The sequence below is a fragment of the Pogoniulus pusillus genome, chromosome 3 (genome assembly GCF_015220805.1).
Source record: "Pogoniulus pusillus isolate bPogPus1 chromosome 3, bPogPus1.pri, whole genome shotgun sequence".
Classification (NCBI taxonomy): Eukaryota; Metazoa; Chordata; class Aves; order Piciformes; family Lybiidae; genus Pogoniulus; species Pogoniulus pusillus.
In genome coordinates this window covers 10,966,224-11,085,817 of record NC_087266.1, presented here as the reverse complement: position 1 = coordinate 11,085,817, position 119,594 = coordinate 10,966,224, and the positions used below count along the sequence as shown (strand labels likewise).

General features: G+C 42.8%; 5 protein-coding genes and 10 non-coding genes across 20 annotated transcripts; 11 read left to right on the top strand and 4 right to left on the bottom strand.

Moving 5' to 3' along the window:
• The first annotated feature begins 20,777 nt into the window (after positions 1-20,777).
• On the top strand, positions 20,778-26,313 carry VSTM5 (V-set and transmembrane domain containing 5). Its single transcript, XM_064170105.1, has 4 exons — positions 20,778-21,137; positions 23,479-23,808; positions 24,202-24,342; positions 25,890-26,313. The coding sequence occupies exons 1-4, from the start codon at positions 21,053-21,055 to the stop codon at positions 25,931-25,933; spliced, it is 600 nt and encodes a 199-aa protein (XP_064026175.1). The 5' UTR covers positions 20,778-21,052; the 3' UTR covers positions 25,934-26,313.
• A 2,892-nt stretch (positions 26,314-29,205) lies between these two features.
• Positions 29,206-41,854, bottom strand: MED17 (mediator complex subunit 17). Its single transcript, XM_064170098.1, has 12 exons — positions 41,590-41,854; positions 41,075-41,241; positions 40,487-40,706; positions 38,355-38,491; positions 38,179-38,263; positions 37,155-37,307; positions 36,222-36,352; positions 34,990-35,174; positions 34,546-34,683; positions 33,512-33,629; positions 32,122-32,281; positions 29,206-30,285 (listed from the first exon to the last, which is right to left on the bottom strand). Exons 1-12 carry the CDS (start codon positions 41,819-41,821, stop codon positions 30,080-30,082), a joined length of 1,932 nt encoding a protein of 643 aa, XP_064026168.1. The 5' UTR covers positions 41,822-41,854; the 3' UTR covers positions 29,206-30,079.
• A 1,778-nt stretch (positions 41,855-43,632) lies between these two features.
• On the bottom strand, positions 43,633-54,208 carry C3H11orf54 (chromosome 3 C11orf54 homolog). 3 transcript variants are annotated; one of them, XM_064170080.1, is made up of 10 exons: positions 53,985-54,059; positions 52,967-53,043; positions 51,213-51,336; positions 50,498-50,596; positions 49,480-49,553; positions 48,605-48,706; positions 47,328-47,504; positions 46,452-46,601; positions 45,797-45,913; positions 43,633-44,127 (listed from the first exon to the last, which is right to left on the bottom strand). In XM_064170080.1, the coding sequence occupies exons 3-10, from the start codon at positions 51,268-51,270 to the stop codon at positions 43,954-43,956; spliced, it is 951 nt and encodes a 316-aa protein (XP_064026150.1). In that variant the 5' UTR covers positions 51,271-51,336; positions 52,967-53,043; positions 53,985-54,059; the 3' UTR covers positions 43,633-43,953. The 3 variants fall into 3 exon arrangements, with proteins under 3 accessions (XP_064026150.1, XP_064026158.1, XP_064026140.1); XM_064170088.1 differs by lacking the exons at positions 52,967-53,043; positions 53,985-54,059 and adding an exon at positions 54,160-54,208; XM_064170070.1 differs by lacking the exon at positions 52,967-53,043 and having other exon boundaries at positions 53,985-54,072.
• Positions 54,209-54,298: 90 nt separating this feature from the next.
• TAF1D (TATA-box binding protein associated factor, RNA polymerase I subunit D) lies at positions 54,299-69,682 on the top strand. Of its 4 annotated transcripts, none has more exons than XM_064170045.1 (17): positions 54,299-54,391; positions 54,772-54,836; positions 57,715-57,966; positions 58,066-58,513; positions 58,780-58,955; positions 59,550-59,610; positions 59,896-60,148; positions 61,666-61,738; positions 61,984-62,034; positions 63,259-63,389; positions 63,737-63,787; positions 65,421-65,458; positions 65,983-66,049; positions 66,763-66,817; positions 67,745-67,810; positions 68,606-68,676; positions 69,324-69,682. In XM_064170045.1, exons 3-7 carry the CDS (start codon positions 57,728-57,730, stop codon positions 60,001-60,003), a joined length of 1,032 nt encoding a protein of 343 aa, XP_064026115.1. In that variant the 5' UTR covers positions 54,299-54,391; positions 54,772-54,836; positions 57,715-57,727; the 3' UTR covers positions 60,004-60,148; positions 61,666-61,738; positions 61,984-62,034; positions 63,259-63,389; positions 63,737-63,787; positions 65,421-65,458; positions 65,983-66,049; positions 66,763-66,817; positions 67,745-67,810; positions 68,606-68,676; positions 69,324-69,682. The 4 variants fall into 4 exon arrangements, with proteins under 4 accessions (XP_064026115.1, XP_064026122.1, XP_064026131.1 ...); XM_064170052.1 differs by having other exon boundaries at positions 54,772-54,842; XM_064170061.1 differs by lacking the exon at positions 66,763-66,817.
• On the top strand, positions 61,783-61,854 carry LOC135174156 (small nucleolar RNA SNORD5). The gene has a single exon (XR_010301764.1). It is a non-coding gene; the product is annotated as a small nucleolar RNA SNORD5 (small nucleolar RNA).
• On the top strand, positions 63,019-63,148 carry LOC135174154 (small nucleolar RNA SNORA40). Its single transcript, XR_010301759.1, has one exon. It is a non-coding gene; the product is annotated as a small nucleolar RNA SNORA40 (small nucleolar RNA).
• Positions 63,482-63,620, top strand: LOC135174090 (small nucleolar RNA SNORA8). Its single transcript, XR_010301731.1, has one exon. It is a non-coding gene; the product is annotated as a small nucleolar RNA SNORA8 (small nucleolar RNA).
• Positions 64,016-64,147, top strand: LOC135174122 (small nucleolar RNA SNORA1). Its single transcript, XR_010301743.1, has one exon. It is a non-coding gene; the product is annotated as a small nucleolar RNA SNORA1 (small nucleolar RNA).
• On the top strand, positions 65,634-65,704 carry LOC135174087 (small nucleolar RNA Z40). Its single transcript, XR_010301724.1, has one exon. It is a non-coding gene; the product is annotated as a small nucleolar RNA Z40 (small nucleolar RNA).
• LOC135174135 (small nucleolar RNA SNORA18) lies at positions 66,582-66,712 on the top strand. Its single transcript, XR_010301746.1, has one exon. It is a non-coding gene; the product is annotated as a small nucleolar RNA SNORA18 (small nucleolar RNA).
• LOC135174094 (small nucleolar RNA SNORA8) lies at positions 67,487-67,622 on the top strand. The gene has a single exon (XR_010301736.1). It is a non-coding gene; the product is annotated as a small nucleolar RNA SNORA8 (small nucleolar RNA).
• Positions 68,254-68,372, top strand: LOC135174130 (small nucleolar RNA SNORA32). The gene has a single exon (XR_010301745.1). It is a non-coding gene; the product is annotated as a small nucleolar RNA SNORA32 (small nucleolar RNA).
• On the top strand, positions 68,720-68,849 carry LOC135174107 (small nucleolar RNA SNORA25). The gene has a single exon (XR_010301740.1). It is a non-coding gene; the product is annotated as a small nucleolar RNA SNORA25 (small nucleolar RNA).
• A 454-nt stretch (positions 69,683-70,136) lies between the features above and the next one.
• On the bottom strand, positions 70,137-117,161 carry CEP295 (centrosomal protein 295). The gene is made up of 29 exons (XM_064170032.1): positions 117,086-117,161; positions 113,737-113,870; positions 112,397-112,597; positions 110,935-111,059; positions 109,921-110,014; positions 107,837-107,950; positions 106,313-106,453; positions 104,961-105,144; positions 102,260-102,451; positions 101,122-101,346; positions 99,092-99,198; positions 97,349-97,552; positions 96,016-96,113; positions 94,830-95,907; positions 93,811-93,982; positions 93,531-93,683; positions 86,308-86,414; positions 84,663-84,801; positions 81,961-82,124; positions 81,179-81,242; positions 79,707-79,861; positions 79,261-79,423; positions 76,490-77,130; positions 75,269-75,439; positions 73,279-73,396; positions 72,400-72,603; positions 71,907-72,006; positions 71,311-71,419; positions 70,137-70,443 (listed from the first exon to the last, which is right to left on the bottom strand). The coding sequence occupies exons 2-29, from the start codon at positions 113,842-113,844 to the stop codon at positions 70,396-70,398; spliced, it is 5,379 nt and encodes a 1,792-aa protein (XP_064026102.1). The 5' UTR covers positions 113,845-113,870; positions 117,086-117,161; the 3' UTR covers positions 70,137-70,395.
• On the bottom strand, positions 85,052-85,135 carry LOC135174147 (small nucleolar RNA U2-19). The gene has a single exon (XR_010301748.1). It is a non-coding gene; the product is annotated as a small nucleolar RNA U2-19 (small nucleolar RNA).
• Positions 117,162-119,594: the final 2,433 nt, after the last annotated feature.

The following is a 119,594-nucleotide window of genomic DNA, read 5'->3' as shown; positions in this document are numbered from 1 at the left end:
TCATAGAATCACCCAGGTTGGAAGAGACCTCCAAGATCATCCAGGCCAACCTAGCACCCAGCCCTAGCCACTCACCTAGACCATGGCACTAAGTGCCTCATCCAGTCTTTTCTTGAAGACCCCCAGGGACGGTGCCTCCACCACCTCCCTGGGCAGCCCATGCCAATGCAAATCACTCTCTCTGGCAACAACTTCCTCCTAACATCCAGCCTATACCTCCCCCAGCACAACTTGAGACTGTGTCCCCTTGTTCTGTTGCTGGTCGCCTGGGAGAAGAGGCCACCCCCCACCTGGCTACAATGTCCCTTCATTAATCCACCAAAGCAGGAAAACTGTAGACCCATAAAAAAGCCAGCTTGCTTTGCCAAACCTTAAAACTTTGAGGCAAGCCATCATACTCAGGGAAGGGAATACTGCTGCATGGCTTTCTCTGCCCCTCAAGTAGGGACCTGTGACTGGAATTTAGGCTATCCAGAACAGTCAAAGAGAGAATAATGTGAACTGGAGTAAGGTTCCCATTATCAGAGAAAAACAGCATGAACATCCCTAATGATGCAGAGCTAAAGCTGTCTTAAGTCTGCTGTGAAACACCTTTCTTAAATATTAAACAACCTCAAGAACAGGCAGTATTCAGGAGGGCATCCACGACCTCTCTGGGCAGCTTGTTCCAGGGTCTTAACATCCTTACTGTAAAGAATTTCTTTCTAATATCCAGTCCAAATCCGCCCTCCTCAAGCTTCAATCAATTCTCTCTCATCTTATCACTACAAGCCCTTGTAAAAAGTCCCTTCCCAGCTTTCTGTAGGCTCCTTTCAGGTAGTGGAAGACTGCTATAAAATCTCACTGGAGCCTTCTCTTCCACAGGCTGAAGAGTCCCCACTCTTTCAGCCTGTCCCCATAGGGTAGGTGCTCCAGCCCTCTGATCATCTCCGTGGCCCTCTCCTGGACCCACTCCAGCAGCAGTCTGATATCCTTCTCATGCTGGGAGCATCAGAACTGGACACAGTACTCCAGGTGGAGTCTAACAAGAGCAGAGTAGAGGAGGAGAATCACCTCCCTTGTCCTGCTGGTCACACTTCTTTTGCTGCAGCCTAGGTTGCAGTTGCCTTCTGGCCTGCAAGCACACATTGCTGGCTCATGCTGAGTTTTTCATCAACACACCTGAGTCCTTCTCTTTGAGACTGCTCTTGAGCCATTCCTTGCCCAGGCTATATTGGTGCTTGGAATTGCCCTGACCCAGATGTAGGACATTGCACTTGGTCTTGTTGAAATTCATGAGGTTGGCTTGGGCCCACCTTTCAAGCCTGTCCAAGTCCCTGTTAGATGGCATCTCTTCCCTCCAGCATGTCAATCAGACCACACACCTTGGCATCATTTGTAAGATCCTGAACAGTGGCCAGAAGCTCAGCAGATAGGAAATCCCTTCCCTCACCCAAACCTGCCTCTGAGATCAGAAAAAGGACTATGTTGCATGAATTTGGCTCATGGTACAATATCATCATTAACTGAAGGAGATCTGTAATATAGGTGCAGAAAGTTTGTGAATGGCAAAGGAGAACTTTCAGAATATGCTTTCCTGAGTAGCATTCTCCTCAGGTATCACACACACTGGACCTTGAACATTAGGAACTATATAGTTGCCATCATTTCACTGGGTAGTGAAACACAGATAAAGAAGGAGCCCTTTTAGGTACTGAAATGGTGCTTTTAAAGTTTTTTAAGTCCTCAGTCTCACTACTTGGTTACTATTTGTCAGTAAGGAGCACTTTGCAGACAGAGAATTATACACTAGACATAAACCAGAGACATCTGGCTTCCAGCAAAGAGTTATTTTGTGCAGCACTGATGTGTATCTTCTCATTGGATGGATGTAGCTAGTGAGAGACAGGCTTTCACATCATCACTCTGGACTTGAGATGTGGAAAGTAATTGGGTAGTAGTAAGAATGTAGCCAGGTTGTATTACCTGTGCACTCTCCGAGGTACTCAGGAAGCTCAGAACAAGACATTACTCTGAAAATGAAATATTTAATGTCTGTGAGCACTGGTGGCCAACTGCACAGCAAAGCATAAGTGAAAAGGTGGCCTTTACCTGCACTGCAGTCACCAAAGGCCATGCAGTTGTTGTGTTCTGACATAATTCAAGGACATTGTCCTGGTTCTAGTTTAAATTTCCCAGAGACTCAAATACAGTTAATAGAACCAATAACAATATATAGGATGCTGTTCCCTCTTCCCTTTTTTCTCAAAGAAAAGGAGTTAGATGTAGAGAGAGAACACCCAAATAAATAGTCTCACTTCAATTTAGAAGTTGAAAGAGAAAACTTTAACAATAAACAAAAGGTATTTGAGGTAGGGGAGTTACAAAAAAGGTATATGCTGGTGTTGTGGAGGCAGGGAATTAATGTGGCTAAGTCAGGAATTTATTAAAAAATATAATTATTTTATTTTCCTGAAACCCTGCCCCCAAAACTATAAACAGAAATTAATTTAGTTTTAATTAGCAGATTCAGTTTGTTTGAGAAGATCTACCAGGATACCATAGGCAATTGGACTATTTTGGAAGCCAGAAGTTGGAAAAGGCTTGTTGAGCTATTAAATACTAGCATTTCCCACTTCATAATACAGCTGAGGGTGCTAATGGGTGGGAGTCATCAGAGCAGAGTGTCAGGGGCTCCTCTGCAGAAGCTATCCAGGCTGGGGGAGAAGTCTCAGGCAGGCACAAACTTCCAGGCAGGGGTGAACTCTAAGGTGGGAAGCCCAAGGCGGGAAGTCCCCCATTATTTATACCCTCCCTAGACCAAGAGCAGAGTTACCACTGCCTAGATGTGAAGACCACAGCCAATCCCAGCCTGATTCCAGCGCGAGCACTGCACGGGCACCCCTCGTGCCAGAAGGGCCCTTTGCTCCCCCCCCTGCTTCACACCTGCAGGGCAGGGGGGGGAACAGGTTTTTTTTCTCCTTTTCCTCTCCCATTCAAACCACAGAGGGAGAGGAATTTAGGGGTATACAGGACTCCAGGACAGCCGTGTGTGCCTCTTTCATTATCCCTGCAGGGAGCCAGCATGACATGTTCACACATCAGCAGGATGTATACGGTTGATACCATTTATCGAAGCCAAGAGTGATGCTTATAGAGTGGCTCATACAACGTGTACCATTCTGACAGGTTACACAGCAGAAACATGGGCTGTCCACACGCACAGAGGCAGAGCCAACCGACCGGCCCCCCTTAAGCCCCCCTTGCACAGCTAGCTTACAAAGAGCAACTAACTTTCACAGCTTCTCTGCCAGCCTTCCCAAGGCCACTTCCCTGCAGCTGTGCCTCCTTATCAGAGTGACCTAACATTACCCTTCCTACTTTCCTATTTCAGACTGCTCAAGCCCCAACAGGTATAGGGAAAGGGAAAACAAGACACAAAATATACAATACAACCAGATCGATGGCAATGGGTTTTGTGTGCCTCGTGGATTGATGCCCACCTGGTAAAATGAAGAGCAGCAGGAACAGGAAGGTGATGCTGGCAAGCAGGGAGGCAGGGTGAGAGGAAGGAACAGACAGTTCCTCTGTTTTTATAGAGGGGCTAGGCAGGAAGTGGGAGTGGGCTAACCACCACACCTGGTAGTGTTCAGACCCACCTCCTGGGGAGGGGTCCAAAGCACCTGAGGTCAGGGTCAAAACCACTCCCCCAGGATGGTTAACCCTTTACAGATATTAATGCCACCTCAGCATGACCGTGCGTGCAGCCTATGAAAGACTAAAACACTACTGCTTAGTCTCATCAAGGTAGACATAACCTCACTGAAGATGCTTTGGCTCAACAGGATGAAAGTCACCTTTGCATACATCAGTTAGGGAGCAAGACTATGAAAAAAAGTGTAACAGAGGTTGAAATCAAGCCTGCAGTCTCTATCAACCCCAGCAGCAAGTGGGACTCCTTCAGTTTATCCAATTAAATAGAATAAAATTACATACAATAGAATCTATGGTTGTATGAAGCACAGGTTCTCCACAGGATCCAATGAAACATAATAGAATCTATGATTCTATGAAGCACAGGTTCTCCACAGGATCCAATGAAACAGAATAGAATCCATGATTCTATGAAGCACAGGTTCTCCACAGAACCCAATGAAATAGAATAGAATCTATGATTCTATGAAGCACAGGTTCTCCACAGCATCCAATGAAACAGAATAGAATCTATGATTCTATGAAGCACAGGTTCTCCACAGAACCCAATGAAATAGAATAGAATCTATGATTCTATGGACCACAGGTTCTCCACAGGATCCAATTAAACAGAATAGAATCTAAGATTCTATGAAACACAGGTTCTCCACAGGATCCAATGAAATAGAATAGAATCTATGATTCTATGAAATACAGGATCTCCACAGGATCCAATGAAACAGAATAGAATCATAGAATGTCATGGGCTGGAAAGGACCTCGAAAGATCATCTGGTCCAGCCCCCTGCCAGAGCAGATCACACTGGAATGCATCCAGACTGTTCTTCAATATCTCCAGAGAGGGAGACTCCACAACACCCCTGAGCAGCCTGCTGCAGTGCTCTGTTACTCTCACAGTGAAAAAATTCTTCCTCAGGTTCACATGGAACTTCTATGTCTCAGCTTCCACCCACTGCTTCTTGTCCTGTCACTGGGCATCACTGAGAAGAGCCTGGATCCATCCTCCTGGCATTCACCCCTTACATATTTATAAACATTAATCAGGTCACCCCTTAGTCTTCTCCTCTCCAAGCTAAAATTAGAATCTATGATTCTGTGAAATACAGGATCTCCACAGGATCCAATGAAATAGAATAGAATGCACGATTCTATGAAGCACAGGTTCTCCACAGCATCCAAGGAAATAGAATAGAATCTGTGATTCTATGAAGCACAGGTTCTCCACAGGATCCAATGAAACTGAATAGAATCTATGATCCTATGAAGCACAGGTTCTCCACAGCATCCAATGAAACTGAATAGAATCTATGATTCTATGAAGCACAGGATCTCCACAGGATTCAATGAAACTGAATAGAATCTATGACTCTATGAAGCACAGGTTCTCCACAGCATTCAATGAAACAGAATAGAATCTAAGATTCTGTGAAATACAGGTTCTCCACAGGATCCAATGAAATAGAATAGAATCTATGATTCTGTGAAGCACAGGTTCTCCACAGGATCCAATGAAATAGAATAGAATCTATGATTCTATGAAGCACAGGATCTCCACAGCATCCAATGAAATAGAATAGAATCTATGATTCTATGAAATACAGGATCTCCACAGCATCCAATGAAATAGAATAGAATCTATGATTCTATGAAGCACAGGTTCTCCACAGCATTCAATGAAACAGAATAGAATCTATGATTCTATGAAGCACAGGTTCTCCACAGCATCCAATGAAATAGAATAGAATCTATGATCCTATGAAGCACAGGTTCTCCACAGCATCCAATGAAATAGAATAGAATCTATGATTCTATGAAGCACAGGATCTCCACAGGATCCAATGAAATAGAATAGAATCTATGATTCTATGAAATACAGGATCTCCACAGCATCCAATGAAATAGAATAGAATCTATGATTCTATGAAATACAGGATCTCCACAGGATCCAATGAAATAGAATAGAATCTATGATTCTATGAAGCACAGGTTCTCCACAGCATTCAATGAAACTGAATAGAATCTATGATTCTATGAAATACAGGATCTCCACAGCATCCAATGAAATAGAATAGAATTTATGATTCTATGAAGCACAGGATCTCCACAGGATCCAATGAAACAGAATAGAATCTATGATTCTATGAAGCACAGGTTCTCCACAGCATCCAATGAAACAGAATAGAATCTATGATCCTATGAAGCACAGGTTCTCCACAGCATCCAATGAAACTGAATAGAATCTATGATCCTATGAAGCACAGGTTCTCCACAGCATCCAATGAAACTGAATAGAATCTATGATCCTATGAAGCACAGGTTCTCCACAGGCTTACAAGAGGTTTTCCCAAAGACAGGAATCAAACATCAAATATTTAGCAAGGACAAATGGTTAACACAGAGTGAATATTACTCTTTCCTTGTCTGCTGTGTTGATGTTTCTACAACAGTTCATTAAGACAACACCTTTCTGCAGCCCTTCCAGGTTCAGAGAATTGCTTAGCTGTTGGGTATAGTAATGTTACATACAGTGATTTTATAGGAATGTCTGAATTTGGTACACTGAAGCACAAGCCATGGGCTTGAAAGCAGGCCACTGAGCTGGGTGAAAGTGTCAGATCAAAGTGCCCAAAGTGCCTTTGGAAAAAAATGTGGTTTGTAAAACAAGAGGCCTCAAGTCTAATCTATTTGCTTTATGGCCTTCACAGCTTGGTACAATTTGGTGCCTGTTTTCTTACCTAGACTCCATAACTGCCTCCTTAGGATTAAGTTGAGCAATCCTCTGAAGGACTGAGATAATCTAGCTTTGCTAAGAAAAGTTATTGTGTCTGGTTAGAAGACAAGAAATACTTAGCTAATGTATCCTAGCAATTAGTGTGTAATCCTAACATAGTCCTAAAGCAAATGTATGTAACCAATCAGAGTCTAACATGATTTGTAACCCTGTTATGTAGCCTTCTGATAGAAAGTATATAAGCCCATGCTTGGGTGTAATTAACTGGAACTTGCTTGTATCAAGCTTTCTCCTTGTTTCTTATCCTATTACCAATGGCAACTGGCCTGTGGCACTTAGATATTTGAAACAGAAATCTAGGATGCAATTAAATTTGCAAAAAGGGTTGAATCCACAGAACTGGCCTGTTAGAAAAGCAAAAAATAAATTATGTTTGAAGTAGGTGAAGGTTGGGCAAATTGCTCAAGAGGGCTAGATGAACTGCCCCTGCTTGCTGCCCTCAGCACCAAGTACTCCTTTTAATGCCATGTCTGTCTGATTTATGGGAGTACTCCCATTCACTCCATCACGATGGTTCAAATCTAGGAAACAATCCACAAACTGACATCATGGTCTTGCTGTGGTCACTGTATGTGAGGGTCAGTAACACAGTATCACAGTATCACAGTATCACCAAGGTTGGAAGAGACCTCACAGATCATCAAGTCCAACCCTTTACCACAGAGCTCAAGGCTAGACCATGGCACCAAGTGCCACGTCCAATCCTGCCTTGAACAGCTCCAGGGACAGCGACTCCACCACCTCCCTGGGCAGCCCATTCCAGTGTCCAATGACTCTCTCAGGGAAGAACTTTCTCCTCACCTCAAGCCTAAATCTCCCCTGGCGCAGCCTGAGGCTGTGTCCTCTTGTTCTGGTGCTGGCCACCTGAGAGAAGAGAGCAACCTCCTCCTGGCCACAACCTCCCCTCAGGTAGTTGTAGACAGCAATAAGGTCACCCCTGAGCCTCCTCTTCTCCAGGCTAACCAATCCCAGCTCCCTCAGCCTCTCCTCGTAGGGCTGTGCTCAAGGCCTCTCACCAGCCTCGTTGCCCTTCTCTGGACACGCTCCAGACAATCCTGAGGCTTTGGACAAGGCTCTGTGCTGATCAGCTATACATGCATTGTGTAGTCCCTTCTTAGAAACTCAAAACTAACTGCACAGGGTGTCAAGACCACAGCTGAGGAAGAATGTAGAAAAGGCTGTAGCTTGCAAGACAGATCGTAGGTTAGGCCAGGTTAGATCCTGCTTTTAATGTTGCAGTGCATATAACTGTCAGATTGGCACACCAATATTAAAACCAACAGCAAAACTTAAAACTGGCTACTTGAATATGAAACGTGGAATCTCTAGCTGTACTTCCACTGTGGAGTCCAATATCCTGGTATACTGGCCCTGTTGCTGTGAAGGACCAGATTCTAGGTCCTACATATTTGTTGTAAAGCAGGCTCAGGGGTAACCTCATTGCTGTCTACAACTACCTGAAGGGAGGCTGTAGCCAGGTGGGGGTTGGTTTCTTCTGCCAGGCAACCAGCAACAGAACAAGGGGACACAGTCTCAAGTTGTGCTGGGGGAAGTCTAGGCTGGATGTTAGGAGGAAGTTCTTGCCAGAGAGAGTGATTGGCATTGGAATGGGCTGCCCAGGGAGGTGGTGGAGTCACCATCCCTGGATGTGTTCAAGAAAAGCCTGGCTGAGGCACTTAGTGCCATGGTCTAGTTGACTGGCTAGGGCTGGGTGCTAGGTTGGACTGGATGATGTTGGACGTCTCTTCCAACCTGGTTGATTCTATGATTCTATGATTCTGTAAGCACCATGCCCAAGAGCCCTTACTAAGTTTAATAGCTCTTACATTGGGGCTATAAAACACCCAAGAGAGAAAGGATATTTACCTTGCACAGGTGAATGTGGCACTGAAACTCACTCCAAATTCCTGCGAGTAGATTCAATACAGGAGAAATCCTGCTGTGCTCTGCCAAAGATGAACATCACCCTATCCAGTTCTCCTCTCCCTTGCACAACTTGCAGGGCAGCACAGACTCCTGGTGCCAAGCTTCATTTGCATGTCAAGGAAAGAGAAATAGGTTCGGAAAGAAGAAATAAGAGCAGCAGGAGAGAGGTAGGATAGAAGCTGAGCCTGCTGCTCACCCATCTGTGCACTTGTAAATGAGAGAATGCATAAGCCACTGTTTGGTCTGTCACTTTTTATCTGGACTGTATTACTCTGAACTTCTCCCTGGTAGGATTGTCATGTGAGGATTTTGTCACCAGATAAAACTGGAGGGTCTCCTGTTCTTCAAATCAAGTTTTGAGAAAGCACTAAAATGTTAAGGCAATTTAAGGATCCCTTTCCTTAACCACTGCAGCTCTGGCATGTCCTGTGAGATGTGCCCTACAGGGCAGGGCAGAAGTTTTCACCATTCTTTGCAAGAGGGGTTAGGACAATTGTCACAGAACTCACCATCCAGGCACTCTGATCACAGACAGGTTGTAAATATTTACTCTCTAGCACCACCTCAGCACTGCCCTAAGTGACACAGATCTCTGCTTCCCTTCACATTTTTACAGATTGCATTGAGTTGGAAGTGACCCTCAGAGCTCATCTTTTCCAACCATTCCCTGCAGGTGAGCAAGGACACTTCCAACTAGATCAGGCTGCCCAGGGACATATTGAGTCTGATCTTGAATATTTGCAGGGGCAGGGCCTCAAGCACATTCCTGGGCAACCTGTTCCACTATTTTACTGCTCAGTGTAAAGAACTTCCTCCTTACACCCAACGTAAATCTACCCTGCTCCAGTTTAAAGCCATTGCACCTTGTCCTAGTACTACAAGCACTTCTAAACAATCCTTCCCCAGCCTTTCTGTAGGGTGCCCTTCAACTGTTGAGACACAGCTTATAAGATCTCCCCAGAGCCTTCTTTCTCCAGGCTGAACAGCCCAAATTATTTCAGCCTGTGTTTGTAGGGAAGGTGCTTCAGTCTCCTGATCATCTTTGTGGCCCTCCTCTGGATCCGCTCCACCATGCCCGTATCTCTTTTGTGTTGGGAGACCCAGAACTGGATACAGTCCTCCAGGTGAGGTCTCACCAGAGCAGAGCCAAGCAGAGTAACAGAATCACCTCTCTCCACCTGCTGGTCATGATTCCTTTGATACAGCCCAAGATGCAATTTGCCTTCAGGGCTGCAAGTGTGCAGCATTGGCTCATGTCCAGCTTCTCATCAACTGGTACCCCCAACTCCTATTCTGCAGGGCTGCTCTCAAATACATCGTCATCCAGCCTGTACTGATATTGAGGGTTGCCCTGACCTAGGTGGGGTTGCCCTGACCTAGGTGCATGACCTTGCCACTTTGCCTTACTGAATTTCATGAGATTCTCCTCAGCCCACCTCTCCAGCCTATCCAAGTCCCTCTGGATGGTATCTCATCCTTCAGTCTTATCAACCATACCATGCAGCTGAAGATTTGCTGAGGGTGCCCTCAATCCTGCTGTCTATACCACTGATAAAAATACTGGACAGAGCATGCTTCTCCTGGAGCCCTAAATGTGGCTCTCCCAGTATCATCAGAAGCATCCTCATGAGGAGGTGCAGAGTACCACCAAGCACCATTGCCTGCCACTGGCTGGTCAGATATATATCTCCCCAAGTGCCTGGTGGCCTTCAGGCCCTCGCAAGGCACCTGCTCCCCATTCCTGGCCACCAAACATTGGATGCCTCTGTCAAGGCCTCTGATAATGTCTCCATTAAGGTCTCAGTTAAGAGAGGTCTTCTGCTGAAAGTGATGGTGCTACACAACTTCATCCACCAGCCACTTACAAATACTGCACTCCTGCAAATTAGAGGCAATAAATGTCTCCATTAGGTCTCAGTTAAGAGAAGTCTTCTGCTGAAAGTGATGGTGCTACACAACTTCATCCACCAGCCACTTACAAATACTGCACTCCTGCAAATTAGAGGCAATAAATAAATACATTTCTAACTCGGATAGGTTTGGAGCAGTTCCTTAGCACTCTTAACACACAGGCTGAGGTGGGCAGTAGGACCAAGGCTATAACTGACATTGTGAGGTCTGTGGTGGTCCAGGAGGGAACCATCCACGGTGCATTTGCAAGGGTCTGAGCTGTGACTGTAATGAATTACTCATGCTTGCTTCTGTGGAAGACACCATAATTACACCAGCGTTGCTCAATCATGGTCATTGTTGGAAAGGTAACATGCTTAACATGCTTCAGGAGTCATTCTGCAGGGCTGGATGGGCTTGGCTTGATTTGCTTCAGTGCTGCATATTCGCAGCTGCCCCACAGGTGCTGTGTCCAGACATAGAAGCCAACACAGGCTGTGGCAAGGAAAAGGAGCACCGAGTCTAGCTCTCTGGAGAGACCCTGTGGGCAGTCCCTGCTCAGCCCTTCTGCACATCCAAGGCAAGTCTAAATCAGCAATAGAGAAAGGGGGTTCTGGTTTGAGCAGCTTATTTAAATGACATCAGAACGTGTCTGTGCTGACAGGGCAGGTCAAAGTAAATTACTTGTACCAAATTCACACCAAAGGAAATGGAGAGGTGCTCAAGTGATCCACAGAAAAAGAGCTGTTGAGACTAAAGTGTAGATATTTAAATGATCCATTTCAACTATACCAGCTTAATTATTGCTTTGCTAAATTGTTACTCATGCTTAATTCTGTTCAAGTTCTCACTCAATTTGAACGTATCACTAGTCCTATATCTCAGGACAGTGACCAAACTGGAGATCACAATATCACAGTATCATCAGGGTTGGAAGAGACCTCATAGATCATCAAGTCCAACCCTTTACCACAGAGCTCAAGGCTAGACCATGGCACCAAGTGCCACGTCCAATCCTGCCTTGAAGTGTCCCAGGGATGGCGACTCCACCACCTCCCCGGGCAGCCCATTCCAGTGTCCAATGACCCTCTCAGTGAAGAACTTTCTCCTCACCTCCAGCCTAAATCTCCCCTGGCACAGCCTGAGGCTGTGTCCTCTCGTTCTGGTGCTGGCCACCTGAGTTTACAAAAGCTTGTACTATTCTGGTCCCGGAGAGGATAAAATTGAACCTCACAGAGACTAAAGGAGACACAAAAGTCTCTTTTGTGTTTTCCCCTTTTTGAGATAGATTCTGTTCTGCAAGCAGTGCACAGATGTGCCATTTGCTTTGCAGAATTCTGCATTTGAAAATGTTGGCATCCCTAAGTATCAACAGGGAAAAGTACCACGGGTCAGCAAAGCAGAACTAGAGTACCTTGGAAAACAGTCAGAAGATTCCCACATGCGATAAAAGCTCCTTTTATGTTTTCTTTGTACGGTGTAACACTAGCCAAGCCCTTTTCTAGACAACAAACATTAACTTCAAACATTCATGTGAGGTGAAAGGTTATATGAATGCCTGATACAAAAGTCTGACCTTCTCACGTTCTGGTCAAACTGGAACAAAAATATTATCAGGAGCATGTTCTTATTTTGTTATTATTTTTGCCACAAAGTATAGTCCAAGGGCAATGAAAAAAATACTTCAGGGCCTTGGGATGGCTGATGAAGCAATCTAGAGCATAGGTTATTTTTTAACTCTCTCCTTCCAGCTGCAGGAAGTAACATTGGGAGAAACAGATGGACTGCTCTGTGACTGGTGTCACCACCACCATTTTTGGGTTTTAGATGACAGGATGGTGTGCACAGTTCCAGGCCTGCAGGCATCGTATGAGTACCACCTTTCTCAAAGGAGGAGGAGGATCTTTGCTCACAAGCTAGCAGGGCTCACTGACAGGGCTTTGAACCAGACTTGAATGGGGATGAAGGATAGTATCAGGCTTGCATGTGACAAGACATGGGACAGCACACACCAAGGCTAGGGGGACGTGACGCTAGTGAGTTCCCTCAGCCTGTTGCTCTGAGGTATGCTGGGGACACTTAAAGTATAAGGAGATGAGCCAGAGACTCCTCTGGTAATAGGAGCCAACAGGGAAATACTGGGAAAATACCTCAAGGGAATTAGGGGAAGTTAGAATCATAGAATCATAGAATCATAGAATCATAGAATCATAGAATCAACCAGGTTGGAAGAGACCTCCAAGATCATCCAGTCCAACCTAGCACCCAGCCCTAGCCAGTCAACTAGACCATGGCACTAAGTGCCTCAGCCAGGCTTTTCTTGAAGACCCCCAGGGACGGTGCCTCCACCACCTCCCTGGGCAGCCCATTCCAATGGGAAATCACTCTCTCTGTGAAGAACTTCTTCCTAACATCCAGCCTATACCTACCCTGGCACAACTTGAGACTGTGTCCCCTTGTTCTAAGAAGATGACATGGCAAACAGCCCAGCTGAAGTGCTTGTACACCAACACATGCAGCATGGGCAATAAACTGTGTTGCTAGAAAGCTACAACCTAGTTGTCATTGTTGAAACTTGGTGTAATGAATCCTGTGACTGAAGTGTAGCTATGGATGGCTACAGACTGTCAGAGGAGACAGGGGAGAAAGGAGAGGCAGAGTAGCTGCCCTCTACATCAAGTAGTGTGATGTAGTGTGAAGAGCTGTCTGATGAATAGCCATGAGCAGGCTGAAAGCTTAGATAAGAATTTGAGACCGAGGCAACAATGAAAGCCTTGTGGCTGGTGTCTACTACAGGCTACCCAGTCAAGAGGAGGCTCATGAAGCCTTCTTGCTCCAGCTACTGAAGGCTTCACACTCAGAGACTCTCATCCTGCTGGGGAATATCAACCACTGTGACTTCTGCTTTCAAAGTAGCAAGGTGAGCTGTAGGCAATCCAGGAGATTCCCATAGTGCACTGAAGACAGCATCCTAAGTCAGCTAGTAGACAGCCCTATCAGAAGCCTATTGGTCACCAAAGCAAGTGAGCCAACTGGTGATGTTAAGATCAAAAGGAGCCTGAGCTGCAGTGATCATGCACTGACAGAGTTCACAGTCCTAAGGGATACAGGTCGGACAAGGACCCCGAATTTTACAAAAGCATGCTTTCAGCTCTTCAAGGAGTTAGTCAACACAATCCCCCTGGGAAACTGCCCTCGAGGAGAAGGGAGCAGAATACAGCTGGCAGATCTTGAGGGTTGCTTTCCATAGGACACAAGAGCTTTCAGTCACCAAATGTAAGAATTGAGGCAAGGAGGAAATGCACAGGCTGAGAAACTAGGGACAGGTATCATAGGATCACAGGATGTTAGGGGTTGGAAGGGACCCAAGAAGATCATTGAGTCCAGCCCCCCTGCCAGAGCAGGACAATACAATCTAACACAGATCACAGAGGAACACATCCAGACAGGCCTTGAGAGTCTCCAGAGAAGGAGACTCCATGACCTCCCTGGGGAGCCTGTTCCAGTGCTCTGTGACCCTTACAAGTAAAGAAGTTCCCCCTTGTGTTGAGAAGTTGCCCCTTGTGTTGAGGCAGAACCTCTTTTGCTGCAACTTACACACGTTGCTCCTTGTGCCATCCCAGGGAGCAAGTGAGCAGAGCCTGTCCCCTCCTTCCTGGCCAGCCTTCAGATACTTATAAACATCTATCAAATCCCCTCTAAGTCTTCTTGTCTCCAGACTATAAAGCCCCTGAGAAGAGTATACAGATGTTGCTTGGTTATGCAGGGATGGGGTCAGGAAGGCCAACGTGCATCTGAATGTCTAGCTGGAGGACAGAAAGCCTTTGTATCAGCTCCTGTAAGATTTAATTGTGCAGGATTTTAGTGTGTCTTCATGGCTGTCACATCTGGTTAGTGCCATAGCTGCTTCCCTGAGTTGAGCTGCTTTTCCTGGCATTGTTTATGGCACAAGAATTGCAGATAGTGTTGGCAGTAGCCAATACTTCAATGTAGAATTATCTGCAGGTAGGTGAAAAGCTGGAAAAAGGAGGAAGGAAGGTAGAGAGGAAAAAAACACTAATCAAGAGCTCAGTGAATTGCAGTGGTCATAAAATGTGTCCTGCTACTGTAGTGCAAGCCTGCAATCACTGTTCCTGTGCTGGCTCTGCCCTGTGCTCTTGCCATACCACCTGGGAGGGATAAGGGCCACCTCAGACTCAAGAAATTGAGGGGTTTTTTTTCCTCTGTATTGCCATAAACTTCCTAGAAAAGAAAAAAAAGCAACTTTGTGCTTCAGTTTCATATCAGAAGAAAATGCTAGTAATGCACTCCCTGTAAACACAGGAGAAGGATGAATTTTAGGGCCACGTAGAAAAAGCCTGTTTCATTTCCAAAACTGAATAACGTCTCATGGGCAAAAGAAATCACCTGGCTACCCTCACCCAAAGGTGTGCCTTCAGGACCTCCCATTTGATAAAAGTTATTAACAAATGTCTGCCTTCTAATAAGCACCAATGCATCCTCAGATACACATTGCTACATTTTTCAAGGTTGAGTTTCACTTCATCCCATTTTTTCCCTCTATTTTCCAAACCTCCAAAACCACAGGCCAAAATTGCAAGGAGGGTTAGGCAGTCTGGATAGCTTAAAAAGCAGAGGAATGCTGACTGCCCATGGTCTCTCCTCTTTCAGCTGTTAATTGATTTGGGGTAAGAGAAGGGCTTTTTGTACTATGCCTCTGACAAAAAGGCAATAAAAAATAAATACATTTCTGACAAATAAAGTGCAGATTTGGTCAGGTTCTACTTCAGATGCTAAAATTTCTTTGTTTCTTCTTATATGGCTCAAAGGAATATTTTCAGACACCAAGTCCTCCCAATGAACGCTGTTTTCACTTCCAGAAGGCCAGAATAAGGCAAGTCTGGACCACCAACTTCACATGAAAGAGGAAAGTCCAGCAGGATATTACTTATTTTCCTCTATGCCTGTGCCTGGTGTATGTTTCTCTTATCATTTCAGAAGCCTGCAGCTCTTTCCTCTTCCAGCTATTTGCCAGATGACTGTATTGACCAAAAGCATTTCAAGTCAGTGGTGAGCTGCAGCTCTCTGACCCTTGCAGATGCAATGTACTGCAGTTTCTGCTGACATTTCTCTGCTGAATTTTCTCCCATGGTTTCTCACAGGATGGAATTACCTCTAAAGTGCTATTGCTATTTTTTAACTCTGGGGTATTTTTTCCTTTCTTCAGCAAAAGCTAACTCCAAAAATCATAAAAGGAAAAGGGTGAAAATATTTCTAAAAAAAGAAGAAAATCCTCTGTATAACACATTTCAGCCTACTCATGCAGCATATTAGAGAGCAAAAGGAGCTTTCTGGCTCCTATCTGGCTGTTGCTGCAGTTGTTAATGTGGTTTTCTTACATTATTAATGACACCAGAAAGAGAAATCAGGCCTTCCAGACAAACATGAGCGACTCCGAGATGACAAAGAGAAGGAAGAGGATTAAAAAAAATAATAATGGGAATGAACAAAGGAAAAGAAAACTTAAAATACTGAGCATATAGGAATAAAAGTCTGTGTATGTCTACAGCATTGCAGGGATGGTGAACCAGATCGTTCACGAAGCTTGTAAATCATTCCCAGGGCCTGCTAGTTTAAGGGCACAGTATCACAGTATCACCAAGGTTGGAAGAGACCTCACAGATCATCAAGGCCAACCCTTTATCACAGAGCTCAAGGCTAGATCATGGCACCAAGTGCCACATCCAATCTTGCCTTGAACAGCTCCAGGGATGGCGACTCCACCACCTCCCCGGGCAGCTCATTCCAGTGTCCAATGACTCTCTCAGTGAAGAACTTTCTCCTCACCTCCAGCCTAAATCTCCCCTGGCGTAGCCTGAGGCTGTGTCCTCTTGTTCTGGTGCTGGCCACCTGAGAGAAGAGAGCAACCTCCTCCTGGCCACAACCACCCCTCAGGTAGTTGTAGACAGCAATAAGGTCACCCCTGAGCCTCCTCTTCTCCAGGCTAACCAATCCCAGCTCCCTCAGCCTCTCCTCGTAGGGCTGTGCTCAAGGCCTCTCACCAGCCTCGTCGCCCTTCTCTGGACACGCTCAAGCATCTCAGTGTCCTTCCTAAACTGGGGGGCCCAGAACTGAACACAGTACTCAAGGTGTGGTCTAACCAGTGCAGAGTACAGGGGCAGAATGACCTCCCTGCTCCTGCTGGCCACACCATTCCTGATGCAGGCCAGGATGCCACTGGCTCTCTTGGCCACCTGGGCACACTGCTGGCTCATGTTCAGGCGGGTATCAATCAGCACCCCCAGATCCCTCTCTGTTTGGCTGCTCTCCAGCCACTCCGACCCCAGCCTGTATCTCTGCATGGGGTTGTTGTGGCCAAAGTGCAGCACCCTGCACTTGGAGCTATTGAACGCCATCCCATTGGACTCTGCCCATCTGTCCAGGCACTTAGTAATTAAATAAAGAAAAACTGATCTCTATCAGCCTGTACTATATTGCTTGATCCATTTGTGTTTCCTGTTTGACAAACAGAAAGAAATCAAACCAGAAGAGCAGTATTAATGGACACAATATCTGTAAGCAAAGCAGCAAGCATATCACTGGCCTCATCTGAATGTGGCTGGACAGCATTTCAATGAAAAACATGGTTAGCAAAATGCATCATTAATATGTCATAGTAGGTAGTCTCAGGATTAACACTGGAGTCTGAATCTCCTGTAAAGTCACCCTGAGTTAGACACCAAATTAGCCACCCTGCAAAGAGCCAGGCCAGGCACACTCATTTCTCCTGCTTGTCAGAAGCAGGTCGCCTGATGAAGCCTTGCACTGTGACACCCAACCACTGAAACCCAGGACCCAGCGCCAGCTTGTCCACAGCATCCTCTTCAAACAGCATCCCAATGATAGGCCAGGTCTGCTGAAGCTCCTTCCCCATTGCATTTGGGATGTTGGGAGGCAGGAAGATGCTGGAGGGGATTCAGAGGGCCCAAAAATAAAGGATAAATTTGGTTACACTGACCGCTAATCAACCATAGGATGCTTTGGGTTGGAAGGAACCTTTAAAGCTCATCCAGTACAACAACCCAGCAGCAAGCAGGGACATTAGACACCTGTCCGACTTGACCTCACATTTTCTTTCTAGGCATGAGGCATCTTCCACTTTTCTGGCCAATGTGTTTCAGTGGTTCACCACCCTCATTGTAAAAAACTTCCTTATGCCTAGTCTTAGTCTCCCTTCTTTTAATTTAAACCATTACCCCTTGTCCTGTCATAACAGGTCCTGCTAAAATGACTGTCCTCATAATCATTTATACAGCTATCATCTGTACTCCTTGAAGTCAAGATAAGACTACACCCCACAGTCCCCAACACCAGTGCCCATGGTGCTGCTCACCACAACCATGGTCCTCTACAGGCTGCTAGCAGGGAGCCTGCCCCCAAGATTCCTTTTGTCCTCTGCTGCCCTGCCTAAACAGGCTCCCAACCTGCCTAAAGCACTCACCCGTTGCTGCTGTTTCACACTCCACTGCTGTTCTGCTTAAGATAAACCTCCTCTCTTGCAAAGGGGATGTTTGCAGCACAGCAGGAGAAAGCACTGCTTGAAGTAGGCTTTCAGGGAGAGAGGAACCAGCCAGCTTTCAGATATACAGGGTTTACAAAAATCTGATGAAATGCTTTCTTAACACTGGGCATTTTGTCATATCTTTAACTGTTTCTTAAGATGTAGTTTATTCTAGAAAAAAAAAAAAAAGCCTCTAGACATTTTTTTCCTTTAAAAAGAAGAGATCTAATATTATTTATTGATGCTGAAAACAAACACTTGTTTCTTATCCCCAGACTGCATATTTGACCCATTCTGGAAAGCCAAAACTGCCAATATTTGGGAAGAACTCCAGAGCTGGAACTCAATTTCATGACTAACATCTGACTTTCTAACAGAGTGGATTAAACCAATGCAAAGCATGTGATACATTTTAAATTACTCAAAGATCAATTAATTTTATATGAGATTGTGCCCCATATGATGTGCTGCCAAAATAGGTCACTGGGCCAAGAGCTTAGAATCAGTTTAAAGGTTTAAATAAATGAAAAAGGAAAATCACATAACTTTACACTACCATGAGACCTTCTTTAATGCTTTGAGGAATAAAACTACCACGAAGCAATGAGGCAGGAAGAAAATTTGTCACTGAGGATCTCATTTTCAGCAGGGACGCTCAGACACAATGCTGGCCTGACACAGTAGAAGGGAATTAATGAAGCACAGGAGCAGCTCAGACAGATAGAAGAGGTGGAAGGAAGCACTTTGTAGGCCACCTTTGCAGTTGAAGTGCAATCTTGCTTTCAGGAATTTCTGACAGCACAGCAGGCTGAAAAACCTATGTGAGAGCAAATATTTTGGCCTATATATTCACTGACCTCTCCCCCTGTGAAGCTTCAAGAAATGCACTAGAAGTCAGGCTGGAGATTTTATTGCACCCTGAATAAAAGATGCACCCTGGGGTTCCTGTGGATTGCACTCTCTCTTGTCACGGCTTGACCCGAGTCCCAGGGAGTTCCCGTTGAAGTGCTCACAGAGGCTTCCACCTGCCTGTATGAGACAGTGTCACACTTGTTGGAAAGTGGGAGTGGGAGATGGCTCCCTACAGCTGAACTCCAAGCAAACACAGGCCCGGCTCATTCTCTGCCTCCTGCCCCAGGGCTGTGCTTCAGCCACTCAGACACCCGCAGGGCTCACTTGTCACCTTGGCAGACTTATCTTTGCAGAGAAGTAGAGAAACCTGCACTAGTTCATAGGGTGCAGTAAGAGACGTGGTTGCCCTTCTTGTCCTTTCCTCCCACCCATACTGAGAAGCCTCTGTTGATCAGCAGACTGAGATTTCATTTATCCACACCTACGAAAGCAAAAACAGAGAAGGGGAAGGTGAAAGACCTGCAAAAGAACCACCCTGGTGTGTAACCCTTTCACCGGTCACAGTGATGGCTCTGCTGAGGATACACAAGGCCTTTGCAGTGTCCACTCCTGAGCAAAGATGAGTTTTCACGGTTGGGGCACTCACATGTTTTCTAATCGTGTTTCCCTCAGCTCACCCTGTTTCATGCTTTCTGGAAGGACTGGAACTTCTGGGGACTGCCTCTGGAAGGCGATGGGAAGGGAGAGGAGTTCTTAGTGCTGGTGCTGGGTACGGTGGCATGGGAACCAGGCTCATTTTCCAGTGTGGTCATCTGAGAAGACCCCCTTTCCTTAGCAATCACACGCACACAAAACCCATCCTCTGGCGAGTGTCCCCATCCCCTGGATCGGTTCCTCCGCTCTGGCGGGCGGTCAGAGGGGCACCGCTCGTTACCCTGATGCTGAGCGGCACCTCTCGTTAACTCGCTGCTGAGCGGCGCCGCTCGTTACCCCGCTGCTGAGCGGCACCTCTCGTTACCCTGATGCTGAGCGGCACCTCTCGTTACCCCGCTGCTGAGCGGCACCTCTCGTTACCCCGCTGCTGAGCGGCACCTCTCGTTACCCTGATGCTGAGCGGCACCGCTCGTTACCCCGCTGCTGAGCGGCACCTCTCGTTACCCTGATGCTGAGCGGCACCTCTCGTTACCCCGCTGCTGAGCGTCACTGGCTCGTTACCCTGACGCTGAGCGGCACCTCTCGTTACCCCGCTGGCGAGCGGCACCTCTCGTTACCCCGCTGGCGAGCGGCACCTCTCGTTACCCCGCTGCTGAGCGGCACCTCTCGTTACCCTGCTGCTGAGCGGCACCTCTCGTTACCCCGCTGGCGAGCGGCACCTCTCGTTACCCCGCTGGTGAGCGGCACCTCTCGTTACCCCGCTGGTGAGCGGCACCTCTCGTTACCCTGCTGCTGAGCGGCACCTCTCGTTACCCCGCTGGTGAGCGGCACCTCTCGTTACCCCGCTGGTGAGCGGCACCTCTCGTTACCCTGCTGCTGAGCGGCACCGCTCGTTACCCCGCTGCTGAGCGGCACCGCTCGTTACCCTGCTGCTGAGCGGCACCTCTCGTTACCCCGCTGGTGAGCGGCACCTCTCGTTACCCCGCTGCTGAGCGGCACCGCTCGTTACCCCGCTGCTGAGCGGCACCTCTCGTTACCCCGCTGCTGAGCGGCACCTCTCGTTACCCCGCTGCTGAGCGGCACCGCTCGTTACCACCGCTGATGAGCGGCACCTCTCGTTACCCTGCTGCTGAGCGGCACCGCTCGTTACCCCGCTGCTGAGCGGCACCTCTCGTTACCCTGCTGGCGAGCGGCACCGCTCGTTACCACCGCTGATGAGCGGCACCTCTCGTTACCCTGCTGCTGAGCGGCACCGCTCGTTACCCTGCTGGCGAGCGGCGCCGCTCGTTACCCTGCTGCTGAGCGGCACCGCTCGTTACCCTGCTGCTGAGCGGCGCCGCTCGTTACCACCGCTGGGCAGGGCTGCGCGGCCCCCGCGGCCGGCCGTTAGCGCTCATTTCCGGGCTGGGGCGATGGCAGGCGGCACGGCAGCGCCTTCTCTTCTCTCCCAGCCAATTGCATCTTCCGTCCCTATCGGAGGATCGCGGGCAGCGAGGCGCGGGAGAGCCTGGGGGCCGGTGGGGAGAGCCCCGCGGAGGTGCTGAGAACAGCCTCACAGCCGCGGCAGGAGAGAGAGAAAGAAGAGGGAGTAGTGCGGGAGAGCCTGGGGCTAGCGGCCTCGGGGTCAGGCCGCACGGGCCGGCCCAGCCGCTTAAATGCGACCCCTGCGGCATCGGATTCCGTCTGATGAGTCCGCTCCAGGGCTGCCGAGGACGGGGTGTTGTCGTGGGGACCGTCACCCTCTGCCTGGCCGCCGGGTGGGCTCTGCAGAGTAAGTGTCCCCTTCTTCCCTCCGCTTCCTCCCTCGGCCCTTTCCGCCGCCTCGCCGCCCTACCCCTGGCTAAGCGCCATAGCCGACCCCTGCGCGGGGCAGCGCGGAGTAGGGAGCCCCGCCGCCCCTGCACCGGTTCCGTCTGTTACGGAGGGGACGGGGACGAGACATGCAGGGATCACAGAATCACAGGCAGGCATCGCTGCTCCCTGCAGGGTAGAAACGGTGTGGGTAGCCTTGTCCCCGCCTCTGCTCGGAGGACGCGGGCGAGCGAAGCGGTGCCGGCTCGGCACTGTCACCGCCGTTCCGCTGCGCTACCAGCAAGAGAGGAGGAGAGAAATCCCGGTTAACAAGCCCTTTCGGGCTCGGGTCACTGAGAAACGTGGCGGTGAAGAGGGACCGCGGATTTCAGCCTCGCACCCTTGTGAGACGAGCCAGAGAAGGGTGTCGCCAGAACCGTCCCCAGACTTTTAGAGCTCGCCGCCCGTTTTGAAGCCCTTTCCCACCCAGCCACAGCCGCGGCTGGTACTCAGCGCCGAGCTCCCACCTCTGACTCTTGGCCAGGCTAATGTTTTGGAACGCAGCAGTGTGCCAGGGACAGCAAACTCACCACACCTGAGCGGCACCGGTACCACCTTCTCCTCGGTGCGTTTTACCGGGCGTGAAGGCTCTGGTTGTGCAAGAAGCAGAGCACAGAGGCCCTGCACGGGGCTCTGGGGTGGGTGTGATGTTTGCTCTTCAGGACGATGTGGCTCTGTTCGGACTGAACCGGTTCAGGTGATCTAAGGGGACGGTGTATTAGAATTGGTTTTGAATGGTTAGGTTACACATTACCTTTTTTTTTTCGACTGTGCGTGCTGGACAGGGACAAAATGTGTTTGCAGATAATTTAATGGAAGGATTATATTTAATTCTTTGCGTCTACCTTGCAATCTGATATTCAAAACAAAGCCATGCCTCTATCGCAACATAAAAGGGTCACTGTGGTGAGACATTCAGCTCCCGCCCGGACAGAAACAGCGCAAAAGGCCCTTAAATAAACACATGGAGCAGAAAACAATTAGAACAATTTGTAGCAGTTACCAGAGGTTCCTGTCTGTTCTATTTCTCTAGCTGGCACAAACCGCTTTTACACAGCTCTGGTTAGTGTCTCCTGCACACAGGCTGAGCAGCAGACCACAGCTGAGCTGAAGGCGCACTGGGCTACCCAGAAAACGTGGTGGCCCTGCAAGGGGACTGGGCAGCATCCGCATGACAAGATGCCCACAAAGAGGGAATCCTAGGAGTGTTATCTTGGAAAAAAATCTAGATCCTATCTGGATTTAAAAAGTATGTCCTCACCTTTGGGGCCAGCATAGGAAAAAGCCCCTGGAATCAAACTGCCTTCAGGAGCTTCCCTACCTCCCCTTCACCACCCTTCTCTTTACAGAACTCAAATAGACTGAAGTCAGCTGGCAGTTCTCATTTGTGGCCACTCAGGGGTTTTGGCCAGAGAAAAGTTCTTTTTTTAAGGTTTTAAAAATAATTTCTTTCCCCTGGAGATTGCTTGTCTTTGCCTTTTTAAACCATTGTTTGCCCTGAAGACAGCAGAACCTCCAAGAGCACCCCCAGGGGTCCTGTTTTGCACTCTTTCAATATAGCCTAGCATCTTGTCCTCTCTCCCCACCAGATGACAGGCATTTGCAGGTCATCATTATTTTTCAGTCCTGCTCTTGCAGTTAGGCTGTTGCCACAGGATGAAAGGAACATGGATGAGCTGCTCCAACCCAAATGAGGGAAAGGCATTCGGCAGTGAGGCTTACTCTGAGCTTTACCTGCCTTTTTGGTTTGATTTCTGTGGGTAGATAACAGGATTTCAGCCTCCAACCAAGTGTCTCAAACATGCCCCTAATTATTAAAAAGTACACCAACCAAAACTCAGATGTTTGGCATTCATCCAAATCCCCACGCAGAAATACCCACATGCAAGCAAAAATTACTGCAGTTACACATTAAACTGAATGGTCAGTCCAGTTTCACACTGTTATGAGCAACTCTATAATCACATCAGCAGGAACTAGGTTAGAATTTAATAAAGGCTGTTCCAAGCTCCCTCCTTTTAGATACTGAAACACTGGAACACATCTGATTGCTTGTTCTGCATGGTGGAAACACTTCTCCTGACTATCATTGGTTTAAAATGTGCATTTAGTCTTTAAGTATGTATGTTCCTTTTGTGGTCAGCAGAAACTCCAGAGTATAATCCATCCTCTCTTATAACAGACCACTGAGAGGTCCAATCCTGCCCAGGACAGTTGGGAGAGCATCACCTCCACACTCATCACCCTCTTTTCTCTTTCAGCTCCCGGAGGAGTATCATTAGTTGTCCCACAACACAACATCAATGCAACAGTGGCACAAAACATCCTCCTCTCCGTGGAGTATTCATGCAGAGGTGTTGCCACCATTGAATGGAAGCATGTGTCGAGCTGGGGCACCAGCAAGATTGTGGAGTGGAGAAGTGGGAATTACGTCAACATATCTACAGCCTACAAAGACAGAGTGACTACCTTTGAAAATGGCTCTATACAGCTTCTGAATGTAGGCATGAGAGATGCTGGCTACTACTTTATCACTGTAACAGAGGAGCACGGCACCAGCACCTATGGCACCATCATAGTCAACATTTATGGTACAAAGTAGATAGGAGTTCTTGGCTCCACTCTATGTTTAAACATGATTGGTCTCTTCTCCGAGGTATCCAACAACAGAACAAGGGGACACAGTCTCGAGTTGTTCCGTGGGACGTACAGGCTTGATATCAGGAGGAAGTCCTTCACAGAGAGAGTGATTGGCATTGGAATGGGCTGCCCAGGGAGGTGGTGGAGTCACCATCCCTGGAGATGTTGAAGAAAAGCCTGGCTGAGGCACTTAGTGCCATGGTCTAGTTGACTGGAGAGGGGGATAGGTTGGGCTGGGTAATCTTGGGGTCTCTTCTAACCTGGTTAATTCTATGATTCTATGATTCTATGAATTTGCTCATAATCAGTTTTATAATCTTAATGTTCTTCTGTCCTCCCTGCAGAGATTATCTATGAAGATTTGCACTTTGTAGCAGTTCTCTTTGCTTTTCTCGCTGCAGTGTCTGCCATTTTGATCTGCTGCATGTGGCTATGTAATAAATCTCTGCATCTATTTCAGAGGACAACAACACACAAACTAACAGGTATCTGTCCAAGAATGCAGTCAATGTGTAGGGTTTTCACATCTGAATTTTGAGCCTAAAATTCACTTTTTATATGAGCCATAAAAATGCATGGCAAGGACAAGATGTTTCTCTTCTAAGAGAAAAAAGACTGGAAGTGCTGAGTTCATTTATCCTGTTCAGTTGTTTAGTAGCTGAGGGAACTGAATAATAAGTATGCAGTTGCAGAACGATCCACAAGATATCTAGTTTATACATTGTACTTTAGAAACCACAAAACACTTCACAACATCACTAACTGCAAAACTTAGGAAGAAAAGTCCAGAGCTGCGATAACGCTCCCCATCAGAGGGCAGGAGACAAATTCAAGAGCATCAACAATGCTCAGATGGGTATCTCCTAGGGAAAAAAACTCAAATGGGCCTTCAGAGTGGCCCCTACTCCACTTGTTAGAGGACTGCACCCCTCCCTCTCCTCTCATACCACCCTTTATACTATCCTCATGTTTGGTCCAGTTGTGGACTTAAATGAACGCTGACTAATATAAAAACCAGGCTCCTACTGTCTGCCAAAGACACCAGCCATGGAAAGCAGATCAAGGGCACACAAGGGCTACACTGAACAGAACATTCACATCTTAGAGAAGACATTTCCAAGCTATAGCCAGGGATATTTGACCTGGGCAGCAAGACAAGGTGCCATGACACAGGCCTAGGTTCAAGCTCTGGACACATCCTTGGAAGTTTCTTAGAGGTTTCTTTTACCATCTAAAAACATTTCAGGTGTCTACCTCCCTTCTTTGTCAGTGCAGATCCACCAGTGATTTTTTGTCCTGTGAGTAGAAGGTCTGTCTTTCTTCTCTGATAAGCACTGTTCAAGCTGTTACAACAAGCAGCCTAAGTATTAGTATTTTACTAGACCCACTCAAGAATCCTAAGCCTCGAGACTCAGTTTGTGTCAACTGCAAAATGGATATGAGAAGATATGAATTTGGCTGGAGCCATCTCTTTCTGCCATTCACTTACAGCTCCAAGGGCCACTGTTTTCATAGTGCACAGGATGCTCATGAGCTTCTGTAGCTACCGGAAATTTCCCTATCATGCCAGAATATACAGGCTTTTGTTCAGTATGTCTCCTCTTCTTCCAGTTAGAGCAAATCTTTCTTCAGAGTTGAATCAAATACAGCTATTTGGCAGAGCTCAGGAAAACCACAGTTCTGGAAATTGCTCTGTCATCTCCTAGAACATGATTTGAAGCAGGGACCTAACTTCTGCTTTAGAAGAGCCTTCTTTTCAGAAGTCATGAAGAGAGGTATAAGGATGGTCCTTAAAGACTTTGGTTTTCATAGTGCCTTTAGCCTTGTATTGGAAGAAACGACTGTAAAGGTCATGAGGGAGTCTTTAGGCAGCCAAATATATTTGAAAATATGTATTCAAAAACTAACTATAGATGAGTTAACCTGAGCTAATAGTTCAAAATGTCTCAGCTATTAGCACAGCATTGTCTATTTTGGAACACTGGCCTTCTAATCCATTTGCCAATCAATAACAATATCCTTTTATTTGCAGCAAGTACAACTGAAGAGATTGAATTGGAAACCACTGAGTGTTAGCCAAGGACTGTCACATAACAAAAATAACAATTCTACCTCAGGAGACAGAAAGCAAGAAGCAGCCTAAAAAGGTAAAATGTTTTTTGAGTACTGTAGAAACCTCCTGACTTGCAAACTAATTGAACGTTAAATCATCAGTATCCGATGGAGCTATTTTGACCTGGTTTTGGCTCTGCTAGCCAAGGCCAAAGTGAAAATAAGTGTGCTTCCATGCTCAGCATGAACGCATTTTGGTGGCTAATTAGTAAAATCTACAGCCTCTACCACTCTTGAAAACAACCAATTGAGCTGTAAGCCTGTAAGATCAACTTGTAAAGGAAATGATCATGGTCTTGAAGGAGACACCTGCGCTTTGGTTACAGTGAGTTTGCTATCACAGAGCAGCCATTAGTATCTTTCAACATAATAAATTTAATGTCTAATTACAGTATTACATTAGAAAACAATTTCAAGAATTGAATCCTGTTTATTACACCTATGTTGCTGCTTTTGGATGCAAGAAATTTCCTGAAGCTCTGAAGACAAACTAATTCTTCATGAATCACAGAATTGTTTCAACTGGAAAAAGACCTCTAGGTCAACTTCAACCATTGACCTAACACCACTATGGCCACTAAAGTGCTAAGTCTATGTGGTTTCTGAACACCTCCAGGGACAGTGACTGCACTGCTTTTCCCTGGGCAGCCTGTTCCAATGCCTGACCACTCTTGCAGGGAAGAATTTTTTTCTAATATCCAATCCAAACCACCTCTGGCACAATTTCAGGTCATTTCTTCATTGCTTTATAGAATGGCTTGGGTTGAATGAGACCTTAAATATCATCTAGTTCTAATCCCTCAGCCATGGACAGGGACACCCTTCACTAGACCATGTTAAGACACGTTTTCCAGGCCCTTCACCAGCTTTTTTAGCTTTCCCTGGCCATGCTCCAACAATTTGCTGGCCACACTGTTCCTGATACAGGCCAGAATGCTGCTAGGCATCTTTCCACTCTTCCTCAAAACCTTTTGTGTTGTGTAGGGTTGTTGCAATCCAAGCGCACAACCCAGCACTTGGCTTTGCTAAACCTCATACAACTGATCATAGCCCATCAGTCCAGGCTATCCAGGTCCGTCTGCAGAGCCTTCCTACCCTCAAGCAGATTAACACTCCCACCCAATTTGTGTTGTCTTCCAACTTACTGACAATACACTCAATCATAGAAGCAACCAGGCTGGAAGAGACCTCCAAGATCATCCAGTCCAACCTAGCACCCAGCCCTAGCCAGTCAACTAGTCCATGGCACTAAGTGCCTCACCCAGTCTTTTCTTGAACACCTCCAGGGATGGTGACTCCACCACCTCCCTGGGAAGCCCATTCCAATAGCAAATCACTCTATCAAGAACTTCCTCCCTAACATCCAGCTTATACCTCCCCCGAGGTATAATCCCCTCATTAAGATCACCAACAAAGATACCTAGGAGAACTGGCCCTAGTACTGAGCCCCATTGAACACCACTTGTGTCCGTCCATCAACTGAATTTAACTCTACTCACCACCACTCTTTGGCTTTGGCCATCCTGACAGTTTTTAACCCAGTGAAGCATCAACCCATCCAAGTCATGAGCAGTCCGTTTCCCCAGGAGGATGCTGTAGAAGACAGTACCAAATGTTTCAACTAAAGGCCAGATAAGCATCCAGAGCTTTTCCCTCACCCACTACACAGATCACTGTCATAAGACAAAACTGACTTTGAAAGAACGCTGACCTGGTCGAAGTTCCCCCACTGATATTTCCAGTTGTCTACACTGCCCAAGGCTAACAACGTGCATTTTATGACATTACCTGAGAAGGTTAAACAAGGAACCACACTCAGGCACTGAAGAGGATGCTGTATATAATGACTAGAGGGTCACAATGGGGTGGTAAAAACTGATCAGTTTGATTGTGAAAGACCTGAGTCCTCTGCCCACTGACCAACAGCCTACCAGGGAAGAAAAGTTAAACCAGCATTATTTTGCAATTTAGTAATTACAAATACTCAAACTGCTCTTGTTGAGACACCACTTTTCATACATTGCAAAACACGAAGTAATCTAACTAATGTTTTCTCCAGTCTGCATATTGCACTTGTGTTTTCCACCTGCAGGGTGGAATAACATTTTCTTTTCTGTGCTACAAAGTACTAACCTGATCAAGCTTACATTTTGACAGTGTTTGCCAATATGCATTATTTATGTCAGCAACGTTTGATACACAAAATGAGGCTAAGCTTCTGTAGCAGTTCATTGCTATGCTAGAGGTGCCTGAAGTATCTGAAGACTGCCTGCAAAAGAGCAGTTAATTTAATAGTTGGAGCATGCTAAATGATCAAAGGGATTAAGGCACTTTAAAGTTTAATTAAAGAGATGTCTGATTTCAAAAGTTTGGTTTGGCAATCAATTGTAAAGGTCCTAATCATCTAGTACCTTCCTTTCATGGTCAGAGGTGCACTACCAAGAACTATTAGAAGCCTAACCAGGCTGTTTTCCATTAAAATTAGGAAACCCTCTGTATTCAGTACTACAAACCAGACTCTCTGGGCCCCTAACAACTATTTAAAATTTTTTTCCAGGTAGACCTGAAAGCTCTGACAAGGATCTTCACTGCTAATGTGCAGTGCTTGTGCTTCTTCAACACAAGGGAAGTTCTCTTGCATCCATTGTTTATTTTCAAAAGGGGACAAATCCTGCAACTGTGAGGTCCTGAATGTTATAAAGTGATCCTATTGCTTAATAACGAAGAGCTTATTTGCTAAAAATGCTACCACTGTATGAAGACCTGTCAGTTTAGGTCAAGAACAGTAGTGTAAAGGCAGTTTAAGTTTCATATGTTCATCTTCTAATTAGTAAGAGATTTGTTGCGTTGCAAAAAGCCAAGCCAGACTTGTATAACTGGATACACAAACAGATGCACCAGGCTCTTAGCTGAACTGTTCACCAAGAACAAAACCCTCTGCCTATAATCACGCAATACAGGACCTGATATTACAGGTGGTGCATAACATTGACCCATCTTTTAAGAAGATCAAGAAACTATTTTCCACTAGTATTATTTTCATTTTTGAAAGTTGCTTTGGGTATTGTCACCTGAAAGAACCCTTTCTCTCTCCTAGTTCAGCTGCACAAAAGCAAGTACTTCAAGGAACTGAAATAACAAGATATTCTACACTGGCAAATACCAATTTAAGTACAGTAGCTGCTTTGGATGCACACTGAGCAGCAGCTTGCCACAAGCAGTTGCTTCATACACAGTTCCTACAACTAGTCTTTATTGCTCAACAATACAGCAAAACAACAACTGTCACCTTACAAGTATGATGTTCAATTCAAACATGTTGTATGTGCAAAAAGTTCTCATCTCTCTCTATATATATACACACACACATATACGTTTACACCTCCCTCATAAGTCCATGGTGCATAGTCTGAATCGGTTCATACAAATAGATTTCAAAAAGACCTTCAGCAATTCAAACTAAAGAAAAGCTTTGTGAAGAGGGGAAAGATGTTTGCCACGAGTTGTGACTTCAGAACACTCTCAAATTGCTAAGCAAATGTATCTTTCAAAAAGCAATGGGCTATATAAAAACCACATACAAACGCCAACTCAAGAATGTCACACAGTGAAGACTGTTCCTTGATTCTTAAGTCTTGTTTGTCCTTCATTCTTGACCTCTGCAGTCCACTAGCTTCCAACAACGACAGACATTCCCTGTGGTATAAGCCACTAAAAGCCTTATCAAAAGCAGAGTTACATTCTAATAATATTCATTTTTCAGAAATAGTTGTAAACATCTACTGAGAAAAAGTAGGGGTACAAGGGGAAAGGGAATGACTGTAAGCAAACATCCTTCATATAGCAAAGGCCTACTGAGTTTGGTTTTATAAAAGAAAAAACACATGAATTAGCTTTGTTACCCTAGCTAAAGCAACCTGCACAGATACAGTGCTTTTTTCAAAAGGCTGTATTTTCTGTCATAGAAAAAAGTTGTATTACAAACACTACAATGCACACAGCTGTTAAGAGGAAATAAACTTGGAGTTGCTTTCTTGTATTGCCCCATAGGTTCCGTTTCCCTTTGCTGAGCAGGCAGCGATGATGCAGCACAAAGCCAATGAGGGATGATTAGCATGGAGTCAAGGCAGCCATGAGGAGTTCCATTTTATACACAAAGTTACGCCCCTCCATTTTATTCCACTGCACTTCCTTGAAGGGCCCTCTCAGGTGGTTCCACTTGCTGTCCTGCAGTACATCACCTTTGGGGAGATCCTTGCACTGGCTCCGTGGAAACTGAACCATAACTTTGCTGCCACTTTCTGGACCATTACGAACTGTCATGAACAAGAGAGAGTTTTTTTTTTTAATGAGTGGTTTTACACTGTAGGGATTCCTCATATTATTCTACATAGCTTTCCCTGGGTGTGCTACACACTACTTCTACTCAATTCCAAACATGCTGAAAGCAAACAAGGGAAATCACCTTATTCTTTTCATTTATTTTGTTATTATCTTCAAATTCTCCCTCTCATCTCCCACTTTTCTGATTTTGTTGCTTCAGCACTGCATGTTCTTAGGCAGAGCACACCAGAGAAACATTTGACAAAAAGCAAAACACCCCCACGTACACCTTATGATGACATTATTTTTTCCTACAATGATGCCAAGAAGGGCAAAAGGTTTTCTTGCCAGTTCTTAAACCTGGATATATTCCCCACCATCCTGCTGAAAAATGTGATCAAAAGATACTGTAACTGGGTCTATCTGAAGCAGACAGGAATGAAGTCACTCAGGAGAGCTGCTGCTTTTCATCACAATTCTGCAAGACTGGTGGAGGGGAGGTGGTGTTCTATTGGCTTGTATAGATTTTTGTGGTTTATTGTTGGGTGGTGGCAGCATCATGTGTTTGCTTTATAAATAAGCAGTTAGGGAGATAACATTTTGCTTTTCTCTGAGCTACCAAGCAAGCCTTCTACAAAGAGATGACTATCATGCTGACTGAACATAATTTTCCCTTCACAAACCGATGCTGACCATTTCACATTGCTTTCTTGTCCTTAATGTTTGGAAAGTGCTTCTGGTATTGATTTTTTGCCTCATCTTCCCAGTAATTGCAGTGAGACTGACAGATTGTAGTTTTCCATTCTCCTTAAAATACAGGACGTGACACCTGCCTTCTTGCAATTGGGAAGGCCTTCTAATCATCATGGCATTTCAAAGGTGATCAAAAGTGGCCTTACAATGACACCAGTCAGCTCCTTCAGCACTCACACTGAACCTGATCACATAAACTTGTGTATGTCTAGTTCATTTAAAGGTTCTCTATTTCAATCCTCCTCTACTGAGGGATAAATCTTCTTTGCTCCAGAATTTCCCATGATTTCAGGGACCTGGGATTCCTGAAGGCCAGCCTTAAGACCAAAGCAAAGAAGGCATAAAGTACCTTCATTTTCTTCATGTCCTCTTGCACCAAGTTCTCTCCCCATTTAACAGCAGGATCACATTTTCTTTAGTCTTCCTCTTCCTGCTCACATACCTGGTAAAGCTCCTCTTGCTGCCCTTTATGTCCTTGACCAGATTCAACTCCAGAAGGGCTTTTGCTTTCCTATCCCCATCAACGCATTGCTGAACTGCCTACCTACCTCTCAGGTGTCAAGTGACTGCTTATGATCTCTTGCAGCTTCCCCTCTATATCAGGATGTTAGTCCTGAGCCACAGGACTGTTCATCCACACAAATTTTCTGTCACCTTTGCACACAGAAGTGACCATTCTTGGACCACTTGTTTCCCCATCCCATGAGCTCTTCCAAGAAGATCCTTCAAGAAACCAAACTGTTCTTGTTAAGGCCAGAGCTGTGATGCTGTTGTTTGCCTTGCTTCCTTCTCTCAGAATCATGCTGGCTTACATAATCTATTTTTAATATGCTAATTCTAAGAAATAATTTTCAAGTCTGTGACTTAAATCAGATTTATATTAAGTGACTTACTGGGCAAAGTATTGATTCTTTTTAGGTGTCAATACCACACGGAAGAGAGATTGTTTCGAGGATATTTTGCTATAAATCAACATTACATTACAAGTCTAGAGACTATCTCAGAGATTTCCAAACCCTGTAGAATTTTCTTAAGGTGGTTAAGATTTTCCACAGGTTTGCAAGAGGAAACTCTACCTGAGATGGCGTAGTCTCCATTTGGTGATGCTACAGTTATTGCTGATGCATTGCCAATGCTCTCCACTGGCCCCAAACCAACATGATTACTGAAACTCAGCACATGCCAGCCCATAACTTTAGCAAGCTGCTGAACTGCATGCACTTGGTGCTGTGACATCTGAAAGACAACAAGAGGTTCATTTTCTGATCAGTATTTTCCCACCACATGAAAAAAAATGGGTTTATCAAGTATTTTTCTTCTGGTGTAGTTAGTTATAGAAACAAATTAAAACATAAAGTTCTCTACTTTCACAACTGTTTTTTTTAAGATATAAGTGCTGGCAGAGCTTTGTGGTATTTGAATTAGACTAGTTCCTTTGCAGAAAGAGAAAAACACTGTATTAAGCACATCCTATGCAGCTAGATGAACTTTTATACATATATGGGCTTATGAGTTTTATTTAAGTATTGCTTAAAATTAGTTGTGGTGCCCTTTCATAAACTGAAGTGGTAGAAACCAGATCTTTAAACAATCTTTTCTTTGAAATGAGATCACTGCTGTAAAATAGATAAGATCTTTGAGAGTACTACCATAGCAAACTCAGGATAAAAAGCAAAAGATTGAGGTTCTCAGATCATCTCTATTAATGTTCAAGTGTAAGCAATGAGCTTTAGCAACAGCTTGAAAGTTTCAGTGCTGTTTTTTGTTTAGCAAGACTTAACACTTGTAAGAAAAAGTGACTAGCACTGTACAACAGCTCTCTGTAAACAGGTCTGAAAACACCTCAGATACCCTTAGCGGAATCTGTTTCAATTTGTTTTCTGTCTTGGAAGTTTCATGTAACTACAAGAGGTCTTATTAAAGGCCTGTATACTGGCTATTTATGTCTAGTAGGGAGCCTGTCTCTTCTGACTATAACCAGACAGCTTGCCCTAAGCAATTCAGAGAACAAAATTCATTCAAATATCAACTGATTTAGTAATGGCTGATGTAAAGTGGACAACGTTGAAATGACAGTAATTGGGGGCTCATTAAGATCTCCACTCTAGATAGCATTTGGTTACAGCCAAGTTTTATATACCAAATTCCTTATTGTCTGCTATGACTCATGCTCACTTGTTCTTTAGAAAGCAAACATCTTAGTGCTCTCATAGTGAGTAGCATAAAGAAATATATCTTAAATGGAAGACAAAAATTATTAGTATGACTGACTTTAGTAGAAACTAGCATTGTATTTTAGTAACAGTTGCTACAGTCACTACATATACTTAAAATTTCAGTCATCCTCCTTCCTATTTTCACTACCTTTATTTGAAGCTTTCTAAAATTTTCTACATAGGTAGAAGTGAAATTCTAACTACTTCTGTTTCCCAACCACCGCAAGAAAGGGAATATGTACAAGTCTACCTGAGACAAAAGGAAATCCTGGAGTTCTTGCTCTTGATGGGACAATGTAATAACTCTTCCATCTCTATGCACAACTCTAATCTGTTCGACACCAATGTTCAGCTGTAGCTGAATGGACCTTTGAAGAAAAAAAAAAGCTTATTTGTTCAGAATGCATTACAACTTTTAAGAAAAAAGGAAACCAAGAACACATAATCCCTCTCACTCACTGACAAGGATGGTGTGAAGTTTATGGAGCATAACAGCTACCCCAGATGTTTCAATTTCATCATTCACCACATGAGCTCCCTCTGTACTGCAAGGGACATTCTATGTAATGTCCCAGACCTGGTCCACAGCTGGTACAGGTCAAGGAACCTCCTAAGCTGCCTCACATGCCTGCCTGCCACAATACCCAAACTTCCTTGCAGAGGTGCTGGTGGAAAATGGTCCATATTCAGGACACGTTGTTTCTCATACAGCAAAGACTCGAGCAGTGTCTGTACTTTGTAACTGAGGCTGCAAACTGCACCAATTACCACAGCCTGCTTCACACTGTGGACAACCAAGGGACTGCTCAAAATGGAAAAAACAGGTGGGTCATCCACTATCAACATATTAGTTAATTCATTGCTGGTCAGCACGCAGAGATTAATTTCTGGAACACAAATATCCCCTATTTCAATGACAATGTCCATAACAGAATGAATTACAGAAGTTCCATACCTCAGCACCTATGCAACCAAGCTAAGACTGACTAGCTCTCCACGACCAGACACACAATGAGACTTAATATTCAGGTATCTCTACCCAAAGTAAATCCCCCACCTTAAACAGCCTAATTGACCTTCAATTCCTTCTTTGAAGGAAACCTCTGCTCGTTAATGACTTACTAAATTTCTTCATTAAAGCCTAAAGTGGTTGTAGAGTGCTCTTACAGTGGCTGTTCCAGCCACATCTCAGGAAAACAAACACAAATATTGGGCTACTTGAACACACTCTGCCAGTGCTGCATGCTTCTGCAACTAGAAAGACATATGTATTTTCATACTTACTTGCATATCTGTTCGTATCCTTGAGAAGTTATTAGAACTTTAACACTGGATTCATAAACATCATTTATATTGGACCAATGGGCCTGAATCTGGGGATCCTCAATACGACTAGCCAGGCTGTCAATGGTTCGAGCAGTTCTAGAAGATAAAGACATAACCTAGCACAATAACCTAGACAGTTTGTGCAGTTATATTTAAGTAGGAACAATTATCAGTACCCTATGTCATAACTGTCATAGAGATATCAAAGAAATCAGACTTTTTTTCACTAGTTGCTTGCTCATATTTCACGTTATCCGTTCTTGGTACTTACAAAATTAAGACTACTTTAAACACTGAAAGGAAGAAGTTGTGAGTTTTAAGAACACTGAGAAAAGATGAATTGTGTTCCACATAATGGCTCATTTCATTGTAGCTCTAACTAAAGAGCAGCTTCCAACCTACCTGCGTCTTAGAAAGATATGTTTTGCCTGCTTTATTATTTTTTCCAGAAGTCCTTCATTTGACTGTAAAGAATTGATGTCATTTTTATCAAAAGCTTGGGGTCCTGCAAGTCTCATTCTCTTATGGCCAAAAGGAGCACTGGCTGGATGTGGCATCACTGTGGAGCTCAGGGTTTGCTTATGACACTACAACAGATATTATAAAAGGAAACCAACAAATAAGGTTGAAGAAAGAAATAAAAAGCATACTACAACATGCTGCTTTTAAGTATACATCACAGCTTTTATGTGTACATACTTTCAGAATGTGCAACTTTTGTATTTTATAAACTTGACAGCACTTTAAAGCCAGCTCTGCACTCATCCCTCTGTTTATACAAGCCTTTCAAACCTCAGAGAAAGTGATTTTTTTACAAAGAAGGTCCAAATTAAATATTTGGTAGTGTATCAGTAGCTGCTACTAATGAATCTGCCTTGCAGACATCTTTGGAGACAGACAGAGTGGTTAAACAAAAACAAAGGCAGCACTTCAGAGGTAAAAAGTTGAGTTATGAAAGAATTTATCAGCCTGTTCAAAGTCAAAGAAATTAAATTCTCAACAGAGCTGGGCACCAAGCCAAAGCTTCATGAAACTTAGTGCACTGTTTAAAACACTGGACTATTCCACACGACTGTATGACTTACAGAGCCATGATCTAAGGAGACAAACTCTCTCTGGAACATGGTTTCACAACTGCTTAAGACATCAAAAACTGTGCTCCTTTCCTAAACAAAGACAAACTCAACCTTCTGCTCCAGTTTTTTCTACTAGATTATACAAGAATCTAGAACACTGAAGTAGAGAAGTAGATCTCAAAAGAAGCATATAGTCAGCGATTGTCCTTTTTTCATGGCAGAACAGTCTGAACAGACGCTCACTTAAAGTACTTGGCAAGCACTAATTAGGCACAAATAAAAAAAAGAGGACTGATGAGCTGTACTGAAAACACCTTACAAGGCTTTTCTCAAGTGAGCAGCCGGGCCTCAGGTTAAGTAAAGAACTAGCATTCCACGTAAGCATTAACTGGAACTCCGTAAGGAACTATGCACAGTAAAAATGAACGGTAGGCAGCTTTACATAAATGGGCAGGAAGCGACTGGCCTCTAGTGGCACTCTGCTGTTACAACAGCGTGCAAACCATGGAGCAAACAATAGCCCTAAAACTCACCAGTACTTAACCGTCAACGCATTACCTCTCTGATAAGCTGATGCAAATTATGCTCCAGAACATAGAGATGATCCTCCGGGTTCTGTTTCTCAGAAGCAGACTTTTGTGATTTTTTGTCATTCGAAGAGTGACACAGAGAAATAGACAACTGCAAACCTGAACAAAGCAAATTAAAAAAAAAAATGAGGACACTGACAATTATCAAGAAGGCTACTGAGAACTGGTTTTCTTCAGGGTTTATAGTCAGTCTGGTTTTCTTCAGGGTTTATAGTCAGTAGTTTTACAACCAGTATGCACCGTTTCAAAGAAAAATCTAAGAATGATGTCGGAGAGCACAGGACCAAAGGCAAGACTTGTTAGTCTGTCAACGCTACACTGAGTAACTGTTAACACATTAGGTGCATTTCACACCAACTTCTAAGAGTTAACCACAGAGAAAAAGGGCAATCCCCAAGATCAGACTCCTTCCCCAAAGAAGGAATGACTTATCATCATATAAAATTTTAAGCAATCCAGAAACATAGTGAGTTGTGAACCTCTTGTAAGAACAGAGCATCCAGCAGCCAACTCTGAGGCAATGTCATGCTGTTCAATTATCCTTACTGAAAAATGTGACCCTTCCCTTCTCCTAAAGGCTCATTAACTCCAGGAGCAATGATTTATGCAACTGCATTGTACACATGCATTAGAGTTGACAGGTTGAAGTGCTGCCGATAAAAAAAACACAATCACAAAGAAAAACAAACCAAAACCCACACAATGAGTACTTAAACTGTTACTTGGATGCTTTTATAATTAGCAAGTAAAAAAATGAATACTGGAAAATTCTATTTTTCAAAACCTTTGAAAAACAGTAAGAACAAAGCATTAGAAAAGGTCACATAATCAGAATTAATCTCATTTCAGTTCATGGTTAAGCAAACAATCATGGGTTAGGAAGCCTTTAAATGTGTCCTACCTGGGAAAGGCTGGGAGATTATCTGATTTTTCACAACAATGTGAGGAATTTGTGATTTAATTTGAACAGCTTCTCTTGACAGCTGGGCAAAAATTTCTTTACATAAAAGAACATTCTGTGCAGTCTCCAACTTTGTCTGCCAGTGTGGAGAACCTGAAAAATGTAAATCAGTGTTTGCAGAGTGGAGAAGTAGAGAAGCTACCTGATGCTGTGCAGCAGCTACAAGTAATCACTAAGGTCAGGTAGACAGTACCCTCCATACAAGCTGAGCATTTTCAGAATTGTATCTGTTAAGGGAGCACTCTAAAATAATGCTAATACATTTTACTACAATTTTACATACATGGTGGGTCTTGTGAACTGCAATTCCCTGCCTATTACATTCTTGAGCCTTTTGTGCACTCTGCTTAAGTTGCAATTCATTTGCAATGACACTCTTCTAGCTTTACTAAATTCACTTTACAATAAAACACTAGTATAAGTTCACATATGTGCTTTCAGAGCATTTATAAGCCCAAAAAGGTTTATAGCTTCACATATAGGCACATATTAAGTGAATCAATCTACTACCTGTCAGGCAAGTTGCTGGTTACTAATGCACACGCTGTCAGCACAGTTTTAGATCCAGGGAAAACATGCAAGCCACAGAAAAACTACCTATTCTAGGCAAGGTGAAGAATCTTTTGTTCAGCTGAACTAACACGATGTAACCAATACCTTGGTTTGCTTTCAGTTACATGCTTTAACTTTCCATGACTAACAAAAAGTACTTCAAAATACTCAAAATACAGGCCTGCTAACTTTGTTTCAGAAACTGACTAAACACAAACCAAAAACTAAAGGAGTGTGCTTTGAAAGCATCACATCTCCAAAGCCCAAAAAATAATTAAACAGAAAATTTCAGCTAAATATGAATATTCTTCTTCATACTTTTTTCAGGTCACGTATTACAATTTTCAAATAAGTATAATGTGCAAACACATTTCTTGAACACACTCAAAAAACAACACACAGTTAACTATACCTGGTTTTGATTTTGGCATGGGTCTTTTAAAGAGATTGACTGTCCCAATGTCACCAATGTCTGGAGCTTGTTTCTGAATAGAAACCTAGACAAAGAGAGCATCATTTGGTAATTGTTTTTTACTGCCAGCATACAAATACAATATCAAAACCCACGCTCAAGTTTTTTTGGCAAACCTTGATATAGGCTGATCCTTCTAAGTCACTTGGAATTTGAACATCCAAAGGACAGTAATCCTCAGGTATCTTTTTATCCAGGTCAATGTCAGTGTTCTTTATCACCTCAAATGTGCCATGATGAGGAAAAAGGGAGCCTAAGAAAGGAAGGATATAGACACTATATTAAAAAAAAAAAGCATTTTCTGCAAATAACAGAGGTCATATCTTTATTTCAGACGAGTATCTACTTCTAGGCTTCCAAACTTCCATAGTTGTGCTGTTTCTTAAGGTGCGAATTTCTTAATGACTTCTTAAAGCAATGGGTAAATTAGAAAACTCATTTCATCAATACAGCATCTCAGGCCTCTTGAGTGCAACATGTAATATTTTGAAGTAAGTGAGTAAGAAGTATTTAATAGTTTTGTGAGAAAACCAACAGTGTTTCAAAATTACATCAGTAGATGCAAGGAAAAAGAAAAAAAAAAGTGTTTGGTTAAAACAAGACTAAGGTTAATTGTTCAAAGTTTTGCAAGCAAGTGCCTTAAGGTACAACACCTGTCCTAGTTGCATCTCTTATATCAAGAGCACAATTCATACAGTTTAGAATAATCTAAAAAGATGGCATGTCCTGGGTTACATCTTGTGTTCATGAAGCAGCTGCAGAATAACCCTAAATTTTCCCTCCCCTTCCTTCACTGACAAGTGTCACATGACCAGTTCAGATGGTTGCTTTGTATCTACATGTTCAGTTTTCTAAGATTCTGTGTTCAATATTTCACTCATAATAGGCCCCAAGGTTATCCTCTCTTACTGTAATGCACAATACACATTCTCAGAATCCTTTCTCACAGGTGTAGGAGTAACAGGTATAATAAAACTATCTTTGGCAAGAATCTTTAGTTATATGGTTAAAGTTTTAGGTGGTCCTTCAAGGAGCAGGGAGTTAGATATGGTGATCCTTAGGAGTCCCCTGATTCTATGATCTTCACTCAAAAACACTACATACTTCTCCATTAAAAAGAAGTTTTACAGAACAAATGTAGATGGAAGTTAATGATTTACAAGACCAAACTGTCAACGACCAACTACATTGTCAATACACAATTGCTTCCATACAGCAACCTTTATCACAGAATGGTCCAGGCCGAAAGAGATCTCTAGAAGTCATCTAGTGTGGCCCCTCTGCAGTCAGCAGCGACATCCCCACTAGACCAGGTCACCCAGGGCCCCGACAAGCCTCACCTTGAATGTCTCCAGGGAAGGGGCCTCAACCACCTCCCTGAGCAACCTGGTTCCAGTGCTCAACTACCCTCACAGTAAAGAACTTGTTCCTATCATCCAATCTAATCTGCTCTTCTCAAGCTTGAACCCATTGCCCCTCACCCTGTCATTGCAGGCCTTCATAAACAGCTTCTCTCCATCCTTCCTGTAGGCCCCCTTCAGGTACTAGAAGGCTGCTATTAGGTCCCCCCAGTGCCTCCTCCTCTCCAGACTGAACGACCCCAGCTTCCTCAGCCTGTCCTCACAGCAGAGGTGCTTCAACCCTCTGGTCATTTTCGTGGCACTCCTCTGGACCTGCTCCATCAGGTCCATGTCCTTCCTGTAATGAAGGCTCCAGAACTGGATGCAGTAGTCCAGGTGAGATCTCACCAGGGCAGAGCAGAGTGGCAGAATTACCCAGAATTACCTCCCTGGATCTGCTGGCCACACTTCTTTTGATGCAGCCCAGGATATGATTTGCTTTCTGGGCTGCAAGCATGCATTGTCTGCACATGTCCAGGACCCTGCACTTGCTCTTGCTGAACTTCATGAGGTTCACCTGGGCCCACCTCTCCAGCCCACCCACGTCCCTCTGGATGACCTCCTGTCCCCTTAGTGTGTCAACACCATCACACAGTTCAGCGTCATCTGCAGACTTGCTGGTGGTGCCCTCGATACTTGCATCCTACAAAGTCAGTCTTCAAAAATCACTTTCTAGGTTGCATATGGCAAGGTACTTTTCCTGATAACAAAGTTTCCTCCTTTTAAAATCCTGCATCATAACTACAATCAACTTCTATTATTTATTATACTGTCTGATTTTCCAGTTACAAAAAAAGAAATTGATAAAGTGTCCATTCTTGAGAAAAACAAAAGGCCTTCTTGTTTACCTGCACTTCTGTAGCTCAGATCACCAAGAATTTTGTCTCCTACTTTTCTCAACTTCCAGTGCTGCCTCAGTCTTAGCAGTTCAGAGTTGAAGTCTCTTTGTCGCTTATTTTCCTGGTTTTCTGCAACTGATTTGGATAATCTTTCTGCACCTTTCAACAGGATTTGAGCTGCTCCAGCTAAGGATTTCTTTTTTGAAATTAGCTGGAGAAACTGAGGATTCTAACAACAACAACAAAGAAAAGAGAGAAACGGACATATGTTTTCAAAAGAATATTATTAGTGAAAATTAGCTGACAGTGAGTGCTACCTTATTTTTGAGGGATATTCAGTAACTTACTTACAATTACTTTCATGCCAGTATTAGAGTGTCCAATACTATTCTGACTTAGAGCTTTGGTAAAGTGGCCTTTCAAATCAGCCTCACCTCCCTCCCGATCTTACCCCAGTCTCCTATGATACTACACTAACACAGCACCAAGAACACTTTTATACATCTTGTATGTACTGCAGATAAAAAAAGCCAATCAGTGTTTTGCATGCATACTGCATATTAAGCCATACAGACTAGTCGACTAGCTGCAATATACCTGTTTTGGAGGAAGGGGATCCTGCACGACTGGATCTAGAGTCATGAACTTTTTATCCTTGACAATACTGAGAACATCATACAGCACACACATCTCAGTCAAGGCGCTTCTTAAATTGTTCCTCACTGAATCCCAAGGCCAGAGGGATGGCTGAAACTTTACCAATCCTAAAACAGAGCAAAGGGAAACAAAGGACTGCAAAAAACATATGTAAGACTCATTCATAAAAGACATGGAGAAACCGTAACAGCACGAAATACAACATAACCTCGCGATATCCAAATATTTTTCACTCTGCCGCTGTAATTCGCTGTAAGTCGATCCTGATCTGATATCTCGTTCGTCCACGGGAATCCAAGGCGGAAAACAAGCCAGGCCAAACCGCCTGTAGGTCTGTAGTCCAGGTATCGCCACGCTCACCAGGCCTCCATCAGCTGCAGCCCACTGTGAAGACTGAGGCTCCGAGCCTACCCGAAATCGAAGTAACAGAGACCCAAGAGCCAGCCGCTCCTCACCTTCCTCATCCTCAGCCTCGCCTGGCTCGGCCCAAGGGCGGCCCGCCGAACCCGGTTCATCCTCCTCGGAGCCGGAGCCCTGGCTGAAGTCGATACGCTGCGCCAGGCGTGCCAGGTTCTGGGACATGGAGAGCGGCTGAAGATAGGTCTCGCTGCCATCCAGCCCCACCTCCTGCACCTGCTTCTCACACGCCGACTCGATGCTGATGCGCACCGCCGACCCGCCCGCCATCGTGCTGCGACCCCCGCCCGCCGCGACGTGCTGTGCGCACGGCCCCGCGCCGACTACGGGTGCCGAGCGGGGGCGGCCGGCCAGGGGCGGGGCAAGCGCCGGGCGGACTCGGCTGTTTCCGGAAGGCGCTCGGGAGAAGGCGGAGTCGGCCTTGGGGGGACCGGCGGGAACGCACCGGCAGCCGTGCGAGTCGCTCGCTGCGCCGTTCAGGCATTTCCCCGCCGCTTTCTTGCTCACTCTCGCGTCTCAGGCATGCTCCATTCACGTTCGCCCCTCAGGGATATAGCGATTTGCTTTAATAGCGTTATTTTTGCCCACGAGCTACTTTATTTCCCCATCTTAAACATTAACTTACTTCTGCTTCCCCATCACCAGCTCCAGCCACACAGGAAACTCCAGCAGCTTCGGGGAGATTTTTTGAGCTTGGGGTTTTTTTTTCCTCAGTATGAAAAATCACTCAGTAGAAACATACCACCTTAGCTTGTGTCAGAAACAGTATGGACAGCAAGACCAGGGAAGTTGTCATCCTCCTGTACCGAGCACTGGTGAGGCAATGCCTCAAACATGATGTTCAGTGTTGCAACCTTCACTACAGGAAGGATAGGAGGTGATGAAACATATCCAAAGGAGGGCAACAAAACTGGTGATGGGTCAAGAAAACAAGTCTTATGAGCAGAGGCTGAGGGAATTGAGATTGTTTTATCTGGAAATGAGAAGGCTGAGAGGAGACCTCATAACTACCCACCTGAAAGGAGATCTCTACTGTACTCAGCACTGGTCAGGCCACACCTTGAGTGCTGTGTCCAGTTCTGGGCCCCTCAATTCAAGAAAGATGTTGAGGTCCTGGAACATGTCCAGAGAAGGGCAACAAAGCTGGTGAGGGGCCTGGAGCACAAATCCTATGAGGAGAGGCTGAGGGAGCTGGGGGTGTTTAGCCTGGAGAAGAGGAGGCTCAGGGGTGATCTTATTACTGTCTACAACTACCTGAAGGGACATTGTAGCCAAGTGGGGGGTGGCCTCTTCTCCCAGGCAACCAGCAATAGAACAAGGGGACAGAGTCTCAAGTTGTGCCAGGGTAGGTATAGGCTGGATATTAGGAAGAAGTTCTTCACAGAGAGAGTGATTTGCCATTGGAATGGGCTGCCCAGGGAGGTGGTGGAGGCACCGTCCCTGGGGGTCTTCAAGAAAAGCCTGGATGAAGCACTTAGTGCCATGGTCTAGTTGACTGGATAGGGCTGGGTGCTAGGTTGGCCTGGATGATCTTGGAGGTCTCTTCCAACCTGGTTGATTCTATGATTCTAGGAAAAGAGGTTTGAGCAAGGCGAGAGACAGACTCTTCCTGGTGGTTAGCAATGGGACTAGAGGAAGTGGTTACAAGCAGCACCAGGAGATGTTCAGCCTGGCTATCAGGAAATACTTCTTCACAGAAAGGGTTATCAAACATTGGAAAGGTCTGGCCAAGACCCCTCCAGGGTGGAAGTGTCAAGCAGTGTGAGGACCTGGCGCTTAGGGATACAGCTTAGTGGTGACCCTTCACTGCTGGGTCAAAGGCTGGACTGGATGATCTTTGAAATCTCTTCCAAACAGATGTATTCTGTGAAAGGAGGTTGCAATGAGTCAGGGGTCAAGCTCTTCTCTCTAGTAATCAGGTAACAGGAGAAGAAATGGCCTGAAATTGTGCCAGGGGAGGTTTAGATTGGATATTAGGAAAAAAAGGCGTTATGGAAGGAGGTGTTAGGCATTGGAATAGGCTGCCCAGGGAGGTGGTGGAGTCACAGACCTTGGAGACATTGAAGAAACATGTGAACAGGGCACTTTAGGATATGGTTTAATGGCCAAAGTGGTGTTAGGTTGACAGTAGGATTCGATGATCTTAGAAGTCTTTTCGTGCTGAAACAATCCTATGATTCTGTTGCAGTGAAATCACCATTTTAACTCAGACATCATAATATTTATTACACATACATTCTGAATTTCTTGCTCTATCAAAATTAGGAAGCTGGCAGTTTACTGCTCTCATATTTGTTCATGACTCTGATAATTAAAAAGCATTATTAAAAAAAAACAACACAAACCAGCATTTTCATTTCAGAAAGATTAAATTGCTACATCTTCACCAGAGCTTCCCTCTTTCAGTCTCTCCCGACAAGGTGTGTCTCCAGGGGCCTGTCGATGCGGAACAGCAACTCAGCAGGCAGGAAGTACCCCAGGTACTGCACGCTGTCAGGGCTAGCGTCCTGATGGTAGTGACCTCCTTCCCCGTGGTGGCTGAAGCAATGGGTGTGCTCCACACGCAGATCAAAGCCCTGTCAGCAGAGAAAGGCCTGTAAACTGTTGTGTTCATGTGAACAGTGGTTAAAAGTCCTGTGATAGTTTCTCCTTTATACTGCATGTTTCCATGAGCCTGCTCCAAACCACCAAGCAGTGAAAACTTGCAAGATGCTTGTGACAATAAAATAGAACAGGAGATGTACAAGGTTTTAACATAGGACAGTTTCCCAGAGATTTCCCTTTTTGATTTTTCTTTTCCCATTCTTTCCAACAAGACTAAAGTAGTCACACCAAGGAACCCTTACTGGACATCAGAACACCTTTGTACTGAATGCCACAAACTCGTGTGGTAAATTGATAATCTCTGCTCCAATTCTGCAAGCTAACTTAGATGAAAATAGGAAGAACAACAAATAAAAGTAACAACTCGCATATTAAACCATGAGATGACCCTCACTGGTTTCATGGATTGGTAAAGACCTTTCAAAACTATCTAGTCTGACACACTGCCATGTGCTGCGATGCTTTCCACTAGATCAAGTTGCCCAAAACCTCATGCAACCTGCCCTTGAACACTTCCAATGCTGGGGTACCCACAGCTTCTCTGGGAAACCTCTTCCACCACCCTCAGCCTAAAAAATGTCTTATTATCTATGAATCTAAATCTTCCCTCTTTCAGTTTAGAATTACTGCCCCTTCTTCTGTCACCATAAGCCCTGGAAAAAAGTCTCTCACTATGAAAATAATTAAGGGAATGGAACATCTTCCCTATGAGGAGAGGGTGAGGGAACTGGGGCGCTTTAGCTTGGAGAAGAAGAGACTGAGAGGTGACCTCATCAATGTTTATAAGTATGTAAAGACCAAGTGCCAAGAAGAGGGAGTTGGCTCTGCTCAGTGATGCCCAACAACAGGACAAGGGGCAATGGGTGGAATTTGAAGCATAAGAAGTTCAATGTAAACACGAGAGTGTTTTCACTGTCAAAGTGACAGAACACTGGAACAGGTTGCCCAAGAGAGTCTCCCTCTCTGGAGATACTAAAGACCTGTCTGGATGCGTTCCTGTGTGATTTGGTATAGCTGATCCTGCTCTGGCAGGGGGGTTGGACTAGATGATCTTTCAAGGTCACTTCCAGACCCTGACCTTCTGTGATCTTTCTCGTAGTTGCTCTTGAAGTTCTGAAAGGCTGCAATAAGGTCTCCCCAGCACTTATAAAACCACATGCTTCAGGTATTTTGACACAGCATTGGCAAAAACAGCTCTTACAGAATTGAATTAGATGAGGATGGCTGAACAAGTTTCCATGCTCTTGACATTTCCCCTGGTGTGGCCAGCTGTGAATTCAAACTGTGCTGTTGGGTTTGGAATGCAAACACTTCCACAGTTCCAATTGGAGCTGACTGGAGGTGTTCAAGAAAAGACTGGATGAGGCACTTAGTGCCATGGTCTAGTTGACTGGACAGGGCTGGGGAATAGGTTGGACTGGATGATCTTCGAGGTCTCTTCCAACCTGGTTGATTCTATGATTCTTGACTTTGCCTCAATTCAAACCAGGAACAGAAGCAAGAAGCTTCTATTTCATTATGCCACCTCCAGAGGAGTTTAACACAATATACACACATTCCTATTCTTAAAAAGAAAACCACACCCAAAACAAACTTTGTTACAACTCTCAGTTTACACTTAGAAATGAAAAAGGCACTCACTGGATCTCTGGAAACAATTACTGGTTGACAAATCAGTGGAGCCTTCATTTCAAAGAATTTGAGCCAGTTATTCACATCCTCATCGGTGTTCAGTGGGCAGGCAGAAAATTCTGGAGGCTACAGCAAAAGTAAAAGCTTTTAAAAGTGAAAGGAAGACACTTGTATCACGATACTTTAGCAATTTTCCTTCACTTTCCCCTTCTTGCACACATTCCTTGCTGCTTAAAGAAAATTCACCACTGCCCATTACTGTGTTTCTGCCAGAAGCAAAAGTGACCAGAATAATCCACCTTTCATTGTACAGGTAGTGGGAGAACTACCAAAGTGAGAATTCTACCGGTACATATTGTAAGTACTGGTACTTCTAATAAGTATCATCTCAGTTCATGCATGTAATTTAAATTCACTTTACAATAGTTCTACAGTTCTTCAGCTGCCCAGAGATTTCTAAACAGAAGAAGATGGTACTAAGGCCAAGCAATACAGCACCACTAGTTTTGTAATGCCACCTCATTACTTTAATACCCTGCTTATCCTAACAGTTTATGCATGCATTTGAAAATACAGAATGAATTCGTGGGACAAAGATGTTACACCTCGATTTACACTTCTGTTTTCAGAAGAATGAAGAAAGTCATATGAACTGAGAACTTACCATAACGTGAATCTTTGCTTTCCCCTTCTTAATGACAAATGTACCACCCATCCCAACTGGCTTTTCTCCATAGTGTTTCTCTAAAATTTGCCTCAGGCAAGACACAAAGTTAAGTTCCCCAGTTCTTCCGTTGGCTTTCACTTCAATGACCTGGATAATAAAGTTAATTTATCACTGCTGTTTCTCACCAGAAGTTTGAAAAGGTCTGTGAAAGATGCTCTGAATTTTTCTCCCAAGCTTCTAAACCCAAGATCACTTTTTGAAAATGTGAGTTTCCCTGCAAGAGCTGCTTCAATTCATGTCAATCCGGTACCAGAACAACTCTCTTCCTGACTTTCTATTCAACACTAGCTTTGCCTGTGAAGGATGCTGGGCAGCAAGTCATCTACTCATGTAAGAGATCATGATATAAGCAAACCCCTTTCTGTCCACCAGCTGGCTTCCACCCTCTTATAAACAAAGTCCTGGAGACAGAGATGAGTGCTCAGTTTCCATGCAGTAGTCATGTTTTGGACAGCTCTGCCAAAACTTTGTGCTAGCTGTGCAATTTCACAGCAAATTCTACATAAAACTAGACAAGTGCCCAGACCAGATTTACAGAAGTACACTGTACAACTGTTACCCTGAGTCACTGCTAATTTGGATTTATGATGGAAAAGTTTCAGCAAACTAATACTTATCCCCCAAAAATCCAAATTCCTCTGTTTCCACTCATCTTCCATTCATTCACTGGCAGCAGTTCCTTACATTTGGATATTACTTTCATGGAATTACTGTTTTACTATTATCAAAGAAAACTGAGAGGACAACACTAAAAGAATTTCCCCTCAACCACAAAGCTTTACAAGTAGAGCCACCTTTCATCCAAGTACTTACCTTTCCAGGTTGGCCCTCACTGGCATAAAGGTTGGCCAGCAGCCCAAACTCACAGTCAGAATATTTACTGCTGTACTTCTCAAGCAGGCACCCTTTATCTGCAGGATTTATCTGAGCAACATAGCTCCCATTTACAGCAGGCTTTTTTTCACTCTTAGTTTGAACAATAGGGATAAGCTGAGAAGAATAACATGTAAGAATAAGTCATGTAAGTCAGTAAGGACATGTAAGAGTCAGTTAAATGAACAGAACTCACATAAATGCAATTTAAGCTTTGGACCATGACTCTAAGAAATAATCCCCCTCAACACACAGTTCTGTCTCTCAGGATGAGGTCTATACTGGGCAAAAAAACACAAACAAACTACAAAAACCTACTAATATTGTAATACAACTCAGAACTGCAGAAAATAGTTTTACTTTTTTTCTGGATGGTGAAATGTAATATTAGAATGCTAGTGTTTAAAAAAAAAGCCTAAGCATTGAGATCTGGGGCCTGCATGCAACTACTGTAATTCTATGTAGTACTTTCTCAGTGTACAGTAACAACCACTATTAGAGTGGCCTAAATTTAATGCTGAGATAGACTATCCCATCTGCCAGCAAATGCATCAAAAGGAGATGGCAAGATCAGGGGTTTATGTCTGAAAAGACTCTGACTAACCAAAGCCTCCACAGACAGCAGATTTCAATTTTTGTGTCTCCTGAAGGAGATCACTTTGTATGTGGCATCTTTAAAATATACAATGGTAAGATAAAGTCACAGGCTGGATGTTAGGAGCAAGTTCTTCACAGAGAGGGTGGTTTGCCATTGGAATGGGCTGCCCAGGGAGGTGGTGGAGGCACCATCCCTGGAGGTGTTCAAGAAAAGACTGGATGAGGCTCTTAGTGCCATGGTCTAGTTGATTGGCTAGGGCTGGGTGCTAGGTTGGACTGAATGATCTTGGAGGTCTCTTCCAACCTGGTTGATTCTATGATTTGACAAGCATTTCTAGATCTCATTATTAAAACCACTGGTCAAGTCTTTGTCAATCAGTTTCAAAAAATAACGTTTTGTGCATGGTTCAAAGCAATCACATGCTCCCTGGAGAACTACAGGTTAAAAATTAATCTTGATTATTTCAATAGTATGCACCCAATCAGGCAGCCCTCATCTGAATTCCTTCTAATGTGTTTTATGTGCCTTCATCAGGAATGGTGTTTAGTAAATGATACAGTGCACTACTATTATGGATGGTACTTTCAGAAATTCATTGGGAGCCATCACACTTACTGACCTCAGCATTTACTCCAAGAATCCTAGATGAAGCTGCCCCAGCTCCAAGAATGAAAGCTCCAGGCAGTTCTATGTCTTTTGCAACTGCATTTAGATCATAAACCTGCAAAAGAGAAACAATCCTTTGATTTTGGTGTGCTGCTCTGATTCTGAATTGTCATTCTGATCACTGTAACATTTGGATGTATGTAATTCACAATGTTTTCACCAGTACTTTGGATAATTAGGCAGAATACAGTGTCTGAATGGTAAAACATTTGTTAGCAACAAATTAGGCACATGTCTATTTGTTTTCTAAAAAGCTGAGCCTGTCTGTATATTCTCCAGCAATTTTATCCAAAATATAAATTATTGTTCTTACTAAAATTTGTATTTGTTTAAAATATAAGAAATGGAGCATCTAGAGACAGATGAGGTGAGGTGTCAGGAGAGAGGCACAATACTCTTGGAAAAGGCCAGTAATGTAAATGCAATGTTGGTCTCAAAATGCAAATGCAGCCATTTTTTACAAAGAAGCATAGCTGTGACTTGAAACCACAGGCATGCAGCAAGCCATACAAAAACCTGCAAGCGAGCCCAGTGTTTAGTAGTTCCTTCCATGACTCCAGTCACAGATAGTATGTTTCCAAAACTGTCTTGTATTTGAGGGCAGAAGATGAACCATGACATATTTTTGCCACCACATATAGTACTTCTTGACACAGTCTATGCATAAGGCGGGTCAGAATCAATTTCATAAACCACTAAAAAGTAAGTGTATTTTACAAGTGGAATCTTACAGTATCCTTTAGTACTTAGTTTTGTTTATATTTCAACAAGACATTGCTCTTCTTTTGATAAATGTATTAAAAAAGCACAGATACAGGAAAAACTCACTTTTTCTTTCTGTACAACAGGTATGAGGTATGGAACACCTCCCACATCTGCAATTCTAGGCTTTCCACAAATCCCTGGAAGAATACAGCCAGTTAGCTTGCCAAAATATTTTTGCCTAATAAACTTAAATAAGCATGCAGTCTACCCACCAAAGAACTGGTTCCTCGAACTTCTAAAACTCTGAGAAAACTATTTCCCTATCATGCTCAGAGCATTGCACTATTAAGAAGCCCAAGGATAGCAAACGATTTGCAGGAGGATTTAATGTCAGCCAACCTGCTGTAAAATTGATGTTCTCTACGCACATGAAAAAAAATTACAGTAGGCAACAACTGCCATTTTTCACAGTTCTCCAGTAAGATGCCCTCACCACACAGTGGTTATCCTCCCTGGCACTTCACTTGCAAAATTTCATCAAAGCTGGATGTCCAAGTCTCAAGACAATTCATTCCACTTATTTGGACATGTATTTTAAGAAGTGATGAATCACCTTCTAGAAGTGCTTATTTCCCCACACTGATGTCAGAGGGAATTCAGATAAGGAGCACAGATGACATATTTGTCTTCTAGACAGTCCATGTCAAAGAAGATGAACCCCACTCAGAATAAGACCATTTCACTGCCTTGACATACATGGATTTTTAAAACAATGGGAGCATAACACCTTAGGTTCAGCTACTGATTGGCACAGATCTAAAAAATTTCTCCATCTGGAAAGTAATTTAATTACAAAACCTATTCAGTACAGTAAATAAAGCTTATGAAATAAGTGAGTATTGCAATGGTAGGTTAAGAAAAAAAAAAAACAAGAACATGGTTGTGACTCGTCCTTGTGTTCATATGCCAACTAGGAAGCCAATCCAGAAATAAAAAATAGACCTCTTCTCATACATATTCTTTACCTGAAAACAAAAAATGTAAAATTCAGGTCTCCCAACATCTTCAGAAGACCAGAATCAAGTAGGGCCAGTAGAAAGATCTGGAGGACTCTTTTCAGAAGACAGGAATGATAGGTTACCTTTAGCAGGAAAGTTGAAGGGTTCCTGAGTTAGATCAGGACAGTCTACAACAGAGACTTGAGTATCAGCAAAGTTTTCCTTAAGCCCTTTCTGCAAAACTATGATAAAGAATAAGGGCACAGTTATCAAGAATGAAAAATTACCAAGAGTTTGACAACTTAATAGCAACAAAACTGTTTTAGACTTCAACAAGACGGAGCAAAGGTGTTATGCCTACCGTAACTGCACTGATTTAAATGTTGCTCTCTGCAGAGCTTCTCTGAGTCTGAGCTTCCGAGAAGGCCAGACTTGTTTGGAAAAATGTTAGCTACCACATTAATTCTTTTAATGAATTTTAAAGCCCACTTTCATTGAAGTACAGTAACTGACTGCTTCCAGTGGTGCTAGGAACAGCACATTATGAAGTAGCCTGGGTAACCTTAAAACATATTTAGCAGTGACTTTCATTCACAACCCACACACAGATCTACAAATGCAGCAGTTTTAAAGGTTTTGAGAGCCTGTTTGATTAAATATCACTGAGGTTTGGGTAAGGAGGCTTTGTTTACTTTAAGAAAATAATAATACATAGAACAAATGTGCTTTTCATCTTAGTGTGCTAAAAGCAGGAATGTTCTGCATGGACTAGCTGTAGAAAGGTTTCGGTAAGAGCTTTAACTTAGGTTTAAAGAGTACCTGATAAGTATGTAAAAAGTTACATGTTGCATGACTTACCACCAGCAAGCTCCTCCAGACTTGGCACATGAAAAGCAAACCTTTCGACTTTGGCCATTTCTTAACTGGTGCTGATTTCTTCAGGTGAGAAACTACAATACACCACGCCGCAGGAGTGGCTGAGCTATCAACAAGGGTAACAGTTTAACAATTCAAACAACCTGTTTTCAATATGCTACTTATTTTTCAGTTTCACTCAAAAATACATAGACAACAGCAGAATTGTAGTTCTGCCATCAAAAGGAAAGACTAACAGCTCCAATATTCGTGTTAACTTTCTTATGTGCTTTGGAAGAAGACGTGTCTGTCAGCTCTATAGCTGGCACAGACTATTACACATACTAAGCCCTCAAGCAAAACATATCCAATGCTGCAAGAATCCAGTTCAAGCGAAAGGTCGGGAGACTTATCTGTTCTTTGTAAGCCTGGAGTTGTAACGTTTTTGAGAGAAAAAATGAGGGGTTTTGAGCACGTTAGACCTCTCAGGTCTTCACTACCTTGTTTACTTTCCCTGCATTGGCTATGGTGGACTTTCAACCTCAGCTGTGATATGGTCTGAAATTAATTCTGGGCATGTATATTCTCTGCCAGAGCGGAACAGGTTAGCAGCAAAATAGAAAACAACAGCAGCAAGCTCTGCAGTTTCAGGCTCTGTATGGGAACGGAGTCTGCAACAAAATATTTTGTTTGAACGTAAGTTTAAGAACCTTTTTACAAATGAACTGTTATTTCAGTTAACCTTGCAACAGCAAACTCAGCTACTGGGGCAAATCACTAGTTCAGAGCAGAAAGAGCTGATTATACACTATCTATAAACCAGCCACAGCAATCATTAACTCCTTAAGCACATGGTTGCTGCACACAGCAGAAAAACAGAATGGATCCCACTTATTCAGATATCAGACCTGGGAAGGAAAAAAAAACAACCAAAAAAACACAAAAATATAATTACAATCCTAGACCTGACAGAGCTTTTGTTAGGAAGGACTAAGATGTGAGGTAGCTGTTTATCTGTAAAGGTTGTACTAAAAAAAAACCAAAACCAAACTAGCTTTAATGATTTTTAAAAATCATAACTCTCCTCGTACCATCAGCTTCTCAAGTCTACACCAAGGAAAAAATACTCAGTGGGAAAAAAAAGGGAAATAAAAAGAGCTGAGAGATCAGAACAGTCACCCATCTGAAGTCTTTGAGCTCAAAGTTCAGCCATCCCTGATTACTGCTGCAGCAAGCAGTAAAAAAAGGGAGAAAGATGTTTATTTGTGTATATTAATTCTGATCTTAGTTGGCCTTAGCCATCTCTGCAGGTGATTCCTTCTGTCCTCTGGCTATGGAGGAAAAAGTAACAGGCTGGGTTTGGTGCTTCTGATAGAAATCTACTGTCGGATGAAACAAATCATACCGCAAGACTTCAAGCATGCGCCGAACATAGGAAAGGGAGTAATCACAGAAAGAGAGAAGATGGTTTTGGCAGCATTGTTATAGATGATACTCATCCTCTCAGATTTTTTTTGTCACATTCAGAATGAGGCTGTGCCAGCACTTAAGACACCAGATGAAAAAGTCCTAGAACAGATTGAGAAGACAGGCTAGAATTGTTGTGCAAAAGGCAGAGCTAAGTCTCAGACACAGTTCAAATAAGTAGGCTCAGATATAACACCTAGACCATCACTTGTTTAAAACACAAGAGTCAGCTCCCTGCAATCAAGAAAGTAGGCAAAGACCTGATTTGATAGTTGGACAGTAGTCCTTACCAGGAAAGACACGAAAGAGAAGTAGATCCTCAAATCACCACTGCAAGAGCAGTTTGCTGGTGTAGAAGAGGAAGAATCTGAAGAGACACAAAGACAATCAAAATCCATCACCGAGTGTTGGATTGCCATTGAATTACTATAAAAGACTTTCAAAGAAAGAACGTGAACGCTAAAGGAACAATAAGATTATTTGATCTGGGATGGTGCAACAATCATGGAAAGAACAAGCACCTAAAAAGATTTTTAAGTCTCTCTTTTTGAAGCAGGAGGAAAACATCAGAGCGAGCAGTCAAAGACCAGGAGAATGCAGATGAAATGGGAACCATGATATTAACAACTTTGCGCCTAGTACCAAAACCTGAACTAAACTGCTTTGCCTATAACCTCTCCTTTCTGGCTTCTACGCAGGCTCAGTCAAGTGGGATAGAAAAAGACTTATCAGCTAACAACTGAAGATGGCAATCAGTGCAAGGAGAGAGATTTAGCGATGACACCAGCAAAACATCCACAGGGGCGTACACCCCCAGAAGTTTTATTAGTCAGTTGGGGTATCGTAAGGAGCTCCCGTACGTGACAGAGGACCGCTACAGGCGCTACAACCTGAGCGGCTGGGAAAGGACGAGTCATGGTAGGGCAAGCACAAGTTTCTTTAGGGAGAACACTTAGGCAGTCAAAGCGCATTGAAGTGAAGGAACGCTAAGGCTGACCCTGCACTTGGCATGGCTGCGAGAGGGAAGAAGCGGGTTACTCAGGCCGGAACCCACAGCTCGGGGGACACAGGGCAGCAGCGGGGAAGAAAGGCAGGACAGCAGCAACGAGAGGCCAATCGGTGCAAGAAGCAGCAGCTCGGAGTCTCACACCGAACGGGGAGCGCGGGAACTGCGCCCTGAAGAGGAGTCCGGACTCTCCGGAGGCAGCGGGGAGCTGCTCCACACTGCTCAAGCTCGCAAAAGCTCCGGTGGACGATCCCCGGCTCCGCAGCCAACGGTCGTTAGAGTCTAACCTGTCCCGCACCTACCTGTCCCGCCGTCGGGGCTGCGCGGCAACACTGCCTGCCCCCGCCGCGGGCCAGCCCCGGGGACCGCCCCATCCTCACCACACCCAGCATGGCAGCGGCAGCGACAGCCCAGCCCGCAGCGCCGCGCCGGGCCCCGCCGCGGCCCAGCCCCGGGGACCGCCCCCCCCATCCTCACCACACCCAGCATGGCAGCGGCAGCCCAGCCCGCCGCGCCGTCGCCGTCGCCGTCGCCGTCCCCATCCCGCCTTCCCTTCCTCCCGTCAGCCCCTGCGCCTCTCGCGAGCGCCCAGCCCTATTTAAGCGCTCAGGCGGCCACATCCGCTCTTTCGTGTGGAGGGGAGGAGAGCGGTGAGGCATGGCGGAGGCGCTCGGTATCCGCCGCCATCCGCGGTTCTGAGGCCATGGGGGTGAGTGGGCTGTGTGAAGGGACAAGAATCGCGGCTATATCGAGTCGTGTCCCCGAGAAGCCTGTCTGCGGGGAAGGGCCTGAGGCAGGCCCGCGGCTTGGCCTACCTTTCCACGGCGGAGTTGCCGTTGGGCACTGGCGGTGTGGCCGCCGTTGTTGAGGGCCGCCTCTGGGATCGTGCCGGTGGGGTGTACTTGGTCTGGTAACTTGATGAGTGCCTACGTACGAAATGACTGCCGGGGCAGCCGAGCTTGGTCGGGGTGGTAGGGCAAGCGGTGTGACTGATTTCCGACTTGAAATAAATGTTAGCGAAGTAGTGGATGGCTCTTTAGGCAGGAGGGAAGCTTGTGTGAAATAACTTGTTACTTTTTTTCCCTTAAGGGATCGGTGCTGTTACAGCTACAGAGAGCAGAGCTGCATCAGTGGCGGTGGATGAGGCTGAGCAGGTAACCGTAAGTAGCAGCCGCAGCCTGTGTAGCTGGTGTCGTTATACCTTCTTTGATGTTCGGGTGCCCCGCTTCTGGGCGGTGGGTTCATCAGGCCTTGGGGTGAACCTCTGCTAGCGGCATGCCTGCGGTTAGTCCAGGCATAGGTGCAGACTATCACAGAGAAGGGTGACAAAGCTGGTAAGGGGCCTGGAACACAAACCCTATGAGGACAGGCTGAGGGAGCTGGGGTTGTTTAGCCTGGAGAAGAGGAGGCGCAGGGGTGACCTCATTGCTGTCTACAACTACCTGAAGGGACATTGTAGCCAGGTGGGAGGTGGCCTCTTCTCCCAGGCAACCAGGAACAGAACAAGGGGACACAGCCTCATGTTGTGCCGGGGGAAGTGTAGGCTGGATGTTAGGAGGAAGTTCTTCACAGAGAGAGTGATTGGCATTGGAATGGGCTGCCCGGGGAAGTGGTGGAGGCACCATCCCTGGAGGTGTTCAAGCAAAGCCTGGCTGAGGCACTTAGTGCCATGGTCTAGTTGACTGGATAGGGTTGGGGGATAGGTTGGCCTGGATGATCTTGGAGGTCTCTTCCAACCTGCTTGATTCTGTGATTCTATGAAAAAGTAACTTCCCTCACAGCGAAGGGCAGAGTGGGCCCCTGTGCTCCTGTTTTAAGTATGAGGGTTTTTGTACCTCGGGGGCCGCACTTAATGCGGTTTTGGAACGAAATATTTTCTTTTAAGAATGTAACGGGGTTGTCTCTGCCTTGGAACAGTTAGATGATTGAAAAAGTAATCCAAATGTAGACTACATAGAAATCTTCGAACTGATACAGCATCTGCTGCACTGGCTGCAGCAGATGCATGATATTTTAATCATCTTTGTCCTGGGAATAACTTGAAAGTCACCATAGAAGATTAGAGTAGAAGTGGAACTTAATTTTGTGAGCAATCGTGTTATTCGTTATGGCCTACTATATTATTCTTTGCAGGTAGTATGTATGTGCGTACTGATTTACAGACTGCTGCATGCCATTGTCTTACCGTGGTTTTGTGAAGCCTTCTAGCATCCGATGCAGTTATCTGTACTCTAAACGAGAAACAGTTACCCAGACAATAGCACATAACCCGAGGGTGTTAAATGAATCCAGGTGTTGCCTCTCCGGATGTTAAATTGTATAACTACAGGAAATGTGTAAATGGGCATAATGATAGGTTTGCAGAATTTAAAAGCACAGTAAAAGTAAAAAGCTAACACATCTACAGGGCTAATAAGAGCCTGGAGAATGAATCTTGGGAGGAGGGACTGAAGGAGCTGGGGCTGTTTAGTCTGAAAAAGATGAGGCTAAGAAGAAACCTCATCGCTGTCTACAGCTACCTGAAAGGACGCTGTGGAGAGGTTGGTGCTTAGAGGTAATTACTGCTCAAGCTGTGACTGGGTAGGTTTACACTATATACTAGGAAAAGTCTTTTCACAGAAAAAGTGGTCAGGCATTGGAACGGGCTGCTCAGGGAGGTGGTTGAGCCACCAACCCTGCATGTGTTTAGAAGTCGTTTGGATGCAGTACTTGATAATACAGTTTAGGGTAACCCTTGTAGAGGTAGGGTTATTGGTCAGACTTGGTGATCCTGAGGGTCTTTTCCAACCTGAACGTTTCTGTGATTCTGTGACTGACAAGCAGGTAAAGTAACTTGAATCTATTACATAGGAAGGAATTTCTGTGTGGACTTGGGCAGCTGAAGGAGTTAATTGAGTTGTCTTACACATTCTCCTGAAAAATAAAATTCTATTTACGGGGATAGTCACCATCTCGATTGATAATCAGTGAAAAAAGGGTTGATAAACTGTTTAAGCAGGAGGTTTTAAATGTAGTTATGAATTAAACAGGGAAGCTGCCATTTCTCTGATGGTGATACTGTTATAGATCAGTTTTGAAAGGATGTAAACCACAGAGAAGTGTGTATTTTTTAAACTGCAGTATCCTTGCAAATACAAGAAGTTGTTTGCCATATGTGCTAGTTTGAAGCTAGCTAGAATGTTTTGGTGAGAAGGATTAGATCACAGGCTATGAAAGAAACAATGGTGATGTCTACTTCACTCACAGGCTGAGAGGCATAAGAACAAGAGTAAAAGCATAGATAAGGTATTCGGGCACTGCTTGGGCTCTGGGCTGCATTTTCCTCTAGCCTCACCTACCGCCTCTGATTAATCCACTTGCTTCCTAACCCCCTTGGCCCACCCTCCATTCTTCCTTCGGGCACAAGGCAACGTCTGGGGTAAGGTAGAGGGGTGGGAGAAGATGGAAGGGTGGTTGGGAGCCCCTCCTGCAGACTGGTTCCTGAGAGGAATGTTGTCTTTTTGTATTACCTTTTACCTTGTATATTTCTGCATATAAATTTACATACTGTAAATATCTACTTGTATATTGTGTTAAGCTGTAAATAATAAGCTTCATTCAATTTCCAGAACTGTCTGAGTCTAGACTAGGTGATTTCCAAAGCTGGGGTGGGGGGAAGTAACACCCAAACCACTTCACTACATGTGCACTTAAGGGGAAAGTTATTACTAGCAGGGAGAGGGTTAAAAAAACATTCAGAATTCATCTGTATGAGTTTTGAAATTGATGCAACTCTGAAGCTAGCCTAGCTTTAAGCAGGAGTTGGATGAAAACTCTGAAATCTTTCTAACCTAAATTATGCTGTGAATGTCTTGAGATCTGAAGTGGTTACAAGTTGACTGTTAATAGGATTGCTTGTGGTTTACAGGAAAACAACAGTTGAAGTTTGCTCAAGATTGTTCTCTTAAGTTTACCCTATTAGGTGATGGGGGAGAAAGCTTGCTGCCTGGTTAGCCATTTTCTTTAATATCTTGAATTTTCATTGATTTTTAGGGCAAACTGAAACATGACTGATGCAGTTGAATCCCAGTCTTCTGACTCTGATTACCCAGATGCCCAAGAGCTAATACGCAGTCAGCAGAAAGGCCTGTATAAGGTACAGACATGTGAAACAAATACACAAAGGAAGCGTTCGCGTTCAAGGCAGAAGAATGCTGCTCCTGAGGAGTCTTCAGATGAGCCTACCAGTACACACAAATCGGCTGCTTCAGCTGAGGTTTTGCTGGTCAGCAGTGATTCAGAAACGTGAGTTTTTATCTGTAGTTTAGAATCTTGTCTGTGAAGAACATGTGTCATATTATAGAACTATACATATTTGAAAGTAAGTACTTTTTATCTTTTCAGTGAGCTCTCTGCTGCTAGTGGCAGTAAATATCATCGTAAGTGCTCCACTGCATCTTCAAAGCAGAAAAGGAGATCACAGTCTTCGAGGCAACAAACCTGTGACAATGAAAGCTCTTCAGATTCATCTCCGTCCCCTCACAGTCCAGTGCAATCATTGGAAACTTCCCAGAAGCAGAAGTCAAAACTAAATTTGAAAGCCATTCTTGCCTATCACTTTAGAGGAAAGAAGTTTAAGGCTGCTGCACGCAAGAAATTCAAGATGTACTCAAGGAAGAAGTATGAGAGCACGCCGATGTCTGAAAGGAGGATACCTATAAAGAGGACACCACTGACAGCCTCTCCTCAAGAACAAAAGAGAAGGCTTCTAGACAGAGGTTTGCAATTCCCTTTTGTTCAGGAACATTATGGCAAGAAACATCTTCCCTTACCGATGGTTCTTGGCTATGAGGTGAGTTTACTGTTTCATGGGATAAATGCAGTATTTTCTTTCAGACCGAAACCATTGAATTTAAATTTGCTATGTTGTGCTTCTACTTGATGAGCTACAGTAAAACAAACTAGTTTTACTTTTGCCAAGTAGGACACTTTGTGTTGTCTAGTTTCTTTTAGACAAAGCTAACTAAAATATGATAGTTGACGTAATGCTACAATTAAGTTCATAGTATTCCTTTTAGTGCTGTTTTTAAAGATCTCACTGGAGGCTTTTTTTCTTAGCAAGCAGCTGCCAAGGGATATTTTCAGTACATTGAAGTACTTAAATATGAAAGCCATCTTAAAAAAGCTTTACAAGCCCTTCAGGCCAGTGAAGACTTGGAAAGAGATTGCCTGGTGGTACGGAAACACAAATACTTAGATGATGAAGGTCCCATTTCCCCTATTCAGGAGACAAAGTAAGTTCATGATATTTTTAGGTGGTATAAAAGCTGCCTCTTTGTTCTTAACTAAAAGTGTGTTTACTGGTAGGTGCATGGTACCACATCTCAAAAAGTAGTAGAGCTTGTTATGGTAAAGGCTAAGGGATATATATTTTTTTTTTTTTACTTTATTCAACATTGAAGCATCATCTTGGGTATTTCTTTATGATCAAACAGTTAATTTAGTTGAAATCGAGGGATCAGTAAATCAATAAGAATACTTAATTGTTGTAAATGTACCTAACGCCTTAGAAAGCCTAGGAGACAACATAAAGGTACAAAGCTGTCTTTCAGCTACTTTGTTAATCATTTTTACACTGCTAATTTAAGTGTAGTTTTGTTTTAGTGGTGAGCATTGCTGCTGTCCTGCCAGTGTTGCTAGTTTGGATGTAATTCTGCTGGCAGAAACTATTGTTTGAGACCAATGCTTTGGAGCAGTGGTACTATGTTAGAACTGCAAGCTGTAGTGCTTTCATATACAGGAAGAGAAGTAAGATATTGTGGAAGAAAGATAGTTTACACATTTTAGGGTACTATAAAAGCACAAAGCTTGATTTTTTTGTATTTCAGTGATGATGATGATGACAACTTGAATTCTGATAATCAAGGACAACTTGATGCGAAAGTAGTGGTGAGTAAACATACGTGAAGTTCAAAATCCCATTCTCTTAAGGGTTTAAAGAATTAGCAAATACGGTTTTGAATATGTAATGCTTGAGTCCATAATTAACCGCATGGTAGCTGTGAATCTTGGTCTGTAATGTTTAGAGTCTGCAGTCTCCTCAAAAATAATGCTGGAATGGATGGGGATTTGGGAGTTCAGTGAAGAGTTCTTTGCAAAGTTATTGTGAAGACATTGTCTTTTAAGTGTCTCAGGAGCAGACTTGTGAATAATTCTGTCTTCCATCTTTCTCAGGAGAACAGCTCTTTCATTATAAGCAGCAAAATTCCCAGTAAGAAAAAATCAAAACATGCAAAATCATCTGAAGCAGTTGAAATAGAAGATGATTGTCTATGCTGCTGAGAACACTTGGTTTCTGCGAGGTGCTCACCTCTGAACTAACAAGTGAAGTCACAGTGCTTGCTTTTCAGATACCCTTTTCATAGCTTGCTTGGTTTAAAATATTGATGATCTATCAAGCAAGCAAGCTCATCAGAATTATTTTAAGGTGAGTATGTTTGGCTTCTGATAAGCTAAATGTCCTCTGTGCTGTCCTCTAACAAGTGTATAACAGCCTTGATTCAGTGGCTGGTAATCTTGCTGAAATGATAACATCTGCTTGACATCTGTTGACCAATGGATCATATAACTTGTCATTAAAAATAGGAAAACAAATTCCAAATACTGTAGTGTAGGAGCAGCACAGAGTAGAAAAGTGTATGCATTTGCATGCATGTATATGTACAAGTTAGAGAGTAATTTAGTTGCCCTTCTTTCATAGCTGGCTCTTTGTGAGTGATAATTGAGAGGTGTGGTATTTTGTCTTGAGGAAATGGAGGTTATGCTTTGAAGTACTTGAACAGCTGAGTTAAGGGCTCAAGACAGACTTGAAGTTTAATGCAAATCAAGCTCCAACAATAAAAATGCTGGAGTGGTTACTTTAGATAAAAGTATACACTGAAACACAGTTAATGCATTTGAATTATGATAATCAATTTCTGTGATTCAGGTTGTCTATTTAGAATTTTTCAGAGCATCTTAATTCTCTGCTCCAGGTTGTTGTATTAGATTCAGAAGTTAAAGAGTTATCTTAAATGATTGTTACAGTGTAGTGAATCCTGGAGTAAAGGATATGCTTATAGAATGGTTTAGGTTGGAAAGGACCTCAAAGATCATCCATTTCCAACCCCCTGCCATAGGCAGGGACAACGAGTGGAACAGGTTGCTCAAGGCCTCATCCAGCCTGGCCTTGAACACCTCCAGGGAGGGAGCACCCACAACCTCCCTGAGCAGGCAGCCTGTTTCAGTGTCTCACCACTCTCACTGTAAAGAACTTTGTAACAGTTAGTTTAAATCTCCCCTCTTTGAGTTGTAACCCATTACCCCTCATCCTGTCATTACAAGAGCTCTTGCCCTTCCTCTGTCCTGAGTGGACTCTGATGTGAACATGACTAAGCAGAACATAAAAGCTTTTTATAGTGACAGTATTTAACAAGATTTGTCCCAGTTGTAAATAGCTTTCTCACAGGTGTTGCATGTAGTTGAAAACGTGATTAATGAATGTTTAGAAATGGTCTGAATATGTCTAACTCCTAGGTGGCAAGGTCTTAGTGGCAGTAGACATAAAAAATTGCTCTCAGCATTTAATTTCGGATCAAGACTTAAAAAAAAAAGAGAGGGTCATCTGCATCACTCTGTCTTACTTACCAAGTCACTGTTGGCAACAAGCAGCTGCTCATCAGGTAAAAGTAATCTGTGCTGAACAGGAGCGTTATCAGAAAAAGACTTCACATCTACTGGTTTACTTTCCTTCAAAATGTAGTTGGCAGTATAAGGAGATGTGCAGTGGGTGAGACCATTCCTTACATGCTTGAATTAAGGTCTCAAATAGTTGTAAAGGAAGCTTGAGCTTTCCCATTTGCAACCTGGTAGCCCTAGGGAGTAAGCTGCAAAAATTACTCTTCAGTAGTTGAAGATGACATTTAATATTGGTTCAAAATTAACGGCTTAATGTAACCCTTTCAGGCTTCCACCTGAGAAGTACTGTATGGTTTGAAAGAAGACTCATCCTGGATCCTAGCAGTGGGGTTCTTGCTTGGTAAGGCATAGTGAGGTGGTGTGTGGAGACCTGCTCATTCTGCAGTTCATGTGATGAATGCTTCTGTTCAACTGCTGAGTGACTCAGAAATGAACTAAATTTCAATTCTGATTAGAACTGAATAAACACACATGAAAATCAAGCTTACTAGAACAGCTAAATTGATTGCAGAAACCTAGAGTTTTTTGCTTTAGAAATCTTGGGTTATTTGGCCATATCTGATCTTACCACTTCTTTTCTTCTAGTTTGTTGCTTTTGGAAGATGGAATACTACTCAAGATGTCTTAATGTGCAAGGTAAGCTGTTGCTTGTTTTGCAGTTATGCTTTCTTAAGGTAGCTTTTTGCTTTTTTTCATGTTCACATGAATACATTGCAGTAGTCCACACCCCTGCATTTTCCATGTGAAGCTTCCCAAGATACTGAGTTCACTGCAACATCTTCTGTCAGTCTGACCAAAGTGAGACATTAGCCTCTGCTTGGATGAAAGCTAGAGCTTTGAGTTCTCAAATACTTGTGTATTAATTGCAGCTTTTGTCAGAATTTACATACAGAAATACTGTTTTGCTTGATGCTCAATGCTGCTGGGCAACTTCAGTCTATTTGATTTAGTCTGGATGCTTACCCAGGTGCTACCTCTTCTGAGATGGTAGAGAACTTCTGTACACTTAGTCTCCTGGTGGTGCCCCACCCATATTTTCTGTACCAGGATGTATTGCACAGCTGCAGCTTCATGTCTGCATTGTAGCGTTTCATCTTAATGTGTGTGTCCCATGCAAGAAGAGTGGGCTTAGCAGAGAGTTTGGTAGCCTTGCGTGTGTGTGTTGCTTGAACCATGAAAGTTGCTGCAGAATATTACCAAGTTGACGTGGCTGCAGTCTGAGGAAATGGCATGGAAGAAAGTGCTATGTAAAGATACTGGTTAGGAAAACATTTAACTGCAGAAGCCCTAAGCTCTGAACTGGGCAAATAACAAAACTTAGCAAGAACGTACTTACAAGGATAGGATCAAGGAATCTGTTTTGGCTGTTGCTTCTGTAAAGGGCAGTGGACTAGAATGATTTGTCACAGCATGTCAGCACAGTTGATACAGAACTGTGCTACACTTAGCCTTACTTCACATTACACCTATCTCTATAACCAGAAAGCAGTAGTGGAAGGTGAGGGTTTCTGATTGTAAATGTTTAGTAGGCAGAGAAATAACTTCATTTTTGTGTACTGTTCAAATGCTGTTTCAAAAATAGTGGAAAATAAGATGAAAGTTGAGGCAGTGATATGTTCCAGCACGTGTTCAGTTTTTGTCTGTTGCCATAGACAAAAACCTGGAACCTAGTGCTTAGAAAAAAAACCTTCTTTTGCAACCCACAGCTGATGAACATCTATCAGTTGTGTTACAACTACGAAGGGACAATATTTGTATGCATTCAAATAGCAGGTGATTCACAGGCTGATGAATCTAGAGCTTCATGTTCCCCTTTACACAAGTGTAGTTCAGTTACTGATTTATTTCTGGACTTTGCAGATGACCACACCAGCTCTGCAGCAGTGGGCAACTCTAACTCCTGGAGTACATGAATTCTACAGGCAACAGCTGGCCTTCTGACATATGAGTCTATATTACTTGGACTTCTGTGGAACACAGCAGCAAAAGAGGTAAGCTTTGTGTTTCTTCTGCACTTCAGTATAAGAGTATTTGACTTCTTCAGAGAATTACTGTTTGCACAGCAGTTTGTCAGACTAACTTGTGCACTGTATGGTATCTGCACCCAGCAGCATTTTCCTGATGGGCTGTTCAAAAAGCAGTGCTACAATATTTCAGCAGCTGGCATCGTTGGTTTTCCAGCATATGTGCTGGTTAAACTTGGTATTTCTGTTGAAACAAGTGAATCAAAAGTTCTTTCTTGTGGACCTTGCCAAATAAACATTGGAGAACTGTAGAACTGTTACAAGATGAAAGTATAGTTACATGAATGACCTTGTTCCAAAAATTCTTCTTAAAGGGGGATTCCTGTGATTTCTGGAACACGGTGGGGAGCCTCTACTTGAGGAGGGTAAGTGTTTAGGAAGCAGATGTTTTTTTTCCTAGGTGGAAGGTACTTGAGGGAGGATTGTAAAAGCTCAATTCTTAGATTTTTAGTTGCCTTTTTACAAAGCAGTATTTTATTTTGAAAGACAAATCAAAGTACTTGATAGTAGCTAATGGCATGTTTCTTCTGAAGTGAACTGGCTAGGCTTCAAAGCCAGAAGCCATTCTGCAGATAGCGAAGAGTTGATTGTTATGCCTCGTTATTCAGCAGATAGGCACAACTTACTGTGTGTCTGAATTGAAGAACGTGGCTAGAGAACCAACAGGTTATGCTTTCCTCATTGCATAGCTAGTTGCAGTGGTGACAATGAGGCCTGTAACAGATTTAGTATGACAGTTATGCAAACAGTTTAAAATGCAGCTGCTGTTCACTGCCAAGGATTAACTTGTGCTAATGTTCTTGAATTCTGCATTCTGCTTACTGAAGGAAGAATTAGCAGGTAGAGGGTGGACATTTGGCCAGTGCTGCTTTCTACTAGATGCTTTAATAGAGCTTTTTTGTAAGTTCTTTTAAAGTGGCATACCATATTTGTTGAAGGTTAACTCCCTCAGTCATACCTTCAATACCATAGTTCTCCAGTTCCTTAAACTGCAGATAGGTTTTGCTGATAGTTCTGTGATAGACTGGACTGTGACTCCAATTTCAGAAGAAACCTCTTGGTTTGGCATTAGCATTCAGACAGTGTAACTGCAGTACAGCCTGCTTGCTTCCTATTCAGTAAGTACAGAAGGCTGGGCTGCCCTTAAGTGAGACTTGACAGGCTGGAGGGTTGGCCAGGGAGAAACTGAATTAAATTCAACAAGGACAAGTATAGAGTCTTGCACCTGGGAAAGAACAACCCCAGGTATCTGTATAGGTTGGGGACTGATCTGTTGGAAGGTAGTGAAGGGGAAAATTATCTCCAGGGGCCCTATTTGATGGGAGATTAACCATGAGCCAGTAATGTGCTAGGAGGGTTAGTGACATTCTGGGGTGTATTAGAAGGGCTAGTAGGTTGGGAGAGGTTCTCGATATCTGGAGTGTACTGTATCTAATTCTGGGCCTCTCAGTTCCAAAGGGACATAGAACTGCTTGAGTGTCCAGTGCAGAGCCACAAAGATAATTAAGAGAATGGAACATCTCTCTTAGAAGGAGAGACTGAAGGAGCTGGGGCTCTTCAGCTTGGAGGAGACTGAGAGGTGACCTCATCAATGTTTATAAATATGTAAAGAGTGAGTGCCAGGAGGATGGAGCCAGGCTCTGCTGGGTGATGCCTGATGACAGAAGGGGCAGTGGGTGTAAGTTGAGGCATAGGAAGTTTCATGGAAATGTGAGGAGGAATTTTTTTCCCTGTGGGGGTGACCGAACACTGGAACAGGCTGCCCAGGGGGGTTGTGGAGTCTCCTCTCTGGAGATTTGTAAAACCCTCCTGGTCGTGTTCCTGTGTAATCTGGTATAGATGATCCTGCGCTGGCAGGGAGGTTGTACTGGATAATCGTTTGAGGTCCCTTCCAGCCCCTCACAATCTATGATTCTATGACACCAAAGTCTTACAAAATTGCTGAAATACCGAAGGTACTTGAAACTTACTCAGATACAACAATTTACTTCTTTTTAGGAGGTCCACATCGTAGTCCAGTTGGAACTAGCATGTTGGTAAGTTAGTGTGACCGATTGGTTTTTAACCCTTGCTTGTTGTAGGTGAGCTGTCTTCTTTCAGTGGGTGAGCTGGTTAGATTGGTTAGATTGCTGTGTTTTCTTACTGAGAAGATGCAGTGTTTTAGAAAGAATAGGAGCTTATCTTTCCTGAGAGTTGAGGGTGATGTGAGCAAATTGTCATGATGATTGGCAAAATGTTCAACTGCTCTGAAGAGAGTGAGTGAGAATAGCCATTCTGAACTCATGTGCTACATCGGCGTCCCTCCCCTGTCACTTTGTTCTTGGCAGATGGGTATTTAACAGTGAGAAATGGTTATGACTCTGATTTATTCCAAAACAAATGGGAAATTAATAAGTGTTTCAAGCTATGGTAGTAGCCAGATATTATCCTAATGAATGTACTTTCAGAGGCTCTCAGGAATGCCTGTGCTGGTTAGAATAACTTTAGTACTGTGTACTGCTCTAGGTTCTGCTGGTTTGTGTGGACATAAATGTGAATTCATAACCATTTCTTTTTTCAGATGGTGCAATTAGAATGAGAGAAGAAATGCAGGATGCCATTCCACAGAAATCTGAAGTCCCTCCTAGGTTAGTGTGACATCTGAGGTTCTGCATAGTCCTTAGTGATTGAAGGACTTTGGTTTTCAGTGGGTGGAACTCTACAGATCAAGCTCACTGACTACAATTTGTAGAGGGTTTCAGGAGTCTCATTTAAACTCTTCATCACTGCATTTTAAGGTAGCATTCACTCTAAGTGAAGAATTCATTTTAGCTTTGATTTGTCCAGTGAACATTCATAAAAATCTGGTCCAGAAAGAGGTGATCAGCTTAAACTGTTAACCTGCTTCTACAAGTAATTTAGGCTCAGCAAGAAAATTACAGGGAGAATTCTGTTAGAGTATGCCTGTATAGTTAAAAGACAGCAAAGGGAATTGGGTAACATGAACTTCCAACATAAAACTTGCCGATAGTTGATTACGTCTTAACCAAAAGTTGGTGTATTATTTGCCCTCTTCCTTCCCCCAAATGCCTTGAAACAAGTTGTAAAGATAATTGGTAGGATCCTACCACCTTTCCAGTTTGCTTGACTTACATTGTGCTAATTGGTAGTACCAGAATTGTTGAGGTCTATCCCGATAGGATCTCTTCTGTAGGTTCGTGTCGTTGGAAACGCCTCACAGAATAAACTTGTGGTTTTGCTTACCCATTGAACTACTTGTTAGCTCTGTGGGATAAAACTGCAAGACAAATCTTGATGTAGCATCCTAGGAGCTGTATTAATGCATTATGTTCTCCTTCAGGTGCAGATTTACACTTTTGATACAAATGAAAATAGCACTCAAGTGGAAAAGCTTGGTAAGAGTCAAAAAGGTGGTGTCTTCTGAGTCTTCAGGTGTAACTAACATGTCAAATTACAGGAGCTAAACCTATTTGTCAGCCAGATGTTTCTGTAGGTACCTGATTTTTAACACTTCTGGTTTGAGTTTACCAGGTGGCTTAAAACAGTCTGTTTCCCTTTTACGCCAAAGGAGTGATTCTCGTTTCTTATTTTGGTGGCTATAGCTGAGGCAGCACAGTGGTGTTTGAACTTGAAGTAACTTTGTAAACATGCTGCATTCTTCTGTTCTGGGTCAAGAGATGCTTGATAGCTTCGTACTGAGCAGCAGCATTTGGGTTTTATCTTCACTTTGGGGTTTTAATGAGATTTTTTTAGTAGCTCAGCCACTTCAGTACTTTGCAATTAAATTTCCTGATACTCCATTCTCTGTATTCTATGGAATGCTTAAAGTAAAACAAGCAAACTATTCTGCAATTAAGTGTAATGCCTTTATGGAGATGTTTAATGGTAGGAATATATAAAACCTTAGTATTCTGAAGCTGCAGTTCCTGTTAAGTGAAATTGATGGAGTCAGTTTTCCCTCTTAGCTGCAGTGGTACCTTTTGTGAAGAGTACCTTGCTGTAGCATAGCACTAAGCACGAACTGGTGCATACAGAAAGCTTGAATGATGAACTCCTGCAGCTCTTGCACTGGGTGGTATCTGTATCCAGAAGCATTTTCCTAATGGGATGTTCATAAAACAGTGCTACAGTAGTTCAGTGTCTGGCATCAGTTTTCATTCTGCTATGTCTGTTAAACTTGGTATTTCTGCTGATACAGTCTTTGTCCTTCGAGGATTTGAGTGCACTTCTGGTTTTCACGTCCCAGCATGCAGACTGGATGCTGACCTCTGGACCTCAGCAAGTGCATTCAGTGTTTCTGTGTTGTGTTTTTTTCTACACAGGTGCTTTAGGACACAGAACAAAGTGAACTTTGCTGTGTGAAAAGCTGTGGAAGAAAAGTCTGCCAGGTGAGCACTGAACTAGTCAGTTCAGAGGGTTTCATGTGACTTCAGAGGCTTGAGTGTGAACTTGGTGTGACTCCAGAACACTGAAATGTCAGTGAACTGTTAGAGAAGTGTGGAAATGGTTGTGCAGCAGCAGACTGCTGGACAGTGATCACCCCAGATTTTGACAGTGTTGGGTTGCTTTCTGAGTCACTCCTGTGTGTATCCACTTCAAATGGATGTCTCAGTTGCACAGCAGTTTCTAGTACTGGTTCCAGTGTTACTGCTGCGGGTTGACAGGAGTCCTGTGCTTAGAGCTTCCAACACATTTTAGGTTTGTTGGTGTAAACAGCTTGGCTTACAGATTGGACTAGTTGATTGGTCCTCACCAAGGAAGGACAGAAAGCTTGAATGTTGATACAAGAGCCAGGCTTAAGTTGGCGATAACAGCAGTGGGAGCACCTACTTGGTCATTACCAAGGTTGCTAGGATGTTGTTCCTAGTGAGCTGTGGACATGACCGTAAAGCAAGTCCATTAGACTCTAAATTGCCACATAACATGGCAGTGAGTCAGATGGAATAAAGCTTTAATGTGGGATGGACACAGTGTTCCCATCTGCTGCTAAGAGAAAAGATTCTTGCTTAGGGGTGTGTGGCTGAATGCTTGGGCAGCTCCAGCACTTTTAGTTAGAACCTCTGTACCTCAGCCAGCAGAAGCTGTTGCAAAGCTGTAAACACAAGGGAAAAGGGGAGACAGCTGCTCCTTGCTGTGTGCACCAACTTAACTCTTCACTTATGGTAACCAACTCTAATCTCTAGTGTCTGCTACCAACGTGCTGCATGTCAGAGGATGAGAACCACCCCTGAGTGCCACTGAAGCAAGTCTGAAGGTAAGAGCATTCAGCAACATTGCTGGCACTAAAACCAAATTCAAGGTCACTTCAAAGAGGGTTTGCATGGGTGAAAAACCAGCAGCTCTTAACGCGGTGACCACATATTGAAGTCCTCTGCAGGATGCCATAGACACTTAATGTGTGCTATGGTCTATTTATGAGGAGATATGCCTTATGGAGTGAGGCCTGTTCGGGTGGAAAAGGATGTGTGCTTACTGCCCCTGGATTTTGAGATGATGGAGGTTTATTCTGAAACCAGTTGACTTTGGCAATGCCAGAACTCTCTCCAGCTTTCTGCAGTATTACCTTCGTTTTTGCTTACTTTTCCATCGGTAATAAAATACATCCTGGAGCTTCTTGAAAATGTTGCATAATCCTGGAAAAGCAGTGTGGGAATGCTGTGGGCATGGGGAGTAGTTACAGGAATTATACTTGGGGCACTGCCTGTGGAAGTTGTGCTTTTGCCATTCAGTAGTTTAATAATGGTGTACATCTAAGTTCCCTGTGCTGCTGCTTTTGTACCAGCACCATGTCCTGACGTGACATTGCTGCACCCCAGGGAAGCCATGTTACATGGGGGTGTGAGACAACAGTTGAGGTGACTTCTCTTCAAAGTGCTAATAGGTTGGGCTTTTTCTTGTCAGGTCCTGGTGCCATGGCTGCAAGTCTGCTGCACAGAACTGTACAGCTCTTCTACGTTACTGCAACAGTACTTCATTTGAAAGTAACCATTCCACCTTCCTTTGAAAATGGAAATAGTGCAGGTTCTCTGCGTGCCTTTGCCCTTACTTCTTCAGTTGTGACTTGCCTGTTTGGTCCTGCTGGATGAGGGAGTAGCGAAGTTCAGGACAGTTACAACTTGATACTCGACTTTGACTTGAGTGTCAAGAGCTTTTTCCAGTAGAATTAGAACTTAACCAGATGTTTTCCCTCAACCTAAGTGGTTGAAGCTCTGGAGATATGTTTTTATGCTGGTGCATTTCAATAAAGCTGCTGTCAAAGAGCTGCAGCCTGGGATTATTTCCTGTTGCTATAGTGTGAGCAAATGAAGGCAGGTGAGGATAACAAGAGACTACATACACTACAGCTCTAGTCTCTGTATTACAGGAAGCTGCACCTGGAACAAGAACTGGTTTTGTCTTTGCTCTAAGGGCTTTAGCTACTGCCTGCAATCCATGTAACTACCACTAAACTCAATCCTAAACTGTAGTGAGATGCTCATGAAAAACAGGATAAGACTTGGCTGCATTTTTAACAAGACCAAATTTAACTTTCTAGAAATCAAGCTTTGAATTTGTCCTGAGGATGTAACTACTTGGATCTGAGTTGGAGCTCAGGAATTCTGGACTGGAAGACTACACTGGAACCAAAGGCAGTACAAAAGTTTTATTTGCTTCATACCTTAAGGTGCTTTGAGTACGTCTTGATGGCAGGAACCTCAAATCACATTGTACAGATTCAAGTATTAGAAAAACCTTTATTTGGAAGTGTTTTATACACATAAAAAAAGTTGTGATCTCCCTTTAACACTAATAGACATGTAGAAAGGATTTTCACTCAGTCCCCCTGGGTTAAAGCAGTGGCTAATCTGCTGGAGTGCTCTGTAGACTGTGAGGGTCTGAGATGGGTTTTGTTAAAAGTTCCCCAGCCTCAAGCTGAAGAGGCCCAAGGGTTCCAAACTTCATGAACTCTATCTTGTTGCTCCAAGCCTGCCACTCATGATGCTTTCCAATTCTTCTTGGCTCGTAGTTTATCCAGCATTTTCTGCAAACACACACAAACCCTGAGCCTACTCTAGCACATCAAGTGATGCTGACACCAGAACTGCTGAAGGGCACAACTGAGAGACTGCTGCTGTGTAACCTGAGCATCAGTAATGGTGCACATCTAGACAAGGAGTAGTGCTATTGTTCCAAGAAGCTGACAAATTGGCACACCTCATCCCTAACATATCTTTTGTCAATTATGGGATCTGTAAAACAAGTGATTTATTCTACCCCAAGAAAGATGAGGGGCTCAGGATCTGGGCCTGAAGGGCCTCAGTAGCAGTCCTGGCCTGGGACGATTATCAAGCACTTTCTTCCTTGCAGTTGTCAATTCTCCCCCTCCCCTTCCTGGGCCTCCAACAAGTCCTCCTGTTTAACCTCTTGTTCTGGAGTAACTGCAGGCAAATCCAAACAAGATTTTTGCAACCTTTAATTAAGGCACATTGAGCCAGGCAGAAACCTGAGCTATGCAGAACCTTCAGAGACCCAGCCAAAGCAACCACCACCACCTGCTTCCCCCATGGCCTTATAATGGTATGGAACTAACTTACTAGTCTTGACTAATAAAACCCTTGGCACTTGACAAGTGCACTGTCTAGCACCTGGAGCCCCAGCAGACTTCCTGCTCAACCTCAAGTCACCAGAAAAATCTAGCCTAAGGCAGACACACTTACTACTAAAGGGAATTTCAGATCAGTTGTACTTTCACCAAGGGAAAGTCTTCAGTGGGATATCCTGATAGTACCACTTAAAATCCAGACTGGTTTGATGTTCTCTTACACCACAGAACTGTCACTATGAGTCCAAGTAGAAGCTCAGTGAAATGAAAAGTAACCAAGGTAGGATGACAGTCTAGCAGACTTACCTTCTGAAACTCTTTAGCTTTTTCTCTGTTCCTGGCATAAATTTCCTGTCTTGTTTGTTCTTCCTTTCTGCTCTTCACTTCTGCAAGTTTATTACAAGCTCTGTCAAAACTGTAGGGGGAAAAAAAGTGTTAGTATAAAAGCAGCAAAGCTGGAATGAGCCTAAAGATTTATATTGAGTCAACTGCTAGAAATTAGGAAAAGGTATTTTGACTCAGTTCTCCAGTAATCGAGAACCACTTCAGATTCCTCTTTGGCTGCATCAACAAAAAGCCTGTTCAGGAGCTGTACTTGCAGCATGACACTAAGCTGCCACGTGCAACTGAACTGTGCTTCAAATCTGAGCTGCTTTCCTGCATGAACTGGCACACAGCTGCCTTCACACAATGAAATGAGCAGGCTGCTACTCGTGTCCTGCTGCCAGCTCCTCAACAGGCACTTGCACAAAACACTTGGCTTCTCTCTCCCAACTCTTTTCTGTTAAGCAGCACTGTATCCAACTGGGAAACAACAAACTGCTCTGACTGACCAGTAGTTTTCAGAAGACACAAATTAACTACCTTTTTAACCTAAACTCCCACTTGTATTCACACAATACCTTGAAGTATGCTGGTGCTTTTGAGTTCCTCCAGACTTCCTGCCCTCTAGAGAAGACACTTCTACTTTATTCAACTGATTGGCAACTGCACCTTTTTTCCCTTTAAAAAAAAGAATAAGAAAAAAAACAATTGTACCTTACATCTAAATTTCCACTCCAGCTAACTCAAGAAGCATGATAAGTTTTTCACAGATTTTTAGATGATGTCACAAGAAAGAAGCTAGCAGAATGGACACAATGGAGATGACAGAGTCGGTCTTGGTCTCCCTCTTCAGGCTGCTTCCTGTACTTCAAGCCAGTCAGGCTTCTCTGCAGCCAGCTTCCAAGTCCACATGAGATCTATCAGTTTGCAACAGCTCCCTGCATCCCTGAGAGCTGAGGAGTATCCCAGTCTGCCATAGCAAAGATGCAGCAAATGTGACATCTGTTCTTTGATATAAAACAGCAACTAAAAGGATCCTTAATGCCATGTCTTGTGCCCAGATAAACCTACCAGGGTTAAGAAAACCCTCCTTTTGCCTCATTGATGGCTCAGACTTTCCTCTTTGAAACTGCCTGGCTTCTGGCTTGTTGTTTTCTTTTTCTCTATTTTTTACTCCTTCAACTCTTTTCAGAGATTTCTGGATGAAATTCTTCTTTCTTTTTAAAAAGTTTTCCTGCAGACTTCCAGGTGTAGCTTCAAACTCCAGCAGCATCACTGTGAAAGGAAACAAAATGGGATCATTTCTCACTTTCATCAGTGAAAGCCAAGCTTGCCAGTGCACTTCTGCCAAAATGCCAAACTGGCAACTTCTGCAAATGGTGCTGAAAGTGACACCGGGCAGTGAGTGAGCACACAAAACAAGCAGCAGTTCAGATCTGTACACAGGTCTGCCACAATATGTACTGTGATAAATACTGCACTGAGGACACCTCTGTGCCTCAAAACACATCAAAGACATGGGAAGTCCCTGACATGGTTGAGTTCTGTCAGTTCCTGTCTTTGTTGCTACTGATGTTCATTTTGGACAAAAAAGCATCTCAGCATTTTACTGATGTTCCACACAATCATGAGAGAGATTAAGCAAAGACTGGCTAAAGAAATTGAGGACTAACGGGAAACTATGTAACAACAAACACTACCACCACAGTTCTTCAGAATTAGGTACCCCAAGGTACTGTAAATAAGAACTTCAGCACAGAAAGAGACAAGTCAGTGTTTCCTTAATTAATAAGACATTAAACCTGGCCCAAACTACTAACAAACCACAGCTGAACAGCAAGATGAGCTTGCCTAAGCAAAAGCAGCTCCCTGTTTTCCAAAGGAGGAGGATTTTAATGATATAAAGATTTCTCTCTCAACTTCAGCATATTGAAGCCACACAATAACTACCTGCAGTCTGATGTGACGGGAAGGGAGTGGCACTGGTACTCTGGGCTGTGGAAGAACTGTCAGGCTTTATGAGCACTGAGCAATCAGCATCTGGAACCAGTGGTGAAAATTCTTGCTCCTAGAAGGAATCAGTGATTGAAAACACTTAAAATACACCACAAATTTAAGTGAAGTGGTAGTGCTGCACCACTAGCATAGTTCCAATGCAAATAAAAGACATTATCTGCCTTGACAGAGTTCAATAAAAATACCAGAACTGGATCTTGGTATTAAGTGTTAAAATGCTGCTTCCTAAAAACACCTCAAAACTTCAAAATAAAAATTCCATTAAAGACCAGGTTTCACTTGCATGTTCATAATACAGGCCTGCAAAACTTCATCTCAATGGATGTATCTTTTCTCTAAGTTTTCCTTAGAGGAGAGCCCTGCAGAGGGACCTGGACAGGCTGGATGGGTGGGCAGAGGCCAATGGGATGAGATTTAACAAGGCCAAGTGCAGGGTTCTGCACTTTGGCCACAACAACCCCAAGCAGCGCTACAGACTGGGGACTGAGTGGCTGGAGAGCAGCCAGGAGGAAAGGGACCTGGGTGTACTGATAGATAGTAGGCTGAAGATGAGCCAGCAGTGTGCTCAGGTGGCCAAGAGAGCCAATGGCATCCTGGCCTGCATCAGGAACAGTGTGGCCAGTAGGACAAGGGAGGTTATTCTGCCCCTGTACTCAGCACTGGTCAGGCCACACCTTGAGTACTGTGTCCAGTTCTGGGCCCCTCAATTCAAGAAAGATGTTGAGGTGCTGGAACATGTCCAGAGAAGGGCAACAAAGCTGGTGAGGGGCCTGGAGCACAAATCCTATGAGGAGAGGCTGAGGGAGCTGGGGGTGTTTAGCCTGGAAAAGAGGAGGCTCAGGGGTGATCTTATTACTGTCTACAACTACCTGAAAGGACACTGTAGCCAGATGGGGGGTGGCCTCTTCTCCCAGGTAACCAGCAATAGAACAAGGGGACACAGTCTCAAGTTGTGCCAGGGTAGGTATAGGCTGGATATTGGGAAGAAGTTCTTCACAGAGAGAGTGATTTCCCATTGGAATGGGCTGCCCAGGGAGGTGGTGGAGGCACCGTCCCTGGGGGTCTTCAAGAAAAGCCTGGCTGAGGCATTTAGTGCCATGGTCTAGTTGATTGGATAGGGCTGGGTGATAGCTTGGACTGGATGATCTTGGAGGTCTCTTCCAACCTGGTTGATTCTATGATTCTATGATTCTATGATTCCTCCATCACCCTCTCATTGCTGTCTCCTTCCCCTGTTCTCAGCCAGAAGGCAACACCTGCTGCAAAAGTACGGCCTCCAGCTGCCAGCCTCCACTGCTTTATAAAGACCCAACCTTAGGCACATTTAGGATCTTCTCTAGATGCCTCCTGCAACTGAAGCATGATTTCATCTAATCCACTAACTTAACAAACACACATTACTCTGTTCTACGTTACGGCTTCAGCACACAAATTCTCCTCCTGTTACAAACCAGTCCCAGTCCCTCCACAATTTACAGTCTTTGCTTTGTTTAAGCAAAGAACAAAAAGCATACCACAGGCACAGTAAGTATGGCAGTATGACAAGCTGATCATACTTTCACCCCTAAACCTCAACCTGCCTTCAGTCCATTCCCTAAGTTGGACTGTTCAACTCATAGTCCTCTCATTCCAGTCCTCAACTAAAGGTCATGCAAGCACCAGTGAAGTGATTCTGTTCCTCGGCCAAAGTCTCCACAAACTCTTACTTACATTGGCATGACTAGATAGTGATTTTGGGGAATAGCCCACATTTAAGATACATCAGATCTGTTCAGAAAAGTAACATCAACCAAAATCATCCAAGCAATACTAGGTTTGCATAACCCTCACACTCTCTTGTTCTGCAACAGTGGATTAATTGCAACAGTGAGGCCACTCCTTATGATATTTAAAACTAAATTAGTATCACATTAGATAGACTCACCTCAGGAAAGACATTCAATCCAGATTGATCCACAGATGCTGGGTTATTGATTTTATCCTTAATTTTCTCTTGATTAGTACGTTCAATGTCTGACTCTGCCACACTGACATCATTTGAGCTTATCAGAGTGAGTTCAGGTTCTTCCATAATACCACGCCCTGACTCTGTCTCCTTAAAAAATAAATTATACATCAGTGTAAAGAATAACTGAAAATAAAGGGGAATAAATCACTACTTCCAGCAACAGCAACAGCTGTTACCTTGAAAGAAAAAGGAGGCTCATTCAACATGCAGAAGAAAGAAAACCTGCCCTCAGGCAGTAAATGAAATACAGAAAGAGCACTTTGCCTGAGGTTTTATGGATGCAGACTGTGAAAATGAAGTCCAATGCCAAGTGTTTTACATACCAGTGTTAAAAATAACAAATAACCTGAAGTAACTTAGTAACACATCCATCTCTCTCCCTCTTCTCTACTCACCTCATGTTTAAATTACTTAGTTCCAGGCAAACTTTGTGTTTTGTTTTTTTTTTTAAGCTACTACATCAAAGCTATTTCCTTAGGTGTCTTATACTGGGGTTATATTATTTACATCCTTCAGGCTTCTGAATGGGGATAGGGGCTGCTCAGCTGGGTAATGGAGCCATGTAGCACAGATGCATACATTGTACCAACTGGGGTTGAGAGGGGGATGAAACAGTGATGCCAGAGCTCCTCCAGCAACCCTGGGAGCTCCAACTCAGCTACTGCTAATGATTTCATTCCATGATCTGAAAGGAGCAGGGCAGAAGTCCAGGAAGCATGCAAGTTTTGCAAGGGATCACAGGCTATTAGGGGTAGGAAGGGATCCAAGGAGATCGAGTCCAACCCTCCTGCCAGAGCAGGACAATACAATCTAACACGGGCCACAGAGGAACACATCCAGACAGGCCCTGAAAGTCTCCAGAGAAGGAGACTCTACGACCTCCCTGGGGAGCCTGTTCCAGTGCTCTGGGACCCTTACAGTAAAGAAGTTCCCCCTTGTGCTGAGGCGGAACCTCTTTTGCTGCAACTTACACCCATTGCTCCATTCTAGTTTTCAAGTAGAATTGTAAAATTACAATGTTTGCTAAGCTTTCAGACACTAAAGGTCTAAAATAACTTGGTGCAGCATCAGAAAAAGCCCATAACAACAGAAAAAAGCCTGCAGGAATCCCTGCTTTTGGAAAGGTGTCTTACTCACCCAGACTGGAATACGACACGAGCGTCTGGGAACACAATTAGAACTGTTTTCATGTGTTTCCAGGAGAGACCCATTCTGCTGTATGGCAGCTTGTGAATGGATGTCTGAGGCTTCCAAGCTGATGTCTCTGTGAATCTTCCAGAATTTTTGTACCTCTGGAAAGCTTTGGTCAGGCTCCTTCCTATTTGTATTGCACTGCAAATCCAGCTCTACAGCTTTATTTGCTTCATGTACATGAACTGGTTTTTCAGGAAGCTTTACATACATCTTATCAAACGTCTTCACAAGTAACTTTTCAGAAGACACAGTCTCTTTTAGCAAGTGTTGAGAGAAAGTTTCTTGCACTGTAACTGGTGTGGTATCTAGCTGATAAAATGATTTTTGCTCTCTCAGAGGATTCAGACTGCCATTTTGCAGCTCTTCCATTGAACACTGGAGATCAATGTATTCAATTTTTTTGGACAGTTCCTCATATTCTGCAGCAGATGAAGTACAGCTCTCACTGCCCCGTTTCTTAGTTCCAGGGGTTTGTTCAAAAGACCTCTGTAATGCAGCATTGTACTCCACTGGCTGATCAGCATTCTGACAGTGATTGCTCAGAGTCGTTTCTAATTGCAGTGCATGAAAAGATTCTTCAGCTCCTGTGTCAACAAATTATCATCAAGAGTTCAAACTGTAGCCAACAGACAGACTTTCAACATGTTAAAATCCCTCCACACAGACTTTTCAGTCATATATAAGCCTAGTAAATAGAAAGAAATGCTTTGTTTAAAAAGAGTCTCCTTAAGGTTCTTTAAACATAGTATCATGAACACTTTCTGTAATGGATCTTTCACTGTAGATAACTTAAAGCTTCTTAGAGTAAGTTTAGAGACAGACTTCATGACTGAATTTGTAGGACTTCTGTAAATGGAAGTACTTTGAGTCTCTTTCTGTTCTTCAATAAAGTCTCTAAAATATGAGGGAAATCAAAACCACTACTACTTGGGCAGAAATTCTTCAAAGTAAAAGGAAACATCCAAACTGGGATAACGACTGCTGTTCCTACAAGGTACAATCATGTACCCTAAATTACTTGAGCATTAGGATCTAGAGGCTGGGAAAAGAGAAAGGTCAGGTATCAACATCTGAATGACTGGGAAGGCAATTCAGCAGTACAGTAGACACCAAACAAACAACAAGGGGAGTTGTTATTTAATTATGCCTCTGACCTAGGTTTGATGAAATTGCTTACACACAGACTCCAGCATCCTGCTTTTACACACAGAGATGTGTCACACTGACATTTAAAGGTTTCATTCACAGGGGCTTCTTTTCATTCGTACACACAGACAAAATATGACAAATAGCTGCTAACAGCAAGGCAGGAATTACACAACATCAGCCATCACCAGAAAGCTCTCCAGATGATGGACCTGTATATCAACCTGCCTTGAACTGACATACCAAAATAGTTTTTATTTGCTTGGACTGTTGTTTTTATTATTTCCCCCCAACCTTTTAAAGCACAAGAATAATTGATTTGGGATTGTAAAAATACAGGAAGATACTGCAGTTGTTTAGAGAAACAATCTGTGTGCTTTAAACAATTTAGACGTAGTGTTTTGAGGTTAGAAGGGAGCTTCCTAAATCCTATTTGCTGTGACCATAGGTAGCCTCCAAGTGTAAGCTGCTTCTGGCATTTTCTTATTCCTTGCTGCTGTTGTTGTAACAATATCTGCCAGCTAAAGAGAACTATAGTAGAGGCTGAGTAATTGCTTGCAGCATTAAACATCAGTAGTGTGTTCCCAAAAACTGTGTGTATGCTTATGCAAGTAACAAAGATAACTGACCAGGAACAGTGACATAAATACACCTGTTACTTAAAATATTGTGCTGTGTTTTTTGTCTCTGCTCAGCTTTCTGTTGGAGCACCTTAAAACACCGAAACATTCAATTCTTGGTAAAGAAAAGCTTTAGAAATATTTAGACGACTACTGGCTGTGTTCAGAATTGGGGAATGCATTGAAATACTATTTGGAAAAGTACTTAGAATGGTCTGGATTGGCAGAAACCTCCAAAGGTCACATAGTCCAAGCTCCTGTGCCGTCAGCAGGGACATCCTCAACTAGATCAGGTTGCCCAGAGCCCTGTCAAGCCTTAGTTCGAATGTCCCTAGGGATGGGGCTCCAACCACCTCCCTGGGCAACCTGTTCTAGTGTTCAATAAAAACCTCGTTCCTAACACCCAGTCTGAATCTAAAAACCATTGCCTCTCGTCCTGTCACTGCAGGCCTAACTAAACAGTCTCTCTCCACCCTTCTTGTAGGCACCCCTCAGGCAAGTTGTTATTAGTTTTCTCCAAAGCCTTTGCTTCTCCAGGCTGAACAACCTCAGCTCCCTCAGTCTGCCTTTGTAGCAAAAGTGTTCCGGCCCCTTGATCATTTTCACAGCCCTCCTCTGCACTTAAACTGACAGTTTCAGCCAGAACTGGTATTTCTTCACATCATAGTTACTCCCCAAATAATAAGTAACATAATATCCATTATAGTGACTTGAATATGCACATCTGCTTTTCTATTGAAGTGTAACTGCTCAGACAATAAAGAATTTCTCCATTAAACTCTTAAATTTGGTCAAGACAGAGACAGCAGCTGCAGAGATTTGACATTTCAAATTAGGGCTGACAGAAGTGTTCATTCGCAGTTGTGACACAGCAACCTTAAGGGTTGGTATTGACATATTTGCTGCAGGGTGACTTTGAAAGTCTTGATCTGACTGTACTGCACATACCTGCAGTCATGTGTTCTTTAACAGTTTCTGGTCCTGATGCAATGTTCTTTGGCCTGTTTGCTTCAAGACTCAAAGTCAGACTGCTTCTTGGGACTTTCCAAGTGGAGTTTCCCACTTCTAGAGATGTAGACATACCTTGGCTTTTTGTTGAAACTTTTGAAACCTAGTGTCAGGGAAAAAAAATATCAAAGAAACAAACAGTGTTGACTTAGGATTTAGTTACAATTTAAATCTTAACATTTAAGATTTTCTCAGACATCTCAAGGACAAAGAAATTGAAAGTTATACACTTGATTTTTGGATCATGTTTCTGCCTACAACCAGTAAAAACACTTCCAGTTCTATCAGAAACTACTGGTGTGTTTCTTCTGAAGAGATAACTGTACAGGGGTTATGCATTTAAATTTTACAGAAACCTTAAGGCAAAGTATTTCCTCCTGTAGTACCTTGCTAAATTCTTTGCTCTCTTGTGGAATTCTGTTTTGAGAACAGGATGATGAAGTATCGGAGTCAAGACTTGGTTCCAAAGGCTGAAATACCTGGTGATGGAAGTTTGGAAAATGCCTCTCCATTTCAGGAAAATCAAATTCAGCTGTTAGAGCTATAGGAAAATAAAAGAGGTTATTTAAAAAAAATCAACCTCCTGATAATCACACCTCTCAAAATGCTAACAGATACAGCACACACTGCTTCTCCACACAGCAAATAAAGCATACAGAATCTGCAGGTTCACAAATACTAGCTTGTAAAGAAAGCCTAATAAAAACCTTTATAGCATCCAACTCTTTTGCTCCAATACAATGCAGGAACAAAAAGCAGCAATAAAATGTTACACTAATGCAATTACTTTTTTACATGGAAAGCTGAAGCACATAAGGGCTCTGTTCATCACTTGTGAGACTGCATCGGAAGGAGCGTGGGCTTCCCACCATCCAACTCAGTGACAGTGAAGCAAACCCAATGAAAAGCCACAAGGATGATTAAAGGGAGAATGAAGTACATGATGTTCATAAAAAAACCTAAAGAACTAAGTTTGTTCAGTCTTAAAAGGCTTGGGACTGTGTGGGAAGAGGCACAGAAATCTCTGCTGTCCACTACATCCTAGGAGACAGTACAGAGATGATGGAGTCAGGCGTCTTATATCTGTTGAGTGAAAGAAAGAGATAACAGACACAAGATGGAATGCAGGAAATGTTTTTTGGATACAAAGAAAGACAAGAGTGTGAAAGGAAGCTGTTAAAATGTTGCCAAGCAGGAGGTGTGGAATCTCTGACCTTGGAGATATTCATAACTTGCCTGGACAAGGACTTAAGCAACTGGGTCCAAGTTGGCTTTGCTGTGAGCAGGAAGGAGAATTTGTATGACATAATTGGAAGTCCTTCCTGGTCTAGATGAACCTGTAATTCTACAATTCTAGATTTCAAACATTCCAGAAAGGGAATGGTTCACATTAGAACACTGACATTATCTTCATGACAGCTAACAAGGATGTCCTTGTTTTCAGGAACCATTACATTTTTTTTAGAGAGCACACAACTCCCAGGAGTCTGTTAATCAGTGTCTCAAATTATATGGCCCTACATGAATAATAAAATATTATGCATTATTACCTCTACCTTCCTGAAGAGAAATTCATGCATAATTGAGTGATACACTTGGCACAAACAGCCTAGCTGTGGTAACAGGAAGCTGCAACAACTAGAATATGATCAGATGAATACCTGCGCAGACACTATGCTCTGTGGACATGCACGTACAGCAAAGAATGAAGAACATCAAAGCAGGAAAGTTTTCACAGGCAGAATCCTTAGTGATGTTAAAATGTCAGCTGAATATAAATAAAACAGATTGACACATAGCACTGAGCAAACTCCTCATTCCCAGTGACAGCACAAAAATGCTTTAAAATGGCAAATACCTTTGAAACATGTATTGTTCTCTGAGAAAGTGGCCAGGTCTTCAGCACGTTTCCCCAAGATCCGCTGTATAGAATCATAGAATCAACCAGGTTGGAAGAGACCTCCAAGATCATCCAGTCCAACCTAGCACCCAGCCCTAGCCAGTCAACTAGACCATGGCACTAAGTGCCTCATCCAGGCTTTTCTTCAACACCTCCAGGGATGGTGCCTCCACCTCCCTGGGCAGCCCATTCCAATGCCAATCACTCTCTCTGCCAACAACTTCCTCCTAACATCCAGCCTATACTTTGCCCTGGCACAACTTGAGACTGTGTCCCCTTGTTCTGTTGCTGGTTGCCTGGGAGAAGAGGCCAACCCCCACCTGGCTACAATGCCCCTTCAGGTAGTTGTAGACAGCAATGAGGTCAGCCCTGAGCCTCCTCTTCTCCAGGCTAAACAACCCCAGCTCCCTCAGCCTCTCCTCACAGAGCTGTGCTCCAGACCTCTCACCAGCTTTGTTGCCCTTCTCTGGACACATTCCAGCATCTCTCTTGAATTGAGGGGCCCAGAACTGGACACAGTACTCAAGGTGTGGCCTGACCAGTGCTGAGTACAGGGGAAGAATAACCTCCCTTGTCCTACTGGCCACACTGTTCCTGATACAGGCCAGGATGCCATTGGCTCTCTTGGCCACCTGGGCACACTGCTGGCTCATCTTCAGCTTACTATCTATCAGTACCCCCAGGTCCCTTTACTCCTGGCTGCTTTCCAGCCACTCAGTCTCCAGCCTGTAGTGCTGTACCTGACTTCCTTGATAAAGGGACATCTCTCCTTCAGGCAACCGAGTTTCAGATGCTCCAACCAAATTCTCTTGTCTCAGCTGTGAGGTAAAGGGCAGCGAGGAGTTCCAAGGGCAGCTTGCTGTTTCTGTCAAAATTCCATCTTCTATACTATCAGCAGACAATCCTGAAAGAGTGAGCTAGATGTTCATAATTTGGCATTTAAACCACTTACACCACATCCAAGAGATACCACTTCATATCTGTAAAGTGGTCTGGGGTTTGGTTCTTTAATTGCTTCCTGCCAATGTTGCCACAAACCTTACCACAAAGTTTCACAAATTCGAGTTGCTGTAGTACAACCCTAGGACTTTTAGAGTATGTGGACAGCAATGTGATCTTGTGGCCAGGAGGGCCAATGCCATTCTGGGGTGTATTAAATGGGCTGTGGTTAGTAGGGCAAGAGGTTCTCCTCCCTCTCTAGTCTGCCCTGGTGAGGCTGCATTTGGAATACTGTGGCCAGTTCTGGGCACCTCAGTTCAAGAACACAGAACTGTTTGAGAGAGTCCAGTGCAGAGCCACAAAGATGATGAAGGGAAAGGAACATCTCTCTTACGAGAAGAGACGGAGGGAGCTGGGGCTCTTTAGCTTGGAGAGGAGGAGAGTGAGAGGAGACCTCATCAATGCTTATAAATATGTAAAGGGTGAGTGCCAGGAGGATGCAGCTAGGCTCTGCTTAGTGATGGTCAATGACAGGACAAGGGGCAATGGGTGGAAGCTGAGGTAAACATGAAAGAGGGTTTTTTTTCCATAGTGAGGGTGACAGAACACTGGAACAGGCTGCCCAGGAGGGTTGTAGACTCTCTCTGGAGATATTCAAGACCTGCCTGGATGTGTTCCTGTGTTATCTGGTATAGGTGATCCTGCTCTGGCAGAGGGGTTGGACTAGATAATCTTTTGAGGTCCCTTCCAGCCCCTAACAATCTGTGATTCTGTCACTTAAGAAACACTGAAAAAACAAGACCAGGAAAATGGTGAATGCTGTTGTTTTATGCTAGCTAGCACATTTTTACCTCCAATGGCATATAAAAAAATGTGTCAATCCTTTAATGTGATCTTGAGCATCTTTATGATATCAGAGTTTCATGCATGCTTAAATAAAAATAGCCTAACACCAACACAAGAAATCTGAGGGAATAAAGGCAATGAAAATGGTGTTTCTAGGTAGGGCACCAGTCCCTCTTTGTGCTCACAGAACAGTTGAAGGCGGCTACCAGGAAAGGTCATTATTAAGCACTCAGTATTCAACCAAGGTGCAGCCAAACTTGAAAAACTTATTCATGCAGCTGAGTAACCAAAACCCTTGGTATTTTAATTACACAACTAAAGAAAAACAGTACAGGAAAGCTACAAATTATCTTAGAATCTGCTTTAGCTTTATGTCAACAAAACACTGATTTGTCACATGAGTTATGAAGTGTATTACTCAAAATAACACTCAGCAGTTTAGAACATTAGGTTTAAAATGAGCCTCAGAAATCTCAGGCTGCAAAGCCTGGAGTCTTCAAGAACAGATGTATAAATATAGAATAACTCAAACACATGCTGCTCATGAGATCAGATATATGTCAGATTAACACAGTATTAAGCCTTGAAGTCAATAAATCCACAAGTACACTATCCAATCACTTTCAAACTCACTTCCCACGTTCATAGGTAATAATGTCAGGAAGCAGAGGAACAATTATTTCTTTTACAAAGGAGTTTAACTCTATGAAAAGCTAACAAGATAAAAAGAGGCAGACTGCAAGGAAAGTAGTACATGAACAGGCATTTCTATTAAAAGCCAATATGGCATTCAAATGTTTTCAAAAAGAAGTTATTAAGAATTGCTATGGCAGCAAGCAGATAGTAGAACTATTCCCTTAACAGCAAGACAATCATAGCTCTTTAACAATCCATGATACATATTGATTAGAAAACACCACTATCAGTAGGAGATCAGAGTTCTTAGTTGTTTGTTGGGTTGGTTTAAATTTGCCACTTGAAAATTCTTAGGTATAAAATCATAGAATCAGCCAAGTTGGAAGAGACCTCCAAGATCATCCAGTCCAACCTAACACCCAGCCCTAGCCAGTCAACTAGACCATGGCACTAAATGCCTCAGCCAGGCTCTTCTTGAACACCTCCAGGGACAGTGACTCCACCACCTCCCTGGGCAGCCCATTCCAATGGCAAATCACTCTCTCTGGCAAGAACTTCCTCCTAACATCCAGCCTAGACCTCGCCTGACACAACTTGAGACTGTGTCCCCTTGTTCTGTTGTTGGTTGCCTGGCAGAAGAGACCAACCCCCACCTGGCTACATCCTCCCTTCAGGTAGTTGTAGACAGCAATGAGGTCACCCCTGAGCCTCCTCTTCTCCAGGCTAAACAACCCCAGGTCCCTCAGCCTCTCCTCACAGGAGTTGTGTTCCAGGCCCTTTTCACCAGCTATCCCACATTCCAGGCCCTTTTCACCAGGTATCCCATCTGCCCAAGAGCACTCACAATATCCCTTGCCAAAGCACATGTGTTGGAAGGTTAAATGTTTTAAAGAAATAAAACTAATCACAAGCACAGAACTGTTAAAGGGAGTTCCACATTAGCTCATCTCAGAACAACTTTAGGTTCAGGGAGTTAGACCCATCCTGCTATAAACAAGAACAACAAAATCCAAACACTTACCAGTGTCAACAGGGCTTGCATCCAATGCCTCACTAGTCAAAAAGCTTCCAGTGGAAATTGTTGAAGACAAGTCACAGGGTATTCCTTGCATGAAAGGCTCTGACCCCAAGTTCAAGGATGCTACTCTAGCAAGTACTTCCTAGGATAAAATAAAATAGCACTACCATGTATTCAGACTTAAAACACAATTCATGCTTTTAAATTGCACATTTTATCTTGAGCTCAGTTCAAGTGTAGAAGCCTTCATGTTTTGCACAGTCAGGCAGACACAAATTCATCACTGCTCAGCACATCACACTCGCATCCAATGTCACATACCACTCCCCAACAGCCCCCCCACCCAAACCCCCAACACACACACAGAGACACACATACAGTATCAGAAAGCTTCTCAGAAATACAAACAAATCATGACACCTGGAAGATAATTTTACCTTCTGGTGGTCAGATTTGGCTAATTCTCATCACAGATCCACTTTGATAGAATTGTGGATCTCAGAGGAACATAGGTGCAATACATGAAGCAGCCAGGAATTTCACAAGCACTTGTAATACTGAGCCTTTTCTGTACAGGAGACTGCCTCAGAATTGTAATTCTGTTAAACTAAAAATAGTCTAAAATATTTTGAGGCAAGCTCTATGAAGTGACAAAACAGAGAGTGAGTGCTCTCATACTTCCAAATTTTGAAGAAGTAGCTGTGAACGTTTCTTCCCCAAACTCTGAAATAAAATGTGCATGAAGACAAAAAACTAAGACACTCTTCCCCTACATTTTTCATCATATACTACCTGATATAAATACATTTAGTATCTACATTATACCTTTAAAAGTAATTTTATATCTACACATCACACAGCATTTTTTAAATGCTGTGTTTATCTTCTGACAAAAGAAACTGATCTTTGGGTGAGGGAAAAGCAGATGATATCATTGGTGCTGACTCTGGTAAGGCTTTGAATACTCTCAGGATATTCATGTATCCATCTGAAAGCCAAAACCTGTATGGATAGACAAGAAGATAGGTAGAAAAAATGGCAGAATAACTAGACTCAGAGGACAGTAACTAAAGGGTTAGACTCTACTTAAAAGTGGGGAACAAGTGAAGTAATACAGGGCTCTGCCCTAAGACCTTTCCTCTTTATTATCTTTGGAAATGACCTCTAAGAGATAATGTCATACTCTTATCAAGTTTGCAGACAACATTGTGTTGAGGACCATCCAATTCACTTAATGGCAGAGCTGACATCTAGAAGGACTTCTTGAGGCTGGCTCTACAGGAACAGCAAAAATTCAGCAGGAGCACATGAGAAGTCCAGCACCTGGGAAGGAAGAGCTTTACACGTAAGTCTGAGCTGGGACCTGCCTGGGGTGCAGTCCTGTGAAAAAGGATCCACGAGTCTTGAAGACAGTAAGAGGAGCCAGTGGTGTGCCTAGGCAGCAGAGAGAGGCAACTGCATCCTGCACAGTCTGAACAAGACACAACTAGCAGATCTATCACAGCCATTACCCTTCTTGACTTAGTGCTTGCTATACTGCTGCACCCAGAATACTATACCCAGTCTTAGCCCCTCAATATAAGGCAGAACTATTTCATCACAAAACATCAATCAAGTTCTGTTACACATTTATGTTGACACTACTAACCACATTATCATGCCTGAATGATGGTCTAGAATATGCTGTAACTCCTCCTCCACCTTCTGCAGCAAGAACTGGTGAATCTTGAGCCACCTGAGAATCCTCAGACTGACCTGAACACAAAGACAATAGGACCAATAAAGGAACAGAAGGCAACTTTTCAGTTTATAGATAGCAAGTTTCTGCACAGCAGATGGCAGTACAGCTCTACGGCTGCTGTCCTTACTACAGGCACACTGATTTTGCCCATACTTGTCACTTCTCACCTACAACGAGATACTTTCTGCTCTGCTGTGCCACCAATTTAATTAGCAACCAGTGTTGCTCCTTGACCAGCCTTCCTAAAATTAGCATGACTTGCTCTCTGCAGAGCATGCAGGAGGAGCCACAGATTCATGTTTTGTCTCTGTAGAAGGAAATACAACTTTATTAGTGTTACTAGGATCATTTAATTGTGGTGGGGAGAACCTTTTGTCCTCTACCATTACAATGATTACAAAGAAAAAACCAGACATTTCAAATCCTCAGCATTTGTAAGGCTCTATATTTAGGCAGATCTCATAGCATTTTATGAATGCTAACACTAGCATATACCTTATATAAGCTGAAACTCAATTTAATAATGCAAAGTGTAGTTCCATTTTTCCTACTGTTTGAAAAGAGGGGGAGAGGTTTCTTCTGTGAGGCAACACCAGTGAAGTATCTACATGATGTGATACTTCTGTATCTCAATCAAAGCAAAACACTGTGAAACTTAGAAAAAACATCCTAAAATCTTAAGTTTTCTATTTTCCATTCCAGAAAAAAGTGCAAGAATCTAGGAAAGTACATCTAAAAATGCATTTATTTGGATTAAAAGAGAAGTTAACCTGTTCTTCATTCAGTCACTATGTTGTCATCTTAAATGCTAACCAACCTGAAAATGAAAGGTACAGAAATTCTCAAATGGCTTCCTTTTCTCCTCATACTCACAAATTCTTCAGAAACTTCTAGCAGGCTTGATCCTGATCAACTGTGACATTTTGATCAGTAACCAGAGAGCCACTGGCAACAGAATTCACAGAGTGGAAGAACAGCAAAGAAGCACAGTAGCACTCTAACAGTAAATATCACCTCAGCCTCTTGCAAAGCCTTGTCTGTTCACAACACTGTTTCAGATAAAATTGGAGGTCTAAGAGTATGGAACACTGATTCTTTTCTACAGGTAGGTGACAAATGTCCTCAGGAAAGGCAACTTTTAAGGTTTGAGCAGAATGAAGCGGATGGCTGTGGCAGCAGATTTGAGTCTACGTGGTGTAAGTCTGCTTGCCTTCTTTGGAGCAGAGTAAAAGGGACAGAGGATCCTGAAAATGCACAAGGCCTTGAAGAAAATTCCTTGAACCAGCATCATCTCTTGGTGTTTAAATATCTTTGCTGCAGAAAACCAGAAAGCAGGGGACAAAAGATTTCTACACTCCAAGTAGTAGCAAGAAACAGTGGTGAGAAATGGCTGTCAGCAGTCAGGAAGCATTTATTCTATAACTTGATAAAAGAAAGTAAATGCTTTAACAAGCCACCAAAGAATTCTCCATTTCCCAATACCTTTACCTCACAATTAGATATTTTTCTGAAAGAAATGATTTTCTGAAGGGTACTAGTGACAGGTAGTAATTTAGGATGCATACAAGATGAGATGCAAGCCTTTAAATTTCTCCTGTATGTAAATTCCATGGAGAGAGGTGCTACAAATGTTTCATTACTATACTGCAATACCTTCCATTGTTCTTGTGATATCAACACAAGGGATGAACAGTAGCAATTTCATGCTATAAACTGAAATATTTAATTAAACATTCAACATGCTGCTCTCCCATGACTTCATTACATTAGAATCCTTCAAAAGCTCTGGTTATTTATAAAGGAAGGGTTTTTCATTCTTCTATCCTCCCCCCCAAAATAATAGTGCAAAGTTCTTGCTGCTCACAGCTTTCCAATATTGATGCAGGACTTACACATTTTAAACTCCTAGGCACCAAAATAGGATGAAGAATTTGTATTTAGAAACTCAGTGTAACATACAGAATGATCCCCCCCCCCAACAATATGATAAAGAATTTGTATTTAGAAACTGTGTAATATAGAGAGTGATTTTTCCTCCCCCAACAATGATGAAGGATTTGTATTTAGAAACTGAGTGTAATATACAGAATGATTCCCCCCCAAACAATATGATGAAGAATTTGTATTTAGAAACTGAGTGTAATATACAATGATTTTTCCTCCCCCAACAATGAAGGATTTGTATTTTGAAACTGAGTGTAATATACAGAATGATTCCCCCCTCAACAATATGATGAAGGATTTGTATTTAGAAACTGAGTGTAATATACAGAATGATTCCTCCCTCAACAATATGATGAAGAATTTGTATTTAGAAACTGAATGTAATACACAGAATGATTCCCCCCCAAACAATATGATGAAGAATTTGTATTTAGAAACTGAGTGTAATATACAGAATGATTTTTCCCCCAAAAAAACATGATGAGGAATTTGTATTAGAAACTGAGTGTAATATGCAGAATGATTTTTTCTATCCCCCAACAGGAACTTAAGTAAAATAGCAGCAATTACTTTAGGGTGTAAAAGACAACAGACTGAATAACAAATCATTCTGAAGACAATATAAAAAACAGAGTTAGTCCAAAACCAATCATGCAGAAAAAGAAGATAAAAAAGTTGTAGTCCAAAGTGGTTTCACTAATTTGGTCATAGACAATAATGAATTTTGGACAAACAAGGGGGATAACTAAAACGAAAAGGAAAATGGAAAATCTTAGGTTATCTTGGACTACACACAAAAAAAAACCATGCCTGTAGTAAAATCAGTATATGGGGTAGCAATATATGAAGATAATCACATCTGGAACACTGTTTAATAGAACCAAGGAAGATGAAGATGTGTAAAGAGAGAGACAAGCCTGTTGTTATGTAGTGAATGAAAACTGTGAAAGATGCACGCATCAGATCTAGTCACCATTTTCAGGTTGACCTCCTAAGGAAGTTTATGTCATCAAACTGCTTACCTCACCTGTAGGTTTACTCTGGAATTCCATATTAACAACTTGCATTCTGTTAGCTCATTTTACCCAAACTGGAATAGGAAAAATAAATGCTAACTGTCCCAAGTTTCTAACTGTCCTGGGCTAGGGTGGATCCCTCCCCTGGTAGAATAAACTCATCACAACACGGATTTTGTTTGAAAAGTCAGGGAAAGATGAAATTGTATTTCTTACAGTTTAATAGTATAAAGAGAAATGAACTACTAGAGAAAAAATATAATAGCCTTAAGGAAGATGGGGAAGGGGTCAAGCAGTGGTGAAGCAGCCAAAGCAGCAGCAGCCAAAACAGCAGCAGGGGAATATAGCAGCCAGGCGCAGGTCGAGCAGCAGAAGCCAGCAAGAGGGAAGAACAAGCTGTGCTTCTAAACATAAAGCTCTTGATGCTTCAATGAAATTACATTAACTTATCCACTGATGCCACTGAATGGCCTATCCCTGGAATGTTCACCTCTCCCCTGTGTCTGAGCTAGAAAATCAGCTCAAATGGAGCCAGATCATCTGGTCATACATCTGTGGCATGGTAAGGGAGGAACCCTAGTCATAGCCTCACTGAGGCACCTACTGCAACATCACTTCAACAGTTACCTCTCCTTTCTAGCTGCCAACCAGCTGATTTGTTTCTGCAGTACTTGTAGCCACTCCATTACAGGTGTAGGGATTCATGCTCCCCTAACCAGAAACAGTCTTTAAGACCTATTTTACACTCAGACAAGCCTGTCTCTAAATTTGAGAGGGTTAAGGTTATCTTTCTTCTTGTAATAATTGGATGAAAGAAACCTAGGTAATTACAGGAAGAAAAAAAATAAATGCCTGCCACCCAAGAACAAATCTCAAATCAAAGGGAACTCATCTTTGTTGATAAAGTATCCAAGCAGATTTGCCAAGTTACCTTTTAAGAACCCATACAACTTTTACCCTTTTATCTTTAATGCTTTATTTTGATCAAGCACCTAAGCAGGGAGTAATAGGATTTGTGGACATCTAGTGGTTCTGTAATAATGAAAGCAAAACAACTTGTAAGTTGTGAAGCTTTACATTATTTGATCAAAGGTAGGAACCACCAAGAACTTCAAAGGATAAGGTCAGAGCTCACATGCCCAAAGAGGTCCCTGGCTCTCACTTTTAGAGATACAATTACATTTTGAAAACTAAAAGGAGAACTAAAAGACACATGCACCAAGAAGCAAAATTTAACATTTCCCAATTAACTAATAAAAAATGGTAAAAAACACAAAGCTACAATCAAAAGTAACAACTTCAAATGGAGCCAGATTATCCCCTTCAGAAATTTAATATTTAATCCAGGCTAAAGAGTCTCTTGCTCAAGATGCTGCACTAGTTACTGAAAGGTACCAGAATGTGCTTTACAGCCTTCAGATTAAAAAACCACCATTGACAGTTTTGGTGGCTGAACTGCTCAGGAAGATAATCCTCTTAAACACATAATAACAGGCAAATCTTTCTTTTTCTTGTAAAGAAATATGGATGCTCACATGAAGTTTCCTAATTCTCTCACAAAAACCATTGTACTGTTCACATATAATAGTCACTAATATAAAGAAGATGTCACATGAAGGGATTTCATATTAATTTAGTAATGGCTGATCTAGCAATGCTTCTACAAAATACACACAAGCCTTTTCTTCAAGTATTGAAAAAAAAGACAAAATTCTTTAGTGATAATTTAAGTTCAAATATTTAAGTTGGGCTATAAAAAGAATATTTTTCATAAAGAATATTCTAAGAATTATAGGAAGCAGCTGAAAGAAAATGAGCTGATAGACTTATTCCTAGTAAATCCTGACTGAATTGAAAAGGATGTCTCACAACCTAAATGAAAAGATCTCCAGATTTGGGGCAGTGGTGAAATTCTCAGCAAAACCAGGAGGCACACACTACATAGCTGCATGGCTCATAAAGATGTACACATAAAGTATCAAAGTTGCTGAAAACTTTGTAGCTCTAGTGTATTTATTTCAGGTGGATAATGCAAACAACTGGACCATGAGATGCTATCATAGAATCAACCAGGTTGGAAGAGACCTCTGAGATCATCCAGTCCAACTCATCACCCAGCCCTATCCAGTCATCTAGATCATGGCACTAAATGCCTCATCCAGACTTTTCTTCAAACTGCCTTAGTCAATGTTTTACAAATTTTATGTAATAGTTCCCAGAGAGTCACAGGCACAGTGTTTCTCAGCTAGAGAGATAATGAACCACATTTCATCTGCAGGACATTTGAAGAGGAGTAAGTGCACTGTAACTGAAAGTACTGGAGCCTTTAAGCTGACATTATTCCAAAAGAGGAGACACAAGATGAATTTCTATAGGTAGGGAAAAGAAGTAGGAACTAAAACATCTACTTGTTAGTCCAGTCTCTCAAAAAACTTCTTAGTAGGTCATTTTCTTAGTTTACCTAAAGGCTAGTCACCTTTGTCCTTTCATAAGCCAGTCAATCTACCCATAACACACTTAAGAGGCTTCAACAACCTTGTAAGAAAGTTATTTTGGGCATTTAGAAACCACTTTTAACAAACTCAAAATTTTAAATAAAACCAATATGGTTTAATTTATGGAATTGAACTAACTCAGACACGAACACAGCTCCTCCTCAAAGTTGTGATCTCTTAGTAAAAGCTCCTCACAGATGAGCAGATTGGAATTAAAATAATCCTTACATTATTGCAGTATTTTTATTTTTGTTGTAACTAACAGCTGATTCTTTTGAAGTTGTTCCTTTGAGTTAAGGAATACACTCAGGCTTTTTTGTCTCTGTGATATTTGTAAGCAATTTCTTCATAGAATGGTCTAAGTTGAAAGGGACCTCCAAAGGTCACCTAATCCAACCCCCTCGGCAGTAAGCAAGGGCATCCTCAACTACATCAGGTTTCCCAGAGTTCTGTTAAGCCTCACTCAGTATCTACAGGGATGGGAATCCAACCACCTCCCTGGACAACCAGTTGTGCTCCAAAATGCTTTTAAAAGGTGTTTTGTCATTAAAAAAAAATCCCAAACACCAAAAAAAACCAACCCAAAACACAAACACCACTGAAAAAGGGCCTAAAACTTCCTGGGGAAACTTGATACTAGTTAATGGTTTCATACTCACTCTTTTGGTATGATCAAAACCTAAATCATTAAATACCATCCATCAGCTCTGACAGTTGTCTTCACAATTACTGTACAACTGCCTATTAATAGAGGTCACAGTATCACAGTATTATTAGGATTGGAAGAGACCTCACAGATCATCAAGTCCAACCCTTTACCACAGAGCTCAAGGCTAGACCATGGCACCAAGTACCACCTCCAATCTTGCCTTGAACAGCTCCAGGGACGGCGACTCCACCACCTCCCCGGGCAGCCCATTCCAGTGTCCAATGACTCTCTCAGTGAAGAACTTTCTCCTCACCTCTAGCCTAAATTTCCCTCAGCATAGCTTGAGGCTGTGTCCTCTCGTTCTGGTGCTGGCCACCTGAGAGAAGAGAGCAACCTCCTCCTGGCCACAACCACCCCTCAGGTAGTTGCAGACAGCAATAAGGTCACCCCTGAGCCTCCTCTTCTCCAGGCTAAACAATCCCAGCTCCCTCAGCCTCTCCTCGTAGGGCTGTGCTCAAGGCCTCTCACCAGCCTCGTCGCCCTTCTCTGGACACGCTCAAGCATCTCAATGTCCCTCCTAAACTGGGGGGCCCAGAACTGAACACAGTACTCAAGGTGTGGTCTAACCAGTGCAGAGTACAGGGGCAGAATGACCTCCCTGCTCCTGCTGACCACACCATTCCTGATGCAGGCCAGGATGCCACTGGCTCTCTTGGCCACCTGGGCACACTGCTGGCTAGCAGCAAAGTCAACAGGGAACTTCAGCCAAAGAATTACAGTGAGTTTTCTTTTCTTGGTGAAAATTCATTTTGATTATCTTTTTCTAGACAGACACTGACAGGATAAGCTTTTGTCAACTATAACTCACTCTGATAATGTTGCATTTAATATACATATATTAGCAATAACTCAAAGAATTATTCAGAAAAATATTAGTTCAGAAAATATTCATCTCCTCCAACCTGTATCTCTCAGGAAGAGCATTTACTACATATTTGCTATCGAGATAGGTAAGACAGATATTACCTGTAAAAGAAATATTACAACTCTTTGATGTGTCTGCTTCTGGTATAACACTAAGTTCATGCTGTTCCAAATCAAGTCCTAACTTGACTTTTGTCACAGGTGGTTTGGAAGATTTCCATTTCTGTTCTCTACACAGAACTCTGTCGGATTGATCTGTAAAACAAAAGTTGAGTGTTGCCATAACATAACTGTATCAAACTAACCTGGAGAGATGGAAGAACACTCCATCTCAGATCGAAAATGAGAAAATTTACAATGAAAAAATACTGCACAGCCTTACCAGTCTGCTCAGCTGGACCAATGCACTGTGAAATCAGTTCACTTCTGTAAAATTTACTCCTGCCACAGTTCTCCTGATGGTGGTTTTCTGAGACTTTGGAGAAGTCAGTCCTGTTAATCAAGTCAGGCTTTTGTGCCTCTGTCATTTCTTCATTTGTGCTCAGACGTCTCACCTTAAAAAAGGGGAGAGAAGCAACTGTATGTCAGTTGACATTTATACTCCTTTGCCAAATCAGCATTTTGTCACATGTGTACTCCTTGCAAAGCAATATTGAGCACTCTGAGAAAGTAGTTCAGGTATCTAAAATATTGGACAGACTTGCTTAGGTCACAAAATTATTTGGACATATAGGTATTTTGCTTAGCTCTATAAAACTAAAATGACTAATGATGTCTAAACTAAAACGACTCAAAGGATTATTTGCATTTTCAGAGCCTTTGTTAGCTTGAATCAAAATACTCAGTACTTTCAACAGAACTTTTAAAAGGTGCTTCTTTTGAAACTTAAAAATAAATAAACCTGGATTTTTATTCTGTTACCCACAGAGAAGGAAAATTACAAGTCAAAAGTGCAGCTGCTGCACCAACTTCCTAATGGGTACACATAAAAAGATAAGCTTTATAAAAAAAAAAAAATCACCTATTCAAAATGCTTAAAATATCCTTTGAGGTACTGCTGAAGTATTTGTAATGTGTTTTGCACATATGGCTGCATTTCTAGAGCCGAAGGAAACTACAGCTGCAGATATTTTGGACGACAGAGAACTATTTCAACAGGCATTATGTTCAGCTACCAAGCAGGGAAGTTCACACTATTTGTGTTTGAACAAAACGGTGCTCTTGGGGCTTACAGAAAAGAACTACTGATTACAAATCACAAGTCCTAATCGAAGTTTTTATTACGGTAAATCACACAAAGCAATCGACACTCCATGGGATACTCTGCTAATTGGGAGCATTCCCTCTTAAGTTCGATTACCTACTAGATGACTCACCACGCAAAGCATTTAGAAAGCTTACCTGCCTGTTCAGAAACTGTTTCAAAGCCTCTTGCTGTCTCTGCATTCGTTCCTTCAATTCATCTTGCTTCTGTAAAAGCAGTTGTTCTTGCATTTTCTGTCTAGAAAGAAGAGCTTCTCTTTGTGCATCTAGCTGCTCTTGCAATTCTTTCAAATACTTTTGCTGAGCTTGGATGCTTTCTGCTGAGGCCAATACTCTGTCCCTTAAGTTCACTATATCAGAATAATTAAATAAAGATGCATCTTCCCTTTTTGATATCAGGAATTCCCTAACACCCTGAGCTTTGGATTCTTCAGGAGGTATAGTCACGGGTTCAGAAAGACTGAGGGGTTGTTCAAAGCTTGTTGTTTTGATGGTGCTCTCTGCAGGTCCCTGTTGACAGGCCAAAGAATCAATTGAGGCTGCTTGAATTAGATGAGAGCCTTTTGGTGCTGGCATAAGAGATGTCTTAAGCAGAGGCTCTTCTCCAGCTTCTGTCTTTGCTTGAGGGATAGATATCTTCTGAGATGACTCGTCGAAGTGCACTGCTTCCAAAAGCTCAGAAGTATCTTCTGCAGGCAAAACAAATCTAACATGTTGTTTGTGTGCTTCCGGTTGCATTCTTACTGCAGCAACATCTTTCATAACTAACCCTGATGACAGCTGCAAGTGAGATGGTTCTCTGAGGTGATTATTTGAGGTTTCCAACATTCCCACTTGTACCTGTGAAGGACAGTCACATGGCAATCCAAACTCTCCATGCTTCAGTTTAGGTGCTTCTATGAACTGTACACACCTGCCAGGACAAACGTGCATTTGCTCTTCTTGTTTTGACGCTGGTTTCACCACCGTGCACGGTGCTCCTGAAAACACAGGTAGTGACAGGGCATACTCTTGTGTGTGAGCTTGTCCAGATGACTGGTATGGTGTCGGTTGTACTTCTTGCCTCCACAGAAGTGGTTCTGAGACTGACTTTAAATTAACTGATCTTGTTTCCACAGAGCTCAGGGGTGTTGCAGGAGACAAGCATCTTTGCTTCAATTTATTCTGATACTCCTGTAGATGCTTTCTAGCTTCTTGGACGGTTTGTTTGTGCAGCCTGAACAGAACAAAACCATAAATCTTTCCAGAGTAGTGCAAAAACATCATCAATTTAATCAAAAGGAATTCAAGGCAACTCAGAATCTCATTTCACAAAGGAATTTACCTATTCTGCTGTAGAAGGCGTTGCTGATAATCATGGATCATCTGCAAATGTCTGTCTTCTCTGTGACTCCTGGTTTCTAATCCGGCATTACTTCCAGTCTAATGAAATACAATTATTTTAAATGCACATATACAGAGGACTCAAAGAAAAGTATTAAAAGCAACGACCTTAAGGTATAGTTATTTCTCTTAAGTTTACAAAAGCCACTTGGTACTACTGTTTGAAGTCTGTGAGATTTCACCCTCAGGCAACAAAGCTAAATTAGTTTCTGGAACAGATGGCCTACAGCTACAGTGTCTCTTGGCAAGTCAAGTATACATCATCAACGATGCTTACAACAGCTTAACTCAAAGGTAAATGTACCCAGCAGCAAACATCGGAAGCAATGATCCAACACAGATGCATTTTCAAGGCAATGAGATTCTCAGAAGGTTGTGCAAATTATTCAAGGTTTTTAAAAAGTATTACTTTCACAGTATCACAGTATCATTAAGATTATTAGGATTGGAAGAGACCTCACAGATCATCAAGTCCAACCCTTTACCACAGAGCTCAAGGCTAGACCATGGCACCAAGTGCCACGTCCAATCCTGCCTTGAACAGCCCCAGGGACGGCGACTCCACCACCTCCCCAGGCATCCTCAATAAATTCCTATCCTTTAAGTAGCTATCTGAGATCTAGAGGCACAAAAAACGTGGGGGTGGAGGACTTTATAGTCTTATTACTTTTTTGTATCTTCTCAGAGAAGGATGTGTACATGCATAACCATTTTCAGATTTTACTACCAGGTATTTTAAACATGTTGTCCTTGGGACCACAACATTCAAAGTCCAGTGATACTGTGCAAAATACAAGCTTCCACATTAGACAAAAGGAAGCTTTTATATGTACAAACTTCAGATTCACAACCTAAGAAAGCCTGATTGATTCTCTTGATTGATGTAATTTAAAATTGGCAAACGGTGATCATGACTTTTGAAACAAGGATTACTTAAAAAATACATACACCATCATAGAATCAACCAGGTTGGAAGAGACCTCCAAGATCATCCAGTCCAACCTAGCACCCAGCCCCATCCAATCAACTAGTGCCTCATCCAGTCTTTTCTTGAAGACCTCCAGGGACGGTGACTCCACCTGCCAATCACTCTCTCTGCCAAGAACTCCCTCCTAACATCCAGCCTATACCTCCCCTGGCACAACTTGAGACTGTCCCCACTTGTTCTGTTGCTGGTTGTGCGGGAGAAGAGACCAACCCCCACCTGGCTACAGCTTCCGTTCAGGTAGTTGTAGACAGTAATGAGATCAAAGTAGTTTTCTACAACTCTTCACCTCATGTTCCACTTTGTCCTGCTGGTGAGTGGAAGGCACACAGTGGCTTTGCATCAGCTGACCTGGCTCTTCCTCTTCTCTTTTTTTCTGAGTCGCTTCCAAGCAGGTTTGCATTTGGATCTTCAGAAAATCAGCCTCCAGACGTGCTCTCTCTTCAATTTGTTTAAGCAGCATCAGCTGTTCCTGCTTCTGTTGCTCTATTTGCTGGTACTATCCAGGAGAAAAATAAGGGTAAACCTTTAGAACTGAGTGACAAATCACACATACACCAAACGTTGTTACAACTTACAGCAGAAATTCTATTGCTTGTGACAGACATTTCTGAATTGTAAGAGTCTTTTAAAAATAGTTCCAAAGCTAACAATGATTGTTTTGCTGGCTAGGTAGTTCTAATAGTCCCTGAACCCATTTAGTTTTGCACTAATATCTGTTCTCAAACTAACAGAACAGACAAAAATGAGATCTAGCCATTCAAGATGTATTATAGTTTTCCAGCAACTGCAGTCGAAGTCCTGTTCTTAAATTGAATTCAGAAATCTACTTAGCATTTTATAGAGCTTCTCATTTAGAGTTCCCCACATTTAAATGGTAATTCACACTGTACAAAACTTCAGAAATAGCTTACGTATAACCATTGTAAGAGCACTCCACAAATCTCTGAAGTGCTTTGTTTACTTTTATCCTTTCCATGTACGTGTCAGCTACCAATCTCTTACATCCACATGCAGGAGTAAGGTATCTACTTTTAGAGTAGAAACAAAGCAAAGTTTCCAGGTGGTGCAAACAACAGCCTTTAATGAGAGAGTCTCAACGTGGATGTCAGGAAGAGCAACCCAAGACAAAGCTAGACCTTAAGAACAGTTAAATGTGGACATAGAAATATATACACCCTGTCTGGTGCAAAGTGGGAGAAAATGAAAGTAACTACACTCTCAGAGGATCTGCTGCTCTTTTAACTAAAACAATACTGCTTTTGCCACGTTTTTGTGTCTGAAATTTCTGAACTGTAACTCTAAGAATTGAATTCCAACTTTATCAAAAAAAGAGAAAACACCACATAATAGCTGTTATGAAAGCATAATGAAACATGCAAAACATGTGAAATAATTCAGAGCCATTACATTCTAAACAAAACAGATATATACTGTTATAGGTACAAAATACTTTAAAACACACCAAACAAACCACACAAAAGCCAACTGAAGTACAGAAGGCAGGATTGGACAGGGCACTTGGTGCCATGATCTAGCCTTGAGCTCTGTGGTAAAGGGTTGGACTTGATGATCTATGAGGTCTCTTCCAACCTTGGTGATACTGTGATACTCAAGGTTTGCAATCTTTCCTGTTAGTCTAAATAAAATCCCACATTTTCCTATGCTTTGCACAGGGTTAGCAAAGTTTTTACAGAGTTGTGTATGGTTGACTACATCCTCCCTTAAGCAGAGATACTAATCTACAATCAAGGCTCATTTAGTCTTATGGTGGTGTCCCTTGCCTGTAGCATGGTACATTTTATTTTTTTTTTAATTGGGTATTCTGAACACCAGCTGGAGCTCAGCCATTTAAAAAAGTTAATACACAGATGTTAAGTACAGAAAATGTTACAGTAACAGTTTATTTCAAGTGTTACAAGCACATTAAAAGGGCCTACAGCTGCTGTGCAACCTGAAGCACAGTGAAGTCTTCTGTAAACTACGTTTTTTGCACCGTAACTGAGATAGGAATAAGTACACACACACTTACCCATTTTGGTTTCTCCTTTTCCATTCTAATTTTAGCTGCTTGTTCTTGAGGATGGAGTAGAACTGAGTTTTCAGCAGCAACTGTATTTTCCAAGATTTTCACAGTCTCTAAAACATAGACATTATTTAACTGTTACTGCAGTCAGGCAACATCTTGGATCTTCTATACATCTTGATTCACAGCTCCCCAACTCTCTAAAGACATATAAACTGCTCTTGAAAAGATTACCATCTTCATCCCACTACTATGCCTGCGTCCATGAATTGGAAAACCTTTTTTGTTGCTGTTTTGTTGGTTGTGGGGTTTTTTTGGGTTTTTTTCTTTTCTTGGCTGGGGGTTTTTTGTTTGTTTTTATTTGTTTTTGTGTTTTTTCTTTAATACTAATACATAAGGCCTTAATAACCCTTTATCATTCAGATCTAACAGGACAAGATTGTTTCTACCTTGATTACTTTGCAGCCTAATACCAAGATCACCTGAGGAAATAAAAAGTGACACATTGACCTCGTGGAACAAAGAAGGTCTGAAAATGGCACTCTCTGGGCAAATGATCTAACATTTGGCTGCACAACAAAAGCAAGTTTTAATCCTGTGCTATCAGCTTGAAATAGCAGGACATTTTCTACAGAGACATGTTTCAATTCATGCTATCCTTTCCAAACCCCAGGAGTTATGCCGGTGTATCCATGTACATGACTGAACTAAATCACTTAATCTCTTAAAAAAAACACAAAAACCCACAAGTCTCCTAACAAAATAAAAAGAAACAAACCAAAAAGCCAAAACCCATCACAACTTCATTGCTTTAATACTTCAGAAATCCCACTTAGCATACACCTTTACCAACTTCGGCATCAGCATAACCCAAAGAGTGCAAAGGATAGAAAAGGGAAGTAATCCCAAAATATTTTGGCTACTAAACAGAATGAAAAGTCTAACTACTATGAATTCTAGTTTTACAAAGAAGTATTCTAGAATGGTGCCTAGAAGCAGGAAAAGAACACGAGCTCAGACACATCAGTTCATGCTCATCTAGGTGACTGTGGTGGTTTAGGTGCTACCCGCCCCCCCCCCAACTTTGGAAATCACCCAGACTAGACTCAGCCAGCTCTGGAAATTTGAATGAAGCTTATATTTACAGCTAGCACAATATACAAGCAGATATTTACAGTATATACAGTTATAGACAGAAATATACAAGGTAAAAGGTAATACAGAAACACAACTCCCCTCAAAGAAACCTGAGTCACCAGGAGGGGCTCCCAACCACCTTTCCACCTTCCCCCACCCCTCTCAACCTTACCCCAGTCCCAAGGAAAACTGGAGGTTTGGCCAGGGGGTTAGGAAGCTAAGTGGATTAATCAGAGAGACAACAGAGAGTCTAGAGAAATGGAGCTCAGAGCTCCCAAGCAGAAGTGCCTTATCTGTGTTTGGATTCTTGTTCTTATACCTCTCAGCAAGCCTATGAGTGAAGTAGACATCACTTTTGTTTCTCTTTCACAGCCTGTAATCTAATTCTTCTCATCAAAACATTCTAGCTAGCTTCAGTACAGTGAGGATGCCTCTGCTAACTGCAGAGGGAACTGGATTAGATGACTTTCAGATGTCTACTCCAACACAGATTCTATGACTTCCAGCTGTGAATCTCTGAAGCATCTGGCTTTTCCAGATCAGCAGGCATAGAACTTCAATGCCAAAATTTGCCACTGGGTATTGTATTCCTGGAGGCAAACACCCATTAAGGCATGGCAACACCAACTCTTGACAACAACTTGGCCAATATTTTAAAGATACAAAGCTATTTTGAACACTTTTTCTTTACAGGATCTTAATGGGCAAGCTGGAAATAACAGCAAAACCCTCCCCTATTTGTGATCCACAACACACCATGGGCAAAGATAAGAGAACTTTCTGGCAACATGAGAAAAACAGGTCACCACTGAAAATTCATTAAACAGTTTTGTTACAGTCCACCATTTACAAATCTCTTTCTTCTGCACAAAAGACTGATGCAAGTATGCATTACATACCTTTGGCTTCACATGTTGTATTTTCCTGTTGCTCAGAGTTAAGTTCTAAACCAGAGAGTGGGTTTTCTTCACTAGCAATTGTGCCTGATTCAATTGTCTCAGTTTCACTCTGAATCTCCTTCACACTTTTTGATGTCCACTCCTCTTTTTGACTTCTAATCTTGTCCAACAATTTCATTAAGGCAAATTTTGACTGAGGTTGGTGAGATTTTGCTTCTTCAGTATCTATAAAGAGTATATGCTGTTAAGAGTTCTGGCTAGTGATTATCATTGCATTAAAAACCACAAAAACCCACATATTTTTTTGTACTTGCTTACACACTTGGACAAATTGATATCACCAAGTCTTAAAAGTTTAACAATAAGCTGCAAGAGAAGCAGTAGTTTATCTCTGTACAGTCTAAAAAGGAGGGTTAAGCTATTTGTAGTGTTTGACAGATCATTCAGGCTGTACTGTTGCAGAAATAAGTGGTACTATCCCCTGCAATTGCCTGTACGTTCTTGCTCTCTCCTTTGTATTAACACTGGCAACACAATGCAGCACAAACCAGAAAACTGAGTGTGCCAGCAAAAAGATGTGGCAGAAATGCTTGGCCAAGCAGCAAAGCTCACTAACACTCTTGTTCACATCAGATTATCCTGTACATGCCACATGCAAAGAGCACACACACACACAGAGTTTTTAAAGCCTACTCACAAGATGGAGCAACTCAATCACAAGCTTGAAGGTAAAGGACACACAACAAACACATTTTGTTAAAGTGAAGTTTTAACATGAAAAAAAAATGTATTTAAGTTCATATACCAGAATTATCCCATGATCTACAGATTGTATAGGAATAGTTGTGGCTACTAACAGTGTAGTTCTTAAAACAAAAATTATTCTCAGCATATTGATGAAGCACACTAGAAAAAGGAGTCACATTTTAAAAGTCAGCATCATTAGAGATTATCCATGATAAACATCACAGACCACTTGATACTGATACACAGACACTAAGGAATGTTAGTAGCTATGACATTTTAGTTAATACTAGATTTAAATTACCTCATATATTAAACTACTATATCAGACTATATAAAACTTCTTACTGTAAACACAAAAGCTTTAATTAAATGTAAAGTTTAAAAGCATTACTTTCTGATTCATTGGGGACCTCCTCTTCTACAATCCGTCCCAATTCTTGCTGCGTATTGGAAGCAGATTCTGGCTGAGTGTCACAAGCAAACTCTTGCTCCAAAGAGATATCAAGATCATTATCCTGACATCTGTCAGAAGGGGCTGGCAAAGGTTGTGGCTCAAACTGCAAAATCAGGTCTCCCTTCATTTCTAATGAAAACAACACAAGCACAGAAACTGAGTAACTGAATAAAAAGCAAACAACATTGCAAGGCTATACTCACTACAGAAACCTCTACATAGTTTCAGTAGCTTGTTTCACAATAGTTTTAATCAATTTTTTTTTTCAAAATAGATTTAAACTTGTTTAGCTCATTAGCCACCTGTTAATTCAGAAATTCTACAGGGTTTTCCACTAGAATAGGCTTTGTCTTTCAAAATAGAACTTTATCTGATGAACAGCTTTACACACAAAGCAGCACACAACAACAATTATACACAGGTGGATCCCAATAACTTAATCAGGGAAAAGATGTACCTTGACTTGGCTGCTCACAAGGTGTGATGGATGCACCTGACCTTCCCTAACCAAATGAGCAGCAGTTTGGTACAGGTTCTAAGTGACATAAAGGCCTGAGCTGTAGTCAGGCCAAGAACTTCACCAAGAAGCCCACAAAGGAGCAGAGCACAGTGAGCACCGATACACATGAGCTTGGGGCAAAGATAAGTTGTGGGTACAAGGAACCTCATGCATACCTATTCCACTGTGTGCAGTTTGTGTGACTATGAGTTAATCACTTTATCCCATGAATACAAGAGCCTAGGTGAGACAGACACCTTTGAGCTCTCCCTGCTAAGTACTGTGGCTGCAGGGCAGGCATCTCCCCTTGAGCTAGGACACCTCTCCAGGTTGCTCTTAGAAGGAACAAGATCTTTTACCAACAGCAGTTTATTGGACAAGCCAAATTTGTCTCCCTGGATGGCAAATGGACTGCAAGTCAGGCAACTGTCTCCTTGAGCAGGGATACCTCTAATTGTTAACAGATAGTAGCTGCTCAGCTTAAATAAGTACATTTCAAATAGAATGAATCACTTGAGAGTTAGAAAGTTGCACAACTTAGCATACTATTTGCTTAGCTTTATTTACTTAACACGAGTAGCTAGATTTGCCTACACCTTATGCTGCAAGCTGTAATCTTTCACCTAGATTTGTTGAACCTCTCCTGAATGTGTACCTGCTTCACCAAAATAGGGTCTCCTGGGCCATATAAAAACTGAAAGAGGCTTCAAGGCTACAGCCTTTGACAGCAGCTGCAACTAGACAAGACTTGGACTGCCTGAAGACAGTGAATGAATTCACTAAGTAGAGAGGTCAGACTGGAATCACTATTGGATCAAAGGGCACACAGAGGGTGTGAAGACTGCATGGTGGTGGTAAGCAGAGAATAGTCTGTAAGGCTATGATTGCCCATGGATCTCTCTGTTCAAGTTTGTTCATCCTTCCCTGGAGACCTGCAATTTAAGCTGATCCTGCTACTGTATCACTCTACTAAACTATTTATTTCTTCGACATTCAACACCTGAGACTCTGTTTTGGGAAACCTTGGGGTTGAACTTTGGTGCAAATGAACAAGAGACGCAGAGATGGAAGGTAAATGATTAATAGCATGCTGAACAAACGACTAATGAAATCAGCTGAGCTAGCTTCATTAGCCATAAACCACTAACCAAGTCTGAGATTAAGACAGGACCCAGCTGCACCTAGACTTCTGTCTGAGAAGTTTAGAAAGTAAGAGATTCCATTTTGAACCCTGTGACTGAATGAGAGGCTAACCTTTTTGCATCTCCGGTCTCTGTATAAATCAAGTCAAACCCAAGTTACCTTTGTACCAACATGTATATATGTTATATATGTTATATATCAAGCAGCCATAAGACTGGGCTGGACACTGGAGAGGCCAAGGAATCCAAGAGTTGGCTAGTGGAGGGATCAGGAGATCTAGGCCAGCTACAGGGCAGATTTATTGAGTGTCAGGGTCAACTAAGAAACACACCTGCACACACATGCATCTCAGAGACACCTGGCAACAAGAAGATCCAGGACCAGCTACTGGACAGACTTGAATATTTAAGGTCAGTTACCACTAGTATCCATAGCACATGCTTGTGTGTGCATATTCTCACATACCCAACTGGGTCTGTGTAGCAGCAACTGGAAGAGAGCAGCAGGCCTTGGGGATTCACATGCTCAGGAGACAGCAACTGGAGTAAGGACTGTAAGCCAACTGCTAGTAGAGTGAGTATCTAAAGCCCCTTAACTGAGTGATTCATAGCATACATTTGAGTATACCAGTACATATGTGGACAGCCAAGGTACATGGGGGGCTACAGAGTTCAGGGGGAGTTATTGAGTAGATTTGGTCCAATTGCTGGAGGCATTCATACTGTATATACAGATGCATATCCCATAACAGGACTTCATTCTAACCAAATAGAGCAGCAAACAGGATGAGACCATTTGTGTTCCTTGTGTCCAATCTGAGTGTTATGCTTCCTGTACTGGTCTGCATTGCCAGCTGTACAAAAGCATTGAAAGTCCATCCGTGTGTGTGCCCGCTGCAAATAAGCACATGGCCATCCTACCAACTGGAATAGGCAGCTGCAGCTGCCTCTCCTCTACTAGGCTATCAGATCTACCAGCCTCCAACAAATTACTTACTCTTGTCTTCATTGTACATATCTTCAAATGCAAACTCCAATTCTCTCTGCCATTCTTCTTTCATTTCCATGCGTTTGTACGCAGGCATGAAAAGCTGAGGTGGCATCTGCGCTACAATCTGTCTTCTACGCATCCGGTCCTTGTTCTGCATTTGCTCAAGTTCTTTCAGTAGCTTTTCCCTGTCCTTCAAGTATGAAGATGGGATAATAAACATTTGGTGTTCACATTCAGCCAGCTATACATCAGGACTGATAAAATTCTTCTGTTTAGTTACAATGAAGTTTGTTTAATCATATAATAATCCCTAATACTTAATGTCAATTTCAGACTTGGGAGAAGGCTGTATCCAGTCTTTAAGGATAAAAATCATCAATACTATCTACAAGACCTGATGTTGAATATCAGACCATACACCTCTAACCCAACTTTCCTCAACTGAATTAAACCTTCAAGAAAAGACTGGATGAGGCACTTAGTGCCATGGTCTAGTTGATTGGTTAGGGCTGGGTGCTAGGTTGGACTGGATGATCTTGGAGGTCTCTTCCAACCTGGTTGATTCTATAATTTTATGAGGTAAATGAGTACTTCATTTGGCAAGTTACTTTTGTTATTATACACTTCAGCAGTTGGTGCTTTTTTAGGGACATCAATTAAATTATCTTGGTACACTACTATTACATATGAAAATTACTTAGAAAATCCACAACGTCATCTGAAGTTTAGTTGTATTTTTATCTTTTAAGTTAAGGAGCACCAGTAATATTTTGACAGTGCCTTGTTTTAGTTGTTACACACCTCAGGGCAAATCACCTCAAGTCAGGACGCTTTTATAATTTCTAGCCTCCAGAAATATTTATTAAGGTTAAAGACAATATAACAAATTCCAGAGTATATCTCTAGTCAAAGACCTTTCTTCATAGCAGCTTTTAGGTCTTAAAGGAAACAATGTATTATTTCCAAACTTATACATTAACTCAATTGTTAAAACTTCGAAAAGTTTTCAAAAATAAGTTGTTGCTTCCTTAATTTTTTTCCTGATGAAGCACAGAATAATCAACTCCAGCTAAAGCCGATGTAGAAAAGCAGAGCTCACAACAGATTTTATAAGTTTAGCTTGACTATTACATGTTGGTTAATAGCTGGTCCAACAAAATACAACAAAAATTGAAGGATGTTCATTCATCCTGCCTCCTTCCAGCTAGCCAAAATAAATAGGGTTTGTTGTTTCAGGGTTTTTTAAAACATATTCTTAAAAATCCACTTAGTTCATCAATTTTCCTCCTGTAATGACAATTCCTTTACTAATCACTGATCACTTTGACATTAGAAACAGCCACAATTACTTTGCCTACCTGAGCCAAATGGACCTTCTTCAAGGCATGACTTCCTCTGAGATGTGCCTTTTCAAGCTGTTCTTTTCTCTCCCTCTCTATCTCTCTGTGTAGTTCCTCCAAACGTTTCCCTTCTTCTTCCGCAGCTAACCGAGCATCTGGCTGGCAGTCAATCAATAGTTTAGTCCATGAAGTTTAAGTTACCACCACATGGTAGTTTACAGCTTATGTAACAATAAATGAGCAATTCTGCAGCAAAAGCACTTTAAGACAAGACATATATTGCCATATGAACACCTTATAATTCTTGAGTGCAAGCAGGACCAAACTTGGAGAGTAAAAAAGAGGCATATTTACACATTCCATACATCTAAGTGTCAAAGTGTTCAGTATCAAGCTTTACTAGGAACAATCACCTCTATGATTTATTTGTTAACAGCAGAGTGGTTATTTTTTCCAGAATACAAAATAAAATTAATAATGCAGTCAGTAATTCAAATTGACTAGTTCTGTTTTGTTTTAAATAATGGGAGAGTGGAAACAATCCAGAACCATTTTCATTGCTGGGGGATAGGTTGGACTGGATGATCTTGGAGTTCTCTTCCAACCTGGTTGATTCTATGATTCTATGATTCATTTGAGAAACCAGAAATAACCTGCAGCTTTTAAATAAGGAATCACTAACACATGAACATCAGGAAAAGGTCAAGCTTTAAAAAAAAAAAGCAAGGTCACAAAGATTAACATTTTGGAATTCTCATGACAAAGCTGAACAAACTGCACGATTTGCTCTTACTGTCTAGGCCTAGCCCTTCAAATGTTAAGAAAAATGAAAACTTTATGAATGCACTGAGACAGCTTTTCTAGTCTAAAAGAGACTGCTTCAGCACAGGAACTTAGATTGTGGTCTCGTATCACAAATCAATCAAACTGTTTGGTTCACTTTTTAGTAGCAGGACCTTAATTCAATGATCAGCTCCAAAAACTAATCTTTTGCTCCACCTCTCACTTTTCCAGTTACACTCCTTCTCCTGATATGAATGTGGCCTTTGTCAGAGTGTGCTGTAAACTGGAGTAAACTTTCCCTTTGGTCAAAAATATATTCATCATTCTTTTTCCCAAGTTAGACTTCTGCCACTTTGGCAGGCTGAAACTGTTGACTGTATGAACAGATCAACACAAATATGAAGACTGAGAGTACATTGTTAAATATGGGAAGAGAAAAAAGAATGACAACTGCAGATATTGATTTAGCATAGGACACAAAACAGAAGATTGGAGCGTTCCAACATCATGCCTATGAACTCCATTACAAAGGTCTGTTCACATGGGACTGTCAGGTGTGATACCTGTCAGGAGCAGGTAACAGGCTTTACAAGTTTCCCCACCGAAGATCCTGATCAGTAAATTGTGTAAGGCAGCCATTAGACAAGTTCATCTTTTCAAATGAGTTCTAGAAAACTGAATTGCTGATATCCATACACTTAAGCAGTATAAAACAAAGACATATGGAATCATGTATAAAAAGCACTAGGAGCCAATCACCTGCTCTCCATCCACTGCTCTGTCTACATAAAGTTGGGAAATATGGTAACGTGTAACCGAAAAGTTGTCAGCACCAGAGGGCTTCACTGCAGGAGTCTTTTTTACTTCAAAATTCTAGGAAGCAAAAGGAGAATTACAGCTTTACCAGAGAACAGTATCTACAGCAAAGCAATTAAACAGAAGGTAAGTGATCAGTACACTCCAATTTCTATTAGTAGTATGCAGCAGTATAAAATGAAGCCCTCTCCCCTGCAATTTTCTCTCCTAATAACACTGCTGAAAACTTTACATACATTCAATAATAAAAGACACCAGCACAAGACAGATCTAGATAGCTTAACAACTGAAAGCACCTAACACCACCCCCTAAAGCAAATTCCTCCATGTAAACTGACATTTATCAGAGAGCTCTATCTCCATGTTACAGAAGCATTACCTTAAAAGCACTTGAATTTAACCTACTAATATTAAATCTGACTTACAACAGCTGTCACGCTCACCTCAAAGCAGGGCAACCATAGATCCACACCATAATAATGCCTACTAGCAAAATAACACTTGTCAAAAAAAAACCTTTATGAAATTTAGAACCCTTATCTTTATGCTTGTCCTGGTTAAAAACACCACAAAATAAGAAAGAAGTTATGCATTTGTAAAATGGAAAGAGTTGCTAGATGAGAACTATTACAATGGTCCTTTTGGCCATTATAGCATCTACAAACATGCATGTTAAATGCAGTTGACTTTCACCAATTAGAAATTTTTAACAGAAGCAACATAAAGCACATTCTGAACTGCAAATGTAACTGAAAAGCATTGCTGCACACTCTGATCAAGCTGAGCAACCATCTGAAAAATAGGAATAGTCAATATTTTAACTGGTAACAGCAGAAACTCTAGGAACAGGTCACATGAAACAATACTGAAAACAGCAGTGTGAAAGACTAAATTTACCTGACCCTACAATACAGGTCCTCAATCCATCTGTTCTAAATCCCAAACTGGCAAATGCTTCTCCAGAAATAACCACAAACACACCACTCCTTTACAACACTTGCTTTAAACCTCACTCATCCAACCTCACAAAAAGAAAATCCTTGGGCAGCCAGTGAGGGGACCTAGACAGAAACATATACTAATGGATACAGGTCAAAGTATATAGGCAACTTCTTCTAGTTAATCTGAAAACTGTGTGAGTGAAGCTTCACTCGTTTTTTTCCAGATACATCAGTACCAAACTCTTATCACCCAACACAACAACCTATACCTATGTGCTGAAGGTAGATGGGAAAAGCTCCAAGGACTATTATACTTCAATCCTTTATCTTTTTTTGCCAGTGGTCTAAACACCTCTGAATGAGAAGGTCTGAAAGAGCACAACACCACAAAAGGCAACTTTCCCTCTGCATTAACGAAGTTATGTTAAATTTGGCTAACTGCAAAGTGAAAATGCACATAACGCTCTACACCTGCACAAAACCTCTCCAAAATTAAAGCAGCAGTAAAGAGGTACAAAGTTGCCCTCTACAAAGGGTACAAGTGAGAACTAAAAGTATGTTTTTACCTACTTTCCTCCCCAGTAGAATCGGGTTCTGTACTATTAAAATTAAACAGTTTACCCCTCACAAAAAAAAAAGCCAAAAAATCCAATCACCTTCCACTCCAGAACTAAAAAGGTAGAACTTCCTTACTGTAGAACTTAACACAATGCTGCTACTGCATCATTATGAGAGAAGGCTGAAGCAGTGTTTACCTGTTGAGAATGATCACTGTGGAGTTTAATACCACCGTGGCTATTAAATGAAAATGAGGTCATGATAAAGTTTAATAGGCACATTAAGCACAAAAGTAAGATCTCAGATGACAAGAAATATAATTCAGATAACAAGAGCTCAGAAGTAAATACCAAAGCTTAGTAGTAAGAAGCCTGCTAACAAAGAATTCATTTTATTTCTGCTGAACTACTCTCTTTATAGTATGCAAATAGCAATTTAGGATATCCTGTTGTGAGGAGTCACACCAATAAATAATTATCTTGTATGATACCCTGAAATTGTGATCACTGTAACATCATGAATACAAACCTCAAGAGGATGTGGCAGAGGAGGTGGCAAGCTTGCAACTTTGGCTGCTCTTTGTCTTTCCACTTCCAGAGCATGTTTACGAGCATCTGTTCGTCTTGGGGAAAAACAAGAACAAAAAATACAATTAAAAACACAGAAACACAACCAAAAAACCCCAACAAACCAACCAACCAACCAACCACACACACAAAAATACCACCACCACAACAACAAACAACAGAGTAGACAAGGAAAATTATTCAAGCAACAATGACAGCAATGTGTAAAACAAAAGGCAAACCTAAAACCAGACAGATTCAGATGTACCTGAATTGAATGCTTGGTAGACAGGAATGGGTAAGCAGACTAAGCCATCAACAGAACCTATGCCAGAAGGCTGCATTGGAAAATTAATTTCTTGAAGCAATGCAAAAATGTTTATATACAGAAGCTTCTAAAGAAGAAACCAAAATCTGCTTTTCACTTTAGTTTTCAGAAAGTATTGAATCATTTCAATATGGTTTAATTGTTCAAATGATAGACAAAACTAAGTATTAAATCAATATGGTTCAGCTTTTCTCAAGTACAACTATCCCCAAGAGTGCACAAGTAATTTTTCATACCAACTCAAGAAAAAAATAATTAAGAAGGAAGAGCAGAACAAATACAGCATGCTCTATTTTAAAATGGATAACACTCCAAGAGGAACTGGCCTGAGAACACTTCATATGTTATTGAAGAGCTGTTAGTCATCAATCTAGATTGAACAGAGCAATACAGAGAGTCAAGATTCCCCATTCACTGAGTCTCTAAGGCCAGTCCACACACTTGACATTTTTGCCTTGGTTTTAAAACTCCAGTTCTTAAAATCCAGCTTTGATCACAAGAATTCCCTAACCCATAAGATACCAAGATTAAAAAAAAAAAAAAAACAACAAACAAGCAGTCAAAAAAAGCATCAAGATTTTTGCCTTTCACCTTGTGACACTGTAAAATGCATCCTATACTGAATAAAACTAGGTAACTATTGCATACCGGGCTTGCTCACGAAGTAATTTTTCTTTCTGATACTTTTGCTCTTTCAGGGCTTTCCTATGTCTCTTCTCTGCTTTTTGTTTCCTTTCCTCTGCTTGCTTTGCCAGAGCTTCTAAGTCAGGTTCCTTAATAATAAAAATATTGCAAGCACTTAATACAGGACTTTACTCATTTTTTATACTATTAGGGTGGTAGTTCACATTATGTACTCCTGGCAAGAACCACAAGTTCAAAATTACTCTGTACTGGATTAGAATAAAAATACTCTAAGTAACTTTTCCTTCTCTGTTATCCTCCTTGTTCTCTTATCTCTATAATCAACAGCAGCAAACACCCCACATTCCTCAAACAGCATAACTAAATATTGATGTGGAATCTTACCTTCTTCCTGCACCTCTTTGATAATGAGGGTAATATAATTACATATTTTAACCAAAAAAAAATCTATTTGCCATTGGAATGGGCTGCCCAGGGAGGTGGTGGAGTCACCGTCCCTGGAGGTGTTCATGAAAAGACTGGATAAGGCACTTCGTGCCACGGTCTAGTTGGTTGGATAGGGCTGGTTGACAAATTGGACTGGATGATCTTGGAGGTCTCTTCCAACCTGGTTGACTCTATGCAATGCTGACTACACTGCACAGAGGAAAACAAGCCAGTACTTTTTGGTCACGAATTATAACCATGCACAAATACAAATGATTCCTTACAATTAGGTCTCTGTTCCTACGACATTGGTACTACAGTTTTCCACAAACTCATCCATCCCAGCACAAGGAAGGACTTCACCAAGAAGTTGATTTAGAGACACTAAGGTATGGAAAAGTATAATTCTCTTTCACTGGGGTTAAATGCCTCACTAATCCAGAAAGTGAGCTAGTCTGCAAAATTCATGCAAGAAAGCTATGATATGGCAAATTTCTGCAAACGTGGTTCAGAGTCAAATCTATGGAAAATTTCTACTCAGCAACATCAATGATCCCTCCAATAAGAGTCTACACAAGTCACAAGATTTTAAAGAAAGTGAAAACAGTTTGCAGGTGCAGAATTAGGAAGTGACACAAATTCACAGCCTAGGTAAAGGCCTCTGAAGCCCCTACCAAGACTGTATGTCACTTGAACACTGAAAAGGGCAAAAAAGTGAATGAAAAAAGATATGATGCTACATGATCAAGGTAAAAGGTGTTACTGGCATAGCTGAAACTACGATTCACCATGCCACATAAAATAAAGAGTCTCAACAGTGAAAGCCTTAGCAGAGAGGCCTGCCTGACCATTTAATACTGGTCTTATGGAAAGATATCTGCATAAAAGTACATAAACGTTTCTAAGTTGCTAGTCTTAAAAACCCCTGTTGGTTTAGGTACCAAGACTTCAAGATCAAGAATACTAAAAAAATCCCATTTACTACCTTTCTAGAACATCAAGAACTTATCTGACAATAATATTAAGCTGTTGAACTTACGTTCTCCTTGGCTTGTCGGTGACCCTCACCAATTGCTCTTAAACTTGATAAATAGAGCTCTTCTAAGGCTTTCATTTTTTGATCCTGTGCTTTCTGCCATTCATCTCTCAAGGCCACCTCTAACTGATGTAGCTGTTCTTCTCTCTTCTGCTTCACTTTCTGTCTTATCTCCAAGGCAATATACTTCTGCTGCTCTCTAACCTGTAGAAACAGTGTTTGTTTTGTCAGCAACTTTAAAAAGCATGATATTTTCTGCAGCAACAACATATTCTACCCTCCTGTAAGCTTTTCATCTCATTTACTATTCCAGTAACAATCTGTACAGAAAATGAAGCTGCTGTTGCCTTTTTTCAAAATTAATATATTGAATAATAAATTTAATTTTAGTTAAATGCTTCACTTGCAGTCCAGAACTGATGAAACTGGCAAGTGAAATGCAAAAACTGCTTGGAATACCCTTCCCTCTAAAAATACAATGCTACTTAAAGACTCCTAGTACAATGCAACACAGCTCAAAGAAAATCAGCAGCTACATGGATAAATTAGTCCAAATTTCTACTTTCTACAAGTAGATGAAGGGTGGCAGACAGGAGGATGGAGCCAGCCTCTTTTCAGTGATACCCAATGGACATAAAACTCAATCACAGGAAACTGCATCTCAACATGAGAAAACCACATTTTTACTGAGAGCATGCCAGCACACTGAAACAGAGAGGTTGTGGAGCATCCTTCTCTAAAGATCTACAAAACCCATTTAGCTGAATTCCCATATGACCTACTCTAAGTGGTCCTGCTTTGCACAGGGGTTGGACTTGCCCTTTGGAGGTCCCTTTCAATTTCCAGCATTTTATGATTCTATATGTTCTGAAGAACATAAAGGCACACTGCTCAGACATTCTGAAAGGAGCATCACTTAAAGTGTTTCAAGCTATGACATTGCATCTATTCAATTTTAGTGAAAAGTAGCAGTTGTGACCATGTGGAAACAGTGGAACACTGTAAAAGGTATCAATCTTTACACAAGTGGCACATCTGCAGAAAAAAAAAGACAACTGCATGTTCACAGCCACATAAAAATGGTAGATACCAGGAAGCTGGCAAGGGAGAAGAGAATCTGAACAGGATGCCAAAATGAATCTAACAGAGAAGGTATCACAAACAAAATACTCACTTGGTAACACATTAACATGAGAAAAGGAAAGTCATTCACAAACTAAATATAAAACTAGTCTAAAATATTATGAACCTGAAATGTAGTTAACATGAAATAAAATTTTCAATTAATTTTCCTAAATTGCACTGTTTAATTAAATGTACAACATGAAAATACATAGGCATACTTGCTGTAGTCTCAGTTTTCTTCTTCTTTCATATTCTTCTTTCAGAAGCATGGTTTCTTCATTAGGACTAAGCCTCAGCTTCCCAACTTTGGCAATTTTCCTTTTCATCTTTGGAAACGCTGAATTATCAACTTCTAACGAGAGCAAGATGAAAAATAGAAACTGCAAAAATTAGATGGGTAAACCACATATGAAAAAAAAATAGGTATTGCCATGATCTTATAAATCTATAATAGTATCTATGAGTATGGGCTACAACTGTTCACTTCTACTTCAGTTGTACTCAATTCTCTGTCACTTTCACAACATACATTGTTTTTGAACTATTATGCTATGCAGCAAAATCTGCAACACTATTACGTTCGTAGTCTACACTGTAGACAAGACAGGCACACCTGCAAAGCAAACGCTGAACAGCATTCCAAACCTAGGATTTTCTTCTTTTAATCCTACTGAAAACAGCCACTACACAGTAAAGCAAGATGGTCACTTTGCTAGCTGCTTCTTACTGAAATATTCTCATAACACTCATAAGATACTGAATTTGGTAACATTTTTTGCTGCAGTCCAAGGCTTTGTGCCTTGAAGGCTGTGAAACTCCAACAGTCTGCATGCCAAGCACTTCATTTGAATGATAAAAATTCTGTCAGTGTGATTTTATTCAAGTTCTCTTAAGCAACCATTTCAAATGATGCTCCCCTGGAGATTTCACTGTGGATCTATAATCTGCTGTTTCTACAGACCATTTCTTGTCTTCACAGAATCATAGACTCAACCAGGCTGGAAGAGACCTCCAAGATCATCCAGTCCAACCTATCACCCAGCCCTTTCTAATCAACCAGACCATGGCACTAAGTGCCCCATTCAGGTCTCTTTTTGAACACATCCTCTTTCAACACAGAGGATATTTTGTCAGTCACTGCATTGCCCCCGTTAGCAGATAAATTAAATGATGTGCTTTAGCCAGCAAGATTCATTCAAATACGTATCTTCATTGTGCTATTTGATCTGGGCATTATGTAATCAGCTTTGATTACAGATATTGCTATCATCTGTTATGCTTGTAATTAATCAATCACCATTTAATTAGTTTCCTATGGTAACACATCAGATGCCACCACGTGATGCCGTTTGCTATTAGCTGGCTATTGGAGTCTCCTCCCACCCCAGGTGCAACCACTTTGCCCTCCCTGCCCACTCCCCTTTATATTCTGCCCCAGAAGGTCAGAAGCCCCAAGTTAGGCCCATTGTGGGCCAAGGGATCCTCCGCCTGGCGTCCCTGGTGAGTGCCCATGGTGTGCACTGGGTGAATTGGTGGAGGATTTCAAAGGCCGGGGGGCCTGGTGGCCCCCCGGCTCGCTAGGGTTAGGCTCCATAACCATTGCAACGTACAACATCATCCACGGGTGCTGGGTGTGTGTCCTTGCTGGAGCTGATTTCTTTTGCAGGGTATTTTAGCTGTTTGAGGCTCTTGTCTTGGGCTCTGAGATGGCTGCAAGAATGGTGGTGGAGAAGAGGCGCTCTTCAGGGAGAGTTAAAGGTGAGCAGGGGGGAGCAGGGACTGCTTTAGGAACGTGAGGTGTGGTGGAGAATCAGATTGTTAGGGACTGGAAGGGACCCTGAAAGACAGTTTAGTTAGGGTTGGCATCAATGTCCATTGCTATAGCATGCATGGGTGCTGAGTGTGTGTCCTTGCTGGAGCTGAGCTTTTCTGGGTGATGTTTTAGCTGTTTGATGGGTTTTCCTAGGCTGATTTCTGAAGGAAATGTGATTTATGTGATGACAGTGTCTGTTCTGCTCTTTCCCATTTTCTTATCAAGTCATTGGCCAGTTTAAGTCCGAACTGTTAGAGGAGAAACAGTCTCAGAATAATTACAGTCTGCATATTCAGAGTTTCATAGAAATTGCTGTGCTGGGAGGGGAGGAGACACATCTATGCTACTTCAAAAGGGAAGGCAGCTGGAGCTCAGCTAAGTGGTCAATCAATGTGTGCCCCTGGGCGGCCCTGCCAGCACCCACTAAGCTTTTCCTTCCTTGCAATTATACTTCTCATTCCACAGGGATAAAACCACCACCAAAACAACAGGCACCACAAACTTTTTCAGCCTCGTCCAAGATTGGTCCCTCTCCAAATCTTTATCTACCTTTAAATATTTATATCCATGAAAATATTACCCCAAAACATGCCAAGGACTTTAAAAGACACTTAAAAAAAACCCCAAAAGCTTATGACTAGCTAACTGTCCACGTAGCACGAATAATTTAACCAACATGTTACACCTGGTAAAGTTTCTTTTCAGTAACATAAAAAGCCCAAACCACAAGGAAATACTCTCCCCCAAAAACAACAAAAACCCCACACCAAACTCGACAGAAATCAGGCGAGGTATTTAAGCTAAATAGGCATGAGATACTTTTGGTAGTTAAGCTAATGAATCTCAAGCTCATTGTAAGATAAAGAGGAGCAGAATATCACGGTTAGAATCATAGAATCAACCAGGTTGGAAGAGACCTCCAAGATCATCCAGTCCAACCTATCACCCAGCCCTATCCAATCAACTAGACCATGGCACTAAGTGCCTCATCCAGTCTTTTCTTCAAGACCCCCAGGGACGGTGCCTCCACCACCTCCCTGGGCAGCCCATTCCAATGGCAAATCACTCTGTGAAGAACTTCTTCCTAATATCCAGCCTGTACCTGCTGGCCCTCCCCTATTCAGCTGAAGATAATTAAAACAAAAGTTTACCAAACCAGATCGTTAGGGGAAGAACAAAAAAGGAGGAAAGTGTAGGAAGACGTACGTAACAAAAGTCTAGATCTAACATTTGTAAGTGCAACATCTGATCGCACGAATGCCCCAGTAAAGCAGCCAAGACCAGCACGACGGTTAAAACTAAACCACCCTCCCCGAGAGGCACTGTACTAGGGGATCCTGGAAACAGCGTTAACACCTCGGAGCGCCCAGCAGAGCCAGCAAAAAGCGCTTCTCGTCGGGAAGAGAAGCAGCAGCGTTAAGAACTAAGGAGGAGCACAATGCACCAACCGGCGGCTCAGAGCTGAGATGAGCGCCTCAGGGCGCGGCTGCCTGGAGGACTGCGACGGACGGAGCAAGCACATGCACAGAAAGGCCCGCCGGGAGAACCCCGCCGCCAACAAGCGCTGCACTGGAGGCCCCGGGCCCGCTCGAACCGCTCCTAGTGAGTCGGTGGGGCCGTAGCCGTTGCCGCTCGACCAGCCCTAGAAGAGGACGGACACCGAGAAGAGAAAATTCGCCGTTGCTCAGCCCCTTGGCAAGAAGCCGAGCACAAGAGAAGGAAATCAACCCCACTGGGAGTCTGCATACACCTACCCGCCGCTTCTCCCGCCGCCAGATGAACCCTCCCGGCTGCCGTCGCCGCCGCCGCCAACGGCTGACCTCTTCTTAATGCTACGTCAGCCCAACGTTCAGCAGGAGCGGCCAATGGCTGCAAGAGCAGCGGGAAGCCAAGAGCGGCGGCGGGACCGGCTCGCAGCTAACACCTACCGCCCGCCGCCGCAGCGCATGCACTGCGCATGTGCCAGAGCCGTCCTGGCCGGGCCCCGCCCCGCCCCTCACGCTGGTGACCAATGGGAACTGAGCATAGCTGTGACTGGCAGCCTGCGGTGGTATAAAAGAGAGGAGGGAGAAGGGCGTTGAGTGAGTGCTTAGTGTTGGGATAAGGCTGACGCTTTGCTGAGTTCGGACGGGTTTCTTACACAGCACCACGCTAGCAGGCCTCGGTGGGGAGGTTCCAACTGATAAAGCTTGTCTGGGAGGGGTGTTGGCTTAAGAGGGAATGGTGAGGGAGCAGAAGAATCATAGAGTTGACCGGCTTAGAAGAGACCTTCAAAATCATTCAGTCCTACCTAGGACCCAGCCCTATCCAGTCAACTAGACCATGGCACTAAGTGCCTCAGCCAGGCTCTTCTTGAACACCTCCAGGGATGGCGACACCACCACCTCCCTGGGCAGCCCATTCCAATGCCAATCACTCTCTCTGGCAAGAACTTCCTCCTAACATCCAGCCTATACTTCCCCTGGCACAACTTGAGACTGTGTCCCCTTGTTCTGTTGCTGGTTGCCTGGCAGAAGAGACCAACCCCACCTGGCTACAGCCTCCCTTCAGGTAGTTGTAGACAGCAATGAGGTCCCCCCTGAGTCTTCTCCAGGCTGCACAACCCCATCTCCCTCAGCCTCTCCTCATGGGGTTTGTGTTCCAGAAAAGTCAACACTGCTAGTGTTTCATCACTAGTTTTACCTCTGTGCTTGACATCCTTTTTTGGATGTACTTTATGAGCAGAAGGAGTAATTCAGACCCTACCTAAAGTGCTGCTCTGTCTTCCATGCATGTGTGTGGCTGGCTAAGTCACTTCTATAATCACAGAATCAACCAGGTTGGAAGAGACCTCCAAGATCATTCAGTCCAACCTATCACCCAGCCCTACCCAGTCAACTAGACCATGGCACTAAGTGCCTCAGCCAGGCGTTTCTTGAACACCTCCAGGGATGGTGCCTTCACCACCTCCCTGGGCAGCCCATTCCAATGCCAATCACTCCCTCTGGGAAAAAACTTCCTCCTAACATCCAGCCTATACTTCCCCTGGCACAACTTGAGACTGTGTTCTGTTGCTGGTTGCCTGGCAGAAGAAACCAACCCCCTACCTGGCTACAACCTCCCTTAAGGTAGTTGTAGACAGCAATGAGGTCACCCCTGAGCCTTCTCTTCTAATGAGTGGATTTGTATTACTGCCTCAGAACTAGTGCTCACCTTTCTTTTATAAACCTCTTTTTTAACTGATGTCTGCTCCTTACAAGTCTAATGCAGTACTTGTTCGCTTCTTTATTTCTGTTCTCATGTTGTAGTTTTCTTTCTGAAAGGCACTGCATGAGGTTTACAGCAGTTGGGGATTGAAAGTGGAATTGTCCAATAACCTTGATTAATGAGGAGCATCACGCAAAAACGTTTCATGTTAAGAGTTCTGCACCTATGGATGAAGCAAGAGAGGCTTCGTTTGACTTTTTCTTTGCACGGTGACATGTTCCCAGGGTCTGAGCTGCTACTGCAAAAATAAATGGAAGAAAAACTTAAGGCTTATAAGTGACTGGGCATAAAGGCAATAATGGGTTGTCTCACACTGACACATGACTGCAGAACACATCTACTTTCCATGACTGCCTCTTCTGGAAAAAAAGAAGCAGCAATTCTCTCCTAGAAGCTAACGGTCATAGAAGCCCAGCATATTGTTCTCTGCACGACTGAAACAAGAAAGGCTGAGATTACTTGGTAAAAACAAACCCTATGAGGAGAGGCTGAGGGAGATGGGGTTGTTTAGGCTGGAGAAGAGGAGGCTCAGGGGCGACCTCATTGCTGCCTACAACTACCTGAAGGGAGGCTGTAGCCAGGTGGGGGGTGGTCTCTTCTGCCAGGCAACCAGCAACAGAACAAGGGGACACAGTCTCAAGTTGTGCTGGGGGAGGTCTAGGCTGGATGTTAGGAGGAAGTTCTTCTGAGAGAGAGTGATTGGCATTGGAATGGGCTGCCCAGGGAGGTGGTGGAGTCACTGTCCCTGGAGGTGTTCAAGAAAAGCCTGGATGAGGCACTTAGTGCCATGGTCTGGTTGACTGGACAGGGCTGGGGGATGGGTTGGACTGGATGATCTTGGAGGTCTCTTCCAACCTGGTTGATTCTATGAAAACTTAGCAGTTTGGTGTGTGCAGGTGCATGGCCACACACTGAAAAAAACACAGTATTGCACAGGAAGATGATGTAACATTGCAGGAGAATGTGCTTTTGTTCTTGCCACAGACTTCTGTGCTATGGGATCAGTTAGGGATATAA

Bases quoted from the DNA above. Each gene is read 5' to 3' on its own strand.
- VSTM5 (XM_064170105.1), top strand. From the start codon at position 21,053: ATGAGTCCGCTCCAGGGCTGCCGAGGACGGGGTGTTGTCGTGGGGACC. The intron at 21,138-23,478 runs GTAAGTGTCCCC...TTTCTCTTTCAG, and splicing joins CGCCGGGTGGGCTCTGCAGA to CTCCCGGAGGAGTATCATTA. The intron at 23,809-24,201 runs GTACAAAGTAGA...TCCTCCCTGCAG, and splicing joins CATCATAGTCAACATTTATG to AGATTATCTATGAAGATTTG.
- MED17 (XM_064170098.1), bottom strand. From the start codon at position 41,821: ATGGCGGGCGGGTCGGCGGTGCGCATCAGCATCGAGTCGGCGTGTGAG. The intron at 38,492-40,486 runs GTAAACAAGAAG...TTCCTTTCTTAG, and splicing joins TCTGAGCTACAGAAGTGCAG to GCTCCCTTTTTCCTCATCAT. The intron at 34,684-34,989 runs GTAGGTTGGAAG...TTTATCTTCTAG, and splicing joins CATATCTTTCTAAGACGCAG to AACTGCTCGAACCATTGACA.
- C3H11orf54 (XM_064170088.1), bottom strand. From the start codon at position 51,270: ATGGCCAAAGTCGAAAGGTTTGCTTTTCATGTGCCAAGTCTGGAGGAG. The intron at 48,707-49,479 runs GTGAGTTTTTCC...TCTCTTTTGCAG, and splicing joins CTGTTGTACAGAAAGAAAAA to GTTTATGATCTAAATGCAGT. The intron at 47,505-48,604 runs GTCAGTAAGTGT...TATTCTTCTCAG, and splicing joins TTCTTGGAGTAAATGCTGAG to CTTATCCCTATTGTTCAAAC.
- TAF1D (XM_064170061.1), top strand. From the start codon at position 57,728: ATGACTGATGCAGTTGAATCCCAGTCTTCTGACTCTGATTACCCAGAT. The intron at 58,956-59,549 runs GTAAGTTCATGA...TTTGTATTTCAG, and splicing joins TCCCCTATTCAGGAGACAAA to TGATGATGATGATGACAACT. The intron at 59,611-59,895 runs GTGAGTAAACAT...CATCTTTCTCAG, and splicing joins AACTTGATGCGAAAGTAGTG to GAGAACAGCTCTTTCATTAT.
- CEP295 (XM_064170032.1), bottom strand. From the start codon at position 113,844: ATGAAAAGGAAAATTGCCAAAGTTGGGAAGCTGAGGCTTAGTCCTAAT. The intron at 111,060-112,396 runs GTAAGTTCAACA...TTTATTATTAAG, and splicing joins ACCGACAAGCCAAGGAGAAC to GAACCTGACTTAGAAGCTCT. The intron at 72,007-72,399 runs GTAGGTTTATCT...TTTTTTTTAAAG, and splicing joins GGAGGGTTTTCTTAACCCTG to GGAAAAAAGGTGCAGTTGCC.